This window comes from Simochromis diagramma, unplaced genomic scaffold (genome assembly GCF_900408965.1).
Source record: "Simochromis diagramma unplaced genomic scaffold, fSimDia1.1 OVJJ01000123.1, whole genome shotgun sequence".
In the NCBI taxonomy this organism is placed as follows: Eukaryota; Metazoa; Chordata; class Actinopteri; order Cichliformes; family Cichlidae; genus Simochromis; species Simochromis diagramma.
In genome coordinates, this window is record NW_024386778.1 from 4,002,605 (window position 1) to 4,146,783 (window position 144,179).

A 144,179-nucleotide genomic window follows, 5' to 3' on the forward strand; every position below is an offset into this window, starting at 1 on the left:
ATTACGCCAGTATACATTTGAGCTTTAAAGCAAAAGAACAAAAGGCAAAAATAATCCACACAGTACTTTTTCGATTGCCAAATATATACATGAAACTGTCTTTGTGTTTTCATGACAGTGTCAGACCATGAGACTGAGATAAATTCAGTGGAACTAAATTAACCAAGAAGATGTAGGCTACAAAAATGGTCGATGCATCAAACTAAAAATGTATCCGGTCCAGAAATATTGAGAATACAAAACAAAGGCATACTGAATAATTTCGTGACAAATCCATGACTTCTTTTCTGGTTATCAGTCAAATTATAGACTTTTTTTTACTGGCACCACATGAATCAGATTCTGTAAAAACAAGCTAAATAATGTGGTATATCAACAGTCGGTCTGTTTGAAGAACTTCCAGCTTCAGGCAGCTGTAAATGGCAGATCGTGGAAAATATGTCGAGAAGTTTAATGAGCAATTTTCACTCTGGGCTAAATGTGCATCATGTACCATCACAATTATCAGTTACCGTACTTTGAGAGTACTGCAGAAATTAATCAGAAGCAAAAACTTGAGAGTCATAATCACATACTTAATTATTTATTTATTGTTGGATGAAAAAGTTGAATGACAAAGAATTCCTGGCTTGTTCCATACATGCATCAAAATTTAAAGGATGTGGTCATTACTTGTGCTAAGTGATACAAAATATGAAAACTTGACCCAAATATATCAATTTATATTGTTGTATACAAAATCATGAAGACACAAACAGCAGTGCTAAGACAAAACTGGATCTTCCATTCACATGTGTTCCGCAATCTATTGTGAAGGCAGGCTGGGGTCTTCAGGACTTGTCAGACTGGGTAAATCAGCCTGTGATTCAGGCGCCAACTCTAGTGTGTTTTTAAGGGCTTGGCATACACTGGTTCCAGGAAATGAAAGGGAAGCAGCACAAAGAATGCCACCAGAAAGATGGTGCTCACCACAGCCAGAAGCACGTAGCGGCCGATGAACAAGGTGTCCACTATCTACAGAGCAAAAGAAAGTAAATCCATTAAAAGTTTGTAGTTTCTAGTGTATGGAAAACACAGGGTTATACATAAAGTTCCTCTATTAGCCACTAGATGTCATGGCAGGGCTTTCATAAAGGCTCAAGTGCAAATTTCTCAGTGAGAAATCACTTTTCACATTTTTCCCCCCAAATTCAGATTGCATTGCATATTCTGGCACAATCTGTGCTTTCACCTACTTCAGACAAGTTTGATGAGTGTTGTAAGCAGTGACACCAAGAACGATGAGCAATAATCAAGAGCACCTGTATCTCTACCAAAGCAGTGGGATGGACTAGCATTTGTATGGTGCTTTTCTAGTCTTACCAAGCACAAACCACTGCTCCATATGCTATACATTTTCCCTTCATATACAGAGCAAATATGGCTCCACAATAGCTTTTAGTCTCTCTTTATGAAGAAGTGCTGAAAAAATGACTGTCAAGCCCTATTTGTATCTGTCAAGCCCTATTTGTTAAAAGCATCCATGGAAACAACAATGAGATCCTTGAACAGTAAAGCCTTTTCTGACAACTACATCACTCCATAACTCAGACAAGCCTGAAACATTTGGTTAACTGTGATGCTATAAATACATATAGTATTCAAAGATCTCTTTCTAGTTAATTTGGTGTTGGTGAACATTCATTTTAGTTCGTTATATGGCAGATGGGAGAAAACCATGATGCAGGCTGTGACTCGCAGGCATAGAGACAGATCTATTTCTTGCTGGCTCTGGCCTACGCTCACTCACAGTGGTGAACACTTTGTGTGTTCACAGTGTTCACCACTGGCTGGCTATTAAAGGCAGCAGGTAGTACAGTATTCAGTATATAGTGTGATATAGTGTGACCTTCTATGGGTTCAGCCACTTTTGGGTTCAAACAGTAGACAAAAAATCCCTGCTGTACTCTTGTTTCTCTTTGCATTTGGAAACGATCATTTCCCCCATACCAATAGTTCACTATCTGACACTTTTAGTGCAATAATTAATTTGATGTAATGCACGGGTGTCTGTGGTAAATTGACCTTCTTTAACAGACTGCACAACAACCAGCTGCACTTTTTCATATTAAATGCTGTCTCTGAGTCCCTGCTGTTACAAAGCTGTCATTATATAAGCTTAGAGACTCTCATTAAAAGAAGTCCTGTGCACATTTAGAACTTATCCAGCCACACAGCCCGTTATTATCTTACACATAGAAAAATGATCCCAGATAGCATAACAAGAAAATCAGTTCAATAGGTGGAATAGGTTGAACATGCTGGAAGGGTCATGTCACTTTAAACCACTGGCCGAGAATTGGTCATCAAACCTCTGACGCTATGTTTGTTCACGGAATAAGCTGTGATTGAAAACATGTTTGTTGTTTCGCTCTCACACAACTTAATGCTGATTCGGGCTTCTCTTTATTTTGGAATCCTGCTGTTCCCTATCTAGACAGATGATCAGCAGGGACACCAACAACACAGCACTGCAGCTCACCCAAGCAACATGTCAATTAAGAGATGTGAAGCGAGCAAGATGCAGGGCTCAGAAAAACAACACATCTGCCACACTGATGATGCTGTTTCGTGGATAAGGGGAAGTTTGGATTTTTAAAATTTGCCATCAAAAAGATTAATCAGCACGTCATTAATGGCTGCATGTTATAATTTGGATCATGAATACAAGAAGACAAACGGAGAAAACGCCCTTAAGCTAAATAATGGGAGGAGAGCTGCAATTCTACTGCAGTCTTAAACAGGATTTCACAGAGTCTGCTGTGAAATGAGAGAAGGTGTGTGCGTGTGTGTGTATGCACGCGTGTAAACCCACTGGTGTGCATGAGGTGGGGTTGATGTATGCTGTTTCTTATAGGTGCATTTAACACATCTCACTTTTTAATTTGCCAATTACGCAGCAAGCAGGAGCCCAAAAAGCGGCCCATGTTTTATTAATGTGCCACAGGACGCACAGTGTGAGCATGCAGGCGGTGGGGGAGGTGGGAGAACTATGGGGTGTGGTACAAACCACCCCCACTCCTGCTCTAAGACTGGCCTAATTGGCACTATGATATTTTACTTTTCTTTAACAGGAGGCTAGACATTCTTTTCTCTCACTTATCTTTCTGCTTGCAGATAGGTTACAAAGTTTTGTGTGTCTTTGTGTGTATTAGCTAAAAATGAGTGTACATCACAACATGATACAAACACAAAAAGTCACTAACTGTGCCCAGTAGATCAATTTATTACCTTAACATGCATATCTGCCTTCATTTAAATACCGTTTTGGATCCTACGGGGGAGGGTAGATGATCTGTTTTCTACAGGTGTTACTACATACTCCAAAGAACGGAGATGAAGACGTTCTTCACGCCTCTTTTTCTTCTTTTCTTTTCTTTAAGCAATTTGCGTCTTGATATTATAATATTTGAATTCTGGTGGCATCTTTCTGTTTTGAGGTTTTTGTAAAAATGATGAAGAGAGAACCCTTTTTAGGACTTGATTTTTTAAAAATCTTTATCTCAAATCATGGGAAATAATGTGCGTCTCAATAATGACTTGAGAAGTAAGAAAACCTGTGTGTGATAATTAGTCAGCATAGGTTCATTTTATTTGGAAACCTTGTACAGAAATCCAGGAAGTCTGATTTCGCTGCCTCCCCCTCTCTCTGTTGTTGGTCTGGTATCTGCCTTTGCACAAAGGATATAAAACATGAGCTGGCCAGAATGCTGCTCCGCTCTGCTATTTCTATGGGGTGGCAGCTTGCTTGGCAGATCTAGCCGGCTTATTGGCACGACCCCGAGGCAGCATGGGGGAGTGTTTGTTCTGTGTTGCTGCTGGTCTAAGATAAAGCAGACCAGGCCTTTTACGACAAGCACATGCACAGAAGTGCACACACTGACACTATTTACAGGCATACAGTGTTGTGCAGATACTGCCTTACATTACAGTAAAATTAAGCTTTCATTCTGCATCGGCTGTTTATATACACTCACTGCATCTTAAAGCTAAGTAGAACATAGATCTTTAATTAGTACAAATGAATGTAGCGAATGCTTTACTTTACAACCCTGCATGATCAGAGCTTTGCCATTTAGAACTAAATATAACTCACCTTTCTACATAATAACACCGTCTATGATAAAATTGTCTTTGAGAATTAGGATTGCAGGCACTATAATTAACTGAATAAATAACATAATGTATTGAACATGAGATAAACATTCAGCTAAAGCTTGCTGTTAATTTGTGGGCTCTAAATCCTCATTTTTCCCTCTGCACCCAAAATATTGGCTGGAAATGAATGCCACATGGCCTTATATCAAGATTGATGACATCGCAGACCCCCATCATTTCTAAATGAACTACATTATGTTGTCATTAAGCAGGAAACACAAGTAGGGACACACCAATTGTAAAGTTCTGGGACCTTATTTATTTTAAAAAAAAAGTACATCTGATTTCTACAACACATGTACACATACCTGCATGCATTGTTCTCTTAATAAATCTGACTCCAACTGGACCAGGTGTGGATGAACCTACTGATCAGGGGCTCTTTTAGTCACAATGCCTTCTGTCTGTGACAGTGCAGGCATTATGCAGTATTACGTATGAGTGTCACCTCACTACTTCCATGCTTACAGCAATCAGACTCTCTGAGCCACAACTTTCTATTATGATTAACTAAAACTAAAATAAAACTAAAACTAGATGTTGAAACAAAGGATTTTAAATAACTAAAATAAAAAACTAGATTCTTAAAAAAATTAAAACAAAAAATTGTGTGAACTTGGAAAAGGAAGTAAAATAAAATTACAAATTAAAAAAGGAATTGATGGATGTGTTTATTGCGACTGCTGATGTCTATAAGACTGTGAGTCAACTGCTCGAAAAAAGCCATTATACAGAGTTTTTTGTAATAACTGTACTGATTTTCTGAACTGAATTGTACTGAACTATTAAAACCAAACCAGAAGCAAACATTTTTTAATAACAAAAACTAAACTAAAACAAGCAAACCCTACTCTGGCAGGTTAACTGAAACTGAGCAGCCTCCTAGTAGATCTACCTCTGTTATTAGTTTGAAAATCCTACGTCACTTTGTTCTCAAGTTATCACATTTACAAATTTGCTTGTCCACACTGCCCACCTAGCAGGGTGACAGCAGTATCAGCCTTTTACAGTTGAGGGATACTAAAAAAAATTAAAAAATACAGAACTATTGAATGTCTAGCCTAGCCCACAATATCATAAGCACTCAAATATATATGGTGTAGTGTAAAGAGTGCTGTCAGTGGCTTTATTGCCAAACTATAAATTTATAGTGCATAAGTGTGGGTTATAACAACATAAGCTGTTCATTTAAACCATTTGTCATAGCCACCAATGACTGGCTCTTTCTTATTTGCTCTAGGGCAATGTGATTCACCTCTTCACCATCTTTGTTACCAGTTTACTTGTCTGCAAAATATTCTTACATGTGTGTCACTCTTTCCATACCATGCGTTTTCAAAAACTGCAATCTCTGTGTGAGAAGACATGCAAGTTTTTATACGACATTACACTGGCCAGCTGAAATACATCAATGTGAAAACATTTGGATACCTCAGTGAACATTCAGCGCTTTATTTAAAAAGGTTTACATATTAATATCTAATCTTGTTTTTATTTATCTCTGGGGAAAAAGTGCTTTAATCGCAGCTAAACAACAAAAATGAACCTTGTTTTATGTTCTAACTGAGGAAAGGGTTACCCCACCACTTAATAGCCAGTTTTCCCCCTTTGACTTGGGCTAAAATAACTTCAGAGACGCTTTTTGTAGTCATCCAGCAGTCTCTGACATCAGTCTGCAATATAGCAGAATACCATCAGTGGTGGCAGACTCTCAATAGTCATCTCAACAATTAATAGGTCTTTACAATGCCACCCCAGGACTCTCAATTTCTTAGTTTTCAACCAGTTCTTGGTGGATTTACTGGTATGTTTTAGGTCAGTGTCATGTTGCAGGATTCAATTCTGCTTAAACTCTTTAAAGATGCCCTCAACTCATAGCCTCAAATTCAGCTACTGGTGAAATATTATTGGTGGAAATCAGCAATATTCACGTCACGGGAAGCCACTGAGATGAATATTGTTCAGTATGGTGGATAACTGCAGTACTGATCTGTGACTGATCAATCAATGCATCCCTAGCTAGGTTTTATAATAATAGCAAATGTGTTTTTGTTTTAATGAATACATTTTCAATAAATGGTATCGTGTTCTGTGTTTTCCTGACATTGATTTTGCAGCAGATTTACAGTAAAAACTAGTGAACAAAATGATGAGCAAAATCATACTAATTATTATTCCAGATGGCACATGAGACTTGAAGTTGAGTTGAGTTACCCAATAAACAAAGATACAGACACTGACACACTCTTTAATATTGTGTTAACGTGTCTGTGATTAGTGAATTAAGCTCACCTCTATATCTTTGAAAGGCAGAGGTGTCTCTGGGCTGCGGGGGAAAAACACCAACACCAAAGTGATCGTGAGAGCCAAGAGGAAAACAGGAAGAACTCCTAACCTGAGAAGACACATGGGATTCAAAGACAGAGGATTGAGGATGAGGTCTCCACTACTGAGTTAATGATCTGTAAGACATGCAGGGTTACCTGGGGCTAATGTCATCATAGCCAATAGCAATCTAAACAATGGCAGCCTTTATTGTGGTTTTCAAAAGTTGTTAACTTTCCAATCAAGTAAATAGCACCATGTTTCACACATTTAAACTTTACTGTAATTGCACAGTGTTTGGTGTTACAGGAGTTCAAATTTTACTGACTTTAGTGGTATAATGGTCCAATGTTGAGTAATTGCACAAATGTTAATCAGCAGGGAGTGCAAGGTGTATCGCTGCAGCACTCAACCAGTGAAGCAGCGTGTGTTTTGTTAAAACTTTGATGGAAAAGTTGATTTTTGCTGGTCTCACTGAGTAGCCTATAAAGCAAAACAATGTCTCAGCATGTCTCATGGTGACTGTGCAGAAATCCCTTCCCTTGGTGTTAATTAGATTGTTTTTGAGTACTTAACACCTCCTCTGTCCCTCGCCTCCTCTCAAACACCCAGCTCCAGCCCTTAATGATATTTGAGACATTATAATTTTTGTAATTTTAACCCAGCTGACGGGGGTGGGACGTGGCCACAAGTCAGTGAACTAATAATGGCATTAACGCATTAAGTCAACATTATCATACGGTGCTTTTCTCCAGGGACCAAAAAGCAGGTATAATAGGGCACTTAGGAGGCAGAAAAAGGAAAGACAGAAATCTGGAAATGACTCTACGAACTATAAATTTGGGGACAATGACTGGTAAAGTGGCTAACAGAATAGAGAGACATAAGGTAGATATATTGTGTGTGCAAGAGACCAGGTGAAAGGAATGCAAGGCCGAGAGTATATTGAAGTAGGAGTAGTCATGAAGGATGAGCTGCTTCATTGAAGGGGGGGGGGGGGGGGGAGTAAATGTATAGAGACAATCAGGAGTTGCACCGTGTTGTTTTTTTTTAGATCTATAGAAATGATATAATAGGGCTCCAAGAGAGGAACTGTGGTACTGCATGAGGACGTCAAGAGTGACAGAGAGGTATGTGAGGGTGGTGCAGGACATGTATTACAGGTATTACAGATGGGTTCAAAGTCTGAGCCCCTTCTTGTCTGCATTGGTGTAGGACAAGCCGACAGACGAGGTCAGGCAGGGGTTTCTATGGACTATGATGTTTACAGAAGACATTGTAATCTGAAGTGAGAGTAGAGAACAGGTGGAAAAGAGCCTGGAGGGGTGTAAGTGTAGACCTGCTATACATCACATACATCTGGCTGTAGAGACGCCAGTGCTAACAAAATGACAGGAGGCAGAACAGATGGTGAAAGAGTTGAAGATGCTGAGGTTTTTTTTTAGGAGTGACCAGGACGGACAAAGTTAGAAAGGCACGCCTGACAATGTTGGGACATGTACAGTGGAGGGACAGTGGATAAACTGGACGAAGGATGTTTCAGATGGAGCTGTCAGGCAGGACAAAAAAAAAGATCTTCGGCTTCATGCATGTAGTGAAAGAGGACTGAAAGACAGAGGAGGATGCTAGGGAAAGGGTGAAATGGAGCCAGATAACCCGCTGCAGGTCCCTAAAGGGAGCAGCGGAAAGCAGAAGACATTTTTTGGGATTACACTGTGGTTACTGTGTGATGCAAAAGTATGCCGAATTTACAAGGAAGCCTCATTAGTGGTTACAACGTGTTATCTCCTAGGTGCACTGAAGCTTAGCTATGAGACAAGTGGCGCACATTTCAAGGAAATGCGGCGCCCATTGAGATAAATGTTATCCCGGCTTTTCGTTATAAATATTCCTATATTCCATCAGTTAAGCCTGTGTGTGTGCTGTTATGCCACTCACTTTGCGGACCCTGACGCTCTCAGCAGCAAAATCCCAAACACAAGAGCAACAATCCAGACCGCCACAATAACGAAAACGCCGGTACCGACTTCAAGGACAGTATTTGCCATTTTAAAGCAACGTTTTTAAGGGAGCTAACTCATCACACCGAACGCCCAATCCTTTGTATTTATGAAAAATGCTAATTGTACACTGTGCGATATCGAACTACCGACAGCTGCAGCAGTTAAAGGTAGTCGAGGCACTGCTTTACAAGTAAGTTCGCTGTCTCTACTAGCGCTGAGACAGACGGCTTTAAAATATCAGGCCGACACAGTTGCGAACTAATGTTGCCAACTAACTCGCCATTTATCATATAAAAACGAGCCGAGCACCGGTTAAGCCTTCTCTATGGCTTCATCTACTTCCTGGTAACAACAAACTGTAATGTAATTGGATAAATGAGCCAGACGACTAACCAATCAAATGCGTCGTTACTTAAGCGTTAAGCCCCACTGTGAAGCTGCCACACAACACCAGAGAAGAAGAAGTAGAGCCTTCTTATTCGAATGTCGAACTTTACCCCATTTATTCCGAGAAAGGGTCCCATTTTACAGCCAGGTCCTTGCATTATAGCCAGGCCACGTTTCAGCGCCTTATGTTAGGTTCGGCTCACTGAGGTAGATTTCCTTGAAGTTTATGAACCGGCGGTGTTTGAAACACTCATAAAGTCTTGTATGAATACTTATCTGAAGGTATCCCCAGAGTAAGCCCAAAAGAGTATTAGTATTATTCAGTCTTGCACAAAACACATTTAATTCAAGGGATTATCACACGTGTTCATAAAGTATCCCGCCGTATTTTAAACTCCTGTTTTTATTCATAACAATATTCTGCTCCTTGATCTACAAAGTGTATTAATAGTAGTGACTGAATGTCTCACGTGCACTCCGAGCTAAGATTTATCATGGGTAATATTCATGGTGACCAACAGGGGGCTAGCCAGGTCCGCGATTCAAAGGCATGTGCATTCTAGCGCGAGTGTGTGAGAGAAATTATGAATATGTCGCCTTATTAGATATTTACATTTTTTTAGAGCAGTTTAAACCGCTCTTTGTGTTTTGCCTGTGCCTGCCTGACTTTCCATCGGGCGATTTGATCTTTTCTACACTTTCACTGCAATCAAACAGATTAAAGCGCACACAAACGTCTCACTTTCAATGTTGTATCAAAGTGTCCAGGAAGGGGCGATTCTGGGATTAGACCTTGAAGGGGGCTCAGCCCCCTATCATAATGACATGCACAGACTTCCTTGCAATTAATATTAACGGAATATTCTGCTTGTAAACATGCGCTGCTGTCCTTTTCCCCTTTACAACCCTCAGTTCAAAGGAATGCACATTACAATATTACCTTCAAAGCAACCCAATTAGTTGGAATGAATAATCACAGTTTTCCATATGAAACACCAGTCTTATAGCGGGCAAACTGAAGGCAAAGACTCAATTGTGTTCAATTGTTGACCAGAAATTACCACGGTACATTAAAGAACTATTTGTAACAAAGCAGATATGAGAAGAAACATGCACAGCCTTTTGTCACTCTCTTTTTTCAGTCTCTTAACCACGTACAGGCAGTTCAGTTTACTTCAATTAAATTGCAATTAAAATTAAAACATTAAAAAAAAAAACATCACTCTGCCACCCCATACACCTGGAGTTGGTAGAGTTTATTTTACACTAAAGTTTCCAAATTCATGCAAACCCTTCATTTATTCTGCAGGACACATGATATCAGGTCCCCTGATCCAAGAGTGGAGAATAGATTTGTAATGGCATCCATCCTGTTCAAGCCACGTTTAGCGATGGGAACCCTATTCAGTTCGTATCAATTAATATGTTCTATTTAGAATGTGAAATCATTATTAATGAATGTGAGCAAAGCAGAAGCTACCATGGCTTTGTAACTTTTGTTGGCTTTCACTACATATTCACTCTTAGCTGTTTTCTCTCTGTCTAGAGGTCTGCTTTGCTGTAAACAAACACTGAACCCCGATTTCACCAGAACAGAAATAGGAAATTGATAAAGCACATGCTTTATATATACCAGCAGACCTAAGGCTCAGAAAGCTAAAATTACCTAATAGACTCTAACAATCTAGCCTACATTAACATTTTTGATGGTAATGACCCTGTTTTATCAGGACAATTTACACTTTTCCTTGCATGTTTACATATTTAGGTAATGTGTGTTTTCAATCTTCACAAGTGAGTGGTGTCGTGGAATGACCTCTTCATCTTCTTTCTGTCAAAATAACACAAATCTTACCTATTAATAAAAATCCACACTGTTGATGTTGAAGCATGTATGAGTGCACTGTAACATCATGACATTAAGAACACTGGATATCTAAATCTGTGCTTGTTATAACCTGCACTGTTTCCAGCAGACCAGGTGGGAATATAAATGCAAAATTAGACAATGATAAAAGAACATTTTTTAGGGGTTCTATGTCCAAATTCAGGGGTGCTTGAACATTCCCGATAAAGAAGGTCTAAACTCAGATCTTTTCTGTTTGAACGAAGAACTGTAATCAGTGGTAAACCTGAACAAGTGAGGATATAACAAAAAGAACGAGGATAAGTGGAGCTGTGGTGACTACAACTGAGACATTTAACATTGAAGCAGCTACCCACAGCTGTAGCATAGCATAGCATCTTTATTTATAACGCACTTTACATCCAACAATGTTGGCCAAAGTGCTACAAATATAAAACAAAGAGAAAACAGTTTAAATTACATATAGAATATCTTAAAATTAAAAATAATATAATTAATTAGAAACATATTAAGAGACATCAACAAGTCCTGCTGTGCTGAAAGCCGAGGTAAATAGATAAGTTTTAAGACGTGATTTAAAAACAGATAATGAAGGTGCCTGTCTAACATGTAAAGGCAACTCATTCCACAATTTAGGTGCTGCCACAGCAAACGCCCGATCCCCTCTGAGCTTACGATTTGTCCTGGGCACGCTCAGGAGGAGCTGGTCTGCCGACCTGAGGGACCGGGAAGTTATGTATGGATGAAGACGCTCAGAGAGATACAGAGGGGCAGCATTTGACAAACACTTAAAGACAAATAAAAGCAGCTTAAAATGGATCCTAAAATGCACGGGCAGCCAATGAAGTGAATGTAAAACTGGGGATTCCTGTAGGGATTAGAACAGCAGGAAATCAACACGCAGTGAATTAGGTTTCTTATACTAAAAAGGTTCAAGCTTGCCTGTAACTGGACACACTTTCCTGACAAAGGCTGTCACATTATGTTTGTATAAAGACCGAAAGCAAAGAGGATGACCGAACAGATGTAGGTCACTTTACTTTTCAGGTTTATAACAGAGTCCGCCCGAGCTCAATGCATGTGTTCATATATTAAATCATTTCAAAATGTCATTTAAATCTTCACATTTATGCGTTTTAAGCTGGTCCAGACTGATTCTCTTGATTCAAAATCAACTAAATTCTTTTGATTTTTTTTATTGAAATGAACTGTTGTTTGCTGTTGTTGTTACTGTGATTGTTCTAAACGAGTTGCACCACTGTAACTCGACCGCAAATGTCAATGCGCTCTTCTTGGAGGTTTCGTGTGTTTGGAGCCCTACACCTGATTGCGGTATTTCCCATGGACACTGGAAGGCATCAGCAGCCCGGTGTTGGGAAAACGGGGAGCGGAGATGAAGATGGAGGTGGGAGGGGCCTGACATGACTGACGTCAGCGACTGTGTGGAGGAGTATAGGCTGTGCTGTCAGCCCAGTGTCAGTCTGATGAAGATTGGCATGCAGGTAAGCTGTCATTCATTTTCAATGTCAGTGCATGGGAGCAGGGCTTCAGCACTCCAGCGTCCTTTTTCCCCCTTTCCCCCCCTTCATTACAAAAGGCAGGACATTATTCATACAGTCAGACAGCCAGCCAGGCCAGAGTGAGGGAGAGAGAGATAGGGAGGGAAAGAGAGACAGAGAGAGAGTGAGGGAGGGAGAAAGAAAAAAAAAGAGAGAGCGAGAGACTGAGGGAAGGGAGGGGGCCTAGAGGAGGGGGTGAAAAAAGAGAGAGGGAAAGGAGAGGAGAAGCATTTTTGTGCTGGACTCAAAGACCAGTGGATTTTTTTTCCTTTGCTTGATGCGGCATTTGGATTTTTGAAATTGTCGCGGTAATGTTTGTGATGCGGTTATCTCAGATTTTTTTTTAATGTATAAAGCGGATGTTTTAGTGCAAATGTAATAGTTTAAAGAGAATAAAAGCAGTAAAGCGTGCAGGAAGCTGGCGTTCTGTTTGCTTTGATTTCTTTGTCAAAAAGCTTCGGAACGCCTCATCCCATTCTAATTAATCGCAAATTAACACTTCATTTTACGGCGTGTCTGTAACGTGCAAAAGGCGTGTTGTGTTGTAATGTAATGCAATTTTCTTGATGTTGAAGTTTCGTTGTTGCGCTGTTAAAAAGGCTTTTATTTTGACTGACCGAGTTAGGTGAGGTGTAAATGGGGGGTGTCATGTTGCACACTTGCAATTTGATGTAATTCACTGAATTTTATTATTATTTTTCTTAATGCTCGTGAGTTTTGCGTGTGTAATTATTTTGGTTTGCAGGAAAAATAGATGTTTGCATGTTTTTCAATCTCAAACTGAAAAAAGTGAGCTATAGTTACCTTTAAAATGATAATTTTTTGCTGATGACTTACAAAAGTACCCAAGCTTTTCAGTGAAATTAGTGTAGCAGCAGTATTTTAAAGTAAAACAAAAAACAAACAATATATAAAGCTAAAATATTACATGTAGTAATTTAAGTTGTCCTCATATGGGGGCATGTTTGACTTCTTATTTTCTCAATCAATGTTTGACTGAAGTGAGCTCTAAAGTTTACACTCAGCCTACCCAGCCCTGCAAAAACCTCCCTAGTCTGAACACTGGCCCTCTTTGTGTGCCGCTCACCACTTTCTATTTCAGATGACTTGTTTATTCCACAATTGCTTGAATGACGTTTTGCTCACCGTAGAGCTTGTTTGACTGGCACAAAACACTGTCTGCGAGACAGCTAGTTTTCAGCACTGCTAGCCTGTATGATTTAACTTGCATCCTTGAGTTAGAGAGGCCCAGATTTGCTGGTCATTTGCTCTGTCTTAGTAGTTTTTTTGAGTCAAATTCAGCCAACTCCTGTGTTCCTTTGGGCAGTATTTCATATAGGCAGGCAAAAGATTTGATAAACACATGTGACTTAAAAACAGAAACGCTTTTCTTGATATAAAATTTAAACTGACAACTGACACAGTTGTTGTCTCTCAGTGGTAAAATGCTCTGGCTATACAAAGCTAACTGAGGGCCTAATAACTAAGGCCATAGTGTGAACATCAAGAGTACATTAGCTTAATTAAATATGCCTGAACCATTTGTTTACTAATCATCTGCTTCCCTGAGAAATCACGATGGCGATTTGGACCACTTTAGGTCCCTTTGTCAGACACATTCACCAGGTGCAAAATGCTGAGCATGAAATCCCACGAGGGGCTAAATTTGCACCCACTGTGAAAGTAAACACTTTGTAAGATACTGCTGTTGTTCTGTGAATTGCTGTTAAAAGAGCAAGAGAAGCCCTTTTACCTTTTACACCGTTCAAATCACCCTTTGTCAGTAGATGATTTACCTGCGAATGGATCGAGACGGCGTACACAAATACGCAAGCACACGAGTTGATACGCATCACTAGTCACCCTCAGAGATGTTTGTTCTTTGTTGTTATGTACCCCACGCAGCTCTACATATTGTCAAAAGGCGATAATGCCAATTTAGTTTATCCACCAAACCCTGCTGAGATCTTAATTGATGATTTGTGTCATTGGACAAGCAGCCCAGGGGCACATTTAGGGCTGCACAATACTCCGGCACCATTTGCATATTCCCATTCTTACTATATGGGTAAATTACATGATGAGATGTGATGCTGTGCATTCCTACAGCTTTTTGGGGGATAATCACTAATAAAGTGAGTCAGTCACACTAAATGAAGGAAGTAAACAGAGCGAGGAGAGCATATGTTACAAACCAATTTAAGCATTTATGTATGGCCATAAAGCAATTGAGGAAATTAAACCATGAGCGAATGTCTTGTCATTTTCTTCGCCTTTGCTGCTAATTCCTCCCTGCATGGTGCCAGTGGAATCATTTTTGGAGACAGTCTTTTTCCTTTCTTTCTCTTTTTTTCACAGGGTTTCTTGTAAGACTAATAGGGCTTACTTTGCAGGAGTCTTTTTTTCTAGCAATCAAATTGTGAAATATCTAATTTGTTGTTTTTTTTTTGAGGGCCCGGCTTTTTAAAATCAGGCTGGAAAAACAGCGGATGTTTTGAATTATTCATAAGGTTTTAGTCTGCTGGGTATCCTCAGCGAAGTGAATATAGCTCCTGTTCTGGCCCATGAGCAAAGTGATGTAGTCTAGTTTTCTCGTGTTCGATAGCGCGGCAGTTCTTTAGACAATTGTGTTGCGCTGCATGTTTTGGTCCTGTCTGGGCCCTCGTAGGTCATGCCCACTAAGCCTGCTTGATCCCTATTGCTCTCAGGAGGAGGCAGAGACCTTTTTATATCGTCAGATAGCACAGGTTAAGGACAGCCCTTGCATGCTTACCCATGCTCATTCCGCAGCCAGTGCTGTGCTGGCACGGCTCTAAGTAAGCCACCGGGGAGTGGGCTTCGGAGAGAGATGGATTGGCTTGATTTATGCTTCAAGAGGAACAGCAGGCAAATTTAGCGATTCTCCATATAGTGTCAACATTACAGACTTTGTTTCTGGAAAGACATAAACAAACTAGAATGAATAGGCATGTTGATTAGAACTGTAATTTAATTTAAAAAAGGGAATCAGGCAGTAACGGCATACAGTACTGCTGAAATGTATTTTAATCTAAACGCTCAACAATGAAATGAGTGTGAGGCAGAAAAAGCGATTAAAACATTTTACTTTAATAACAATAAATAAATGATGTAGTGTATATAACCCCATAGTAATCAATAACATTTTGACATTTATATGTAATTTAACATTTTTGCCCCATAATTGCATCTGAGAACAATTATAGTTATTTTCATTTTTATTAAAATAGCAAACAGTACGTTTAGCTGGTTCCTCCCCAGTGCCAGTTGGTGATCGGTATAACAACAGACATCCTCTTAGTGCCTTAGCAATGAGTGTTTCCAGATGTATGTCTTGTAGAATTTACAAATAACTACAATGCAAAAGCAAACATTAAGGAAGCATTTTTAAGATAAAGTTAGTGAGAAAACATGAATTAATATATATTTGATACCATTTACACTTCATAGTCACTTTTTTAAGACAGTCATTACATTACTTACAAGTCTTGATGTAAAACAGTATTCCTAATGACTATTTAAATGCATAGATTGTTTTGCTTCGTTTATTTTTTTTAAATATGAACTAAAAGTGATTCCATTGCACATGAGCATGTGGAGGATTACATACTTGTCTACACGACACAGGCTACTCTTTTTTTCTTGTGTTGTTTTACTCCACAAAATGTTATTACAATGTTCTCTCAGTATAGCACTGCTCATCTCCAGCTGGAAAAAAGTAAGAAAAATCCATGTCTGCCTCCAGACTGCTATTCACTGAATGATAGTGTGTAGCACATTCAGTTTACCCTGCAGATCGTTCTTAAACTTTTAGAAATACTCTTCTTCACATAACAATCACAGATGTGTGCTTGAACAGTGAACACGACAGCATGGAAGGAGTCAAATAAGGGCTTTAGTCATTAGATAATGATTTTAGCATCAGTTCTCTGATTGCATTCCTTTTTTCAGACAGAGGAAATGAAAGCCCAGCAGGGACACATTCCCTAAAATGAGTCAAAGTTGTGGCTTAGAATGGAAAGTCCAATACAGCTTAGTTTTTCCACCAGAAGCAGGATGCATGTGCATTGTTTACTGGGGGTGAAAAGTATTTCAAAGATTCTTCAGAAACAGGCTGCGGCCTCTCTCTCACGTCGTCAGTATTCAGTAGTGTTAATATCAGCTGCTTTTGATGTCATTATTTTTGCAGTGAAAACAATTAAAACATAATATTTTTAGACATTGGTGCTTACTATTCAAAGATCAAGCGTGCAATCAAATTAGCTACAGCACATTATATATTCTGCATTTGAAGACCTTTAGCAAGACTCTGAACCTCATTGTGCCTTTGCTTCTTATCTCTGGTGGAATGTAGATAATCCGAATAAATGAGTAGAGCTTCTCACAGAGAAATATGAATCCTGCCAGCAAATCCTGAATTTATTATATTTCAGAGTCCTGGTAACAGCTGAGCTGGGTGAGGTTCAAAATATTTGATTTGAATTCAACAGTAGATCACAGCAGAGTAAATCCGACCAAGTACTATGTGGCTGCATATTGAGAATGAATACATGAATAAATGCATTGGCCAAAATGCTGTTGCCACTTTTGGGAATTTCACACACTGCAATATTCTATAAAACATATTTAAGTTTCCTCAGAACTGTTACTTATTTTGATAAAGCCATCTTCACACCGTGCACTGATACAGAGGCAGGAGCTTCAATTAGCTTTATGCAACTATATTGATGTCGTTTCAAAAATTGCTGTTTTTATTGAAACTCCAGCGTCTTTTTACTGCAGGTACAGCTCCAGCTGGTTTTCGGCACTGCAGTGCGGTTGCCATTAAGAAAAGCGTCGTCTCCTCTATGTGATGCAGATCTGCTTTTATTAGTTTTACAACCAGGTACACAAGAATTCAGGCTGTTTCTGTGAGCACTAAGCTTTCTCAGATCACTGTTGTTGTTTGTTTTTTTACAGCTAAATTAATATACAGATGAAAAAAAAACAACACATTGAGATACAAGGCAATAGGCAAGAAGATGAGGAAATTAGCCTTTTTGAAATGGTGGTTGATGATCTTTAGATATCAGCTTCCTTTGATTGTTGGCACAGCAGCTCATTGAAGTCTGCTGCGCTGTGAATAGAAATACACCAACGCTAAAGCTGTGACCTCCAAATGGCTATTTACTGGAGTACACTTCCATTTTCCACAGTCCTCTCCAAAGATATTATTCAAGTGTGTTGCTCTTTCTGCCACTCATCTGAATGTTTCAGCCTCCTGCACTCTAGGACACCATTGATCTGAAGGACAATATTTTTACTCAGTCTATAGCCGTTCCTTTATTCTTGGCATTAGAGTTGAACAAAAGCAGTCGTCTCTTCAAATCCATTTGTATATTTTGCTGTTAATCTCTAAGAGGTCTTTGAAGGCACCCGGGGAAATTCTTGTTAATGCACAAGTCGTTAGTTAAAACTGTGACTTATCAGCAGACTAGTAAGACTAGTAAAGACATTATGCAGTGGCAAGGACACAATGATTTGTCCCAGTGCTTTTTAGTAATCATTCTTATTAGCTGCAAATGACTTCCTTTACATAGTCCAGTACCCTGCTATAAAAGTGCCATGATTTTATGACAGTACAGGCTTGAGTCGAGGCGCATTTCATTTTCCACAGGAAGGCTATATCTGTCACAGTGTTTCATAAGACTTGTCACTCTTAAAATGTGAAAGGAGCACTACACTCTTTCATTCCTGTATTATATTTCACTAAACATCAGCCATCTTGGATGTCGAACTGCGGCTAAATTTCAGCAGCTTTTTCATCCAAAGGGATGCTAATGGTAAAGTAGAAATAACATTTTATATATATAACTACACGGTAACCTAACAAAATGGCCAGTCCCCTAGCAACTACATTCATAAAATGCATTATGTTAAATTATTAACTATTAACTATATACATATGAGTCAAATACTGCATTCTGTCATCAACACTATACATGCTAATATTGACTGGTTTTGTAGACAGACATGTCTGATATAGGTGTTCTGTCATTCATATATTTTTTTCTATTCCAGGATTGCAGTGATTCATCCAGTAACTTGAATAATTCGACTATTAAAAAAAATCCTCTATGAAAATTCTTTGCTACATGCTTTGTTTAATCCAAGGCTCTGTAGCATTTAGTTGTCACCACGGAAATAGTTGTTTCTTATTATAAACTTTACTAGAAACAGTCAGCAGGAGTCCGTTATCAAACCACATCTTTAGCAAGCTGTAATATCTATACGATATTTAAATGAGCTTGCTGAAGGCCGACTACAGGCGTCATGCTTTCTATTGTAGTGATACCAGTAGCAAGCAGGGGTGTACTAAACCATATTTAAGGCTTTTACATCATTTTTTTCGTATTTAAAGTAAACAAAAATATCTTAAAATATAGAATTAAAAGTGGTTTTTCACAGGCTGATAAAAATGTACCTGTGCCAGTAATACTCTGAGCCTGTGACCTATTATTGTTAGGGTGAACACAGAATTGTTATTAAGATTAATCATCAGAGCCTCTGTTTTCAGTAACACACACACACACACACACACACACACACACACACACACACACACACACACACACACACACGAACATCAAAAAGATGCAACATAGAACTCTGTTTGCCTCGTACTAATGTAAGAAAGCTCTCCAAGGAGAAAGAGCAAAGGGAGTTTTATTTTATGCCTTAGTTTAGATTTCATGTAGACCTTATTTTCTTTGACATTACTGCACTTAAGATCATTTATTTATTTTTGCATTTAAGAAAGTTAACAGCTTACATAAAGACAATGAAAAGCTTTAGTTTTTTGACAGTTTTTTGACAGTTTATGCAGATAAACTATTAAAAACCTTAAACTTTTTAAAATGGAAACCACTGAGAACATATCCGATTACTCGATTCACCTATGGAATAATCAACAGAATATTCAGTTGCTAAAATAATAATAATAAGATAATAACAAGCTGCAGCCCAACTGTTATCCGTCTTCAACAAACAAAAAACAAAAAAACAAAAACCCCACAAAACCAAGTGTCCATCTCATCGGTCAATTCACCATTTTTCCCCCACCAGCATCAGACCATATTTCAAATAAAACTTGTTTCCATCCTCTGCTCTTGTGCTTCTTTTTTCCAAGTCTAACAATAGCCGGCTGTAACGTCCTGTAATTGGTGAAAGGCTGAAACATCAAAAGAAAAATAATAAATCATGGATGAGTTTGATTTGGGAGCCACCAACATTTGACCATGATCCACTTCTCAGTCCACTGAGGTCTCACACTTCATTTTTGGTTGATATCAACGTGGAAATTCTCAAAGTCGGGACTAAACAAGTTGGGTGTGAAAATAATTAACTGAGTCTTATTAGTCAGAGTGTTAGATATGTGGGAAATGTGTAGATGTAAAAACCTGTCTCACTTTAAAAAAAGACCAAGTATTTGTTTTTTAACTCACCCTCACTTAGCCTCAATTCTGATGCATTGGGATAACTCTTTAGCGTTCAGCTTTCAACATGGAAAACAATAAAAACCTACAAAAGTCCGTGTTAGGTGGGGCGATGGATGACATAATTACACACCCTCTAAAGAGAAGAAAACAGCCAGACAGGAGTTCTCCTGGGAAACTCTTCTGTTCTCCTGGTTTTGCACTTTTGTTTTTAACTCCACATTCTTTCTTTTTCTGTTTGGTTGGGTTTAGGCACCAAAATAGCTTTTTCGGTTATAGAAGGAAAGACCACAGTTTGAATAAAAGTACATAGTTTTACAATGCTAAACACACATTGCATACTGCATTAAGCACTTCCTTGATTACCACTGTCCAGTGACAATGACAAAACATGAGTTTTCAGCTCATAAGAGTAATCTCCTTTCCATGATAAAATATTCATTTTGGTGGTTATGTTTTGGAGAAAAACATGCAGATTAGAAAGATCGGGTTTTTGCGAACTTATCAAAGAGTCCAAGAATAACTTGGAAAGGACAAGTCTATTTATTAATGTGGAAACCTGCATCTTTCCTAATCTGAACCAGAGCTTTTGGGAACTAAACCCCACCACACTTGGGAACCAATATGATAGATCTAGTGTCAAATTGTCCTTTACACACCCCAAGCATTTACAACAGCCTTATTCTAAAATTACATATTGAAAACATGTTGGTGAACTTATTCCTGGCAGTATATTGAAACTGATGTCTAAGAGGTGATCAATGATTTAGTGAACTCAACCAAGAACAGTCTATTCATACTCCTGTTGAACTTTAACTTAAGGCAGCAGTTAAAACTGGCTTTATGGTCCATACGTCTTTCTTGTTTTATTTGGACCTGTTTTTAGAGAGCTGGAGTAATCTTCTTTTTCACTGCAAGCTTGTAATAACATGGATTAATGCCCCTAAAAAATATCCATCAAAAAAATCCATGAAAATGTTTTCCAAACATCAGCTGTTCATATGAAATGCATGATATGCAGTAGCTTCCGTCTTAGCCGTATCCATCGTCCTTGCTCTCTCCTTTCCTCACTTCATTGCATTTAGAACATTATGACTTTGCTGAGTGTGTAAGGAAACATGAGCACCACTGACATTAACCTCCAGTTTAAAGTGACAGAGCACACAGAGAGCCAGTCCCTTTGTTCAGACCTGTGTGTAGTTGAAACAGGGCGGGATCGACACTGATGGAAATGGAAATTGAGCTGATTTGAAAAACCTGTCGAAATTGATGCAGTATTGTTTTTAAAAGCTGTCTTCTGGATGGTTCTGGACTCGTGTTTGGCCTGAAGCTTGGACTCTGCAAATAATTATGAGTCAGCTACAGGAGTCCACAGGAGACTTGGTCCGGGACATGGTTGACGGTTGATGAGTGTGACCATGACGTGTGCACTTCTGAGTCACTTTCAGTTGGGTTTTAGTTTGAGGTCAGAGACAATAGTCCTCCTTTACATTGCACAAATTTTGCAATTAGCACCTGTTTTAAAATTTCTCTTTTGCCCCCATTTAATTATCGTTCCCGTATCTCCTTATTTTGGCCTGCAGCAGTGACTCAGTCAAGTTTGGTTCTCATTTAAAGACATTACGAGCAACCGTAAAACATTTCTTTCTCTGTCTGTGTGAGCATGCCGACACATTAATCCACATTCAGCACCGTTTCCAGGCTGCCACATTCCGTTACATAAAAGTTTAATTCATAAGAAGATTTGAGCCAAAACAGTCACAGAGAAACAAAATTACTGCTGAGTCTCTGTTTCCTGTGATTTGTGGTGGCAGGCACATAATTTGTCAAAGAAAGCTGCGCTGTGTTAAGTGTGTTTGTACAGTGGTGCGGGCTAACCGCATGCCAGCTCTGATTTTAGAAGTGGTAATATTTAATGACTCTACAACACCCGTCTGATTTGTGAGTACTTGACTCTGAGCACCACTCCTTCCTTTTGGTGTCCTTTCTGATTTGCTACTGCCGATGAAAACCAAGACATTTAGTTGCTTTGCCTTTCAAGTCTTAATGTAAACATGTCAGATTTATGGAGTTTGCTGGGGGGGTGAGCGTGTGCAATTATAACAGAAACATCACTGTAAGTGGATATATCAGCAGCTGAAGCAAATTCTGGTCTACTGCAGTTTTACTTTTTCATTTTGGTCAATGAAATGCCTGCTAAAAAATAAGACTTTAAATCACGAAAATATCCCTTAAACATTATCTGGGAGTGTAGACATGATTTCACATGTTAAATCCAGTACTAAGTAGAAAAAAAGAAAAACAGACCGAACCCCCTTTTTCTCTACCGAGACTTCTTTCCACTACAAAGAATAATTACTTTTCCCAACTCCCGTGCCATAATTGGTTACTACTCTTTTATCTTATCTATGTGCGCATAATTATCACAGTCATCATATTAGATTATTTCATGCATAATAAATGAACTCAAACTGTGTGGGTAATTAGCATGTTAGGATATGTGCCACGATAAGAGGTTCGCTCTCTCAAAGAGGCTATTGTTCAAGACATTCCTGAAAAGTGAGAAATGCAGAAAGAACTGAAATATTGGAAGATCACTCTATAAAGTGTCTATTTATTTTCTCTGTGTGTGTTTGCACTCACATCTCGGGTACATTTCTCATAAGAAGTAATGTTATCTTGGACTCCAGGTTTCACACAGAGTAGTTAATATGCGTAAGATGCAAAAAGACATGGCAGGAAAATGGAGACTACTGTAAATGCTTGACTTTGGCAGCAGTCTGCTGTATAGATCTTGTTCAGTCCAAAGGACAGATGTGCAGCACTTCAGTCAAGCTTTCAGTAAGTAGGTTATAGTGTGCTGTTAATATAATAGGCATTTAATATTTCTTAAACTTCTTGACATTTTCAGAATATTTGTAGGTTGTCTTCAAACAAGCTTCCATTATAATACAACATTACTTATCCTGCCTTTTACAAATAAATGAAAGTCAGTCAAAGGCTAACTAAAAAATAACATTGTGATACAGCTGTTAGTCATGAACAACAGCAACTCTTTCAATTGAAATAAGTAAACCTGCTGCTAGATGCATCCTAGTTTAATGCTGCCTGCTTGGAAACAGTTCAGCTATTATTTAATGAGGGGAGCCAATCAGGACGGCAGTTTGAATTGCCTATAAAGACACTGGGATTTGTGAAAATGCAATAGCTACAAATTTTACTACTCAATTAAAGTCCAATTTTCAAAAAGTGTTATTAAAATGCAGTGCCTGTCATTTAAATAAACAGAGAAAAAAACGTGAACTTAAAATACAGGTGATGTCACTACTCTGCAGAGAAACCATCATCGAGCCTAAATTTAGACTGTTTCGTTTACGGTATTAAAATAGTTTTATGTATTTAAATGCAGGAAACATGCAGCTACATTAATTCAAAAAGTTTAATGTGTCAGTATGTGCTCATAAATCAGTATTTCAAGGCTGAAAGTGACATTGTGGATACTTTCAGGTACATACTTTGTCCTGCAATATTTTTGGCACTGACACCTGTCACTGATAAGTGCCTAAAAACTGCAATACACCGTAATAAGGAGTTATATTTTGCCATAGCAAAAATAAAAAGCCATATCCATATTGTGCCCAGTGGCTTTATTTGACCCCTCCCCCGATAACAAAAATCCCAAAAAAAGAAGAAAGGCAAACAAACAAAATCCTGAAAGTTTCAGAGTTTGTACAATTAAAATCAGCGTGTCTTCTGCTATCAGATATAATTAACTCTGTAATAAAATGTTGTGTGTGCATGTGTCGGGCTGTGGGTGTGGGTGGTGCAACATGCAATGTTTCCAATACCTAGCTGAGAAAAAGTTTCCCACCTATTTTCCACGTAGACATTCATAAAACCCACACTATTATACATTATTATATTTCTAAATGAAAATAACATTAGAATCTGACAAACTCCACTGAGATCAATCCAGACAGAGAAGTTTTCAGCCTAAGAGGTGAAAAAGCACCTCAGAGGAGTTCATAGGAAAGAGCACTTTAATTACCAGCGACTAAAAAAAAATTGAGTAAAAGAATGAAAAATGACACATAGTCACGCACCCACACAGCTCTCCCACGCACTATGTGACTTCATAAAGGTTCATCTCCAAAGAGTGATGATGGTTTTGTGCTAAAAGTGAGTTATAAACAGCTGTGGAACCGGCGTCGTCTGGAGACGGTACAGAGTCAAGTGTGTTTCTGTATGTCTGGGCTCGAGTCTGGGAGAAGAAAGACAGCTATCCAGATCCCCATCCCCCTGGCTGCTCTCATCTGGTCAAGGTCTCCATACCGCTCTGCTGTATCTATGCCTGGATCCCTGCTGGCACTGCCTTGGCCTTGCTGTAATGTTAGTGTGGTGTAAATGGGAATTTGAAATCTGATAGTGCTGATTGTGGATGAAATTTGTTTTTTTAGTTTAAAGAGCTTTTCAGAGGGGATAAGTAATTTGGACAGCCTCACTGAAATCATCAGTGTTTCATTAGTGCTCTGTGCTCACACCTAAAGATTACTGTATGTGACATTGTTTTTAAATGTGATTAGTACCACACATCTGAACTTTAACACTGGTCTTGTACCAGGACTGTAAGGGGATTCTCCAAATGGTTCAAATGGAGACCGTGTCTCAGTCTTTATCTTTTTAGAACAAGTTCAGCAACAACAGTCTCATAGACTCATAAGGCTCCTGTTAAGTGATTTATCATTTGGATTTGGTGGCACAGAAGTTTTTAAAAATGTCTCTCTGGCCTGGTTGGGGAAGCATTAAGTAGCCAGAGCAAGTCCTGTAGTTTATCCAAGATGTATGAAAACCCAACCATTCTGGTTGGTAGCAATAGCTGAGTTAATGCCTCCAATGGCAGGGATAGCTCAGTAGGTAGAGTGGCGGCCCCATGATCGGAAGGTCGGGGGTTCGATTCCCCTGAACAGCTACCCTGAGGTACCCCTGAGCAAGGTACCGTCCCCACACACTGCTCCCCGGGCGCCCAATGGCTGCCCACTGCTTCACTGAGTGAATGGGTTAAATGCAGAGAGGGATTTTCCCCACGGGGACCAATAAAGTACACCTTCTTCTTCTTCAATAATGAGCCTTTAGCTCTAAGAACTGAAGCCTGCAGTATGCCTCTTTCAACCCGCCATTATGTCTAAAACAATAATTGCACAGATTCAGACCACACCACTGCTAATCCAATTGGCCTCATTATGGAAGACTTTTTTTCTAGATTGCAATGTTTCCTCTGAAAAAAACTTCTTGTTAGGAAAAAGCCTTTTAGATATGTTTTTCTGCAATAGGTCAATCATTTCTGTTCCATGTTATTACCTGTTATATAGTAACAACAAAAACAGTCTTACCAAGATGTTCCTTATGTTGTAAGGGACAGACCCTACAGTGATACAGAGAAAACTACCAAAATTTAGACAAGCCCTTATGAGCAAGAACTTAGTGACTGTGGAAAGGGAAAAAAACTTCCCTTTTTTAAACAGGAAGAAACCTTCAACAGCACCAGGCTCAGAGAGGGGCAGCCATCTGCTGCAACTGGTTGGGAATTAGGACAGGGGACACGACAAAAGACATACTAGAGACAGAGATTACTAATAATGAATGATTAAATAAAGTATAAAAACGCAGTGAAAACAAACAAGTGAAGAAGAAACACGCATGGGAAGCCTCTGGCAGCCTAGGGTTACCTGATCCAGCCCTAACTATAGGCTTTTTCAACAAGGAAGGTTTTAAGGCTAATCTTAAAAGTAGCAAGGGTGTCTGTCTCCCAAATCCAAACTGGGAGCTGTTTTGACAGAATAGGGGCCTAAAAACTGAAAGCTCTGCCTCCCATTCTACCTTTGTAAATAAATATCCTAGGAGCCGTAGACAAGCCAGCAGTCTAAGCGTGAAGTGCTTTATTGGAGTGATATGGTACTGTAAGGTCCTTAACATAAGACGGTTGCTGATTATTCAATACCTTGTATGGGAGGAGTAGGAGCTGAAATTTGATTCTGAAATGAACAGGGAAGAGAACCCAGTATTAGAGAAAAATGCTCCCTCTTAAAGCATTTGGATCAACTGAAGGTTTTCCGTCAGAGAACTCATGTTGGAAATGATATATTCACCAAAGGATAGAATTTGGAATATTTAAAATTCTTTCATGCTGCAAAATTCATCTTCAAGTTTACTCACTCCTCATTCCCATTTGGAAATTGACAGCTAAGGTTGCTTTGCAATATCATCTTGAAGTCTATTTATGCCCACTGTTAAGGCACAGGAAGCCTCTGCAGAATGATAGATGTCGCCACTTAGACAATACTGCCATATAAGTGATGTTATAGGAAGAGAAAAACTCAAAACTGTAAGCAAAGACTTTGCCAAGTGTTTTTTTTGTTGTTGTTGTTGCAAAGTCTTGTGGCGCAACACGCCAGGTTACAAAAGTCAAGAGCTACACAACTGGGCAAGGTGACATGATGTGACATCAAAACTGGCATGTGACACCTGGGACACTGGGCTTGCATACAAACAGAATAAAATCATGTGGGTCTCCTAGATCCTGGATCTCCTGCTAGCTGATGACGACAAGACTGCAGTCTTTGTTCACAAACAACACAAAAACTTGTTGTGAGTTGCTTTTTACAGATTTTGCCAAACTAAGTTCAGTGCCTGGCTGCCAGTCTCTTATAGATCTAGTGGTAACCTAGATAAGTCTTCTTATCTAGCTTGAATATGAAAAATATCAAACTTTTCTGTTAGAACATTTGTAACACATCCATCCATCCATCCTTACCTATATTTGGCACTCCACCCTTTTTCTGCTGAGAACCATGGACTCAGACTTGAAGGTGCTAATTTTCATTTCTGTTACTTCACTCTCAGCTGTAAACCATTTCAGTGTGAGGCCACAGTCTAATAAATTCAGCAGAACCACATCATCCACAAAAAGCAAAGACGTGATCCTGCAGCCACCAAGGTGGAAGCCTTAAACCACTTGGCATTAATAAAAATTGTAAATAGAATCAGTGACAGAGGGCAGCCCTGGTGAAGTCCGGCATCTACTGGGAATGAATCTGACTTATTGCTGGAAATGTGGACCTGGAACACGTGATTTTAGCTGTGGTTGCTTTCGTTCTTGTTTTTTTCCCATTTGTTCAGAGCAAAGTTGACCAATGGGCCACTCTCAAAAAGAGACGCGTGGTTAAGCTTCTCAGAAAGGATTGGCTGCAGCATAGTGTCAGTTGGACTGTGAAGGTGAGACCCACCATGACAGGAGATGAGGGATGACTTACACCTGCCTTCTTGATGCCCTCTTCAAAACAGGCCTGCTTATCTTTCCAGGATATGAGAGTGTGTTTGTACAAGCTAGGGCTGGGAAATTGAGAAAGCGGTTTACTGTTTTGAGGTTTTCTTATAAGTCTTTTGTGTGAATCTCTCAATCTCAGTGAAGCGGCATGCTACTGTTCTTCTTCTCCCCCGTGGTCAGTGGTATTTATAAACCATCACCAGCCGACATTTACAGACAGAGAAGCACCTTCAAGACACTATTTTCTTGTACTGGGAAAAGGACAGAAAGTACTTTGTATTTAACTACCTGGATATGGAGCTGGATTGTGGTGGTGGCGAAGGGGGGGTTAAGTGGTGCATCTCTAATGTGTGGAAAAACATTGTGGAGGCTGCAGAGAGAACCAGGGTGTCAGTAAATTCTGCAGCCTCAGTCCACAGGAATGTCATGAATTATTATTAGGAGCTGTGCACTCTGAACAAACAACTGAAGCAGACATTCAGTGTGCCAGTGAAAGAGTTAACTTTCTTCCTTTGGACTCTCACCAGGAGGGAAGAGTCAGAAAGAAAAAAAGAAAGGTTAGTTTGCTTCAGACACTGATGGGGAATTCCTCTCTGTCTGTTCTGCCTTTGCCGCCTCTGCCAAGTCCATTGTGCTTCTGCCTTCCCGAGCTGTTTCATGCTCAGACAATGAAAGAGTGTTTAAATTTGCAGCAAAAAAAAGTGTTACCTTTATTCCTACTATGGCCTCATTATTTATATAATGGGCAGACACTGGCTGTTTAAATTCAGAGAGAATGAGTCTGCTTTAACCGAAGCTTTCTTTGTGCTTCCTTCATCCATCTTCTTTAATGTACATATGGGAAGCACTTTTTTCTGTCTGAGAGACATTGAAAGATTATGTGCAAAATTTACTACTGCTATACAGCACCAGGCTGAGGAGATTATCAACATTCTTCACTACATTTATGACTTTGTCATCAGCGTGTACTGTAGTGTATAAATTTCATTCTACCACATGACTCTGACATTTTATACAAGATGGACATTAAAATAACAGATCATGTCTTCATGCTTTATATCATTTATGTGCAAGATGTGAAAATCTGTAATCTGTAAGTCATTTTATGATGTATTATTAGCAACACATTTAAAAGTACCTTTTAATATTTTAGTTCTATTTTGTGCCATCAAAACAGCCCTAAGGCATGGGCCTGGGACCTCTGTGCATGCCCTGTAGTGTCTGGAACTGTGATGCTGGCAGGGGATCCTGTGGGCATGTTCCAGCAAACCTCTTGATCAAATGTGCTTGTTGAGAAGCTGGGTGAAAGTATTGAGCACTTGTATTGGTCCAATACACCCAATAACATGCATTTTGATGCTGTGTAAGGGCAACTGCCATCGGGCAGTATCCAAGTTGCCCCGGATGCATCCAATGGAGTGTGAATGTTAGAAAGTGCTTACACGTAAATAAGTGTTGTATGAATGTGTGTGTCACTGGTTGAGATTATAGTAAGAAAGTGCTTTGAATGCTCACCTGACTAGAAAGGTACTACACGAGCACCTTTCTAGTCCCTAACATAGGTTTAAGCAGTAAAACCTACCTTTATATGTTTGGGAAAGGATATGAGTAACAGCAACCAAAGGTTTTCAAGCAGAACACTGATTGTAGTTTCATAAAAAGATAATCAGAAATCAGTGATGTTCGTACTGCAGTTGATCACTTCATCTGACAATGAATGTACCCATATAAAATAATGTAAATTGTGGTCACTGGCTGTTTAATCCATTGAGTCTTCCCATTCAGTGCTTTGTACTTACCACAGAACACAGCAGTTCCATTGATTTATCACAGAGGCTGTGATTCATTTCACTGACTTACATGTACATCAGTTAGGAGTTTTCAAAATATATATTTTTCAAAATATATCTAAACTTGTGCAGTCACATTATAGAGATACCTCTGCAGGATATTGCATAATATGAGCCAAGACAACTTCTTTTAACTGGCCTGCTGTCTGTCTGGATTGTTTGATTCATTTTTGTGAGAATCAAGGCAGGATTCCACCTGGGAAATGCCTCTTGTGTCTCCTCTCTGTGTGTTAGATCTGACAGTCTGACAGCTGGAATGAAGTGCAAACACATCCTTTATGTTTTCAGTGTGTTTTTACCTGTGTGTTTGCCTCAAAAGATAATGCATGTAAATCTTGATATACATTTTGCATAACAGATGCACTTTGGTGCCTTGGGATATAAACTTTTTTGGGCAAGTTTTGAATCGGACATAAATGTATTCTCAAGTAAAAATATTTATCCCAGTACATGGAGGCAAGGCCAAGTAATTAAAAAAAATAAAAACATTTTTGCCTTCCTTTTGACGTCTCGTACATAAGCAAAGAGTAAAGATATAGTCAGTTTCATTATATTCTCAACTAGACAAGCAGATGTGTGACGTAGGTCGAGAGAACAGTGGTATAAACTTTTGATACCTATAATGACAGTTGATAAGGGGCATTTTACTAGTATCGTTTCTTAAAGGCAAGTTTCTCAAATTAAATACAGAAATTAATATTATGTTTTTCAGGGCAGTCACTTTTATCATATTCATCTTGTGATGAAGCAGTTTTATTCTGAAGTTGTCTGGTCTCTTCAGAGATGACTAGCACCAATCCATAGGGCACGACAGCTCAGTGAATAGTTTGGTGATAAGAAGAATTAAAAATGATGCCCCTTTTATAAAAACACCTTTAAATGAAGCACCAGCAGCACACCCTCAGCAACTTTGTCAACTACGTGCTCCTGTGCAGTTTGTCAAATGTTTAATTACTTCTCAGCTTCCTTTAGCATCAGTGGTACTTTAATAAAACTTGTAGCTTTGGACTCCCAGATAGCTAACCCCAGTTAGCTGTACCCCTGCTACTCCACTAACCTGTTCATGTTTCAAATTGAATTTACCCTCTCATGAGACACCTGCCAAGCTAAAAACTCTAGTCTGTGAAACATAACACTAGAGACTTGAGCAGCCATAGTTGATTCTGTTCCTGGGGTCATAGTAGCCCCCCTTGAAGGAAATATAAAACTGCCAACTAAGAATAAATTAGATTTTGCAAGACTGGAATTCACTTTAGCAGTAAAGCAACTGTTTGCATTAATTTTGAAATTACTTAAGTCACTCAAATTATTACTGATTAATACTGAAACTGACAAAGTGTGTAATTTTGATTTAAAAAATACCAGACTTTGCTCCTCTCCATTCAGAACAGTAGTGACATGCTTAGCTGCATGTTTTTCTTAAACCACTGGCTGTCATGTTCAAAAAATTTATGTGGTCTTTTTTAGGAGAAATGGCATCAATTCCACTTTACATGGAGCAGCTCTCTTTTCTAGTAATCTCGTCAAATTATTGAGCCCCCAAAGTGTGATTATTCAGAGTTGGGCACACAAAGCAGAGTTACACACATATATACTATGAGTCTTCTAAAAAAGAAAGCTCCAGATCAAAGTCCTTGGTATAACTCACAAATGGACACCTTAAAGCAGATAACCTTTAGCTGAAGAGGAGGAGATAGTGTTTCACTAATTTAGAAAACCTTTGTCTGGCTTGGAAAAATAGTTTTGTGCTCTATAAAAAAGCCTTCTGTAAAACTGGGACATCTTCCAATTCATCACTGATAGAAGAAAAAAGAATAATCCCAGGTTTCTTTTCAGTACTGTAGCCAGATTAACAAATATGGAGGACCACAAGAGCCATGCGCATGGAAATAAAGAATTCTGTGTTTAAATAATGAATTGTAGAATAAATTCTGCATTTGTAAATTCATTTTTGAATTCCAATTTAGTAAACTGATTTTTAAAATGCTTTTTAAAAACTTCATTTCAAAACCCTTTTTCGAATTGCACTTTAATAAAGTGATTTTCACAATGCTTTTTAAAATGGCGATTCCACTCCTCATTTCAAAATCCATTTCCCTTTCCTGTTCGCTCAGGGATTAACTTTTGGATTAGCTGTTGGATTAACAACTTCATTTTAAAAATCCTGCGGCTATTCAAATTAGCCACACCGTGGGATGTAATGAGTGAAAATGTGATGTCCACATATGTGGACGCCAGGCCCTAGGAGGTTAACGGGTGGAATGGAAATTGCGATGGACCCAACCACATAGTTCACTTTACACACTTTTATTTCCCGGTTGTTGGCTCTTTTTCAGCTGCCATTCACACACAACACAACAACAACAACAACAACAACAACCCAGTCAGGACCCAGTTCATCATTCTAAGCCGGTGAGACGTGATCGCTGATGCCTCTCAGGTGTGTCTGCCTCCCCCGCAGCGGTGCCACAGCCCATGCCCTGCCACAACAGGTTACATACCACAGGCTTTTAAGATGGTGGTATTAAACTATTACTTAAAAAGCCTTTACTTTACCCTCCTGTCTTAGCGATTTATAGACCAATCTCCAACCTTCCTGTTATTTCAGAAATTCCTAAAAGACTAGTTGTAAAAAAGCTAACTGACCATCTGCAGAGGAATAGCTTATTTGAATAATTTCAGTCAAGTTTCAGAGCTCATTATCAAAACAGACAGCTGCTAATGACAGTCTTATGGTTTCTGACAGTGGATCTCTGTGCATTTCACGTTAAACCTCACCTAAGTGCAGTGATTTGATATTGTTAACCATAATATTTAATTACAAAGCAGAACACCATATTAAAGGAATTATGGTTTGAATCATATCTATGTAAAAGAATATCCATCGGGAAACTAGCGGATGATACCGTGGAGACAAAGACTATCATAACGTTTCCCAACCAGAAGCCGTGGGTGGATAAAACCATCCGCGACGCTCTGAGATCCCGCACCGCTGCCTACAACACGGGACTCACGACGGGGGACATGGACCCGTACAAAGCCGCGTCATATAACGTGCGGAGGGCGGTGAAAGAGGCGAAGCAGCGCTACGGGAGGAAACTAGAGTCACAACTCCAACAGAGTGACTCTAGGAGCCTGTGGCGGGGACTAAGGACAATAACGGACTATAAAGCACCAACAACCAGTATGACGAACGCGGCTGTGACTCTGGCAGACGAGCTGAACACTTTCTATGCTCGCTTCGAGGCTGCAGCTAAGGACTCCAACAATGCTAGTGCTAGCGGCGCTAACGGCTGCAGACAGGAAGATACTGCCAGCACCGGAAACGTGCTCGTCATCTCCGAGCATGAAGTAAGGAGAGCCTTCAAGAGAGTGAACACCAGGAAAGCAGCAGGACCAGACGGCATCCCAGGTCGTATCCTAAGAGACTGCGCATACCAGCTAGCTCCTGTGTTCACTGAGATATTCAACATCTCTTTATCTCAGTCGGTGATCCCCATATGCTTCAAAGACTCCATCATTGTTCCTGTCCCGAAGAAACCCCACCCTGCTTCTCTCAATGACTATCGCCCTGTAGCCCTCACCTCAGTAGTGATGAAGTGCTTTGAACGCCTGGTCAGAGACTTCATCATTTCTTCACTACCAGACACACTGGACCCACTACAGTTCGCTTACCGTCCAAATCGTTCCACAGATGATGCCATCTCTCATCTCCTCCACACATCACTCACTCACTTGGACACTAGAAGGGGGAATTATGTTAAAATGCTCTTCATAGACTACAGCTCTGCATTTAATACCATAATTCCCTCCACACTCACCACCAAGCTGGAGCATCTGGGACTCAGCTCATCTATGTGTCAGTGGATCTCCAACTTCCTAACTGGCAGACCACAGGCAGTAAGGATGGGCGGACATGTCTCAGCCTCCACCACTCTCAGCACTGGAGCCCCCCAGGGGTGTGTTCTGAGCCCCCTGCTGTACTCTTTGTACACATATGACTGTGTGGCCACTACCAGCTCCACCACCATCATCAAGTTTGCTGACGACACCGTCGTGGTGGGCCTGATCTCTGATAACAACGAGACGGCCTACCTGAAGGAGATTAGGAATCTGGAGAACTGGTGCCAGAGGAACAACCTCCTTCTAAACGTCAGTAAGACAAAGGAGCTGATAGTGGACTTCAGCACTAAGCAGGAGAGGAACTACCAGACCCCTGTCATCAACGAGTGCCCAGTGGAGAGAGTGGACAGCTTCAAATACCTCGGAGTTCACATCACGCAGGACCTGTCATGGTCCTGTCACATCAACACCGTGGTGAAAAAGGCCCGTCAGCGTCTCTACCACCTCAGACGCTTGAGAGACTTCCAACTGCCCTCCAAGGTGCTCAGGAACTTTTACTCGTGCACCATAGAGAGCATCCTGACGGGAAACATCTTAACCTGGTTCGGAAACAGCACCATGCAGGACAGACGAGCTCTACAGAGGGTTGTGCGATCAGCTGAGCGCACCATCCGCTCCGAGCTCCCTGACCTGCACTCAATCTACAGCAGGCGGTGCTGGACCAAGGCCAGGAAGATCGTGAAGGACCTCAGCCATCCCAACAACAGACTGTTCTCTCTGTTGAGGTCAGGAAAGCGATTCCGCTCCCTGAAGACCAACACAGAGAGACTGAGGAGGAGCTTCTTCCCGCAGGCGATACTGTCTCTCAATCACACCACCACACAGTACTGACCCACACATACAGTTCTTACACACACACTGGACATTCTGGACATTGTTTTCACTTCATCACTTAAATCACTTTAAGCATATTTGCACTGCACAAGACATAATGTGGATTGCACAACACTGGTCACTACATTCTTCATTTCCAGTTAATATTTGTACAGCTGCTGTTATTGTGTATATATTTATTTATATTTCTTCATACATTCTTATATAGTTCTGTATTGTGTATTTTGTTGTACAGTTATTTTATTTTCAACTTTAATTTATATATTTTATCTTATTCTTTCTCAGTTAAATTTACCCTTCATTCTAATTTGTGTTGTACAGTTATTTCCTTTTTAACCTTAATTTATATTTTATTCCTTCCTAGTAAAATTTACCCTTTTTAATTTTTCATATTTATTTCCCTTTTTAATTTTTCATATTTATTTCCTATCTTATTCATAGCCTTTTCCTTTTTTGTTTTCTTTAGGTCACGAGCAGTTGTCCAAGCATTTCACTGCATATCGTACTGTGTATGACTGTGTACGTGACAAATAAAATTTGAATTTGAATTTGAAATTTGAACTTTGAATAACGGATTTGTTCGTGTAAATGTGAAGGCTTCTTCACACACTGAAGTTCGTCACAGAGTTCCACAAGGTTCTGTGCTGGGACCACTGCTATTTACATTATACCTGATCACCTTTCATTGCTATGCAGATGATACCCTGCTTTACAGTGCTTCTGGAAAGTATTCACAGGTCAAATTGTTCCACATTTTTACTATGTTACAGCTTTATTCCAAAAATTAATTAAATTCATTTTCACCTGAAAATTCTAGATACAATACGATAACAAACTGGGTAATTATTTTTAAACTTTGACTTAAACTCTGCTCTTTTTTTTCTTGTTATGAGATTTTCCTTTCCACTGTCGCCAACTGCATGGTCATAGGGGATTATTTCATTGTTGGAGTTTTCTCTCAAATATTTTAAGGTCTTTACCTTACAGTATAAAGTGCTGTGAGGCAACAGTTGTTGTGATTTGGTGCTCTATAAATGAAATTGCATTGAATTGAACTGAAATTGGACAATCTCTTTTTATCCCACTAGTCTATAGATTATCTTTTCTCTCTTCTCGATGCTGCTCTCATTAACTAGAAAGGACTCTGGAAGTTTTTTCACTGAAAGGCCAGACTGTAGGAAATTAGACGGGTCTCTTTTTGTTTGCTCAGTCCATCCTGACTCATCACTGTGGGTATTTTTAGCTGTAAATTCCGGTTTGGCTTTCCCCACACCGTTCACAAGGCCTATCATATTCTTTGAGACAGAGAGGAATAATCAATGTCAAATATCAGCCGAATGACGATTAGTGGTGTACATACAAAGTTAAAAAACCTTGTGTTTCACAGTGTAGCAGCTGGATAACATGCTCACATCAGTGTGCGAATAGGCTGCCTGTGCTGTGTTTTGTCTGGCACAGCTGCCTGTATCTGCTGCATGCTCATTAAATGCTGGGCTTAAATCCGTGGTGACGCCATGCCAGCTCCGGTTACTCCCTCGGGAATACCTACTATTGTCATTCACTGGCCAGATTAAAGCTATAAAACTAAACTCTAACTAACTGTTGAATATATGTGAAGGAACAATGAGTGTATTTAAGTAATAAAGATGTCCTCCATTGGTAAACCTCAAGTAGAACTGGGGCTGGTTCTTGACTCTGCGCAATACTTTAATCTCCCCATACAATCAGATTCCTCACTGTTGAGGAGGCCAAGTGACCTGATATCCTGTTTGTCAGGAGAACAGAAATATTTCTGATTGTTGCACATCCTGCCGGTTAGCGATCTGTGGCAAATACAGCTGCCGGGCATGAAGACATATTTAGCCTCTATTGTATGAGTTTGGACACAGTCATGCTCTGTACTGAGCTTATCTTTAACGCAGAGGAATGTTTTTGAAATGAGATGTTGCTGGCTTGTCAATATGTGTGGGAGATTCTTGTAAGTTTTGTACATATGAGCTGCTAGAATTGTCATGCAAAATTAATTATTTCCTATTATCCTTTTATGTGCCCCTGAATCTCTGTGCACCAAAAATGCTGTCTGTGTTTTATTGAAATGAAATTATGCCATAATGTCACTTTTGCTATTAGCACCGAGAGTCTGTGCATGCCAATTGATCCTGCTGTTGTCATAGCAACATGAACCACTAAACCTCTGCGCAGCTGTTGTTATGAAAGCCCTCGAACAGCTGGGGGGCTATAGCTGTGGAGGGATTGTGGGAAACAGGTCTTTTGGTCCTCCCTTCACACCTTGACCCCAGAACCTACTAGCAAACGGAGGGGGATTTAGATATCTTAAAGATGCCCATCTGGAATTTTTTTGCTCCCTGTACAGAGATTCCATATGATTAGAGATAAAGTTTAGTCAAGAAGTTGTGAATATTCACTCATTCCTGTGGCTACCCAAAACCTGCTTTGCCATGAAAGCGAACAGTGAAAATTGAATGAACCAAATGAGGCTACATTCTCTCCCAGGGTTTGCCTGATGCATTGGAGCATATCCCATTATTGATATGAGCAAATGTTGTACACGGTGCAACAATAAAGCAATCATTTTACAAGGAGCACAACTTGTCCAGGGAGTAGCACTCTGTGAGCCCCACTCCTTCAGTCATAATAAACCCTGAAACGTGAACCAACAGCAAAGACTCATCCTCCCACTATTTGATTTAATGCAGAGCTGACTGGGGAGGTGTGAACCTATCACTACACCGAATACTACCTTTTTGTAACTCGTTCAGCATTACAATGCTTTTGCACATATACTCTTTTGAAAGCAAGTCAGAATCTTTACATATTTACAGTAATTGTACTCCATATTTATCTTTTTGGACTCTGCTAGACTAGCTTTGCATGATTCCCAGTTCAAAATAATCCTTATTTCATCTGATTCAATTTGCGAAAAGGGCCCTTTAAGTTCTTTTTGGTTGCCCCTTACAAACAGAAATTGTAAACAGGTGCAATCTAAATTTCATTCTGGCTTTGAGTTGGTTATTGGGAATATCAGTTATAATGGATAAAGGGGAATGGTGAGAATTCTAGTGCTTTGGATATTTAATATTTTATACGTTCCATTTAAATAGACATTTAAAACACATCCTATTAAAAAATAGGATGTGTTGCTGCACTTTCCTTGCAAAATTGCGACAAGCCTGTTGGAAATTCTTAAAATGAGAGCTATCCCTTCTCACTCATAGAAAAAAACATCAAAAAATGAACATAGCCAACATGATGTAACCTACTGGTTTCTGGACAAAACCTCAGCATTAACAATTTGTCCCCTACTATATGATTAATGACTAATCCACAGACACACATTATGGAGTAGCTAAGTAGTAGTAGTAGTATTAGTAGCTATCCTTAATCCTAAAAAAACACCTTGAAACAAATGACCCCCCCCCCCCAAAAAAAAAAAAAAAAGACAACAACAAAAACAAAACAAAACTGCTGATTAGTACTAAAGGTACTAAAAGTACTAAAAGTGCTCCGAAAAGTATATACAGCGCAAACACATTCAGGTGAAATTCAGTAACATGAATTAGCAGAGGTGGGGCCTAGCTATTGGCTGCCGCTGCTCCACATGTCAAACCAACTTTAAGCTTCAGCTGTATGTCATGATTTTTACTGGTGTAAATTTTGGAATTTTAACATAGGAGTCTGTTGGGATTAACTTGCCTTTGGACCCAAGCTTAAATTGCCCTGAGAGGAAGAGGAACAACAATTGTTGGCTGTTCGGTGTTGCTTCGTTTTCACTTTGCTGCTTGGTTTACATGCCTGGACAGCCAAGACTCCAAGACTGAGAGCAAACTTTTCTGTTTTATAATGTCTGGTTGCAAAAATAATTTTCTTGGGAAATATAAATCTATACTGAAGTAAAATGTTATTTTCCGTAGAGGAAAATGGAAGTAGAAAAGCGCAAGTACACATCCAGCGATTGTACCTGATACTGGGCAGATTAAGGAATGCTAATGTTTCTCTTGTGGATTTTGTGAGGAACAGGGTGATTAGACCTCCACTCTCCTGGGTGGAGACCCTCGCTGCTCTAGCTTCCACTCTGATTTTTCTTTGACGTCGACAGGAAGGTCAGCTGGGTCTCAGAAGGGCCATGGAGCGAGAGGAGGGGAATGGTGTGCACGGTGGGTTTTGGTATAAAGAGATTCCCCTCTAGGATCACACACAGGGGCCAGAGGGATCACCTAGGGAGGAAGAGCCATTGAGCTTAGGGAGGGCTCTGGGCAGGATTACCGTAAGGCTAAAATGTTTTCTTTGTGGCTGAAGGAAACCTAAGAAATGCTCTTACCCAAATCTCTGGTCTGAAGTGGCTGCTTGACAGCGAAACTCAACCTATAGTACTGGGAATAAATATTTGCTCCTCCCTTGAGTTCTTCAAATTTTCAATATTCGTCACATTTATATGTTTCAGCAAACAAATTTTAATATTAGTGAAAAATATCTGCCACCATGTAAATATAAAATGCAGTTTTAATATGGCATCAATTACCTTTTTACATATTTTTTCCTAATGAATGAGAGTGTCATTGAAAAACTACATTTTGTATTTACACAAGTTATTTTTGCAAAATGATAAAATTTGTTTGATGATACGACATATTTAAATGTTACAAATATGTAAAAAAAACCCCAGATTTAAGTTTTTCTTTACTATCTCTGTTTTCTGATACGCCCCCTGTCAGAAGCAAAACCCCCCAAAAACTTGATACTCAATTACACACAGTTTTGAAATTTATAAATGATCCAAGTTGACTTTTGTTGAAAATAACATTTGGCGCAGTAACAACAGTAACATTGTTAAAGGTGTAGAAGAAAATGCAGTGAAGCATCAGGAGTGTTATGTGACAAAAGGACAGCAGGAAGAGCGAAAGCAAAGGTTTATAAGATGGCAGCGAGACCTACAGGAACATTAACCAAAAGAAAGGAGGCGGAGCTGGAAGTGGTAGTGTTGAAGATGTTAAAGTTTTCATTTGGAGTGACAAAACTGGACAATACTAGAAATGAGTCTAACAGAGTTAGCTAAGGTTGAGTGTATATCAGAAAAAATTAGAGATGCAAGGCTAAATGGTATGGCCGTGCAGAGGAGGGATAGTGACATGGCTGACAAAAGGTTTTATGTAGCTTGAGGTGCCAAGCAGAAGGAAAAGAAAACCACCACAGAAAATATTCAAGGATGCAGTGAAGGAGGACAGGGAAAGAAGAGGATAGTAGAGAGATTGTGAGATGGAGGCACATGTTCCCCCAACGGGAGCAGCTGAAAAATGAAGGCCGCAGCATTATTAAAGTCTTGTTGCTTCATTTTCCTGTATAAAAAGTAAATGTGTTCAACTTATTTTGATGTATTTTATCACTGGAGTGGCCCTATGCCTATATCTATATCACAGCCCATCCCCACATTGTCCTTTTTACATTTACAGGCTTGACATTTTCAAGTTGAGAAAGAGCTAATAGAAATAATAAGTTCTATACAATTTAAAACAACAACAACAATAATAATCAGGATTTTCTTCCTTTTTGAATCGTCATAGGTAGCGATAAACTAGATGGATTATGGAAATGAAATGGGTTTTGGATGACATGGCAATTTGCCCAGTAAAATTAAATGTTAAATTAAATTAACCACTTTGTTTGCATCCTCAAAATAAATAAATAAATAAAAAATCTCTTTCCATTTTCTTAGTGAGACTGATAAACTTTAAAGTGAGAAAAGTATCTGGGCTCATACATCAGCAGATTTCATACCAGTCCTCCCTACTCATAGGGTGGTACCTGCATACCACACAGAGTACTCCCGACTGAGCTGTGTAGAACTGGATAAATACCATCCCTTAAGAAGCTCTGTGTTCACAGATTGCTGGAGGTAGGTGGCCTGCTGTGAGGCCGAACCACACTCCCACTGTTCTGGGGGAGCTTTAAGTGAAAGATCAGGTGTCCAGGCCTGAATGCCTGATTGAACTTAAATCTTTTACATGTGCACCAAAAATGCTCCGTGTGGATCAGTCACAGCCAGCCAGTCAACTATTCAATGGAATTTTAACCACAGCCATTTACTGACCTCCCTGTTTTCACCTCTTCAAAATTATAATCACATTTGTACAGGGTGGGCCATTTATATGGATACACCGTCATAAAATGGGAATGGTTGGTGATACTAAAGTCCTGTTTGTGGCACATTAGTATATGTGAGGGGGCAAACTCCTCAAGATGGGTGGTGACCATGGTGGCCATTTAGAAGTCGGCCATCTTGGATACAATATAGTTTCACTAGTTTTTAAAAGGACAACTTGTTTTAGACCAGTTTTCGTAGAAGTCGATCTAGAATCTGGAACAGTCTGGCTTTATTATTTTAATGTGACAGTTTATGATGCAGACTGGTTTTAAGAGGTTAAATCTGGTTTGAATGACAACTTTATATCCTTCTTAAACAAACGATTGACCAGTTGCATTCCTGCTCCTATTATTTAATAGTGTTTCAGTATTAATAATAACTTTTGCTAAATGTTTAATAATTCTATAATGTCTCAATAGGCTGGGAGTGGAGGACAGACAGACAGAAGATAATACAACAAGGTGCTGCGTTGTTGTGGGCAAGCTAATTGTAAGGTGCCATTTTCCTGTTGTGTGATGTTGGATATTATTATAAGTATCAGAAGCAAATCTATGTGCGGTTTTGTTTTGTAGAGAAATGTTGAGAAAGCGGCGTCAAGATCAGTTCTTGTAATAATTTAGGAGCACAGAGTCACATGTAATTCATACTTTACACATGGTGGCACATTGTTGTTGGGTACACTGTGAATGATTACCCTGCTGAAGTTCAGTTTAACCAGTTGAATTTCAATCACCTGAGCAAACTTTATCCCTATTTCTTCAACCCCTGAATTGTTATGTTTACTCGCTTCTTGCTGTAGTTTGTCTGTGGTTCTGTTTTTTGAAGTTGTTGATTATCATGATTAACCCTTTAGTAAATGAACTGTTTGTGCACATGTTACAAGTAAACAATAGAGTCAGTTACCAATGACACATCCACACAAAAGAAGACCTGGGTTTTAGGTAACTCACTTATTCCATGTTCTTTCCTTTTTTGTTTATTACTGTTGTCTTTAGCTACTGTTTAGTTAGTGTTAGTCAACAAAACTAGGAAGTTTAGGAACAGATAGTTTTACTTAAATTACCCATTATCAGCCTCCTCTGTCAGGCTTTTGAGACATACCACCCTAGGTGCATGTGCACTAAGAAGACAACAAGAGGTCACCTGAGGAGTAGCCATTTACCACAATTAGTTATTGCTCTTGTTATTTTACTGGTGAGGTCAGGCTTATATTAGCAATCTCATGTAAAAATGTGACTTCATTTTCTTTAAAGTTGTACTAGTTAAATATAAAGTGTGTTAAAGTGTCCTAGTCATGAATGATAAACTAGAAAAATCAGGTGATGGGAAAAACATATATTTTCTGTATGTTGTTTATAATGTTGAGCAGAAATTATGTGGCGATGGAAACCACCATCTTTAAAAAGACCATTACTTTCTAATGATACCTGGACCTCCCGGAGACTAAGAATAGGGCACTTCATTGGTTTCTAAGAAACAATTGTCTGGCTTTTGAATGTTACTTTGGTCTGCATAGTGGTTCTATATTACATTTACATGACAAAACAACCCATTAATGCCCTCAAATTGTTTTTTAGATCCTCATGACTGGAACTTCTTCCCACAAAACACTTAGTTTGCTGCCGAGTCATTGAGACAGCAAAGTAAAATTGTAGCGTTCCACTTTTAGTAAATTATAGGCACTCATTAGTGTAGAGTTCATTTATCTAGTTTTTCACTGGGGACATTGATATCAAAGGGGTTGTTGGGAGAAAAAAACAGGTTAGGTTATTTTCTAATTAGCTATTTTAAAATTATTTGAGGAAAATGGAAAAACTCAGTAGCATAACACCAAAGCCAGTATAGTACATTCTGTACTGGACAGCTTTTACTCTAAGGCAGGTAAAGACTATGTTTTGCCTATTTGTGCTGTGAAGGTACTTCCTATAACGAAGAAGTCGAACTTTCATGGTTTTAAAACAGAGCAGACATGTACATCTTGGAAAAAAAAGCCAACAATCAACAATGTTTCCATAGTGGGTAACAACGCTTTGAGCTGTAACATTATTTCTTTGGCTAGTAGGCTACATTTACCAGTGGCTTAAGTTACTTTGCCCTTGGAATAATTTCAGATTCTATCTCTCTCTTTGATGTAAAAAATACACTAACTGGTGTTTTTGTTTGTCAGTTTCGTACGTTGGAAGAATGGAAATGATCACATAGCACCACAGCATGCTACAGCATTACATTACAGCTGTACTACTGCTACCCAGTACAGCAGTAGTTTAGTGCTATTTCACGCAGGATCAACTCTAAAATGTTTGTGAAGCAAATGGTGAAAGTCATAGTCCTATATAGTCATAGTCCATATAAGGATAGGATTGTAGTATCTGAGGGTTGCATGTTGTTATGGTGAGTAGAACTATATGCTCAAGTCAAGAAGAGATTGACCCAGGGGCCCTTCTCTATGGAGTCGGCATATTCTCTGTCACATGTACTGGGAATTGGCTACAGCTGTGAATGTGAATGTGAATGAATGCCTGTCTCTAAGTGTTAGTTGTATGTCAGATTGGCAGGCTGTCCAGATGATATCCTCTCCAGCCACCTGTATTCCACCAAAGGAAGGTTTCAGAGTCACTCTTGATATCGTTCATCAAGCCTCCAGTTTGAAATGTCTGATTCTATATTTTAGCTACTCTATGTATCAATTTCTATAAATGTACCTTCCCTAGGAAGAGCTTAGTTAAGAAGTTAAGAGTTAAGAACTAGAACAATGGAGGAGCTGTACACACATGGCAATCTAGTTTTTTGCCAAGCGGTGTCTGGTTATACTAAGCCATTTGTCTCCTCGTACACACAGGCAAGACTAATCGCACAGCCAGTCTTCATGTCCTCTCAGCCCCTAAGTGTCCCCCACCTCCTACCCTCTACACCCAGAACCTCCACCACGATTCCCCACCAAGGATTGTTTTACGCTTAATTTTGTTAGACTTAATGAGATTTCACTAATTAAATCTCCTCCTGGTTGGAGGAGACCCCCTACCTCCCTTTACATTACCCCCCTTCCACTTACTATCACTGCTGCCCATGGAGATTGTGCTCATTTTAGACAAATAAACTTTTTTTATGAGGAACAGGACAGTGGGAGTTTTTCAAATTTGATTGGGTTTGTAAGGGCAGGAAAGGATGAGCTGCAATACAATAGAAGTGGCAGTTTATGTGTATTAACTTCAGTACTGCTGTTCTTCAGCCATATTTTGAAGCACAGTAGCCAAAGCTTTAAAGCAACTCCAAGTGACAGGTCATCACAACCATGCACACATGTTCCAAATACATGTCCCTAATAATAATCCCTGCTTAGCTGCATTGGAGTGCTAAAAGGGAAGTGCTGAAGGGTGGGACTCTCTCAGTTCAAGCAGTGAGGCCTTGGAGGTCATTGTTGACAGCAGCCGGTTGCCCTGCTATTGTGGATGACCCAATGGGACTCTTGCAATGACTATAGTGGGAGCCAACCTCCTGTTTCCCGTTTGAGTCCCGGACACCTAGTGCCAGCTTCGCCGCTTGGCTCCCTGGCCAAGAAGTCCATTATACCCCTAACACTCCCCCATCTTCTCCCTCTGATGCCTCTGTGTCCATTGTAGCCCTGCTCCCCCATCCTCTGTCTGATTTATGCACATGCACATACACACCAAACAGCCTCACATGTGTGCTGTGGCCCTCGGGTGGGCGAGTGGGCAATGTGCCCGTTTCAGATGTGAGTGCTTCCTTGATGAAGGCCCATGCTGATCGGATTTCTGCCACCTGTCATTCAGTTTAGGAGGCAGGAAAGGGGGCAAGATTGCTAGTGGGTGGTGTGGAGTGAGAGGGTTGGGGATGGACTTGGGGGGTAGCAGCACAGGAGAGATGCCATGGCAATCTGGCTCAGGTCCTGCAGCCCACTGCTGTTTCAGTAGTCTCAGAGCCTCTCAGACTCAAGCGGTCCTTTTTGGTCAGTTTATTTTTTTCTTAAAGTTCCTGCACAATAAAGTACATATCTTCTCTATGATTGAAAGAACACAATCAGTGCAGTTCAGTGGACTCAAAGAAAAATCCATGTTGGTTATTGCCAACGTTGTATTTGCTATGATGGCCAGAGGCTTTTTATTGCAGCCTAGCAAATCTAGATGGGTTTTTTTTGGCCATTCTTTTCCAAAAAAATATTATACTATTAATAATTATCCCTTGGTGTAAGTCATTCTCAGTAGCCCAACATATTTATTATGAATTAGGTGCTTATAGATTGTTGCTGGTTTAGTTAAACTAGCATGGAGATGCTAATAGACAGTGCATATTATACATATCTACTTTATAACTACAGTTACTGTAACTGGGGAAAAAAAGGACAAAAATGTTAACACTGTATCTATTACAGGTATACCTCATGTCGTTTAGCTGGTTGCTTTTGACAGATCTGAAGCTGTAGCTTTTACAACAGACTACAAATAATAATGCTGATATTTTAAGAAGTAATGAAATGATTTTAGGTACTAGTTGGGCAACAAAATACAAAATTCACCTTCAGATAGATATTTTCTTCCAAACTTCTGTGACTTGAATGTGTTTGACACTTAAGTTCTTCATTAATATCCTCACTATGCTTTCCCCTCCATCACATTTGCTACCTCTGTGCTTAACCAACATCCTCCAATCCATCCATATCCATTTCTCTCTCACCCGGGCTCTTTACCCTACCAACCCTAATTGTAATTACGTTGATTTAACTTAGACACATGCGGCTCCCTCCCTGCCATCTGAATGGAAGCTTATTAGTTTGAATATTTTTTTTATATTTATTTATTCCAATTTCTCAGGGTCCCTGTCGGCATTTCCAATTACTCTTGTCGTGCGGCTGTAATTGCCTCCATGCTAATGGCCGCCAGACAATCGTGCTAAATGAGGTGAGGCCGAGAGGCTAGGAGCCTGACTTCATTAAGATCTAATGGGATTTTATAAGGGGGACTGAAGACCCAGCTCATCAAAAAGAGGGAGATGGAAGGAAAACAAAACAGATGGAGGGGGAGAACCAAATCACCACCACACTAACTTAGCTTGCTCCTTTCCATGGCACTCCGATGACAAAAAAGAACAGGTTACTCTTCTTGCACACGAATACTACCTAATTATAGAGAAATACAGTGCTACTGAAAACTGCACAGTGCCTTACAATGAAAAAACAGACGCTGCTAAAGAGATAAGTGCGCATCATTTCTCTGGTTGTCCAGTTGATCATAAAAAGCAGCAATTTTATGTATCTCAGGCTGTTGGAAACAGTCTCAAGGCAACTGTTTCTTTATTGGCAAAGTAACATCGTATATATAAATGATATATTTGTGGATAGACTAGAACGTCGAGGTCAAGTCCTCCCACATTTTTCACACGTTATTCTCACAGAGAAAGATGCGAATCCATAGCATGCACACAAAACCATGTTATGAGACCAAAGCAATACTGTAAAACTGCATACAAGTTAAATCACGAAACCAGAAACTAGAGAGGGCACGCATAATATTTCAGAGCTGGTATTGTGATTATCTTATGATGTATTGTTGTAAACATATGTACTTGGGTGCAGGTTTCACTTCATCATTGGGGAATGTACATTAAGTTGGTCTTAGAAGTCCTTTTCCGTTAAAGATCAAACATTATTTCCTACATTCTGAGGATTTTTACTGCAACTCCTTTTTCTGCATCAATGTAGTGGTTAAAATCTCTACATTTGGGAGAAGGAAACAGGTAACAGTTCAACATATAATAAAATGCAGTAAGGCTCTCAGGCATTCTTTATCATTTTCACATATAGAAGTGCATAGATACGCTTTCTAAATATCTCCTGCATCTTCCTCCTGAAGAATGCACCTATGTATGGAAGAAGATGATACTGGTCATGCTGTTTCTTTCCTTCACATGTTTGCTTTGGTAAAAAGGACCTCAATTACAAATGACTAATCGTAGATATGATCCTTGATATGTTGTCTTGGAAAGTGCAGAAACAAATTCAAATGTGCCTCCACGGCACGTGATCGCCTACAAGTTCTCTTCTCTGCCTTTAACGTAAAACATATTTGACCCGTCTCTAGTCACCTACATAGAACCTGATTAGGTAGAATTGCAATATCCATCTGAGTCACTGTATTCAAGATGGTCGAGCAACATGGCAGCTTTCAAAAACCAGTGCCCCCCTCCTATGTATTTTTAGTTGATAAATTCCAGGTTTATGAGAATTAACCAATAATTCACCTCTCCTCTGGTTGGAAAAAAGTCCAGTTGTGTGGAAATCCATATAAAAACATCTCTTCAGCAAATGTTATCTGTAACCTTGTTAAACATTATCCTGATTAATTTATTGGTTCAATTGATTACTTAGTTTTACACAATAGAAACATTTTTATTTTTATTTTCTGAGGTTCTTTTGTGTGTGTGTGTTTGTGTGTGTGTGGGTCAGGCAGGGGTAATTATTATGAATTTCTGAAAAACGACAATTACAAAACAAATCCAACATTATGCAGCATAAACTTTATAGTGGGGTTGTGATGGCTGCACTGAGACATACAAGCAATTCTTGAAAGATCTGCTGTCAACTGGTTGACTGTTTCTTTTTTTTAAATTAATTTTAGTCATCTTGTTTTAGATCAGAGACAATGCAAATGTATCTGTTCTTTCGACAACATGCAAATATGAATCCCAGAACCGCTATCCAGGGAAATTCAGTGATATAAATAGTGGTGAAGAATTGCAAAGTGTTTGTGGACACAGTGGAAATAAGGCCAATTATCCAGAAGCTAGATCTGCTGTGGATTCCAGAAAGGTAAAATTGAGTTTTTATTTCATTTTTTAACAATACAATGTTGACTTTATTTCATTTTAAGAACATAATGTTTAGTTTAAAACTGACATATTAAATAATGAATCATGTGTTTTTAAGTTCTACAGGTGTACTGCCTATATATACATACATGTGTGACATATACCCAAGGTGTTTTTAAGTCAGAGCAAGCATAATCAAGTAATGATGGACTAAACCTGTGTTAATACACTGCGAAGAAGTCTGCTCATAGTAAACTGAATTGGTTGGTTTTATTATTGTGCCATGGACAAAAAAATCACCGGGCAGGTTTATAAACCACCATAATTTAAAAACAGTGTTCCATAGAAGCTACAATAAAATGAACATTTTTAGTAAAATACATCGATCCTTGTGTTTTTGTTCTCTAGACTTTAGGCTCAAATGTAACTTACAGTTAATAGACTTAAGGTTAAATATCTGATCTGATTATCTGACAAAACCCTTCTAGATTCTCAAACACTTCATCAATTATGTATCCTCAGCTCATCACACATATATTCATATGACCCGTTTTCCTCCAAGAGGTTTATAAATCTGCCAATTTTAAGTGCTGGGAAGAATTCCTGTTCTCAACTTGATAAATTTGCTATAACAAAAAGCTTCAGAATTGTCCTTATTTTTAAAATGTTGTTTAAATACATGTTTAATTCCAAAAATGGCATAAAGCCCATAGAGAAAAATGTGATTTACTCCAAAGCCAGACCTTCATTTCTGACATTTAAAGCAAAAAGCACTATTTTCTTACTATTTCATATTTTTGATCTAGGAATCCATCCTGTATTAGTCTGAACAGCCACAATATAAGGAAAATCATGAGTGCCTCATCTGCCTCAGTCAAACTTATTGCCTAAATTCTTCTTTTCTCATTCAGTTTTACCTAACAGCTGTCTCAAGGCACTTTACTGTATATTGTAAGGTAAACAGTAATCAACAATAATAATAATACTAAGAAAACAGTTGAGAACAGAACCTGCCAAAGTTGAAAATTATACTACTCTGTTATACTTTTTATTCTTATCTCTTTATTAACCAAGATTCACACAAGCTAATGGACTTACTTTACTTTTACTTTTGCTTTAAAATAAAAAATTCTCATCTTCCAGTAGCAATTAGAAGTTTCTCTCTAGGTCAAAATAGTTCAGGAGTAAGGTAATGTGAAGCACAGATGGTAAACTCTGTGTTCAGACAGCAGTACCTCGTGAATGCCTTGTGTGACTATGATGCATTAAATATCCCCATGAAACTCATCTTCTTCTTGCAAAACCATGTGAATTTTGTCTCTACAACAAACACTAATGGAGTTACAGCCAGTTAAATAAAGCTTGTAAAATGGGCCCAGCAAAAGGCCCATGGTAAGGGTTAAAGTACTTACCGGTACCAAATCTAAAGCGACATGTGAACTGATGCCAGTTTAGGATAATGCAGTAATGACAGAAATATAACTATGTCCTAAAGTTTCACAGTCAGCTGAGCTACCAGGTTACATTATTTATATAATAATATAGTGACTAACAATGTAAACAAAAGCTAAAAGGATCATTTTCCAGATAGAAAAAAGTCATACTGAGTCATACTGAAATATAGAATAAATTCAGTGTGAATCTTTTCCACAGACTTATTGTGAAACAAACAGATGTGTGTAATCGTTTGGGCCTTTTCAGTGTTTTTTGTCCCCTGATATGTTGTCCTGGCTGCGCTCATGGTGGGATGGTGGTTGTGGTTTCAGGCTCGATCCTGGTAGGAACAGCTGTCCTACAGCTGCCATCTCTTCTGCTTCAGAGGGGGAGGTGCCAGTGGGGAGGCTGAAAAACAGTCCCAAACCTCCTGGGTCAGAGCCCTGGTATGGCGGTCTCCCTGGCAACCAGAGCTGAGACTGACTGCGGTCTCGTGTGTGTGTCTGTGTGTTTGTGCATGCGGTACATGTGAGTTTTAGGGAGGTAAAGGTGCCGAGCTGTTCCTTACTTTTTTCAGTACCACCTTCAATATAACGATCATCAAATGTTTCCCTAAGATGATTATGGAATGAGGTCAACAGAGTTCATGAAGTGTAAAATTTCCTTCCCCTAAAAAAACAACAAACAAGCCCGCTGAAACCACACAGGGATGATTAATATTCGGTCTCTCCCTCTGTTTCTCAACATAAGGGAATGTGAAGCTCTCTAAGACCAAGATACTGAGAACGGGAGGAATAGAGAAAATGGGGGAGGAGAAAAGCAGTGGAAAGAGGAAGATGTGAATTTAGAGAAGAATGAAGAGAGAATATTGGCGAGAATGAGAAAGAAAACAAGGGGATGCAGAGGAGAGGAGACGAGAGGGCTCTGGAGATGGAAAAGCAGGGGGATGGACAATGATGGTACTTGGCTTTGGCCCCATCAAAATAGCAGTTGTCATGCTAACTCCACCCCCTTTCCTCCCTTTCTGTTTCACGTAAACTGAGGTGCTCCTTCATCTCCGGGCCTCAGAGCTCTCAGACATTGTCTAATCACTTACTATACCTTTAAGAATGAATCTTTTACTATAAGTGGAAACAAGTATATTGCCTTAGATTAGTTTGTTGTCAAGAGTTCTTTCTTCTTTTTCTGTTTGCTAAAATGTCATGTTTTGCATTGACTTGAAAATGCACTAACTTTTACACAAATGCTCCAAGAGGTGATTTCAAAGTTTTAGTCACTGCTGTGTGTGTGTGTGTGTGTGTGTGTGTGTGTGTGTGTGTTTGTGTCTTTTCCCTCTAAGCTTTGATTTATATCCAAGCTGTCTGTGCCCACTCCAGTCAATGTATATTGATACAGTGGTTGCTGAGTCTTGGCAATTATCCTATACAGTCCATCCTGGCACTTTAACTTGAAATTATAGCGCCCACCAACCTTCTGTGCAAACACATTTGTTGAGACAGGTGCGAGTTTGTATTGTGTTCAGGGGAAGATTCTGTACAGTCCGTTACAATAAGCTCACAAGGCAAAAGCACAGTAACAGGTGTTAGCTGTGACACATGAGCAGTATTGTGTATTGGCTGATCAAGGTGTGAGAGGAGTGTGTGTGTGTGTCTCTGTGAATGTGTGTGTATTTGCGACAGAGAAGTGCTTTTTTTATTGACACTGGCAGCACATACTGTACTTTGGTGCAAAATGAATTTCAATTTACTTCACTTTTTCTTTCTTTGCTTCCTTTTTTTAAGCCAGCAACTTATGAAGAGAAGCACATTTTAGACTGAAATGGCACAATGCTCATGTTTAAATGGAAATTTCTGCAGTGGCTGTGACAAACGTGTTTAAAGCATTTGTCACTTGAACAAGACAACACTTAAAGAGAACATATTGTTCAAATCAGCGTTTACATTGTTTTTAACATTGCTACGTGTCCCCAGTGTATACTACACCACAAAACGACCTTCTTTCATCAGCCAGAGTGTGTCTGAATCTGCTGGCAAGCAAACTGAGCCTTAAATTCCAAAAGAGCAGCTGCCACAGCACACTAGCTGTATTTTCTTGATAAAGATGCAAAGTCTAGAATGTCTATAGGATGGACAAAAGATACTTCATGAAATCTAAAAGAGCAAATCTTTTATTATTTGGCAATGCCCAAAGCTGATATGCTCATTAATCTCTTATAATAAACTGCGTTGACATGGAGAGCTGAGGCCTAGCAGACACCAACATCCCAGTGCACAGGCTATAAGGAGAAAAAAACCACCCACTGTACTCTTAGCATTTTTTAAGCAATGGCCATTATGGAAAGTGCAGTTTTGCTATTAATTTTTGAAGCCTGCAGGTTGCTATTTAGAGTGTATATTAATGTATCATGGGCTGTGTTAATGTTCTGCCTAACCCTTTGATGTACAGTGTATTAGTTGAAGTACTCAGTGATATGCCAACAATTTTATAATGAATTATATTGTTTTGATTGCGTGTTCAAATCAATCAATGGATTGCTTCTTCTTCTAGAGAGCTGAGTGTAAAAGCAGAGCTCTCAATTTACCAGTCGACCTACCTTCACCTATTGTCACAAGCTGTCGGTAGTGACTGAAAGAATGAGATCGTGGATACAAGTGGCGGAAATTAGCTTCCTTCGAAGGGTGGCTGGCCTCTCCCTTATAGATATAGTTCAGACATCTGGGAGGGGCTCAGAGTAGGGCTGCTGCTCCTCCACAGCGAAAGGAGCCAGTTGAGGTGGTTCGGGCATCTGACAAGGATGCTTTCTGGGCACCTCCTGGCTAATGTGTTCCGGGCATGTCCCATCAGGAGGAGGCCCCGGGGCAGGCCCAGGACACACTGGAGAGATTATATCTCTCTGCTGGCCTGGGAACGCTTTGGTGTTCCCCTGGACAAGCTGGAGGAGGTGGCTGGGAAGAGGGAGGTCTGGGCTTCTCTGCTTAGGCTGCTGCCCTCGCGACCTGGCCACGGATAAGGGGAAGAAGATGGATGTATGCTTCTTCGTTTTCTTTTGACAAAATGGTAACAGAAGTTGAATTGTTGCCTTCTGACAGTTGAAAAGAGAATAATTAGTCTTTGCAAACCAAAAGAGAAAGATGAGATCCATTTACACAGAGCTATCGAAAATGCTCGTGACTGCACTTCCTAAACAGACACATTAGATTTATCTACCAATTATCCATGGCACATGTTAATGCTAAGTGTGAACGTGTGTAAAAACGGACATTTAGTTAGTAAATGTCATAATAGTTTTAATAATACTGGAATAAGCTAAGTAGTATTTCTGCAGTGCACCTTGTTGGTGATACCTGTATCAGATTTCAAATGGCTTCTTAAAATGACGTCCTGTTCTTCTGTATGTTATATCTGTGGTAACAACTGCAAAACGTTGGCTTTATTTTAGATTTACACTGATAAGATGAACTGCCACTTCAAATAAATCACATATACATCCCCAGCTGGCTGCAAAAATAAAGACAAGAAAGGAAAAGTGGGTAACCCACAGTAAGTCTTATTTGATGAAGACGTAGAGTTGAAATAATAAACTGAGGGATCTATTTGTAAAACTGCTAGAGTAACTATGTCACTATATCTTTGTCAACCTGGATATCTTTAGTATCCATTTTTTGGTAATTGTTGTTTTGGAAAATACTTTTATAATAACTCAAAATTTCTGCTGCAGTGTGATGCACAAAAAACAAACATGAAATCATCATAAAACATGAAATTTGTATGATTTCACATCCACAGGACTGCAACATTTTAGGCTTCAGACATCACACACGTGTGTTTACCATAGTAGATGCTCCATGCTGCTTCCCAGGCCTGTGGCTGCACACCAGTGGAAACAACAAACAGGAGACGGATCTTGAAATGTGCCACATTCTTCTTCTTAGTCACAAGTGGGCCAGTTCTGGCAGACCGGTGACAGGAAAACACCAAACGTAGATGGGCTGGACGTTGTTTCCATAGAAACAGACCTCATGCGAAAAGGTCACTGTCAGAGGATTTTCTGAGAAAGAAGGCACGAGGATTATAGGTGGTGAGGGTATGGGGCTGTTTCACTATCCATTTTTATACACTCAACCCCCCTCCCGACCAATATTCCAACAATGATAAAAAATGTAGGATTTAAATAGCGCAATTACATGGCTGCAAATGGTGAGAGCCCCTCTCTTTTTATTAGTATTTCTTTATTCACTTTTGAAGTCGAGAATTGAAAAGGGAGAGTGGTCGACAGCCTGCGCGATGCCTGAGCTTTGTGTTTCAGTGCAGATACGTCGCCTGCCTGCCCCCTCAATCACTGGCAGATTCTTCTTCTCTCCCCTCCCTCTCAAGTCATTTTAATTAAGTCAGTCTCACTGGCATGGTAGGCAAAGATAATTGGAGAGGGTTTTTGGATGCCATTTACTCTAAATGACGCCTGTTTCTTCCCATTCTCTCGCCTTTTCCTCCACTCCCACAGTTTCTCTCACTACTCCCCTCCCCTCAGCTCCCCATCTCCTGGCAAAGAGTTACCTATCTTCCCTTTTTCTCTTTTTCCGTCTTATATTCAAACGCGAAATATGGATTAACCTCTTCTGTGTGGCTGAGGGGACGACTTCCAGTGAATTGCAAATTTTGGCCAACGCTGCAATTTATTTGAAATGGCAAATCAGGCAAAGCAATTTACTGGAAATGAGGAGCTTCTTTGAACTTTCCCTCTTTGAGAAAGTTTGTGTTTTCTAATCGTGTGTAGGAAAGACTCTTATAGAATTGTCCATCCTGTACTTTAATGAGAAAGTACAATTCTGGGTTTTGATTTGCTTCATTATGTCTGTGAATGAGGTGTCGAGGATTGCTGTAAAAAGCCTTAGTCACTGCATGTTGTCAGTGAGGATCAGAGTATCCGTGTTCCTATATTACTTCCACATGTCAGGAGCTTCCATTAAACCAAGCTGGTTTGTGTTTAGTGTCGACATGCTTGCTTCAAAGTCACTTCACTAATATATGGCCTAAATCTGCAGGAATGTACAGCACATAAAATGTATCAATGGATGATTGATAGGCCAAATTGCACACACTGAAAGGAGCAAAAACATGTGTTCAAATTAATCCACGTTAGCAGCACTACCGGTGTTTCAGTGGTCTATGGTGTATGTCAGCCATGTAGGATGTGTGTGAGTGTTAAGTGTGCATGTGGGGCTCCCTCTATCAATCAGGAAGGGTTGGGTCCTGCTGCTGAAAAGGGGCTACAGTGGGCCACCCATCCAGTTGAGCGCTCTGGGGAGATCCAATGTCCTCAACGCTTTAATGCACTCCAGATGTCCCTTCAGCTGAAAGAAAGAGAGACAGAGAGAGAGAAGTGAGAGGGGGGCAGAGAGAGAATTGGAGGCTATAATCCTCAAAGCAGACCTCTAGCTGTCTCACAGCCTATAGCTCTGGTTTGGGGGATTCTTGCCGGTGCACCTGGGGCTTTGTGCTGTTGAGTTTCATTTCAAAATAATAGTGATTACATATATCATTTTTTGTCTTTAGCTTTGTTTCCTTCCCATGTCATCAGCAGACAAACAGCTAAGTATATAGTTGCTAAGGGGGGGCGTTGTGGAACTGTGACAGTTATTTAACACAGTACTCATATGGTACTCTTGTTCTGGTTGCTAATTTTAATGAGTGCAGTTTTCGGAGAAGTTTCTGAGTTTTCCATCCATCCTTGTATTTGATATCTTATCTGGGGCAGGGTTGTGGGCGACACATTCTAAGCACAGACTTTTCCCAACCACCTCCTCGTGCTCTTCTGTGGTGAAACTGAGGCATTGCCTGTCAGCCAAAAATCCCTTCAGAGTGTCCTGGGTCTGCTTTGGAGACTCCAGTCAATGTTGGAAACACCTCACCTAAGAGGTGTCCAGCAGACATCCTAATTAGACGTCTGAACCACCTCAACTGGCTCTTTTCAGTGCAGAGGAGCGGCAGCTATACTCTGGGCCCTCTTGAATGACCAGGTTCCTCAGTCTACTCTATCACACTCTCTGCATCCAAAAGTCCCCCGGGGTCCACTGGTCCACTGGATGAACTGTTCCATGGAAACCTTATTTTACAACTCACTAACTGTGAGAGTTAATCTGCTCTCATTTTTAAATATCACACCTGGAGAATTCAACTGTAACAAGTCTTTTCCAACATCTATGTATTAGGTTTCACTTTTATAATGCTGTGAAAAGTATTTTCTGATTTCTTTACATGTTAGTCACAGCTACATGTTTCAGATCCAGATATCAATTTTCTTCTGTCTATCCAATAAAGGCCACAGGCACGATACACCATGGACGTGTCAGCAAGTCTGGGACAGGGTTAACACATAGAGACAACCAGTCACATCAACAGTCAGTTTAGAGTCACCAAACAAACCTAACCCCATGCATGCTTTGAGGGGACTATGAAGTACCTGCGATAACTGGCAATGCGAATTTCACAGTACTCTGAAGAAATTTTGTCCCACTTTTCTTTGCAGAATTGTTTTAATTTAACTACATTAAAGTTTTTTTTTGTTTGTTTTTTTTAAGTATGAACAAGATGTTTAAGGTCATGCCAAAGCATCCCAATCTGACTTAAGCCTCAGCTTTGGCCTGTCCATCCAAAACCTTTTTTTTGAGCTGTTCAGAGGTGGATTTGCTGATGTGTTCCAATTATTATCCTGCTGCACAACCCTAGTTTTCTTGAGCTCCAGGGAACAAACTGATGGCCAGACATTCTCTCTCAGGATTTTCCAGTATAGAGCAGAATTCATGGTTTCATCAATTACAGCAAGTTGTCCCGGTCCTTAAGTAGCAAAGCAGCTCCAGATTGTCAGACTTCCACACGTATCTTTAACTACTTTAGATGATGTTTTGGGTTCTTCACCTCCTGGATGTGTTATTGTTATATTGTTTCTCATCTGTTCTTGAGTGTCTTTAGATCGTGACGTGACTTGTTGCTTTTTAGTCTACTTTTATATCTTGATTCAGTGGGTCTGGCAGTAATTAGGACTGGGTGTGGCCGGTAAGACTGAACTAAGGTTTCTAGCAAATGTTGTTAATTGTAGTTAATTCAATTACTTTTTCACATAGGGCCAAGTACATTTGAGCAGCCAAATTAATAAATGTAATCATCATAACCTCAGATGATCTTTGTCTGATATTAAATCTAACATTTGTTCGATTATCTGAAACATGCACATGTGACAGCTATAACCCAGAAACAGGGCAATTGTTTTTTCACAGCACTGCACTTTGCCAAAACTGTGATGTGCGTAGACTTCACACCATCTGTTCTGCATGAATGAGATATTCACTTTTTGCAGCAGTGGCCACAAAAAGCTGTGTGATACTCAACTTCATTTCAGACCTGTGCACAGTAACGTTAACCATTACAAAAGCAGGGCTATGACTATGACTGGTAAATGTCCAGAGTGCCTCTCTTCTGGTAGGAATCCAGTTTGGGGCCTACATAGTGACTTTCATTTGTTCGGCGTGTCTTTCTACTATGACCGTTCTTATTCTTTTCTTTTTCACCTTTTTCACAGCTTCTCCTCTACATCCTTTGCGACCTTGCACTCTCCATTTCCCTCTGGACCTTTTCCCTATCCTCCCTTCACAGCCTGCAAACATCTTTCTCAGTCTCCTCTCACCTTCCCATCTCTATATTTTGAGCTCTTTACCTACCTACTTTGCAGTGTACCTTCGCCTCTACACAATGAGCTCCTGCTGTCCTCCTTTCTGTCCGTCCTCCCTGTCATATTCAGCCCTCTCCCTAAAGCATTGCAGAGGAAATTTAATATGGGTTTATTTGGTGTTTCGAAGAATTCCATTCAGCTGCCAGCTCTCTTTGCCCCCCGACACTAAGACAAACAGAGCCTGTCCAGCCAAGAGCAGCAAACACTGCTGGTGTTGGCTTCATTATTTGGTCTTCACATTTCAGATGAATCCAACAGCACTTCATTTTCTGTTTGTTCCCTTCTTATGAGCATAGCTTCAGTTTTAGATCTACTTGCACCTGCATGTCTTATGTGAGCTGGTCTGTGAAAGGAATTAGATGACATCCATATGGTATTTACAGTTTATAAAGTGCATGTAAGACAGTTTTGCTGCACATTAAAAACAGCTTCATATGTTACCTTCTTAGGATGTAAACAGGATGTTCATCCTCTGCTTTCCATTAGTTTTTATCAGAGTTGTTGCGCAGTGAGTAGTAATGCTTCACTGATGATGTGCAGCTGTTATTTTTACTTGAAGCTCTGATACGCTTGTGGTACCCTGATACCCTGTGTTATTCAGTTTGAAATGTACAAACTTAAATACAAAATGACTGCCCCAAAAGTGCAAAACATGAGCGCCTTGCAGTTTTCTTTTAAATGTTCTCACTATATTCTTAATCCAGTGTTTAAGAAAAATAAAACTATGAAGTTTTGATCACCCCACTGTTCCCTTCTTCACTTTGCACTTAAAAGCTCCCAACTGGAAGTAATGAAACCTGATGAAAAGTTTGAAATGCAAAATGTATGTTTCTTTCTTTTGCTTTTTACTCACGTCCAATGGAAATACACTTAAATGATCTAAGATAAATGTGTGATGCACTGAAGCTTGCACTCTGGAGAGAGAGAAATGTTAAAAAGACAATGAAAAAATTTGATTTGTGAAGTGTTGAGCAAAGTAACCTTCCTCACATCAAAGCATGGAAATCTGAAAGTATTTCAGTGATATTATCTCTACCTTCTCTTGTTTATTTTGACATTTAACAGTGGGGTGTTGTGGGGTGGCTGTAGCTCAGGAGCTAGAGCAGGTCATCTACTAATTGGAAGGTTGGTGGTTTGATCCCTGTCTGCTCCAGTCTGCATGCCAAATATCCTTGGGCAAGATGCTAAACCCAAGTCGCTCCCCGATGCATCCATCAGAGTATGAATGTTTACGAATGTTTGGCTGGACAGACTGTTTGTGCTGGTATGACATTAGACAACTTGCCTCATTCACCCATTCATACATCCACTGTGTGGGAAAGTGCTTTGGGTGCTCAGCTAGAGAAAAACAGTGGTTTACTTACCACTAAGTATTAATGAGCATTTTCTTCTGTGACTTTTGTTGGAAATGAATTAAAATCACTTAAAATTAATTCAGCTGAATTTCTTGGAATCCACATTTGTTTAGAATTTAGTGGATTTAGGTTTAGATTTAAGTATCGAGTTTAAAAATGATTTCCCATAACTAAGCTTTATTCTCACTTCTGCTTCAGTTAAAATATATTCTGTGTCATCAGACCTTCACATAGGAGATAATTAACTCTTCCAATTCTTGTTGTATTGTTTTTTTGTACTTTAAAAGTTTTTTTCCCCAATGTTTTCATTTTCAAACAAAAATCCAATGTTAAATACTGGAAGTGAAGAAGTGATAAATACTTTTTATCACTTCTCCAAAAGTTGATTCTGTTCATCTGGACGTAGCGTTTTCTGGGAGAAACGTTTCGTCACTCATCCAAGTGACTTCTTCAGTCTCAGCTGACTGCAGGTTTCCAGCTGACTGAAACCTGCAATCAGGTGAGACTGAAGAAGTCACTTGGATGAGTGACGAAACGTTTCTCCCAGAAAACGCTACGTCCAGATGAACAGAATCAACTTTTGGAGATTTATTTTCCTGGATGATTGAGAATGCATCAAGACTTTTTATCACTTCCTTTTTATCTACATGAGTCAAAGTAAATTCACATTGAAATCAAAGCTCTTATCTGCTATAATCTACTACTACATGAAATACAGAACTGGCTTACTGTTGAAAAAAATAAAATAGAAACAGGTTTACCAAACCAAGATCCCAGTTGCCTTCGCTCCACTCTCTGCTTTGCATGCTCAGAGAGTATGACCTGTCATTACTCTGGCCGGGCTTCTCAGTGCAGAGCTGTCATACATACCAGTCTGCTCACTCATCTTAGTCTCTAGTTCAGTCTGGCCACCAACAGCTCTCTTTAAACCTACTCCTGTCTCTGACTGCTTGCTAGCCTTGTCCCGCTAAGACAAACTCAAAACAATCCTGTCCCTAACCAGAGCTATGCTGACACTCAAGTGGCTAACACTACAGACACACACACACACACAAATACATAGAGAGAGAGCCACCCACCTTCTAATCCCCTTCTCATTAATCCCCCACTAGTCTCCTCAAATATTCCCTTCTGTTGATCTCATTGTTAGGGCGTTTGTGTGTGTATATTGTGGGGGTGGTTGTGCAACAGGGCCTTCTGCAGGTGGCTCCATTCATTAAATTTCACTTTCAAACATTAGCTAGCCTCTCAGAAGACTCTGACCAGTAATAGTCAGCTACCTATTTTATTTTCCATTGTTTTCTGTATGGTTGAGTCCACACATTTCCTTAACAAAATAAAGATATCAGTGCTAGTTCATGGAAACTTGAACTTTTTTTTGAAGGTTTTACAGCATCTATGGAGGTGGAAGCTAGAAAAAAAATGATTAACCTCAACTAAATTTTTTAAATCTTCAAGTAAAATTGACTTCACAGTTTTCATAGTAAAGTCAGTTTTTGTAGATTACAAACACATTACATTATAATTAGTCAAACGTGCTCATTGCTCATTTGCCCACAGCTGGTATCACAAGTATTAGATTGCAGTACTTAAAATTAAATGATGACATGTGGGAGAAAATAACTAAATAATCTTTGCACTATTGCACAAAAAGAGCATTGTGCAAAAGCTGTGAGATATCCCTCATTTCCTTATATTTTACTAGGAACAGTGGAATAATTTATTAAAACGTGTAAATATACATGATTTTAAATACTGCTTTTGTCATAAACCATTATTCTTCAACACCGCCTGAACTGTCGTAAGCTCTGTACACACTGCAAACAGTTTGCAGCAATGTAGTGACCACCAAGCAACCGGAGCCTGGAATGTCTACAAGCAACCAGCTGGCAGCTTCATAGCAATGTGTGACAAGCGAATCATGCACAGTGTGTACGCAAATTTAGGCAACCGTTCTTGTAATTTCTTTGAGTAGTCCAGGTTTCTAGAAGCAAAACATTCTTTTTACAGTGTTGACTGCCTTTTATTTTGGTGTCTGTTAAAATGATCCTACTCCGCACAGTTTTGTATGGCTTGTCTTCAAACTTCACAACAATATACTAGGCCTTGGGGAACATGAGTATTTGATGTTGACCTTCACTGTTAGATCCCAAGTTCAAAATTAACTTTGAAAAAAATAATAATAATAAAGTAATGTATCATAAGGGGAATGAGAGAGCTGTACTTGACATCACAATGACATCACAATGAGGCCACCAAGTATACACTGCATGAATATATCATTTACAGTTTATAGACGCCAAAGCTTTCATCCAGTGCTGCTCCAATCATATGGATATGGATGATAAAATTCACCATCTTAGTATGTAGTGCTTCAAGGTCATACGTCAAAGGTCAGGCTCACATGAATTAGGAAACAATTTAGTTTCCATTGAATCGTACTTTAAACCAATATATCCCTTTTAAAATATTATTTTTTCAATACAAGAAATAATTGACCTCACAATGAAACAAAAACATTAATATACTACACTACCTTTTCATATTAAAAATGCTGACATCCACACAAGTGATCTACAAAAACAATGCTGATATCATTATTGAGGTTTCCATATTACCAATGCTGATAAAATAAAGAAAAAAAAAAACCCGAATACAGAATCAAATATCATAGTTTTAGTACAGCCCTTGCCCTTTTGACAGCGAGTTGCACTCTCTGAGTGCTTTTGTTTCTAATGAGGCTTCGGTAAACACTCAAATGAAGAGCCAGATCCATCTCCCAGGTCCCGTGTCAAATCTTTGTTCATTTTGTTTTTTATGATTTCTTAGGTCAGATACAGTTTATCTGAGATGTCACTTCCTCTTTGGTCCTCTAGTTGTCCACACACGGCACACCATTCTGACAGGTTTTGAGCTTATAGCACTTTAGGAATCACCTTATTGGTGCAAAAATGCTACTTTATACCTAACTACAGAAATAAGAACAAATCATTAGTGTTTTTGTGACCAGTTGTTAGAAACAAAGTGCTAAAAATCTTTGGTAAGTTGTTATTATTTGTGGGCACAACCGTAGCTCATCCGTCGATTAATAGTTCGGTGTTAGGGTGCATAACAAAGAAAAAAACTGTCTCCTGAAAATGTTAAAAAAAAAGTACAGGGACTGAAAATGAGTGAAGAAGCAGCCTGTGTCCCAAAGACAACTTTGAATGGCCTTCATTAAGCCTCGAAGACTGTACTAATAATAAAAATTTACATTTGTGTAGTGCCATCCATCCATCTTCTTCCGCTTTATCCGGGACCGGGTCGCAGGGGCAGCAGCCTAAGCAGAGAAGCCCAGACCTCCCTCTCCCCAGCCACCTCCTCCAGCTTATCCGGGGGAACACAAAGGCGTTCCCAGGCCAGCCAAGAGATATAATCTCTCCAGTGTGTCCTGGGTCTGCCCCGGGGCCTCCTCCTGGTGGGACATGCCCGAAACACCAACCCCAGGAGGCATCCTTGTCAGATGCCCGAACCACCTCAGCTGGCTCCTTTCGATGTGGAGCAGCAGCGGCTCTACTCTGAGCCCCTCCCGGATGGCTGAACTTCTCACCCTATCTCTAATGGAGAGGCCAGCCACCCTTCGGAGGAAGCTCATTTCTGCCGCTTGTATCCGCGATCTCGTTCTTTCGGTCACTACCCACAGCTCGTGGCCATAGGTGAGGGTAGGGATGTAGATCGACCGGTAAATTGAGAGCTTCACTTTAACACTCAGCTCCCTCTTCACCACAACGGACCGGTGCAGCGTCTGCATCACTGCAGCCGCAGCACCAATCCGTCTGTCGATCTCCGGCTCCCTTCTCCCATCACTCGTGAACAAGACCCCGAGATACTTGAACTTCTCCACTTGGGGCAGGAACTCATCCCCGACCCGGAGTGGGCGCTCCACCCTTTTCCGGCTGAGAACCATGGCCTCAGATTTGGAGGTGCTGATCCTCATTCTCGCTGCTTCACACTCGGCTGCGAACCGTTCCAGTGCGAGCTGGAGGCCTTCACCCAATGAAGCCAGTATAAAAATTAAAAGAAGGTCTGGCTGCTTGGAAAAATATTGAGAAATGCCACAAGTCACATTTAAACATACATATCCATGTGTTTTCACAGGAGAAACTTTTATACTGATAGAACATATATTAGTAATTAGTAAATAATAGGACAGCAAGTCCTTGACTTTAAAAATGATAAAGGTTGCCTCTACATTCCGACATGACCTTTAGGAGCTTAGTTATACATGTGATTGGAGTTGTTAATGACCATGGCTAAAAGAAACCATGTTTACTATCAGTTTGAATTTAAAGTCTTGCTGACATACACTTCATTATCACCTGTAGACACAGAATAAATATGCAAATACTTGCACAAGGCCATCTTCTCTGTCATCACACTAGCTGACCTAAACATGCTCAATGACAAAAACAGAGAGCTGGTAATCTAGTAGCTGACTAATTTTTATTAGTGCTGTCAGCGTTAATCTCGTTAAAATTACGTTAACGGCATAACTGTATTAACGCGGCAAATCTCCGTTAGCGAGTAATAGTGGATTGCCCCGTCCGTGGGGCTGAATGGCACTAACACGTTAACGAGCTAACTGCGCTAACGCGTTGATGCCGTGCAGCCCCATGCACATGGTGATCCGCGATAACTCGCTAACGGAGATTTACCGCGTTAATGTGGTTATGGCGTTAACTTCATTTTAACGAGATTAATGCTGACAGCGCTAGTTTTTATATAGCGTGTTTCTTCTGTACACACTCAATGTGCTTTATAAAACATTAACACATACATTCATAAACGTCTTAGTGCTTTCTGTCTAACATGCAATTAAAGCATCTTGTCCAGGGATACTTTGGCTTTGGCATGTAGACTGCCAAAGCCAACTTCTTTTTCGCTGGCTTCCAATTAATAGATGACCTGCTCTACCTCATGAACCAAAGACACCCTGTTTACAAAGTGTTTTCAAAGAAGACAGTCAGGTCATCAGACCATGCCTGATCAATAAATAATGACATATATAAATTACTGATGAACTAAATCTCTCATTTTGATAACATATTCCATCGTGGCCCTTTTTAGAGGTATCCAGGCTGACTTTGTACTTGTCCATGATTTTCAAGATGGGCCTTTGGAATATGATGTTCAATGTCAGTCTGTTCTACCAATTCTGCCAGAGGCTGGAAAACCAAAGCCATCTTTCTCATGTCACAGGCCTCATCTTGAGATGAGAGTTGGCAAACATGTGACCATGTCTGTAGCATTCCTTCAGCTTGTAAAAAGTAATGGTCTAAGCTACTTAATCCAGAGAATGCACGCACTATGCTGAGGGTATTGCAACCATGTATCGACGGCAAAAAGCTCCTTTTCGATCCTTTGCTAAAATGGTGGGTAAAGATATAAACATAACTAAGAACTGAATTTTTTCCAGCACTTCTGGACTGACTTTATTATTCAGACCCAAAATTAGCTTGCTACTTAGTCTCAATGGATCTTTAGCAATGGATCTTTAGGAGAAATTTAGAGAAAATTGGCAAAATATTTTCTAGTGCCTGCTGTTAGTAATAATCAATATTGTCAAATAACCAACCGCTCTATCTGTTCAGTTTAGCAAGCTCTACTTATGATTAATACCAGAAAAAATAGTCATTGTAATAGAACTTTTATTCCACCCATTCTTGTTTTTAGTGGTCAACTTACATTACATTGCATTACACATATACATAGTTTTTTCTGTAGCCAATTAAGTTTTCAAACAAATAAGTGGCCATGCATCTTGTACAATTTATTAATCAGCCGCGTTACACTGCCAGTACCTAAACTTGTTCTAGGATTACACAGATGGCCCCCCTCACTGTGATAGGGAGGTATCCATAAAAAAAAAGAACTTGACAGACGCAATGGCAGATAATCTACACAATGTATGTGCCAGAAAACATGACAGTGGAGGATGAGGAGGAGTGAGTGAAAAGATGGTGGTGGTGGTGGAGGAGGAGAGAAGACAAGCATAGTGTTGGGGAAGGATTCAGTGGGGAAAGTCTTGTAGATTACATTTACACAAGCTTGGGCATTCCAATTTCAGCTTGAATTTTCTACCTTCAGTGTTCTGATGGTTATCAGCTAGCAGAGGAAATGTTGCTCCCATATGTGCATCTGCGTGTCAAGTGCAGACACTCGGCCACGCAACACCTTTCAACATCAGAATGTCTCAGATGCTCTTCTTGGAAAACAGCTCAATGGCACAAATGCATTTGTATATGTATGTTTCATACTAAAACCTCTATGAATAACTTTGTTAAGCTCAAAGTCAGGACTTGAGGGGAGTTGTTAACATAATTACTATTGGATGATTATTTAAGTAACCCAAATGTATCAATAAGAAGGTAAAGGAACTCTGTTAGATGGCCTCATATTGCCTTCATCATTCCCTCTAAATTTAGGATATTGCCATCAGGGTTTTATACTTTCTAGTCATTCCATCTTAAGGGTTTCTGAATTTCCTTTTTTGATTATTTTGGAACTGTTTCACAGACGTGATTTGCATGCCCAGCGCGTTTCAGTTTAAACAAATGAATGTCGCTCATGCATAAATCGTAAATACAATGTTTCTTTTGGTATGTTAAAAGGAAGTGAGACGATGTTTTTGGTTTACCACCATGGTCCAAGCTGAAACCCTTGGAGAGTGTGACATAACATGTTCTGCATTCCTCAAAAATGTGATCCTGAGTTGAATGTCTCATGAATTCTGCCCTACACAGGCCCAGAACAGTAGCTAAAGAAGAAAAACTTGAGACGTAAAGACCAACACATTAATCAATGTTGTATACATTTAGTTTTCATTCCATCACTTTTATCTTAAGACCAAAAAGAGTAGAGACATTAATTGAGCAGTTTTTGAGTATTTTTAATACCCATTTGCCTTATATGTACTACACATACATAAATATATATATATATTTTTGTTTCATATATTTTCATTCTATGAACTACCTCTTTAGTTCTGAGTTCAATCTACCACATAGCTGACCCAAATTTCATACATTTAAGCAAGAAATGAAATTGTTTGATTTATATTTAAAGTGAGTTGGTTTAAAGAATAACTGCTTGACAGCTGTTTGACCTAATGGGACGCTATCAGTAGCTACTGAGAAACTGGGTACGCAATCAAGCAATTTTCATTTTGCAGTGACATACACTATATAAAGTAAAACACAATGTTCTTTTTTTTTTTATCACTCATCCACTTATGGAATTCACTAGAGTCATCAAATGAAATGACAGCTACTAAGATCTGTACATTTAGGTGGAGTTCTGTGCTTCTTCTTTATGTGCAGTGTTGGGTAGGTTACTTTTAAAATGTATTCCACTACAGATTACAGAATACATGCCCCAAAATGTATTTTGTAACGTATTCCATTACGTTACTCAATGAGAGTAACGTATTCTGAATACTTTGGATTACTTAATATATTATCATGCTTTTTTTAAAACTACATGAATGTCCTATTGCTGTGTGATTTATTACTATTACTGAGGGTTACTTGCCATACCAATACCAGCTACATTTTTAAATCTTAATATAAAATGAGTAACAGTAGGTGGACATTAGGTAAGGCTGCACTTTTTGCAGCGATCTCGTATAGAAAACTATTCCGCGCGTATATAAAACAGGTCTGCGACTAGGAACCGTAGTAAAGGGACCTCTGGCTAATACGTCGGGTTCGTGTCGGGCTCGTAGCCGAAAACTTGCTTTACTTTGTTGTCTGGGTCAACTTTCCATGCAGGGACAGAGAGAGGCGTTGAAAGGCTGCTCCACTGGAACTTATTGTTTCGCAGGAAAACACGAACACAGTGGACAGTCAAATCTTAATAGCTTACTTACAACTGGGCTCGTCAGGCACTCTTTTTGGCTGCAGTGGTTATTATTATATTTACATGCTTCCAGCTCCCGTTTCTGCTCGGTGACAGCTTGTACTTTTCCACTCTCCTTTTTCTCCCTCCTCACGCTCACAGACACATAACGGGTATGGCAGTCCATTCTCCCTGCAGCACGGACTACACTGCCCATGAGGCTACATTCTTTAGTGCGATGCCTGTAACACTCTGCCTATCCGGTTGTTCAGTGATGACACGACGAATCCTACTTCCGGGCCTAAAGTAGTCTGCGTTTAATATGGCTTTTGTGTTGTTAACATGTTTAATGTTATGTATTTTCTTCTATTTGATCTCAAAAAGCTCCTAAAACAGTCAGTGATCACTGTTGACCTCCCTCGGCTTTTATTACCGCTAATCATTTATTTAAGCTCAGTTTTTAAAACCTTAGGATGTAACTACAGCCCAGCCCATGCAGCAGTATATGAATGACTAACCTCGTATTGTGGATGGATTATCTCAGTTGTTCTCCTGGCTGAAGTTTGGTCCTTTTACAGCATCCTGCCATGCGATTACATTTGTCTCTAACCATCAGGAACCCTCATGTTGACTTTTATCGAGTGGAAAAGTGTTAGCATTCATCCTCCAGCTTCACTGTTTATGTTATGCTAACATAGCTGTGTCGCTAGCGATGATGTAGCACATCATTATATACCACCTAGCCCAACTTCAGTAACCTTACAAAGGTCACTGCTGTTCAGTTTCCTGTCTTCATTTATGTTGGAAGTGATAGCAGAGCTGTACATTTGAATTTTTTCAGAAATCTCTGTCAGAACATGCTATCCGATTGTTAAGTGATGACGTGATGAATCCTACTTCCGGGCCTAAAGTAGTCTGCGTTTAATATGCCTTTTGTGTTGTTAACATGTTTAATGTTATGTATTTTCTTCTATTTGATCTCAAAAAGCTCCTAAAACAGTCAGTGATCACTGTTGACCTCCCTCGGCTTTTATTACCGCTAATCATTTATTTAAGCTCAGTTTTTAAAACCTTACGATGTAACTACAGCCCAGCCCATGCAGCAGTATATGAATGACTAACCTCGTATTGTGGATGGATTATCTCAGTTGTTCTCCTGGCTGAAGTTTGGTCCTTTTACAGCATCCTGCCATGCGATTACATTTGTTCCTGACCACCGAGAACACTCACATTAACTTTTATCGAGTGGAAAAAAAGTTAGCTTGTTTATATTATGCTAACATAGCTGTGTCGCTAGCGGTCACGTAGCACATCATTATATACCAGCTAGCCCAACTTCAGTAACCCTACAAACATCACTGCTGTTTAGTTTTCTGTCTTCATTTATGCTGGAAGTGATAGCAGAGCTGTACGTTTTAATTTGTTTCCAAAACCCCGCAGTCAGGACATGCTATATTGTATTTAGATAGAAGCTAGCGAGCTAACTCCCTGCTAACTTCTAACTCCGTTAAATGTCATAAATTCCGTTTTCATGGATGCCTGGATGTTAAACTCAATTGTTACACCTGGTAGAGCAGAACGCTGATCATTTTATTAAAGATGAAAGACTTTAGACAGTTTTTCAACTCTCAGTAATGCCATAGTGATCGTTTGATATATGGACCTGCAGCGGCGTTTAGGTCCAGACACGGCCAGTGACGTCAGACTGAACAACCGGATTGCCTTCATATTAAATCATTTTAAAAAATGTTTCTTCACGTCATTATGAGACGTGACATTGAGACACAGGCATTTGAGCCTCTTAATGCGTGTTTTGTTTGGGTTTCCACCGGTGTGGAATTACCAAAAATAGAGAGGGCATAACCTAACATATGAAACAGGAAAAGACCGCCGTGTAATCCCTTTATTTCAACAAAGTAACTGTATTCTAAATACCACCTTTTTAAATGGTAACTGTAATGGAATACAGTTACTCATATTTTGTATTTTAAATACATAACAGCGGTACATGTATTCCGTTACTCCCCTACACTGTTTATGTGAAGTTAAAAAGTTTCACTTCATCAAACTAGTTTCATTTAAATTTGCAGACAATAATGAATGATGAGGGTATTCATTCATATATTTGAGTGATTTTTAGTATTTTCTTGAATACCATGGTGCAAAGCTATTGTTTCATTGAGCTCTATGCCACAGAAACATGTGATATCGATCCCACTTGGCGGAAGTGCACTTGGCTTTGGTCCTATATACAAACAAGAAGGTACAGAATATCACAGCTGAATTTGCTTTGAAATCCACCAACCATCATTTTATCTCTGGTTCTCTGAGTTTTTTCCACTAGAAAGACGCTGTTACACTGCTATTTCTGTTGATGGAGGGGAGCACATTGTTGGCACTCTCCACCCAACCCACCCACTCTTCCCAGGAGTGTGTGTGCCTGTGTATATGTTTGTTTTAGGAAATGATGCAGAGCCAGTTTGTGTAAATTTATCCACGACACAGCTGAAACAAAAATAAGTTTACTGAAGTCGGCCCGCCAACCATTTGGTGGCCTCATGCCATGTTTGCCGTGTGTGTTGTATATGTAGTAGAGAATATCCATGTTCGTTTTATAATTATTTTGATGGAAGATTGAGGTGTGCACTGGAGCCTACTGCGTCGAAACAAACCTTTACAGTAACACATTTGAGTTATAGCCAAATATGTTACTATGACATTTTAAAGCATCATGGAAATAATTAATTAACATTTTCTAACACTTAATCAGAAAAAAATACTTAATTTTGTCTATCACAAAACTTTCATTTATCCACCTTCCATTATCCGAACCACAGCAAATGTTGAAACTTATAATAAATACTCTTCTAGACTAGTTTTCAGATTCTCCCCTCACCTTAAACTCACTGTGCTGGATGGCTGACCTTCCTGGAGTGGGTTGTGGGATTGTTGGGATTTCTTTCTAATATTGCAGGGTCTTTATTTTGCAATGTACAGGTGACTGTACCTGTGAAATGGCACTATATGAATAAAATTGAATTGAATTTACGATGGTAGAATGACTTACCTGCTGCAAGAATATTCTTTGTCTTATGTGTTCAGTCTCTTTAGATTAAAAATTCACCTCATTACAAGAAGGGTTTTTAGCTATGTTAATAAGGCTATTTGCATGCAAACCACCTGCCTACGGGGGATTCCAAAAATGTTTCCACTGCACTGTAGTTTCACCACCATCCATTTTAGTCTGTGTTTTTTAATCTAATTTTAAAAGCAGGAAGCAATGGAATCAAACTGGAATCTGTAATATCCAAACAAACATTTGCATAAATTCAAAGAAAAGAATTGCAGTCAGTGTGGAGTGCTGGCGCCATTGTTCACCACATTCAAAGAAAGTGGCGAATCATGCAAACTGTCACACCCACAGGAAATCCCAAGTCTTCATTAAGACTGTGGGGTATATTTGAATTTGTGAAGGAGATTCATCAAGTTCAGCATGAAAGAATAAACTAGAAAGGTTAGACATTTAAATTCAAGCACAAAATGTCATTGGAAATTGAAAGTCGGAGGAACCTTTGGAGTGAAGTGAGTAAAGAGAGGGAGAAGACTTAATGGTAAGAAGCATCTTGTTGATAATTATGATGCAGCTTAGTGATTTAGTTAAAATGAAATGACTACATATCGTAGCCAATACCTATATAACCTATTTTTATTGCAAACATCTTCAGTCAGTGTCCACTGGACCATGTTCTCCTTCTTTTGCATGTTTTATTTCAGCAACAGAACATCCTTCTCTGTCCCTCTCCACGCTGTCTGCGGTGAGGCAAGACTGAGCAACTTCCCCGACACTGCAGAAATGCAGAATTACATACCAATACTTCCCTGTTGACCCAAGAGTCCCACATCGTGAGGCCCTCTACGCCTTGTCATTTTGACATTTTGATCTTAGCTAAATCCTTCCACTGACCACAACACTGCTGTAACATCCTTCAGTAAACTACAAATCCATGCCTTATTTATCATGCAGGCGAGGATGAGTCCAATCAACAAGAGCAGATGAATAAATGATACTAGTATGAATGGTAAGTATGGACTGTTGAAGAGCAAAGTTGTGAGGTTGGCTGGGTGGAGGGAGCTGCTGCTGGATCGGGTTAATGAGGTGGTCTGGGAGCATGGACCGGGTCCTGACTGCAGTATGCATGGAGTTCACTTTAGCCTGGGGGGGATTTGTAGCCCTAAGACCACTGGTTAGACTCTTTTTGCCTCAGGCCGTGTATCCACTCAAGCCTTTGAGTGTGAGTGTGTGTGTGTGTGTGTGTGTGTGTGTGTGTGTGTGTATACAGATGTATGCGTGCTTGTATGGTGGTATGCCAGGAGACAGTGATTGTAATATTGCCCTCAGGATGACTCTGGTTGAAGCTTTGAGATCTCTGTGTTTAGTGTTGGAATTTGTGCATTAATATACATGCCTGTGTTTGCATGCGTACCCATTCCTGCTTGCATGCGGTGTATTTGCACTTGGATCTGTGTGTTTTGTGATTTTGTGCATCGAGTCCAACTACAAATGTGTACATAGCATCCCCCATCCCTGGCCCCAAATCTCATTACCATTCCACCCTTCCCGCCATCGTTTTACTCAACGCCATCAAGGCCTTACCTCCTGGTGTTTGCATTGTAAATCAGGCCTGACAATAAGGCAATGATTAGATCCTACTCGTATTCAAAAACATCTTATTTATTTATTCATCTCCCCCCCTTGCAGGGCATCAAGATGCATAATATCTGACCAAGGTGACATACCCACTTCCAAATGTTATTCATTGCTTTTGCAGGTCAACCTTTTCACCAACAAACCCAAGACAGATTAAATGAGATTTTTATGACAGGATATGCATGGAAGGATTGCCTCTTTGATGCATGTACATACAGTACCAGTTCAGATATCAGACTATGTTAAAGTGTTGCAATCTATGGGTAAGTGGCTTAGAAGCTATCCTCTGGTGTAAAACTGTGGCACACTGTCCCTATTTTCATCAATATGCACAAGATATTATGTCTGAAAAGTTGCTGGATACTAAAAGCAGGTCCAATTGTACTGGACTATTTAAGTCAGTCAAACTTTAGTGATGTTGTTATTTTGGGTTTTTAAGAAAATGGCATCATGGGGACTGGGCTAATTTCTCTTCCAATTGCATCCTGCCCTTGTGAGATTATTTCATTATTTCTGTTGATAATGAAAGCAAAAAAGACTGTCGTATGTGTATTTGATAGGCCTCTACAAGTCTGTTGAAAACAACATAAGGATTTTTGTTTGGTTCATTGGTTAATCAGTGCTGATCATATAAGTGAACAAATGTATGTGAAAAAGTGCTTGCCCGCTTCCTGATTTCCTATTTTTTGGATACACTTAAATGTTTCAGATCATCAAACAAATTTAAATATTAGACAAAGATAAGACAAGTAAACACAAAATGTAGTTTCTGAAAGAAGGTGTTTATGAATAAGGGGAAAACAATCCAAGCCTACTGGCCCTGTGTGAAAAAGTGAATGCCTGCAATCAAGCGTTTGTGATAACTGGCAATGAGGCTTTCACAGGGCTGTGGAGGAATTTTGACCCACTGATCTTTGCAGAATTTTGTAATTTAGCCACATTGGAGGGTTTTTGAGCACAAACCACCTTTTTAAGGTCATGCCACAGCATCTCAATCAGATCCAGGTCAGGACTTGGACTAGACCACTTAACAGTTTTCATTTTATTTTTCTTAAGCTATTCAGTGGTGGAGTGGCTGGTGTGTTTTGGATCATTGTCCTGCTGCAGAACCCAAGTGTGCTTCAGCTTGAGGTGATTCTCCTTCAGGAGGTTTTAGTAGAGGGCAGAATTCATGGTTCCATTTACCACAGCAAGTCTTCAAGGTCCTGAGGCAACAAAATAGCCCCAGATTAACATCAGATTAACACCACTGTATTTTACTATTTGTATAATGGTCCTTTCTCTGAAATGCTATGTTAGCCAGACGTAAATGGGCACACACCTTCCAAAAAGTTCAACCTTTGTCTTGTCAGTCCACAGAGTATTTTCCCAAAAGTCTTGGGGATCATCAAGATGTTTTCTGTCAAAACTGAGACAAGCCTTCGAGATGCATTGGCTTGCGTCTTTGAACTCTGCTATGCAGGCCTTTTTTGCTCAGTCTCTTCCCTATGGTCGAGTCATGAACACTGAACTTAGCTGAGGCAAGTGAGGCATGCAGTTCTTTGGATGTTGTTCTGGGGTTTTGTGTGACCTCTTGGACAAGTTGTTACTGCACTCTTCCATGTTATTGTCCCACAGCTTTAGAGATGGCCTTTCCAGACTGACATGAGACACTTTTTCACACAGGGCCATATAGATTTTGATAGAGGAAGTTCATGGCATTTCAAACAAACATTCACATCCTCAAGATTAATTGTAATGACTTTTACAGGTGAGTTGGCCACTTAACTCATCTTTCCTTAGTTTGGTAATTGGTCGCAACAGTCTTAGCTTTTGAAGGGAACACTAAACACATTGACTTCTATTGGAATCATGCTGTAGTGAAGAAGATATGAATTCAATAAAATTAAAGGTCTTCATTTTATTAAGACCATACATTTTTTGTACATTTGTTTACTGAGGTAGTATAAGGTGGAACCAGTGAAGTAAACTCCTAATGGGTATTACAAAGATTGCAGATTATTACATTTATTTTCTGATCTGAAGGTTATGTAAATGCCACTACATGTGCCATGTATATCTAGTATAAGAAGCTAATAAGCTAAATTATAGAGCTGATATGCTAAAGTAATATAATTAAATGGGTACTGGCTGTTCACTCTTGTTTATGAGAGAAGAGAGCGGAAGATCAACAGATGGATTGATGCTGTGGCTGTACTGATGCGGATGCACTACTGGTCTGTCATGGTGAAAAGAGAGCTGAGCGTAAAACTAAAGCTCTTGATTTACCGGTCAATGTTTGTTCCAGCCCTCACCTTTTAGGTGACTGGCCTCTCCCTTACACATGGGGTGAGGAGTTTGGCCATCTGGGAGGGGCTCAGAGTAGAGCCGCTACTCCTCCACATCGAAAGGAGCCAGTTGAGGTGGTCCGGCCATGACATGGATGCTTTCTCCTGGCTGGGGTATTCCAGGCATGTCCCACCGGGAGAAGCTCCTGCGGCTGACCCAGGATATGCTGGAGAGATTATATCTGGAGGAGTTCAAGTACCTCAGGGTCTTGTTCGCAAGTGATGGGAGAAGGGAGCCGGAGATCGACAGACGGATTGGTGCGGTGGCTGCAGTGATGCGGACGCTGCACCGGCCTGTCGTGGTGAAGAGGGAGCTGAGTGTAAAAGCGAAGCTCTCAATTTACCGGTCGATCTACATCCCTACCCTCACCTATGGCCACGAGCTGTGGGTAGTGACCGAAAGAACGAGATCGTGGATACAAGCGGCGGAAATGAGCTTCCTCCGAAGGGTGGCTGGCCTCTCCCTTAGAGATAGGGTGAGAAGTTCGGCCATCCGGGAGGGGCTCAGAGTAGAGCCGCTGCTCCTCCACATTGAAAGGAGCCAGCTGAGGTGGTTCGGGCATCTGACAAGGATGCCTCCTGGGGTTGGTGTTTCGGGCATGTCCCACCGGGAGGAGGGCCCGGGGCAGACCCAGGACACGCTGGAGAAATTATATCTCTTGGCTGGCCTGGGAACGCCTTGGTGTTCTCCCGGATAAGCTGGAGGAGGTGGCTGGGGAGAGGGAGGTCTGGGCTTCTCTGCTTAGGCTGCTGCCCCCGCGACCCGGTCCCGGATAAAGCGGAAGAAGATGGATGGATTATGTCTCTTGGCTGGTCTGGGAATACCTCAGTGTTCCCCCGGATAAGCTAGAGAAAGTGGCTTCAAATAAGTGGAAGAAAGTGGATTGATGGATGGTAATGGTTGATACTGTGGAGTCTACATGTGTACAGCGTCAAGTGATAGAAAGTGTCACGGTTAACTTGGTAATGTAAGATTATGCCGTGTTGTTGGCTTGTGGGGCTAACATGCTAAAGTAAAATAAATAAGATGATAATGGATAATATTATGGAGCAAACATGCTAACAAAACATATTTAACTTGGTCACTTTTTTACATTATATATATATAGGTATGCATATACAGCACACTAATGCATGCTAATGTTAACATTCAGCTTTAATCTGGTTGGAGACTGAATTCAAGAGTGCTATAAAAATCTGAACATCACAGCCTCACATCAAACCACCAATTCAGCAACATGGTTATTTTCAGTTTTACATGTGAGGACTCACATTACCTGTACTCCACAGTTTGTGCGACTGTCAACACCATCACCTCTGTTCACTTCTTTGCTGTGAAGTGTTGATAAGTCAACCTGAGAGAATACCGCATCTCTGTCTACAACAGGCTTGTTTTTATTAATGAACCAGTGTAAGCCCCCTACCAGGTCACAGTTTGGCATGCAAGAAGTGTTCTCCAGGGTGCTGCTTTGTGTGTTTAAATCGCAAAGTTTCTTTTTATCACCGTAGTCAGTGGCACGAAACACTCTCGTCCCATGTATAATAGAAGCTGGACACTTTGTAAGAAATTCACCTTTAAACCAAAGCAGAGAAAAAACACCTCAGACATAGCTGAACTGTGAAGTCCACAGGCAGTGATCACATCATGTGTGACTAGATATGAATATTTATTCAATGCCGGAGGTAAACGGGGTGAAACCGCAGCTACACTGCAGCCTAACCTTGCATCAATAGAGCACAGGCCCATTCTATGCCTGAGAATTGTTGGAAAATTGAATGCTGAATAGAAATGTTCCTTATTGCACACAATCCGATGAAAGAGAACGTCTGCCTCCAATCCAAATTCACAAAACCCTTTGATGTTTGTTGAAATAATTTTATGCCTACTTCTCATTTTTTATTTTATGCTTGCTCTTGAATTTTGATTGTGACTACAGGCACTTTTCAATTGATATGCATTACGAACTTTGCAATAATTGAAAGGGCCTTGTTGAGGAACAAACATGTCATTTATCCCCGAAATTAATTTCACAACTTATTGTGTAACCACACACCTTTGGTGACTTTGGAAAGGGTTGGTGACAGATGCTTATTGTCTTCAAAAATTGTACTTTCAAATTCATGAGAGAATTTTTTTTGCTGGGTTGAAATTAAATATCTTGTTGGTGTTTTTCTGGGTTTTTTTCCCCAGTGTTCTTGTCTGCTCTTGTATGTACATTCACGCCTCAGCAGCCTTGGTATAGCATGTGTTTGTGCACAAGTTATGTTTCAGTGTGTGTATATTTATGGATGCACCATTGCCTGCTCAAATTTACCATTTGGTGGCTTGTTCCTTTGAGGGATGGCAAAACTTGAGAGGCTGCGTAAAATACTGTGTGGTAATTGGAATTGCTTTATCTTCAGTCTCATCAATTAATGTGCAATTTTCCATTTAATCACTAACACGCTTGCTTCATTTGCAATTAAAATGAGGACTGATAACAGAGAAGATGCCTTTCAGCTGATACCAGTTGGAATGAGAACAGAAACCAGAAGACACAATCGGTACACAACACGACTCACTGAGACATGCGCATGGCACACAAACAAGTGTGAACGCACGCAGAGCAAACAGTCCTGCTTATATATGGGTGCACTGAATACATACACACTGAAACAGAATGACACAATAAAACATGCAGATTTACAGCTGAAACCCCAAATTAGAAACCAAATCACCATTTGAAATCAAAATGCTGGCAGCGGTGGTGGATAGGGGTGCCACTCAAACAGAGAAAGATCTACTCTGGTTGTCTTTTCTCTGACTTTTCCATTCAGAGACATTGTCAGGGTCTGAGTCTCAGTGGGTGATGAGCTGACTGGCAGTGAAATGTCTGTCATGTAATATCCCAGAGTAGAGAGGAGAAAAAAGTTGCTCTTGCTGCTTCCCGTCTTTCTCCTGAAGATACTGAAGTCTACCCAAAAGGAGCCTTTTTGTTCACTCAGCTCAACACACAGGAGGCCATAGGAGGAGATTTTATAGTGCTGGAAGGAGGAATGCCGCATAATACTCAAACATAATCTCATTAATGTTTCTGTAATAGTCCAACTTGTTGTGTCTCATATACTTATTCATTACATATTTTTGCAGTCTTTCTTTTGTAGTCTGTCCAAGATCCTCGTTTATACTATCATGTAAACAGTGTTATATGATTATTATAGTCTGTAACTTCACTGCCAAATACTGCAAATCCTTGGCTTTAACAGTCTGGTTGATTTGCTCCACTTTCCTGAGGCGGTATCTCCTGAGCGGATGTTGCAAGCGGTACAGAGATTTTGGTCAGATGTTCCAGTTTCGTTTCACTAGCTGGTAATCAAGTGCTTTTCCTCCAGGTCAATACCATTCAGTCCAAGTGCACCAGTCCATTGTAACTGCTGCCTGTCTTTCACAACCACGCAAGGCTTTATGTGGCATTAGAGTGCATTTTTCCAATAACTCTCCCAGCTCAGGGTACCGAGCAAACGGATTGTTTAAAGTGACAGATTGAAACCCCACATGTGTCTGATCTCACATGATATGTGAGATCAGAGTTTAAAGCCTGCCTTTTTTTAAAAGTTGAAATCTCACAAAAGGTTTAATAAAGTTTAACCACACCTTTATCTAAAACACATTTTCTGCCATCAGCTCACATTAACAAGGCGTTTTCATGCAGTATATACATAGGTTAAATGTAACTTAAGGAAAGAGATCCAGCTGTGCTGTGTGTGTGTATGTGTGTCTCTGCAAACCAATTAGCTTCCTTCAGTGGGGGTGGGGGCAATGGTTACAACAGAGTTCCACAGGGTACGGCCCTCAGCCCTGTGGGGTCTTGGCCAATAGCAATTAGCCTACCAACAAGAGCCCTAATTAGCCCTCTTGATTGGCTTAGTTACAGCACAGCAACAACATCAGCAGCCAAAACATAGAGACGACCAAGGTGACTCCGCCACAATGCATGTAAAGCCATCTGTAATTAGCAAACAAGCATAGCTCTCTGTAAATGGTAAACAAGTAGTGGGCTTTATTTGTGGTATCCTTATGAACCTGCTGCTATGTAAAGTATTTCATTAAAAGGGCTGCACACACTTAATCAGGCTGTTTTCTTTTTACTTGTCAGCATTGTTAGATCACTCAGTGTTAATACTGACTGTTCTGTGAGCTCTATGCAACACATGCAGAAGTAGACTGAAGAGAAATATAGCAAAGAAATAAATTAGTAAGTGCAGAAGGGATAGAAGTGTGAGATGATGTGTTTGAGAAACCCATCTCGTATGATTTAATCATAGCAGCACCTGGTGGTGGCTGCTGTCATAGAATTTGCAATCACTGCTTGCTTGCACTGGATTTATGATTTTTTTCTTTCTTGTCTGTTTCTTTCCCAGTCTCAATGTGAAACTATCCCATGATGCAACATGTGTCCCCAGCATCTGCAGTGACAATGATGGCCACCCAGAGCGCTCCTCCGCCATCGTACCAGGAGAGCCAACAGGTTAGAGCGCCAACTTAAAGACTTGTCATATGGTACAAACCTCTGTACGGTAACCCCTGTGTCTAATGTGATCACACAGCTTGGCTTATGGAGGTTTTCTGTGTTATCTGAGCTCTTACTTAACTGGGGATGTGCCAACAAGCATAAATCCGGATCTGATGAGAAGGATTGAAGGTTAAAGATTTGAAAAATAATCATTTTGAATTTTTACCTAAACTGAAACTTTTACTGTTTTATAGTTGAATTTCTAAGATGATTTGTAGTACACATTTAAGAGCAGCCTCTCATGATTCATACATAGTGTCATTTTAAACAACTTCTGGAGTTAAAGAAAAAAAAATGAAAGTAACATTTAACATTTGGGGTTTTGTTGACAGTGGATTTATGCCCTTGTTTTTTATCTAGCTATCTTTTCTCAGTATGCATTAGGCTGTTCTTTTCAACTGGAGCTGAGGTTTTGAATTTGTTTTGATTTTTGTGAGAACACAGAAATTAACTAAATGAAAATGACATAAAATGTTTTGTTAAATTACAAATCATTTCATATTCTATGACATATAATCTAAACCATATATTCAATGATATCATGACCTGCCTTTGGTCCTGTCTACTCACCCGTTAGCCCAATCAGTTCCAACCTACTAAGGCCACACTTGCTATCTGGCCTCCAGGTGTTAGCCTAAAACATATAAAGTGGAACTAGTGTGGAGCTGGCTTGTTGTGTTGTGGGCTGATAGTTTGGCAAACTCACAAGCCATGCATCAGCAGATGTACTGATGTTCTTTACAAGGATATGTTCTAAACAGACTTGTATAGAATTTTGGATGGGTGATCTTTTGTGAGAACTACAGTACAGCACCATTCATAGATGTAAAACAAATGTGTAGCTATTTGTAGTGAACCAGCCTCTAAATCTACTATTCAAAATCATATCTGTTTGTAACTTTTCCTTAAGTTTATGAGAATTATTAAGGGTGAACATGAAAAAAGATGCTGTCATAAAAGATGATAAAGCACATAAAGAGAATCCCTGGCTGAACATTAGCTTTAAATAATAACTTACAGATACAGTGATACCTGTGTAAAAATACACAGCTTATACCGAGTGATCACCAGAAAGAATAATACATAATAGTACAGAAATATTAGAATAGAGAATATTTTGTTCAGCGCCACAGACATCCTGTGATGGTGGAATAGAGTAGGTTCATCTGACCATCTAACCCTGCTTGTTGTTCATAGCACCTCTGTCTGCTTTCGCCAGAGGATTAGTGCCAGGGGAGAGCTCCCGAGCTGCAGCCTGTGTGCTCGGTAAATGCAAATTAGAGCTAGTTAAGTGTGAAGAACCTAATTTATTTCCCATTTGGTGCTGGGATTAAGACTTGAAGCTTCCTTCCACCCCACCCTGCTGAAAAAAAACAGAAGGGGGATGGGTTTTTTTTTTTACATTCATATCCTCATAAAAAACGAATGAGAGAGAAAAGTGGAATGAAGGAAGAAGATAATCAAGGAGACGAGTGGTCATGTTTGTAAAACATGTTAGCCCTCTTTCTCACCCACAATACAAATACCTTCAAAAGAAGCAAAAACATCCTATGAGACTTGTGCATCTTATAAGACATATATAAAATCTAAACATTTACTGACAGAGGCAGTCGAAATCTTTTGTACTCCTTTTCTACATTCTGATTAATTCACTGTTCAGTTTCTTGTTCCAAACTGGATATTTATCATTTAACAGCAGTCTATAAGATCTGTAAGTGTCTTGTTCAATTACGCAACCTGTCCTAACTCACTCATTCACTCACAATTCATTTTCTTAACAGCATCATCAGGCCACTGACCCGTCGAGCCATAATGATTCATGCCAGCGACATCCTCATTTGGCGTCTGACAGAATTCAGTGCATGTTGTGGCCTTACTTGCTTCGAAAAGCAATTACAAGAATTACTTCTAAAAAATGACTTTTATATATATCTGAGGGGCTGTCATCACCCTGCCAGGTGGGTGGGTTGGCAGTCAACATGGACACCCAAGTTTGTGAGTGTGATAACCTAGGATTTCCAAATTGATACCAAAGGGCCACATAGTAAAAACAAACAAGTTCAAATCTCAGTGACCTAAACCTCAAGGTTAGAGGTCAGAGGTCAAGTTTTCTGAAAATCGTCGTCTCAAGTTATCGCAATGAAACTGCGATAACTTGAGATGATGTAGGATTTTGAAAGTACTTAATTAGTGGTAATTACTAAATATGACCATGTCAGCATGCTTTAAATGAATGATAACCATTAAATCTTAGCACTGCCGTGTTAGGAGTATTACTGTGAGCGTATTAGCATCCTAAATCACCGTATATATGCAACATCACAGATGATACTAAAACAAAAGCAATATTCAAAGTCATAATTGCCAATGTAAGAAAAAAAGAACATAAATTTATCATTAAGTCATTTTGTGATTATTTTAAATATCACCAGATGACGGGCACGACTCAACAGAACACCAAGACCCCACAGGTCCACATCCCAGCAGCCTCCGCAGCACCAAATAGCTCTGTCAGTGTGACCCTTGACCCCCAGGCCCAGCTTGAATCTGACAAGAGGGCTGTTTACAGGTTGGTTACATTTTTCATGAGACATCTCTTACTGTAAGGGCTATAAGCCAGTCTGAAAACATAAATATGTAAAGATGACCAGGGACAAGAAGCAGAGAAAGACCATGTTGTTTATCAGTGGTTTTTTGTTTTGATTATTTAGCCATGTGTTTGTGTCATGAAGTTTGGCAGTGTGCACCCTTCTGCTTCTGAATTACATTTCAATTGTTCCCCTTTGAAGAAATGTTTCATTTCATGCTGACTTTAAGAGACTGTAGTAAATTAACTTGATGTGTTACTCACCGATGAAGGACACAGGCACTAGTGTTGTTTTTAATGCATTCTCTCAAACTAGCCATGACATAAAAGCTTTTGGAATTATACTTGAAGGGGCTTTCTTCAGATTTCATTCATAAACCAAAGAGCACCTTTGTTCCTTGACTCCTCATAGGCAGTTCAGTTTTCTCTGCTTTGAACTGTGTAAATGTTACAAGACTTTAAAAAAAGTATCTCATAGTGCAGCAGTTGTCTGTATAATGAGGTGGGCTCTAAATTGTTATAATTATCACTCATTATAAACTCACTGTTTTGAATTACGAACAGCCAACAAAAATAAAGCAGACCAGAAGAGGACAAAAAAGAAATTTCAATCATTTGTTTATTTGCTGTTGAAAGTGATATTTGAAATTTTATTGGCCATTTGTTTTGTGTGAGGTTTTAGCTTGACTCCAGATCAACATTGTAAAACATAATTTATTTCTCTTTCACGCCAACAGCCATTTTCAAAGGTAAGCATCACTCTTCAGATGAAAGAGAGCTTCTTTTGGAATCACACTTGTGAATAGATGTTCATTTAAGTAGAAACACATGAACCATACTAATAGAGATAATAGAGATGTTTGTGAAAACGGATTTCATCATGTGTCACAATTACTCGTAATACTTATTTTACAGGCTTTTACTTTATGTTCTGGCCAATGTCTGTGTAAAGTGCAGCAATATTACAAAAGAAAAAGGTTATACTGTTTACAGGAAATAAAGAAAGTAGTTACCACAGTTACGCTGCTTAGGTTATGTTTTTATATTAGCTGCCCGGCACTGGTAGATATATTAAGTTGACATTTATGCTGTGTAGTGAATTGCTTTTTTACATTTTCAGATTGTGTGGAAGTTCTGTATTTTGTACTTCAAATTAATCATATGATCAGCAAATAAATCTCAAGTCACACTTTCAGCACCATTTGACTAATCTTTTATTTAAAAGTCTACATCTCTCTCTCTCTCTCTCTCTCTCTCTCTCTCTCTCTCTCTCTCTATATATATATATATATATATATATATATATATATATATATATATATATATATATATATATATATATATATATATATATATATATTGATTTGATTTTGTCGCCCAGTAAAACCCTTTACATTTAAAAAAAAAATAGCTTTTCGGGGCAAATTTTCTTGTGCTATTAAAGTGCAATTAATCATTACAAACATATATATCTATATATATATATCTATATCTATATATATATATCTATATCTATATATATATATATATATATATATATATATATATATATATATATATATATATATATATATATATGTTTGTAAGAAAATTACTGCTTGGGGAAAACCCAGAATGCCAGCAAAAAAAAAAAATGCCAGCAAAAAAAAGATACAAATTACACCTCCCTCTTCTCTCAGCTCATCACTAGAATATTGATAAACCCTTATAATGAGTTTATATTATCTATTTATGAAGTAAATTATTCAAAATATACAGGCATTTTTAATCAAGCTGGCTGATCTCCTGGTGTTGCCAGACTATCAGCAACTAACTTGATTTGTTGAGTGAAGGCTGCCCAGCACTGTATGGTATTAGGGTCCCACCTACGGTGTATCTGCCACTGCTGGAGATGTGAGTCCCCCCCCATGTGCAGACCTGAGGCAAGCCACTGTAAAGTCCTTGGTTGATCCACTGAGATACAAGGCTGCCTTTGATGTGAGGCACCATGTTTGGAGCAGCTCCGGGTGTATTTGTGGTGGTGGAATCAGCCCCTCTTTCATTTCCTCTGGGGAGTTTTGGATCTTGGTTTCCTCCTTTAACAGTTCTCAACCACATATACAATACGAATTTCTAATTCTAGCTGTGACATATAGAATGTTTGAAATTATTAAAATGCGATCTCAGTTATAAAACCTGCTTGTTGACTACTTGCTTTTATTATTAAGCTAAAAGCTACAGCTGACAAGAATAGACTTGCATTATATGAACTGACTGTCCTAAACTGGCACTTTAATCATATAAAGACAAAATATGTGCATCCCATTTGAATTGCACCCCTGCATTGACTATAATTTCCAGTCCATCAGGTTAGATTAGATTAGAATCAGGTATTCCAGAGTATAGGTAGCAGTGATTAAAACCAAACAGACAGTGATGGGAAGAACCTGTATTGTTTAGCTCTGATATTTGCATCTGCTCTTCTCTCTGCAGTTTTGATTCTGCTTGCACAAAGGAAGTAATCTTTACAATCCTTATAAAGTAATCTTTTACACTTGTTTCTGGGCAAGAATATTCCAGATTTTATTTTAGTTTTCACAAACACAGTATAGCTAATAAGTTGCGAACAAAAACACTAGCAGTCTGTTAATACTTTACATGTATACTGAAATTAAACACTCTCATAAACTTTAGTGGCACTTATTAATAATAAATAGCTAGATGGTAGAAGTGTAGTTAAAAAACAACAGAAACCCGCATGAGTGCATAAAAAGTAGCTGCTTATGGTGGAAAACTGGCAGCATACTGTCTTGTAGTTCCCCAAATGAAAGTGAAAGTTCATAGAGTGGAACTTCTTTAGTAGTTCTCAGTTAATATTTAGTCATTTTACTCTGTTAGGAGTCTTCCTAGGGGTGGGATGGGTCAGTAGGTTTGAGGGTTTGCTCCATGATCACAAGGTCGGGGGTTTGAATCCACCGAACAGTTATCCTGAGGTACCCTTAAGGAAGGTACCCTTTTATACACACTGCTCCCCGGGTGCTGGATTAGTAGATCCCTATTGCTTCACTGAGTGAATGGGATACATGCAGAGGCCTATAAGGGGATTAAAATTTTAAAAATGATCATTAAATTGAGAAAAGTTTTCCATTTGAGATATCTCCTTTCCAACTATGAACCTTCACAGAATGGCAGGGTCTGTGAAACGTAGTGTTACAGACAAACATAGCTGTAGATGATCAGTGTCTTTATGTGATAAAAAAGCAGTGGGCTAAAGGGTAAATTGAGATGAGAGTAAATGGTGCTACGGAGAATATAATGTCGAATGAGTCAGTTAATATGTATAATGGCCCATCATTAAAATGCAGTAATTAGCTTTTAGAGGCAGCCCTAAGAATTCACCAGCATGTGCTGTTTAAAATCTCCTATTGAAATAGTTGTGTTTAAGCACTCAAAGAAGTGCTGAGCAGATTAGAATTTTTGGCATGACTGTTGCCCTTGTGAGGAACTAATGACTAAACGCACCTTGTTATAAACACAATTAAATTTGACTTCACTTCCGTCTCCCACAGTGAGTGAAATTATGCAAAAAGACACAAATAGCACTTTGTTTTTATGCTTCTGTGCTGTGCTCATATGGGGGCTGTAGACTTTGAAAGGAGAAGAGCAGTGAGAATCAGCATCTCTGCCATTTTTCTTTAATTATTTTGCTCAGGAAGCCTGTGCAGGCTTTAATGTTTCTTTTCACTAATTGCTGGAATGCCAATTTTATGAGGAGATGTGTGCTTTTCTCTCTCCGTCTCTCTGTCTCTCTGCCTACTTTGTTATTAGCAGCAGAGTAAATGTGTGATAGGGTAATTAGCCTAATGAGTTGTGGCATTTACTATAAAGATCCTTCTGGATTCTCTGCATCTTATTAAAAAGCGGGTGAGTCTTTTGTTTTTTAGGTTGCGAATGTAGAATTTGCGGCTGAGATGGAAACACGGGCTTAATTGAAAGAGACATCATAATAGTCGTTTCTGTTTTCAACAGAAATGTCCTTGTAATTCTCAGAACCAGCCCGGGTAGAAGAGATGTGTTTACCAATGCGCTCTTTTAAGGTGACACTTTTATGCTTGACTTAACAGCTCACTTACTTTACATGAAGAGAACTTGGAGTAGAGAATCAATGATAAACAACAGGGTGAATGTGCTTTTCAAAAGTGCTCACAGGCTGTATCATACATCTGCTGTATACATTAAATGGAAGCATATGCTACATTTAGTTGCTTACACGTTATTTCATAAATCTCTAAAATCAAATAAACACATTTTTGTCTTACGAGAAGTAGTCATTGTCATTTTATACATTTCAAAAAATCTGAGAAAAATAGAAATAAAATTAGATTCCTTCTTGTCTTTGACAGCCGTACAAATGCAGAACTGTATGTGGTGCACATTACCACTGACATGCCTCCATAGTGGATCTTTGCTGAAAGCCCTTCTCATGCTGGTCCTGGCCCCTGTATTTTGAATTGATGGGGTTTCTTTGTGTTTCTGGAAAGGTTAGCAGTTAGCCATGCTGCTAGTTCCTTAATTCACAAAGCTAAAGCGAGTTATTCAGCCTCTATATGCAGTTGTTGTTGACAACATTACAACATGACAATATACACAGGAGGAGACTACTTTTAATTTGATACATCCTAGGATTGACACATTTTGTTATAGCCTCCATGTTTGTGTGAGTCTGTAATGCACCATAAAGTCTATTTATCCTCACTGCCACAATGCATCAATGCGTTCTCCACCACTGTGCTGCTATTCCAGCAACCCAAAGTCTCTCACCATTTGATGGGCTTAAAACAGGCCGTGCTTTTTTCCATTTACCGGGTCAGCATGTGTTGGTGTTCAGCTGCTTCTGAATGCAAGAAACTGTGTCAAAGCTCATTGGCTGTTTCTTTAAGATACTCATTTTTATGAGTATCCTTCCGCTTGACTTTAGTTGAGAATGAAAGTCTAAATTTTACCTTTTTTTAATTTCTTACTTGGACAACTTAGCGATCCGTGTTATCTTTTGTTAGCACGAGTGGCCTACAGCAAACACAGAATAGGACATAATTTACACTTCACAGCTGCTAACCCACACTCTGTGCAAAGACAACATTCATTCAGTCAGCCTCAATTTTTATCTTTATTTCTTTATTGAAAATAACAGTACCTTTTTACAGAATGTAGGCGAAGTCACGTATTTTGTCAGCTTTTTTAAAAAGCACACACATATATATATATATATATATATATATATATATATATATATATATATATATATATATATGTGTGTGTGTGTGTGTGTGTGTGTGTGTGTGTGTGTGTATTGCCAAAAGCGCAAGTAAAGAACATCTGCCAATACAGGATAATCAGAAAGGATGTACATACACACAGGGATACAAAGTGAAATGAAAGGTAGACTGTTTAAATACAGATGACATATTGGTTGAAGGGTTTCAAGACCAGACATAAGAATAAAAGGCAATATTGAGAAGTAGAGAAAAGGAGACTGGATCTTTTTTCAGATAATGCCGCAGGTTCTTTGTGTGTATGTGTGTGAATGTGTGACACTCTCCTTTCTCTAACACAGGGTGTGCTTCAGACATGTAGCCTGGGGAAATGGGGCCTTGTTGGGAGCACACACAGCAGGGCTCACCACAAACTGGCTTCTAATATACAGGGGTACAGCAGGCCTGATTAGACTGGCAAACAGTGGGGAGCAGAGAGAGAGAGGAGGACCTCTGTCTCTTCCTCTCTCTCTCCAACTCACACGCATCCCCACGCAAAAACACACAGCGGTACCTTCAAACCCCACCCCGTCGTCTTTCTGTACCCACTTGGTGGCCTAACAGATTATTGCAAATGCAGGCAAACATGACTCGTTCCTTAGATGACTACGCTGCTTTGATTTGTGCTTGTTTTCATGCGCTGCTCTTCATCTGCAGGTTTAATGTTTTTGATAGGCTGTAGACAACTTGGTAGATTTAAGTGCTAAAACTCAAATGTAAAGAACATTTTCAACTGGGATTGCCATTTCTTTTATTTTCCTTGAAAGACAGTGAACCTCTCACCACATTTCCATTCAGTAGCTCTCCTGGAGCTTCCAGTTATATAACACAGTCTTCCTTGGCAGATGGATTTGTACTTAAACATGTGATGGAATAGTGGATGTTCAAAAGTCCTCTTCTGAGTACCTCACTTTCCCTGTTTCTGTTTACCAGTTTCAAATCTGGATAGAGTGTACATGTCCAGACATTTATGATCTTTTTGTATAAAATGACTTTTTGAACATACTGAAAATGCATCCTTTGGTCAGATGAGGTAAAAGTATATATCTTTGGCAGTAGAGACACTGCTTGTGTTTGGAGAAAGAAAGAGGTCTACAAGCCAAAGAACACTTTCTCCACAGTTAAACATGGTGGTGGAAGGATTATGCCGTGGGATGCTTCACTGCATCTAGAACTGGGAATTTTGACAATTCTTCCAGATGTTTGTAATGTCAGATGCTGATGTTGGACCAGAAGGCCTGGTTTGCAGTCTCTGCTATAAATCATCCCAAAGGTGTTCTATCGAGTTGAGGTCAGAATTCTGTTCTTCCACACCAAGTTCACTCATCCATATCTTCATGGACCTTGCTTTGTGCACTAGCCTGCACTCATGATGGAACAGAAAGGGACAACACCAAACTGTTCTCACAAAGTTGGAAGCATGAAATTATCCAGAATATGCTGAAGCAGTAAGAGTTCCTTTCATTGGAACTAAGAGGCCGAACCCAACATCTGAAAACAACCCCACACCATAATCCCCCCTCCACCAAACTTTACACTTTACACAGTACTTGTCACAATGCAGAAAGTACCGTTCTCCTGGCAACTGCCACACATCTCCACTTCTATTGAGTCCAATGGTGGCCAATGGTGATTACAGCACTGCATCTGCCGAATTATATCGTGCTTGCAGATGTAAGGCTTGAGCTGCTCAATCATGGAAACCCATTCCATGAAGTTCTCTACACACTGTTGTTGAGCTAATTTCTAGGGACCATGGAATTTGGATGTCTGTAGTGATTGACTCAGCAGAAAGTTGGTGACCTCTGAGTACTACCACTCTATTATTTTAGGAGGGCTATCACTTTGTGGCTGAGTTACTGTCATTCCCATTGAAAGTTGTCCGTGGAATATTTAGTAGCAAGGAAATATCACAAAGTGGCTATCATGGTACTATGCTCCTGAAAATTACCCATTCTTTTACAAATACTTGAAGAAGCAGTCTACATACTTAGGTGCTTGATTTTATATTTATGTAGGCATGGAAGTGATTAAAACACCTGACTTCAATGATTTGAATAGGTGAGTGAATACTTTTAACAATATAGTGAATAATAATAATTCTTTATTTATATATGACCAAATATAGCACTAGCAAGCAATAAGTAAAGGATTTTGTTATGAATAGTAGATTGATGTTGTGATAACACAGTTACAATATCACATACCATACCTGTGGTAGACAGTTGAAGCAATGAAAAAAAGTTAAAAGTAGAGATCAAATGGTTGATGTAAAAGTAATTAAATGTAATGAAGGGATTTTCCAAATAGTTAGCTAAGGTTAAATATTTAATTAGAAAAATGTTGCAATAGTTGTCATTAAAACGTTGAAATCATAAGCTTAATTCATAGAATAACTGCTGAAAACACAGTGCAAAAGTGTAATGAAAAACTATTTAATACAGTTAGATAAATGCCTGCCAGGTGGGCGTGTCCACTACATTGTCCCAGTAGATCTGACATCATGTGAAAACTGTGGTTTAAAACAATATATATCAACAAGGTCATTTTTTCTGTTAAAAATTAGGACTAGTATTACACATTTTATAATTGGTTAAAATGATCATAATTTAAACACAGGTTGTGATGATTAAGGGGTTCAGGGCTATGGATATGTGGGAAAATACAACAACAACAACAACAACAGAAAACCCCAAAGAAATAATAATAAATGTAAAAAAAAAAAAGTACCACATACTGTATGTGTTTTTCACTTTAAGACAAGACATTTTTTGTGCTTTTTGAAAGTGCTCTACCTTTTGTTGCGTTCTGTTATCTGATCAAAAATGTACTGGCACCTTATTCCCTTGCTTAGATCCACAGGTCATAAAGCAGATTCCACTAAAGCTGCCACGTGCCTCACCTTCATGTTTAAGTCATCATGCTCTCCGCTCGCCTCTGATTCTCCATTTTGGGCTTTTCGTTGGTGATCCAGCATGGTGCAGTGCAGGAAAAAGTGTGTGTGTGTGTGTGTGTGTGTGTGTTGGGGTGAGGTGGGGGGTTGGTGATGACTCCACTCGCTGGCCGTCCTGTAAATCGCTCTTTTATGGCCCTCATAATGATCCCCCAGCCAGCAATCTCGATTCCGTCGCACTGCAGATAGGAACCGCTGCTTCTGGCAGTCAACATGAGGGTGCTCAAGATGGCTGGAGGAGGTAGCGGGAGACTGGAAAGCACACACTGTGTGACTACACACTGGCACACACATACATATGTTCACATTCATAAAAATGCATGCCTTTTCACACCCCATCTACCTTAATCCCAACTTCCTGTGTAAAGGTCATAGAAAGTGCCGAAGGGTGGTGTTTTGACCTCACTCAAAGTTGGTGAGCTCCAACAGCGTGCAATTGTGTAACATAATCAGAGACAGACTTCCTCATGCAGACCAATAGTGCCTTGATAGTTTTAGGCTTTTACATGATTTTGGAATATACCAACATTGAACTGCTGACAGCAATGATTAGCTTAGAATTTCCAAAAGTAATCTCAAAACCCATAATTACTTTGTCATATCCACTGAACTGCACAGATGTAGTTTGCTTTAACAAAAGACTTTATATGATCGTTTTGCCAAAAACACTGCAAAATGTTAGACTGAAATTTCTAACATTTGATTTCTACAAAAGTGTTTATTTAAACAATATGAAATGTAGTTTAAAGCCACAAAGCCAGGCAAAGAAAATATACGAAAAATTAAATGCAAATGAAATATAATGAATGCAAATGGATGGGTTTTACAAAGCTGTTGTTGTCTAGATATAGATCTCACCATATACGTAAACAAGTTGTTTCTAGATTTCATTATCACTTTAGCTCAACAAAGTCTGTTGTATAACAGTTTAATGAACTTTACTGTTTGCGAATCCTAATTAGAGTCAGTGTCATTAAACATGACATGCAAACAGCAGGAAGAACAGATAAATGAAACGTCTCAATCTATAGCTTGCATCATCAGCTATAAAAACTGTACAGTTAAAGATGTCTCTCTGTTTTCTTTTTTAACATGCAAGTGAGCTTTTTATTGGTCATTCACTACAAATGTCACTGAAAATTACAGCACATGGCATGAATAGTAAAACAAAACATGTCACATTCGGAACAACTATTCAGATGAAATGTAATTACTGTACAAGTTGGAAAGTTTGTTTTTTGTTTGTTTCACCTGTATTTATTAAAACATACCGTTTGTGCTGCCGTCTGCACTCTCATGGACATTTTCACCTTTCTGCACTCCTTCCTGACTGAAGACATGTAAATCTATTATATTCTATTATATTACTAAAAACAAAATTAACTACTAGCTGACAGTGGCAAGGACATTTTCAAACCACTAATTTAAGAAAAGAAGCAATAAAACATTATGAAAACACTCTCATTGCACATAAAACTGTAGCAATGAAAAGTGCATAAAGTATCGAAAATAAAAAGAATTATTCTGCAGAAAAATATTCCCCCAAATTAACAGAGGTCTCTGAAAAAGCTCTTCATGAGGCCTTGGTCTAAAAAGATATATTAAAACAAATTAATAATTTCTGTTCAACTTCCCTGTTTTATTAGTTTTATTTATTATGACATATGTTGGCCAAGGTGGTTAAGCAAGACGAAACTGATCCGTTACAATGATAAATAACTGAGTGCTTGCTCTGTTTCCACACCATTTTGTTTCCAGACCACTTTGTACACAGTACAAAGTGGTAGTACCACTTTGTACTGTGTACAAAGTGGTAGTACCACTTTGTGGTCTGCATTTGTACTGTTCTGCCTTGCTTGCCTGCTATCAGTTTACCAAAGAGACCAAAGGTTTATCCACAATGCTCATGCGCAAAACCACCAGAAAAAAGCTGCTGGCCTCTTAGCTTGCTCACCCCGGTCATTGTGAACAGGAGATGGAGACAGCTACTACATTCTTTTGAGTACAAAACAGCGGAGCTTTCAATAATAATAGCCAGCTGCAGTCACAAGATTACAGTAATTTTAATGATGGATGCAAACAGGTTAGGAGCTTTATGAGATGAAAGGCTGTGATACGTTTTAATGTCGGTTAAAACATTATGTCTGTTTTTAGATCTGATAAGGCAAGCATTGCTTGCTTTCCTTTTCCTGATGGAACACCGCTTATAGTTTTGGGTACTGACACAATATTTTTTTTTAGCTCCTTACAAAAACATAATCACATTCTAGTTGTTATTAAAGTATTCACCAATAGAAAGAGATCAAAATCAAATATTTCTCTCATGTTATCGTATTAAGGTTATTTGAAGAAATAGCTTGATGCAAAGTGATTTAAATTTCTTGTCTTGGACATGCAAGAAATTCAGCTGTCATCTGGTTAACACTTTTAAGTGGCGTGCTCGCTTTGTTTTTAGCTTGCCTACTGTTATCACTTCTTTCAATTTGCCTGTTTATTTACCAGCCACTAAAGGTGTTGTGTACTCTCTAGCTCTTGCCACAATGCTCCTGAGGCTTTAAGCCCCATAAGGCCAGATCTCCTTGACAGCACTGTGCTAATAGATGCAGTCAAGTATTTTTTTCTGTGTCTGATGTTTACAAATCACACGGGCATGTCTAATAAGACAAGGAAAGTATCAGTTTGCTGACACTTGTGGGCTAATATGTCATTTGCGTTATCTTTGAGTAGATATCGGAGCTTAGTAAAAATATGAGTTTAAATAAACTCAGAAAATTGTCAAAATTAATCAGATTGTGTAATAAAAATAACACTACATCTAAGACTAAATAAACCTCTCTCTCTCCCCCACCTGGATTCTTCTCCAACCCAACTCAAGCAGATATCAGACAAAAAATGCAGCATCTCTCCAGTCTGCACGTGACCGTCCTGTTTAATATTCCTGGCACGTAGGCTGAGGGAGCAGTATTAAATTGGGATCAGGGAGATTAGAGTATAATATAGTTGACTATTAAAGGCTAGAAATGAGAGCCATGGGTTAGAGCCTGAGTAGGGTCCATACCACCACAATTCCCTACCATAATTTTAAAAGTGCTCAAAGCATTCAGTTAGAGTAGAAAAGCACTACATAAGTTCCTGTCGATTTACCATTTATAGTCTATAGAATGAAAGTGAAAAATAATAGCAATAAATATTAAGCAAAGAACCAGCCAAGGAATTGTAAAAGTCAAATAGACAATCAGAAAAACAAGTCATATTTATTAATAAGATAGTATGAAACCAAAAGTTGTTTCATCTTCTGTGTGTGTGTGTGTGTGTGTGTGTGTAAACATTAGTAAAACTGAAGAACTTGTAATCTACACTGCGACTAGTGTGTATTTGTGCACAGTATTGCACAGCACAGCCTTGTCTGTGAATGTGCTGCAGTGCTGCGTTTAAGGTTTTTCTTTTGGCAGTGTTGTATTGCTAGTGATGTATGAATGTCTCTGCCTTGCTAATGAGCAAAACAAATCCTGTTTTTCTTTGCCTTTCTGACTTTACTACTGGAACATGCTCAGCAAGGAGTAGCATCACTCCCAGATCTGTCATCCAGTTTCCAAGGCAAATGAAATGCAACAAAAGTGCAGTCTTTGAATCAGTCTGGACATTCTCATCAAAACTCGTGGGTTGGCTTGCTACCCAGTTAACTGGAACTGTAGAATCTTTATATAAAGGAGCTTTGTGTTTGACTGCATTTGTTCTCACTCACTGAACTAAAATCCTATCAACTTGGCTGTAGCTCAGGAGGTAGAGCAGGTCATCTACTGATTGGAAGGTTTGTGGTTTGATCCTGGTCTGCAGGCCAAGTATACTTGGGCAAGATATTAACCCCAAGTTGCTATCCAATGCAGCCATCAGAGTGTGAATGTTAGCTGGGAAGCACTGAAAAACACTTAAGAAAGTGCTTTTGTGAAGGGGTGTGAATGTGGCATGTTGTATAAAGGGCTTTGAGTGCTATGGAAGAGTAGAAAAGCGATATGTAAGAATCAGTTCATTTATTGTTTGAAAGGTTCACAGTGTTCACCAGAAACAGTCACCTTGTTTTGAGATTTACAGTTACAGCCACTTAAAATAGTTGCCTCATCCCTGACAGGACCATGATGGTTGCCTAGTGGAATCCTGATCGATTGCCGGCTGATAGATGACCCTCCTGTGACATGGACGATGCAACCATGAGTAGTAACGCCCCTAAGCGGCATTTAGGAATACTAGTGGTAATGTCTTGTGTATCCACCAGGGGGACCAGCCTGGAGGTGTATTCAGTTGAAGGCTTGCTCCACACTTGCACTCCAGTTACACAATAATGTGTATATATGCGTGTGTTTCTGCCAGAAATATGTGGCATTTTGTTCTAAAAACATCAGTGATCACTGTCTGTCTCTCTCGGTTTTTATTGCCACTATTAATTTTAAAGCTCATTTTTTAAAACCTTACAATGTAACTACAGCCCAGCCCATGCAGCAGTAAATTAATGACTAACCTCGTATTGTGTCTGGATTATCTCATTTGTTCTGCTGAGTGAAGTTTGGTCCATTGACAGTATCCTACCATACAATTGCATTTGTCCCTAACCATCGGGAACCCTCGCGTTTACTTTTATTAAGTGGAAAAAAGTTAGCGTTCATCCTCCAGCTTCACTATGCTAATATGTGGGGCAGCCATGCTAACTATAGGTGTGTAGCTAGCCACCGTGTACCACATCATTATATACCAGCTAGCTCAACTTCAGTAACCCTACAAACGTCCTTGCTGTTTAGTTTCCTGTCATCGTTTATGTCAGAAGTGATAGCAGAGCTGTACGTTTAAATTTTTTCAGAAATCCCTCAGTCAGAACATGGTATATTATGTTTAGGTGGAAAGTAGTGAGCTAACTTCTAACTCGTAAATTTCATAAATTTTGTTTTCATGGATACCTGGATTTTAAACTTAATTGTTACACCTGGTAGAGCAGCCACACTGATCACTTTATTAAAGATGAAAGAATTTAGACAGTTTGTAATTCTCAGTGATGCCGCAGTGTTCGTTTGACTTTCAGAGCTGAAGAGGAGTTTGGACCCAGAAACGGCTAATGACATCAGACTTACATACCTTTATCTTGGTATGTTCCACTAATCCATCAACTCAGACTTTCATGAAGAACAGTCCCATAATGTATTTTGTTGGTGAAACCGCAATCCTGAGTTCTATATTGAAAGTAAACAACAAACGACCACTAATTGACTCCAGAGGAACTCCATGTGGAGTGCCAGTTTTGTGTGATTCTCAATGGCAGATAGAAATACATTAAACATTTCCAGTATGAGGCTCCTTGGCTAAGGACACTGAATTCTAATTCTCAAGGGTTATTACTTTTCAACCAGTGATGGTTAAAAAACAAAACATTAACAACTTCACCTTTAAGGCCGAACGGTGTGTTTGTATATTTTTTCAGATTAAAACATTTATTAAATTGATCAGAATTTGCAAATTGTATTAGAACGGAGAGAAAATATTGAATACAGTCATTTTTACAATGATAGGAAAAGAAGGGAGAAAGTATAAAAGTAAACCAAAAGAAGCTAACACTGGAAGTATGATGGACTTATACAGACAGTGAATGAGTATAATTAAGTGCTTCTGTAAGTCATAGCAGTGAACCACTTTGCATATTAGCATCTCCTAAGTCAAATGCAACAATAACTAATCCCATTACTATTGTTTTACAACTTTATCTATAACATTGCTGATGATGCTTAAAATGAAAACTTTTTGTAACTTGCATATCTGTTATAAAGTTTCCCGAGTACTTGCTTGTTGTGGTATGAATCAAGAAAATACTAAAAATAAAATATTAGATGTCTCCACCCAAATTTTGCCACTTGTCCCCAGAGGGACATCAACATTTACATCATTATGTGAAAGCTGATAGGATCTGTGATTGATATGTTTGCCTGTATGGTTTACAGTTGAATGGAATTAAAAAGTATACTGCATCAATTTTCACCATCATTGTGACTTTATGGAACAAAACTTTATGAAATCAGTATTCATTTAAAAGTTATACAGCCACATTCAGATTCTACATAAATGTGCTTAAATGTAAGAATGAAAGTTCTTCACTCCTAAATGTGGCTTTTAGCTCCAAGCAGTATTTATTATGCATGTAGTAAATACAAGACACCATCAATCAAATCAATGCCTTTTCGTATTTTAAAACAGTAAACGCATCACCATTCCCCCAAGCCTTCACATATATGTTGTACATTTAAAACCATGGAATATGAATATAAAATATGCCATGTGTAAGCAGCTTTCAGGATTGTATAATTAGCTACACAAAATTTTTGTTATAATCCATTTGTCTTCCCAAGTACCCCTGGAATCAAAGTGGGGCGAGTGGATGTGTTCAATAATGTAACATGTACTGTATACAGCAGCACGCTATAGATCCTTGTACAGTATCCAAATGTCGTTCTCTGTAAAAGACAGAATGGAACAATTTAGATAACTCTCTGAAGCCCTGTGCCGTTACTGGACCATATCCTGTCCACTACAAGTACTTCCCAGAGCTACCACACTGTTAAAAGTAGGACAAGGGCATTAGGAGTCCTTGGAGTACAGCTTATATTACAATATGTTTTAAATTCTTGTCCCTATTGACAAGTCTAATGTGTGCGTATGTGGTATTGAGTGGCAAATTGTTCACGATACCATTGGCTAATTGTCATTTGAGTTAGTTGGCCATGAGCCCAGGTCACACTGCTGCATACATCCTTTTTGGGGTACATTTTAACATGACCTGAGATGCCATATAATTACCGTTTAACAGTGTAAACCTGTAAACTTCATAAAAGAGCACATCGCAGAAAACTGTTGTGGCCATGCTGACTGTAGCTTAGAAGAGAGGTTTGCAGACTGTAAACAGGAGCAGATATTGATTCGCCAACCTTCCAATTCATAGAAGACCTGCTCTAAGTATCCTCCGGTAAGATACTGAACCCCAAGTTGCTCTCTGATGCATTCATAGTGTGAACGTTAGAAAACACATGTGTGAATGATGTAAGTTGTATAAAGTGCTTTGAATGCTCACTATATAAGAACCAGACTATTTAGTCTTTTGTAGAACCAGTTACAGATAGAAATGGAGGCTGAAATAAATCAAGCATGACTACTATCGCAATGATAGTAGTGATGTCCTCTGTTGAAGTGGAAGCTCTAGCTGCTTGGCTACGGTCAGGACAGACTTAGCTTTGACATCACTCTCGGGTTCTGCGCTTCTAGTTGCATTAGCGTTGTTTGTGCAGATTGCTAAATGCTTGCTCTTAGGGGGTCATGTGTTGGGTTGGGGGTTTCTCTGTATTATTGTATGGTCTTATAACAATATACAATATAACTAACCACTTAGCAATCTACAGTCTAATCAATCTAAAAGGATTTTACAGACTATTCTTACACAGAAAATGAATCACCTGTCCCATTGCAAAATATAGAAGACATATAAATCGCTTTAGCTTTTGCAGATCAAAGTGAAATTTTAGTGATTGAACAGGTATTCTTCTACAACATAGGTGCTACCAACAGAAAAAAAAAATTCTAAAAATCCATATTTGTTACTGATGGACATTAGAGAAAGACAAAACTCGTGACTGAAAAACTTTAGACTCTCCTACGCTCCCTGCAGAGGTCTGAGGGATCTTTTAGAAATTGTAATGTTAATTTCTGGAGACTTGATTGGTCTCTTCTTACCCGTTGATGATAAACTAAAGTGACTTCCAAGTCTCCTTTAGACAGTAAGCTTTAATGTTTAAAAAGTTACGGTGCTCCAATGTGCTGCCACCTCACCCTGGAGTAGCTATGAGCAAAGAAGCATGGGCATATCTTACTGAAAACTATTTTCCATTGGTGTGCCAAATTAATGCCTTACCTCTACTTGTTGCACACAGTTATCATTATGAAAACATTATGATTATGAAACATGAAAAACAATATGACGTTATGAAAAAGAACAATTTTCTAGTTGGGTTACACTTGGGCCCTTTTCCAGGAAGTAGGATTAGCAAACAACACAGAGTTTGTTTGCCCAGGGCTGAGGGCAACTCCAGGTTTTCTGCTATAGAAAGACATTTAACTTCAATTTATGTCAGTTACTGAAGTAACAGACTCTACAAAAACCTACTGATTGTCAGATATTCTTTAAGTTTCTCTCGAACTCCTTCCCTCCTGCTGCACCGAATTATTATGATAGCTGATTATTCATTTCCTCATTCATAATGTTGTTGTCAAAGCGTACAGTGCAGCAAATTATTTTTTTAAAGTAATGTTTTATATGCAGCCTGTGCTGTGCTGTGACAACATTTCATGTTAAGTTTTTTTTTTCTCAGATTGTGATTTAGTCATTAAATCTAAGCCACACCTGGAAAGGTATGGTGTTCGAAATCCAGGGTACTGACTTCAGCATAGTTCCAACTGAAAGCACCTAAATCAGTCTCCGTGGGTCAACCTAGAAATACACCCAGTATACACCCTCACATTGGTACTCAGTCAAAATCAAGTCAGAGCAAGACTTCCTGACTCTGAACACAGCCTGTATGAGGGATAACAAAAGAGTTTGAGATTATGGAGGAGCTGGCAGTAGTGCACTCAATGTAAGAGATTATAACAGGGAGTGATTTATTTTATGGGGCATGGGTCTGAATTGGGACAAACTCGTAGGTGTTACAACTGATAGTTGTCCGCATTCTGACTGGAAAACGTCTTTATCAAGATGTAAGATAAAGTGACTGAAATTAACACAAATTGAATTTTTCAATTGTATTATGCAGGTGCTGTTGTGTAAGTCGGTTCAAAAATTAAACCATACTGTTGGTGTTGTAACTAAAACAGTTATCTTCATCAGAGCAAAAGCAATGAATCACAAATAATTTGTTGCAGTTTGGAGGTACGTGAGAATGAGCACGGTGACCACACAGCTGTCATGTGGCTAAACCTGGAGTAGCTAAAGTACAAGCAAAATAGCAGAAGCACTTTGTTTAAAGTTAAAGGTCTAAAATTTTGCAAGGTCCATTGCTGTTAAAAGGGAGTTTTTCCATTCCACTATCACCATATGTTTGCTCAAAGGGGGTTATTTATTTGTTGGGGGTTTCGCTTTATTATCATAGGATCTTTATCTTACAATGTAAAGTGCCTTGTGGTGATTGTTGGTATGATTTGGCATTATATAGGTTAAATTGAGTTGAAATTTGATTGAATGATGGACTAAGTGAAGATTAGAGTTGTTTTTTTTATGTAGTTAAGACATCCTTAACAACTAGAGTGGTAGAAAAGAGAGTCTCTTCAGCACTGACCTTACCTTCAAGCAATTATATTGATCTTTATAGAAAGATTCTGTTCACAGCAGAAAAGATAATATTAACAATTTTAGAAACTGACACCTACTGTGCCTCTTTATCTTTTTTCCTCAGGCATCCATTGTTTCCCCTGCTAGCATTGCTGTTTGAGAAATGTGAACAGGCCACACAGGGATCTGAATGCATCACGTCAGCCAGCTTTGATGTGGACATAGAAAACTTTGTGCACCAGCAGGAACGAGAACATAAACCCTTCTTTAGCGAAGATCCAGAATTGGACAACTTGGTAAGTCAACATATCACATGTGTTAAATCAAATTAACACACAGCATAACTGTGTATACAGTAATTTACAAAAGTTTTGCTCCATCCTTCATTTCTGCAAAATAGTGGTAAAATAGTGAATGTCTACAGCTATCTCTGAAAGATGGTGGAGGTACTGACATGGTTTAGGGTTGAATTTTGGTAAGTGTTGTTAGGGATCCTGTCATAACTGATTTAATTATGAATGCAGAAACAATCTCATCAAATTTTGATCCACCATGCAATACTGTCTGGAAAGTGTCTGATTGGGAACAGCTTCATTTTTAGCATGAGATGATGTGTAACTTTGAGGTTTATACAGTACTGGGGGAAAAAGAGAAGACACCGTGGAATGGCATCAGTCGTGAATCGGTGTCCTCTGAATTCAGACCTCAACATTACTGAAGCAGTGCATGAAGAAGAACTTTAGAACCTGGGGAACAATTCCTGAAGTACAAGAAAGTTAGCCAAATACTGTGTCGAAAAATAAAGGTTGTCATTCCAAATATTAATTTTCAAGCTCACTATACTATTTGTACAGACTCTATTTTTGCCTTATACACTGTAAATGGTAAATGACCTGTATTTGTATAGCGCTTTACGTAGTCCCTAAGGACCCCAAAGTGCTTTACACTACATTCACCCATTCACTCACACATTCACACACTGGTGATGGCAAGCTACATTGTAGCCACAGCTGCCCTGGGGTGCACTGACAGAGGTGAGGCTGCCGGACACTGGCGCCATTGGGCCCTCTGACCACCACCAGTAGGCAACGGGTGAAGTGTCTTGCCCAAGGACACAGCGACTGAGACTACAAGACAAACTGCCAACTCTTGAGCCACGATCGCGGTGACTTTTATATTTTTATATTTTATATATATTTATGTATATTACATTGCTGATCCAGATGATGATCCAGGTCCAGATCCAATAGAATGTATAAAGTAGGCTGTTGGAGTATCTGATAAACTTTTCTCAGTTGATGTTGAACTTTTTAGATACAAATAATGGTGTTATCCTGTTAAACTAACACAGTGTTTTAACATTGCAGACTAATGTTAAGGTTCTATTATTAGCCAGTTGCTAGCTGCTATTTTAATGATAACAGATGGCTAAGGTTGCTATCAGGTAATTGCTAATAGTTGAAAAAGCTAACATTAGTGTATATGCTGGTCAAACTTTAATATTGTTCAAATGGGAGCTTTAGTGACCTCTCAAAATTTCTCACAAAGTGTTATTGTGAGAAACAGCTCCTAATGAGGGGAAGGTCAGTGTGCCTGCTGTGTGAAGTTGCGTGTCTGAAGATGGCACCGTTGGTACCGATGCTCAGTAATTAATACGTAATGCAGTAATTTCTACTGTTTGTTACCTTCTGAGTACAGTTTCTTTTATTATCCTTAATAAGTACATGAGCTATTTTACCTTCTTAGCCACAGCTGCCTTTTATATTTTTATATACAACTATAACTGCAGTAGCCCTAAGAGGTCATACACTGCATGTACTGCAACTTCAGGAAACACCAGCAAATGGAAAGATGCTCACAATAAAGGTTGAATAAAGAACAATGGAAGTAAAAAGAAAAAAAACTCTTAAAAAAGTTCAGAAAACTCAACAGAGGTGATTTAAAGAAGAGAAAAATGAAAAACCTATAACAAACATACAGCTACAGTATTATATGAACCATGCGACAGAACACACATTAACTGGAACCTTTTCTCCCTCACACACCGAAGAGTCCTCCACTTCTTTTAAGAATACTTTAGTTTGTCACTTCCACAGCTATTCTGTCTTGTTGTGTTTTGTATGCTTTTGTATGAATAGACTGTGAATATATTTTTGAATTTACCCATTTCTTTTCCTTTTAAACAGAGTGCAGACTGATACCATAACCAAGGTTATTTTTATTTAACTAAAACTAAACTAAAAACTTTTTATTTAACTCAAATAAAACTAGAACTAAATGAAATGATTTTGTGAAATATAAAAATAAAGAGAAAAAATTCTCTTTCTCTTTTTTTTGTTAGTTTGGTAAAAATTGTATTACAGCTTGCCTGATGAGGCATTAATGGGTGTGTTAACTGAGACTTTGGATGTCTACAAGACTGAGTCAACAACTTTAAAAAAATGTATTCTAAGGCCTCTACTGATTTTTCTAAATCATACAATAAAATTTAAAGACTCAAACTTATACTAAAACTAATAAAAAACTTCACTAAAATTAAGTATTTTCAAGCAATTACTCCCTGTCTTCCTACTGGCGGCCAACTTTTCTGTTCCTGTACCTCTTTTTTGTAACATAAATCTTAACAGATGTGGCTCTGTGTGTGTTGTCTGCATTGAATCCCATTTTTGCTATTCCCAAGTATTCAGTCCTTTTTAAAGTAATTTTCCTATCTTCTCTGTGCACAACAGTTAGAAATAATTATAAATTAAGAGAAGGAGGAAACTGATAATCTTCTATGACAAAAGAGGGGGAGGAGTTGAAGCCAGACAGACACAAAGACACAGACAAGGAATTAGGAAAAAAAGTCCACTCTTCTCATTACAGTACTTGGGATGGCAGGCTGACAAGTGCTGAACAGTCAATTAACCCTGCATCTGTGTGTTTTATGAGGTAATGGGAATAGGCGTCTCTGCCAGAGGACACTAACTCTTCCATAGGGCAGTAATGCTACGCTGGGCCTGACTGGCTGCGATGAGGACAAGAGTTACTGGTCCCTTGATTAAGCAAGTGCAGTTTAATTAGCTGATTTATCTCCTCCTTGGCCAAGTGCTTTTCTGACCATTCTGTTGACCTTGGGTGGCAACTTTGAAGGTGTGCCATCTTGTATCACACAGAGTGAAGAAAAGCCAGGCAGCTGATGATATATATATTGTCAGTGATTCCTGTTGTCACTTCAACCAAACCAACAAACCAAATTTCACTCAATGACAGATCATAACTTAGTAGAAAAACAACGCAAAACAAAAAACATGTTTCTCATTTCTTGTCAGTAGCTGTCAGCAGTTTATCCTTTAATAGGCTGTTCCTTAGCAACACAACTGCAACGAATTGGAGTTGTTAAATATTAGACACTGGTCTATTGAAAACTGTGTAAATGGCTTTCAAAGTCTTATACTTCTTATAGAACTTCTAAATATAATTATTTTCTTTACAAAGCATACAGTATTTCTACTTGCATAAATTAATATAACTATTTAAAAACAAAAATTTAGCTGGGTCGATATTATGAGTACCCTGAAAAACTAAGCACCAACCACCGTGCACTGCGCTGCAGTCATGCGCCTTAAATTTGTAATGCTGTAAAATCAAGTTAAACCCGAGGGTTATCTTCCAAATCATACACAGAAAAAAAACTTCAGCAAGGGTTTGAGCTGTCACCTGACAAGGAAAACAAAAAACAAACAAAATGAGTTCACAGTTGAGAAAATAGTTGCTCACAAAGGAAGAAATGGATATACAAAGTTATCACAGCATTTCCAAGTGCCAAGGATTGGAGTGAGATGTGTCATCAAGAAATTACAGACCAAACATGACAGAGTTAGCAAGTGAAATAATTTAAAGAGTCTGAAAAGACAAATAGTGAGATGTGTATAAAGACCCCAAAACAACTGCCAAGACACTGGTGAATGACTTAGCCAGGATATGTAATCTTAAAAGCACAGCCACTACAACCTTGTATAGGAATGTACTGCAAAGTTGCAGACCAAGAAAAACTTAATCTTACAGCCAGAGTGCAGTATGCACTTTGATACTGGTGCATGTCTTGGTAAAATTAGAAGAGCATGAAGAACATGGCAGCTTGTTAACTAATCTAAATAGAACTAAACCTTGACAGCCTTAACACATACACTTCACTCACACACTACTGTGATGATGATGTTTAATGTAAAAACATTTGTAGTCCACAGACATTGAGTGGAAAGGCTCCAGATGTTTTTTTAGTTTGTTTTACTGAATGTGATGTACTTCCCAAATGTTTATTGAGTCACTCAGGCCCCCTGTGGGTCTTCCGTATTAAGGATTTTTAATCTGTTTCCTGGACTCGGTTTTAAAGACATTACCCAGCATTACGGATGGGTACCAGAAGTTAAATAATTACAACAAGAAACCAGAAGATTTGCATTTATTCCAAAATGTATTAATATATATACGGATCAGTGATGCAGGTCAGTCAGCAGTCTGCATCTGTAAATACCATTACCAATGATTTTTGATTTTGACATTAGACGTTACAGATCTTTGTAACATAAATTGCAATAAAACCAAATACCAGCAATATCCATGAGACCAACATCAAACGTATTCTTCTGTTCATGGTTGTTAACCTGGTGTTTTAAAGGTAAGGTGTTCGCTAAAAGTCATCAGTGTTTTAGAAGGTGAATGTGATCTGTTTCATATTTTGTTTTTGCTGCTCTCAGATGGTAAAGGCCATTCAGGTGTTGCGAATCCACCTACTCGAACTAGAGAAGGTCAATGAGCTTTGTAAGGACTTCTGCAACCGTTACATCACTTGTCTCAAGACCAAGATGCACAGCGACAACCTCCTCCGTAATGACCTCGGAGGGCCCTATTCTCCATCACACACCAGTCTCAGCATGCAGCAGGTCAGTGATGGACCCACCGTGGAGCTTAGAGTTCCTTAACGGTACCTAGCGTAATAATGCAGTAATGTAGTGTTTCCCTTGATACGCCATTCATCAGCAGGTAACTTTTGCTGTTGGTTATCACACACAAGCAATAGCTTTCCCCCCCTTAGAGTTGCTCACCAGTGTCTCCCTCTGTTATCCCCCAGGAACTAATTCAGACCTCCTCTCCATCCATGACCTCTGTCTCCAGCTCTGTTAACCCTTCAGGGATTGTGGTGCCTGCTGGAGGGCTGCAACAGGGGAATGTCGCCATGACCACCATCAACTCTCAAGTGGTCTCGGGTAAGCGTGTCAATTCACATGAGCACTATAAAACAAAATTTGGCCTGACACTATCGACCTTTTTTTTCCATATGGCTCTATGACCCAATGTGTGAAGAAGAGGCGCTACAAAAATGCAAAACTCAGTGTAACTTATTCAGTAAACTACCACCTCTAAATAGGGTCTCCATAGATTTTGGGACAGTCAGTGACATACAGCTAATGATAAATAAATAAAACCGCATAGGTGGTTCTGTTGTTTTCTGCACACTTACCTGAGCCTTAGCCCAATCACTCTCAACACTTTCAAATAGTACTCCACATTTTCTCTCTCGTTCTGATCAGAGGAAATATTTGACACCAGCTATCCAAAGCACCATTTCCTGACTTTTAATAACTATCATATTCAAATGAATACTTTTCTTATTATTTGCATTGTGTTTATCAGTTTGACTTTGATCTTTTTTCTTTGCGTCATTTTGGGGTTATCATTATAAAGCATTTTCATATTATTAGTATAAAACTCAATTGTTTGTTGAGCATAATGACAAATAAAAATAGTCATTAGCATGCTTTTGATCAATCAGTATACACGCATGTGGCCGTTTACTATTCCATTGCTATTATATACACATATCATTAGCTACATGTTTGTGGCTGTGTTTTGTATAGCTGGTATCAGAGGGTCATGATAAGTATCCATCACAGAGAGCTTGGCTGGCAGGTTCTTGTAATGTCAAGCCTGTACAGTGAAATGTTAATCCTGCCCTCTGGAAAACCCTTTTAACCCAAAATAAATCAATGTTTCTCCCTTTGATCACGACATACTGAAGAGCTCAAACAGACTGTGATAAGAGTGTCTTGATCAAGGCTAATTAAGCCAGCAGCAAAAACACACTCCTCCTTCTCCTTGTTCTCTGTGTGTTTTTTTCTGGGTTAAAGGGCAGTAATGCACTTTGAATTTATCATTTAGTCTCTTGTTTGCTGTGTGTTTGATTGCAAGGCTGACAAGCAGTTAATAAGCTCTGGTGCTAGTGTAGGATCTGGCTTCTAGTAGCTGCTGAAGACACTTGATACTCATGGCAGCAAATTATCCCCTCAGGTGGGACCCTGTACCAGCCAGTTGCCATGGTGACATCGCAAGGGCAAGTGTTAACTCAGGCGCTGCCTCCGGGAACCATTCAGATCCAGAACTCACAGGTAAAGCTGTCTGAACCACAATGCTTTCTGGCTAACGTTGTCACTCCTCCTTGTGCCCTCACCACCTATGGTCTCAATTTGTTCTTTACATCTCTCAGACCTCCCCAGTGGGTCTTTTCATTGTCTGTCTGAACATAGCCCCCTGCTGCTAAACAAAATAGAAATTGTTTATTCCCCTGATGTTTGGGGAGCCTTTGTGATACCATGCCACTGCAGATGAAAATCGCACGAGGACTTATATCAGTTAAAGACAAATTTGTGGATGATGTGATTTAGGTAGATACAAGAAATAAATCTCGGATCTCATACAAAAGACTAATTCATTTAGTCATTCATTTTTCATTGTTCAAAAACCTTTTGTTAAAAACAAAAAGTACAGGACATTTGAGATGTGAACAGAACAGAAGTAAAATATTTCAGAATTTTTATGAACAGGAAATATTAGGATCACAAATGTTTTATCGCCAAAAGATTTAGAAACTCGTATGAATGACTGAATTTTTTTTTTTTTATTGCACAGGGACAGATTTCTGGTTTTAGTATTTTAGTTCAATTTAGATTGTCAAAAAGCTTCTGGAATTGTTTAGAATAGCTGGGACATTTGCTGTATGCCTGCTCTGTGACTGTTGGTTTGTTATAAATATGAGGATACTTATTTTAGAAAATCATTACTCTGAAGGCAACAGAACCTTCAAAGGAAGGGTCTGTTGACTCACAAGTGAATGCCAAAAAGTGAACAGATGATCCACACAGTAATAGTGATGAATATCATATGGAATATTAACATTGAAGCTTGCTGTTATGCACAGTAAATAACATAAGAATAATACGGACAATGTGTCAAATTAGTTAGCCAAACTGTATGTTTAGGACAAAACGCCTTGTAATTAATAGATGAAGTATTTTAGACAAGAAGGGCTCGTGCAAATGTATATTATAGGTTCCTTTATGTTTGTGTTAGGGATATCTTATTTTTTAGCCTTATTTAAAATGTATTATTTAAAAAGTTGTTTTTTACCCTGATGATTTTTTAAATTGTTTTAAAATTTGCCAGAGCTTTAGCCTCTTTCAACTCTTCTGTGTGCTCCTTGGAAGTCAGTTTAGTCTACAAGTCACAAAACACTTATTATCTACCTCACATTGAATCAGTAATGTGATAATTGCATATTTCTACAAGTTGGAACACCTTGAGAAATTGTTCAAGTGTGAAACAATTGTACAAGTTCCACAACCATACCCAAATGCAAATGCCTAAATGCACTGAGTTGCTGCCACTGAGTGTATGGCTGACTAGATATTTGCTTTAACAAGTTAACAATGATTTCTCTTTTTAGTCTCTGTCAGTACCCTCACCGTAGCATTTGAATCAACAAATCATTCTGAGAAAGGAGTATCCTAACATTTGCCAGTAATATATTACTGTTCTTAAATTCAGGGCAACAATTAGAGAACACTCAAAGAGAGAAAACAGGCAAGGCCTGAAGGCAAAATAACAAAATGGTTTCAAGAAAAGTATCAAAATAAGACAGAACATAATGACAACTACAAAAATAGACACAGAAGCACATAATATACAAGAAAAAATACAGAGAGGCACAAGAAATTAACCAAAGTAGTCATAAACAAAGCAGACAGTATGACAGTATTACTACTACTACTAAAGCCACTGACTATGACGTATATAAAAGACTAGGACATTCAGTATTAGGTTCTTTAGTAGCCTTCAGTATCAGCCTTCCTACAAGCTGGAAAATTACTCATACTGTATAACATTTTGTCTTTCTCTAAGACTTTTAAAGTAGTCTTTATATAGGCAAAAATACTTTATCATCATAATTTTACTGTAGGAGTGATACTCAGGGACTAATTTTTGAGTGGTTTAGGTAGGAGAGGACTATCACCTTTTCAAACCTTTATGACTTTTCTTTTGTTGTGTAGCGCCTCATCTCTGTTTGGGAAGGAGTACAAAGGCTCCTCTAAAGCATAGAGTATCAGGTACTTGAACCCTTCCTATGTCTATGTACAAGATACAGTCACAACAAAGACCTAAGACACCAACAGCTGAAGAACAGACAAAATATATTGGATGAAAGTTGGATGAACATAAAAACATGAACAAAAAATGTGGTTTCTTAATAAATTGTGTGTCTGGCATTAGCAGTAATCTAACCTTGATTGTGATTTCATAGCATAACTCTATTACAGAAAATAGAGTTGTGGATGTAAGAGGCTATATATCGATCTGTATGAACAGCAGTTTAATTATTACAAATTCATTGTGTTTGGAATTTAAGGTTTACTTTAACAATCTCCACCCACTCTGTTGTTGTGGAGATTTCAAACAAATTTATGACAAAGAACGGCTCCATGCTGGAACCAAGGCTCCAAGCAGAGCCAATCAACAGGCTGTACACTTGCCTTTTCTGAATGGGGGAAAAAGAAAAGAAATGGGGCAGAGAAATTTAACAGTGTTCTGTGTTGGTTTGAAGAGTGGCTCAGTTTCATGTAATTCTGTGACAGTAACAGTGACCCAGCTGGTGCCGAGTTCTACATGCGTGCTGGGAATTGAACACAGCCCCTTCGCCACTTTGCCGACAAGCCCCGAGTAATCACACTCTGAGGCTCGGTGCTGCCAATTAATTTAACCTCGCTTTCTCCTGGAACACACACATTCCCAGGACAGAAGGAGCCACGTGACACACAGCTGCAACTGTAATGAGTCTTGTTTTGTGTTGGGAGAATGAGGGGGGATCTGTGTGAATGTCTATTTATGGGCATTATGTGGGTTGTAGGTGGGTGAGGGTCAGCATCTCCGTGTCTGTGGATGCTTTCCACACTATTCTGCGTGGAACCTAATAATAGTGGGGCATAATGATTTCCCTCCAACAAAATATACAACTTACATGAAACTAGAGGACCAATGAGAGGACCTAGTCAGGAGGATTTAACCCATGGGGGTGCTAGATTTATTAATAGACAAAAACAAGCAATGTCCCATTTATATACAAAATATACTCTGTCTTGGGGACTGAAACGGCTCCAAATAGTAGGAATGAATGATACTAGGAAAATGGTTGGTTGATTTCTTGGCACTGACTGAGCTTTTAGGCACAGTCCACAAGATTTGAATAGGGTTAGGTCAGGGTTTGGGGCAGGCCATTCCAGAAGTTTAATGTTAGCTACTGCATGTATTTCAAAACCAGTTTTGATCTTTAGGATTATTGTTCTATTAGAAAAGCCAACTGTGCCCAAGTTTCAACCATCCAACTGTTCATTTGGGGTGAAGTTTAGAATTTGGAGGTAGTCCTAGTACTTCATTATTCCAAAGTGCAATGTAGCACTAGCAGCAAAATAGCTCCAGAGCAATGATCAATTATTTTTGCTCTGGGGATGCTTTCAGTTCATGGCATACTTGAGCATTCATGGGTTTTGTGTTATTTCTGAACATCCTAGCCAATTTCCTCTCATTTGATAGATCTAAATAATTTGTATTAATAACTTAATGACTCCAGGAGGCCTTCCAACTTGTGTAAATCTACAATTCTTTATTTATTGCTGTCAAATAAATCCCCCCAAATGACCTTGGCCTTGTTAAGTTAAAATAGACTGTAGAACCCTGAGCTCCTCTTCATGAATCGCTACCTTATCGTGGTGGAGGGGTTTGTGTGTCCTGGGGATCCCAGGGGCTATGTTGTCTGGGGGCTTTTGCCCCCTGGTAGGGTCTCCCATGGCAAATTGGTCCTGGGTGAGGGACCAGACAAAGAGCGATTCAGAAGACCCTTATGGAGAAAACATCGAGGGAACAGTTTACCCTGCCCGGGATAGGGTTACCGGGGCCCCGCCCTGGAGCCAGGCCCGGGGAGGGTGCCCGAGGGCGAGCGTCTGGTGGCCAGGCCTTAGTCCATGGGGCCCGGCCGGGCACAGCCCGAAAAGGGGATATGGGCCCATCCTCCCGCAGGCCCACCACCCACAGGAGGCGCCTTAGGGGTCGGGTGCATTGTGTGCCGGGTGGCGGCCAGGAGCGGAAACCCTGGCGGACTGATACCCGGCTGCCAAGACTGGCAATTGGGACATGGAATGTCACCTCTCTGGTGGGGAAGGAGCCTGAGTTAGTGTGTGATGTTGAGAGGTACCGGCTAGATATAGTCGGACTCACCTCTACGCATGGCTTGGGCTCTGGAACCAGTCTCCTGGATAGGGGCTGGACTCTGTCTCAGTCTGGAGTTGCCCCTGGTGAGAGGCGGCGGGCTGGGGTGGGTATTCTAATATCCCCTCGGCTTGCTGCCGGTACGTTGGGGTTTTTCCCGGTGGATGAGAGGGTTTGTTCCCTGCGCCTTAGGGTCGGGGAACGGGTCCTGACTGTCATCTGCGCTTATGCGCCGAGTGGCAGTTCGGAGTACCCAGCCTTCTTAGAGTCCCTGGGTGGGGTGCTGGAAGGTGCTCCACCTGGAGACTCTGTTGTCCTACTGGGAGACTTCAATGCTCACGTGGGTAATGACAGCGAGACCTGGAGGGGCATAATTGGGAGGAACGGCCTCCCTGATCTGAACCCGAGTGGTGTTTTGTTATTGGACTTCTGTGCAAATCACAGTTTGGCCATAACGAACACCTTGTTCAAACATAAGAGTGTCCATAAGTGCACGTGGCACCAGGACGCTCTAGGCCGCAGGTCGATGATCGATTTTGTAATCGTATCACCAGACCTGCAACCATATGTTCTGGACACTTGGGTAAAGAGAGGGGCTGAGCTGTCAACTGATCACCACCTGGTGGTGAGTTGGATCAGGTGGCGCAGGAGGACGGTGGACAGACCTGGTGCACCTAAACCCGTAGTGAGGGTGTGCTGGGAACATCTAGCAGAGGCTGCAGTCCGCGAAATCTTCAACGCACACCTCCGGCAGAGCTGGGGACATTGAGTCCCCATTACCGAAGCTGCTGCATTGAGCTGTGGCTGCAAGGTGGTTGGTGCCTGCCATGGTGGTAATCCCCAAACGAAATGGTGGACACCAGAGGTGAGGGGAGCCACCAGGCTGAAGAAGGAGTCCTATCGGGCTTGGTTAGCCTGTGGTACTGGAAAGGAGAGTTCGTCCGCTAGTCGAACCTCGGATACAGGAGGAACAATGTGGTTTTCGTCCTGGTCGCGGAACACTGGACCAGCTCTTTATCCTCTCCAGGATACTTGAGGGTGCATGGGAGTTTGCCCAACCAGTCTACATGTGTTTTGTGGACTTGGAGAAGGCATTCGACCGTGTCCCTCGGGGTGTCCTGTGGGAGGTGTTGCGGGAGTATGGGGTGTCTGGCCCATTGCTACGGGCCATTCGATCCCTATACAACCGTTGCAAGAGCTCGGTTCGCATTGCCGGCAATAAGTTGGACTTGTTCCCGGTGGGTGATGGGCTCCGCCAGGGCTGCCCTTTGTCTCCGGTTCTGTTCATAATTTTTATGGATAGGATTTCTAGGCGCAGCCAAGTGGCGGAGGGCTTTCACTTCGGTGGCCTCAGAATCTCATCTCTGCTTTTCGCGGATGATGTGGTTCTGTTGGCTTCATCGGGTGAAGGCCTCCAGCTCACACTGGAACGGTTCGCAGCCGAGTGTGAAGCAGCGGGAATGAGGATCAGCACCTCCAAATCTGAGGCCATGGTTCTCAGCCGGAAAAGGGTGGAGTGCCCACTCCGGGTCGGGGATGAGTTCCTGCCCCAAGTGGAGGAGTTCAAGTATCTCGGGGTCTTTTTCGTGAGTGATGGGAGAAGGGAGCCAGAGATCGACAGACGGATTGGTGCGGCGGCTGCAGTGATGCGGACGCTGCACCGGTCTGTCGTGGTGAAGAGGGAGCTGAGTGTAAAAGTGAAGCTCTCAATTTACCGGTCGATCTACCTATGGCCACGAGCTGTGGGTAGTGACCGAAAAAACGAGATCGCGGATACAAGCGGCGGAAATGAGCTTCCTCCGAAGGGTGGCTGGCCTCTCCCTTAGAAATAGGGTGAGAAGTTTGGCCATCCGGGAAGGGCTCAGAGTAGAGCCGCTGCTCCTCCACATCGAAAGGAGACAGCTGAGGTGGTTCGGGTATCTGACAAGGATGCCTCCTGGGCGCCTCCTGGGGTTGGTGTTCCGGGCATGTCCCACCGGGAGGAGGCCCCCGGGGCAGACCCAGGACACGCTGGAGAGATTATATCTCTCGGTTGGCCTTGGTGTTCCCCCGGATAAGCTGGAGGAGGTGGCTGGGGAGAGGGAGGTCTGGGCTTCTCTGCTTAGGCTGCTGCCCCCGCGACCCGGCCCCGGATAAAGCGGATGAAGATGGATGGAACCCTGAGCACCACTTTTTAAGATTTAAGTGAATGTATGTAAATGTTTGAGCCTAAATATTGAATACTTGTTTTTTATATGCTGTGCAATCATCCTGAAAAAACACCCAAAAAAATAAATAAAACAGTTCAAAGAAATTATTAAAAAGCCCCAAATTACCACGGGGGAAAAAAAGAAAAAAAACAAAACAATATAAGTCATGCTTTAATTAGAAATAGTGAATTAGTTATCATTAATTAGAACATAATAATGAAGAATATCACTAGATGTTTTCCCTTTACTATCTAATAAGCCATGTGCAAACTTTATCTTAAGCATGACTGTGATAAAAATGATTTCTTTGCCAAATAGCAAACCTAAATGTTCTTACAACAGTTAAAAATATTTGCAGTTAGTTGTCTCAGCCAGACATGAACTCACATACTCACACACATCCATATGCAGGCTGTCAAAGACTGTCAATAGTCTGAGAGCATCTCGTCCTTCAGCACTCACACTCCAAACAGTAACATCTGAATAATGATTTCTCACTGAACACAAAGGCTGGTGTACTACAGGTCAACACCAATGAAAATCCAAGCAAACACAGGCCCACTCTGCATCAGCGTCACTCTAACTCACCAACGCCAAACTGTGAAACTCAAAGTCCAAGCACCACACATATAAACGACTAGTCACGGGTACTGCTTCTTTATATTTTAAGTATCATTACTCAAATTCAGTTACCATGGTGACACTTGAGGAGGTGTTTCTGCCCTTGCCATAGGAAGAAAAAAGGTAATTGGTAGTCTGAGTTTGTTTCCGTGGCAACAATAACTAAGCCCTATGGTCTTTTCCCTTTTATCTTTTCTTCCTCTTTCTTTCCTTTCTGTTGTCTGTGAATAAAGGTAAATGTGGACCTGTCCTCCTTGTTGGACAGTGAAGACAAGAAGTCTAAGAATAAGAGGGGAGTCCTGCCCAAACACGCCACCAACATCATGCGCTCCTGGCTCTTCCAGCATCTCATGGTGAGACGCAGGCAGACATTTACACTGTGTTTGAGGGCAAGACTTTTCAGTGTTTAACATAATTATGGTGCAGCATATTCCATTTTAACAGCTGGAAACTGCTTGAAAACTGAAATGTCGTTTCCTACTTCTTGCAGCACCCATATCCAACAGAAGATGAGAAAAGACAGATTGCAGCACAAACAAGTCTGACTCTCTTGCAAGTAAACAACTGGTAAGATTTTGTAATCCAAAAAAGTTTTCAAAGTTTTCTTTAGACATAGACATATACACTTTATTAATCCGACGCAATGGAAATTCGTTTTGTGAAGATATTTTAGAGATATTTTAGAAAATTATTAATCGAAATATATGAAAAATAGTGTACAAAAAAGCCAAAATGCTATTATATGCACACATTTATATATATAGCTAAAATGCAGTGGAAGTGATAATGTATACATATGCATTTTTTAAACAGTATTTATCCTGTGTGGGTATTATATAGTCTGACTGCTGTCAGGATGAAGGACCTGTGACAGTGATCTGTCCTACTGCTGAGGGACCTGTTCAGGGTCCCCACAGTCTTTTAGAAGTATTGTCCATAATAGACATCAGCTTGACTAACATCCTCCTCTCACCCACTTCCTCTGTGGAGTCTAGCGCACTGGCTCTCTTCATCAGTGTTTTAATCCATGTACTGTTTCTCCCCAGCAGACAACCACATAAAAGCTTGGAGTAGCAATCACTGTGTCATAAAAGGTCCTACATACACTAAAAGACCTCAGCCTGCACATCAGATCGAACAAACTTTGGCCCTTCTTCTACAGAGTATGAATGTTAGCTTTAAATTGAACTTGACTATGCTGGCATATCCGAGTACATCATTGATACAGTGGCACCATCTCCTGGTTGTATACACCAAGTACATGTGGAACAACCTCTCCCTCCCTCTCTCTCTCTCTCCCTCTCTCTCTCTTCTTGTTTCTTGTGTTCCTTTTTCCTGATACTGCTACCACTTGGCATCGCTATATCTATCACTACAGCTGTCATTACCAGTGTGTCTGTATCTGGAAATCCCACAGGATCTTTGCTCAACCTTCTGAGATATAGAGGAGACCATACTCAGCAGAAATGTACAACTATACAATGCCAGCCACTTAGTTATGGCATTTCATGTATACTCTACCTAGTAGTATCTTACACCCTGCTGTTATGTCCAGAATTGTCTCAGGAGCATCTTTACACCTTCACCTGGGGTCTTTTCTGGTGTGATAGACCCCAGCCTCTATGGATCTTGTGCTTAGAGCTTGTTCCTGTGCTGCCATGATTAGTGCTATCTTTCAGTCCAGCTTTCTCCACAAGTAGAATTTCACAGTGTCAGCCACTTCTATCTTCCCATGGTACTGTGGAGGGTCCTGACTTTCAGTCTATCCTTAGAGAGAGAGAGAGAAAGAGAGAAAAAAAAATAAAGACAATTTGATATAAAAGTGCATTAAAAATTTTCATTAGGGTATGGTTTAATCAAATGATAACATTTTGAAGTGTTGATGGTCATATTCAATGTTTTGTATGTACTTGTTTTTCATTTTATGTCTTCCTTAAATCTCGGTACTTTTTAGTAGAACTATTTAGATATGTGAAAGACATGCAGAGTAATTAAGTTGGATTCATAGGTGTTACTTTTCCTAATATGACTTCTTTGGTCTTTTCACAGGTTCATCAATGCTCGTCGACGTATCCTTCAGCCTATGTTAGATGCCAGTAATCCTGACCCGGCTCCTAAAGCGAAGAAGATGAAGTCCCAGCATCGTCCAACACAGCGCTTTTGGCCCGACTCTATTGTGGCTGGTGTATTGCAGACGCACAGATCTCAGACAGGAAGCAACTCAGACAGTATGCCAACAGTTACATTTTCCAAGAAAAGCAAAGCAAAGCAAACAGCTTTCTTTGGGCATTAAATAATCCTTTACTTTTCATTTTTCTTTAATGTCTTCTTGATTTTTGTTTTGTAAAGCACTTTGAGTGCTCCAAGAGAATAGAAAAGTGCCATATAAGAACTATTTACCATTTACCAGCCATAGATGCTTACTTGTAATTTAAAGATCACAAATAGCTCTTTCTAGCTATACATGAACATTTAAAATTTTACATGTCATCTCTTAAAATATAGTTGAAATATAGTGTTTGGAAAAATATTTTTATACACAATCAATTATAGTAGTAGAAACAGTAAAAACAAACAGCAGAAACACAGCAGCCGTCAACTGTGGCTGTTATGGGATACAGTCTAAATTTAATGTCTGTGATTTTGCTTGCTTGACTATGATGTGTTTGTCCTACAGTGATCACTATAGCTATGATATGTACTTGAATTTGGAGGGAATATTGATAAACGGTAAAATTGTACACATTGTACAAAAAAATAAACAAACTAAAAGCGTGTCTGCTTGAATCCAAACCACTAGGTGGCACTATTACCACTCTTTTGTTTAATTTTTTTTAGACTATCAGTTTCTTTAAAAATGTGTCCTAAATCAATCAATAGCTCAGCCTGCACTCATGTGTACAAACAAGTCTCTTGGGAATAGTTTTCTTTTACTGCTACACGGTAGGTTGTAGACCTCAGTTACTTATGCAATTTGTTATCTCTTGTCACAGTACTGCAGCTGGTACGAGTATAGACAAGTAAAAGAAAGCTTCCCTACTGGAGTGCAAATATAGATAAAAGGCAGGGTAAGAATTAATTTCAGTGGCAGACAAAGTCTACGTAACGTTTTGCAAGGTAAAATTGATCAAACTGGTGTGTAGGATCCCATATGGAAAAGCAATAGAAAAAAACTTATAAAAGACTTGCATAAGATTTGGCCTACTTCATATAGTGAATCATATAAGGCTTATATGATTTACTCGTGAAAGTGGCCACTTTCTCATTACTTTCATATATTGTTTTAGTAAGTATCCAAAACATACAAGTTTCATTTATATAATTTTTCAAGGGATCTTATATCTGTTTTCACTCTTGTATGCTTTTCATACAAGTTTCACACAAGACAGATACAAACTTTATAAGATTTATATATATCTTTTCCATATGGGATGGGTTTTTTTCAGGTGGCTCCCAAAATTGAGTCTCTGGCCCTGTAGCCACTCTGAATATTGGCTAAGTGAAATTTCTAAATAATACTGAAGCATGCACAGACAAATAAAAAGGTCTATCTTCCTCTGCCTACATTATTATTTTTTAAATGTATCTGTCACATTATAACCCCTCTTCTCCCTACCCTCTTTCTGGCCTCGCTTCAGACCCACTGAGTATGGACAGTCTCCAGTCACTATCCTCAGATTCAGCCACCCTGGCCATGCAGCAAGCCATGCTTGGAGCCGATGACTCAATGGACGGCACTGAGGAAGAGGATGAAGAGGAGGAGGAAGAGGAGGAGGAAGGCATAGAGGAGGACGATGAGGAAGAGGATGGAGAGGAGGAAGATGACAGGGGGAGGCAGCTGTCCAGCCAGGGAGTGGGAAGGAGAGATCTTAGCATGGAGCACAGAGAGGAACTGGAGTAGTCTGTCAGGGGCAACTGACAGACTTTATGAACGCTGATCTCAGTTGTGAACTTAATACAGCCTCATTGAAACTCAAATAGTACGCCTCTAATGCTGAGTGACTCTAGAGAGCATTTACGCACGTATTAGTTCTTTACCACAGACTCTAATCAAACACAATGACCATCATGTTTATAGGAAAAATATTAGTTTAATGCTGAATTGTGTTATTGCATTTTAACACAGTATGTTCCTATGTAGTGAACTCATGAACTTTCTGGAGAGTAGCACATTTTTATAGCTCTGGTTATTTATGGAGAGGAATGACACAGGAACTAAAAGGTTTGAAATTGAGTACGTTTAAAAGCAGCATTTAAAGATGTTTGGTGCTTTTACAGGAACTGATTCGTATTTTTTTTTAAACAAACAATGAGGAAAAGCATTACATGGATTAAAGAACTGAAAATCTCGTTTGACTGTATGTTTTAGCAACTACTTAATTGAATGTAATATTTTGTCATCTGAAATTAGTTACTAAAAGGGCTGCAGCCGTTTTTATCAGTTTTTTTTTTTCATCTGAAAGTGCCCTTTATTTTCAATTGACAGACCACAGTTTCACTTTGCAGCTAATGTGTCATTTCACTTCCTAAAATAAGAGTGAGAAGACAAAATAAAGGAAAGGATGTGTGTGTAATACATTTCAAATATTTGTTGAAGTGACTGCTGGCTTCCACTCTGGGACATCATTCACACGTTTTAAATGACTCATAGGTTCTCAGGTTTAACAGCACTCTCATCTGACATGTTTCTTCCTCATGAGCAAAACACTTGACTTACTGCTGCCGCATGACTTTTGCAACACTCTTGGTTTATTTTCTCTCTTCCCATGAGCAAAAACAGCTGTACTAAACCAGTGTATACTGACTGCACATATAGTATGTATATTGGATTTTTCCTATGTTTGTATTCTGGTGTTGAGGGTTTGCATATTTATTCAATTTTTTGTGTGTAGCTTCAGACTTCATGTTGTCCATGACATTTTCTGGATAAGGGTGTTGAAAAAGCAGGTGGCCATGCACATATGTACCTAACTCCAACCACCAACTCTTTGAAAACTACTTGCGTATTTCTGTGACCTTGATCAGTTCTGTCAGAGATCAAGAGCGTGCCGGTCATACAGACTCAACACTGAGAGAAATCACGCAGAGATGCCTAGTGACTTTGGAAAAAAAATGTCATGTACTGACACTGACTTCTTTTTGATGGAAGACATTTTTGAGAAAAACATAAAAAAGGGAAGAGACTCAGTAGTAACCTATCTTTCCATTTTATGTGAAGGCTTTTAAAGAAGCTGTGAATCGATTTCAGCCCCCTGTTTTGTATTAAAACAAATGGAATCACTCATCTCTAATGTGAAGATGTCTAGAAAAAGAAAAAAACTGTTATATTGAATGTTCTGAGTGTTCATTGTGAAGTATGTTTCCTGTTATTCTTCTTTTTTTTTTTTAACTTTTTAAAAAGTTTTAAATGAATCTTCCAGAGCAAGCAACAGACTAGGGGAATATTTCTGTTTCATTTGTAAACTTTGTTGTTGTCATAATCTATTGTGTTTCAATAGATCACTTTTAATAATTAAACATGTAAAGGTACTGATTTTGACTCGTGGAAGTTCTGCATTTGTTTGAGCTGAGCAAACACATGCAGGGCTCTGACTTTTCATAGAGGGAGGCAGTTTGATTCATTAATATTTCGATACAATAACCTGTAAATCATTTTTACAAAAGAGAGTATAACATTTCTTCACCATCCTCACAATAATTTCTAGATTACAAATTTAGTAGTCTAATTATTGGTTAACTTCTCCCACTTGCCTGTCCTATCATGTATAGCCTTCCACCCACTCGTTATATCTCAAGCCTGTGATTTAACTCGCTGGAAAATGCCCACCCAAATGCTCGCCCACCTTCTCAGCCAGCTACCATAAACAAACCCACAATCTCCTGAATTGTGGCCTCTTTGAGTAAATCACTGTATTGCTTTTTTTTTTTTTTTTTGACATGGCTTATATATGTAATTGCCTTCCTGCATTGTTTTCAACCTCACCATAGAAGGTCAAACTCTAATTGCATCACTTAAATCTCTGTTATTGTTCACCTTTGTTACTCCACCTTTAGCCATATTTTATGGCACAAGAAATGTGAACTATAGCAGTCACATAGGACCTACTTAGCAGAGGTAACATGTAGTGAGATGATTAGCTACTTGACTTTTTTTTTTTTTTTTGAGGAAGCAATGGTCAAAATGCATGGGAGAGGAAATATGTGGGAGGGAAGACACAGCCATATTTACACAAGTGGTCTAATAAAAAAGTGCTTCAGACATTATAGCATTTGTTCAATAATTATTCTGCATGGAGTTCATGCGCAACACATTAGATGAGTACAATAGCCAGAGGTCTTTTCTGAACAGTGCAAATACCAATTTGAGAGCAAGTGGAATCAAATGTGAATGTAAGAATCTATCCATATAGTTTGTATGGATAGATTCATTTGAATTTATCATAGAATGGATGGATATAGCTACAGTAGAAGTATTGCCTATATGTATATGTGGTGGAAGCCTGTAACAGTCCATATATGCAAATCAATCATCCAATCTGGGTGTAATGGTAAATTGACTGATTCTTATATAGCACTTATATAGCACTTTTCTACTCTCTTGTAGTGGATTAGTATCTTGCCCAAGGATATTTAGCACGCAGACTTGAGCAGCTAGGAATTGAACCGCTAACCTTCCAATGAGTAAATTACATATTCTCCTTCTCCATGGATAAATGAACCAGCTGCTAAGTGTTGGGCCTTTGCTAACCAAAAGCCCAAAAGTCCTGATCCCTAAGGTTCCCCAGAAGGGACCTGTCTCAGCACAACATGGAAGCTCCTGTCAGCCATCATAGTGGCTAAGTTGAACTGGCACATGGGTCAATACTAATACAGAACACAGAAGAGAATTGGCAGAAATGCAAGAGGAGCAAAACATCAGCAACTGGTAGAGTGAGCAGTTGGTTGAGACTGTAAGACCAGACTGACCAACCTGTGCACTGCCTCAACTACAACTCAATGCACATACATGGATTCGGGAAAATTTAGAAGTATAGAAAATCAACAGGACTCTTAGAGTATCAGGATTTCAATTGGGTTGTGGCAAACAACACTAGAGGTGGACTTCAAGCCAATAACACAAGTCACCATCAAATGACAAGGAACAAGGAAGTGCTCTACCCCCACTGTTGTTCTGCATAGGCCTCCCTCTTCAGTAAGATCATTAATAAGAATGGCTTAGATACCGACTACAGAATGGTGCATTTGTTAGCCACCTCCCTTACATGGCATGGAATATCAGATGCCAGACCACCTTAACTGGCTCCTTTCAATGTGGAAGGAGTAGCAGCTCTACTTATAGCCCCTACCAGATGGCTGAATTCCCCCATCCACCCTTCAGGGAAAGCTCATTTCCACCTCTTGTATCCACAATCTCGTTCTTTTTGTCACTACCTAAAGCTGGTGACCATAGGTGACCAGGGCATAGATTTACTGGTAAGTCAAGAGCTTCACTTTTACCTTCAGCCCTCTCTTTACCATAATGGATAGGTCCAGCATCCACATCACTGCAGCTACAGCACCAATCCATCTAACAATCGCCCGGTCCCCTCTCCCCCCACTTGCAAACCCCAACAAACTCCTAGGGCAGCAACTTGTCCCTAACCTGGAGTGGGCACTCCACCCTTTTCCCACTGAGGACCATGGCCTCAGACTTGGAGGTGCCATCTCATTTCTACCGCTTCACACTCGGCTGTGAACGACTCCAGTGAGCTGGAGGCCACCACCTGATTTGTGCTTTTTGCAGATGATGTGGTTCTGTAGAGGTGAGATTCTGAGACCACCCAAGTTCATCAAATTGTGTCACCAATTCTTCATAATTTTTATGAACAAAGGGCAGTCCTGGCAGAGTCCAACACCCACCGGGAACAAGTGTGGCTAATTACTTCCTATGTGTACCAAGCTCTTGCAACAGTTGTATAAGGATCCAATGGCTCGGAGCAACCGCCCTGACAGACACCTGTCGGTACCAACCACCATACTCCCGAAGCATCTCTCACAGAATTCTCCAACCGACATGGTCGAATGCCTACCCCAAGTCCACAAAACACATGTTGACTAGTTGGGCAAACTCCCATTCATGCTCAAGTACCCTCAAGAGGGTAAAGAGCTGATGCAGTGTTTTGCACCTACCCTCCTGTATCTGAGGTTCAAATAACGGGCAGGGAGACTAAGGAGTGTGATCCCCTTGTAGTTGAAGCACACGCCTCTGGCCCCCCTTCGCGAAGAGGGGAACGACCAACCATAAGATACCGCCCTTGATCTCGACGCAACATTATAGAGGCGTGTCAACCTTGACAGGCTATAGCATCCAGCACCTTTAGGAACTCAGGGCAAACCTCATACACCAAAGAGTTATTTAACTTCTTCAGTGACCTCATCGCCGGTGATGGATGTGTTGTCCCCTTTGTCCCCAGACTTTGCTTTCCCTACAGAAGATGTGCCAGTGGGATCGAGGTCTTCAAAGTATTCCTTCCACTCCCTGACAATATCCTCAGTTGAAGTAAGCAACGGTCCACCTGTACCATACATTGTGCAGGTAAAACACCGCTTTCCCCTCCTGAGTCACCTGAGGGTTTGCCAGAAACTCATCGACACAGTCCTACAGTCTTTTTCCATAGACTCTTTAAACTCCTCCCACACCCAAGTTTTTGCGTCAGCCACTGCTCAAGCCACTTTCCGCTTGGCCTGTTGGTACCAACCAACTTTTGACCACGACTCAGAGTAAAAATGGTCCATTCATACTCAATGTCCCCATTCTCCCATGAAATGCAGTCTTAGCTCTGCTAAAGGTGGGAGTTGAAGATCTCACAGACCAAGGCCTCTACCAGACATTCCCAGTGCACCCTCAATATACATTTTGGTGAGCTAGGTCTGTCCAGCATCCTTCTCCACCACCTGATCCAACTCAGCCCCTTTCTTCACCGAGTATCCAGAACATACAGCCACCAGAACCATTCCTGAATGTACATGCAGGAGTCTCTAGGAGACTGGTCCCAGAATTATTCCACATCCCAGTCGCTACCCTCAGTAGCCAGGATCAGCCTGCCACGGTCTTCCCCCTTGGCTGCCGCCTGGCACACACTGTACTCGACCCCTACAGGATTACAGGAGCATGGGCCCATGTCCCTTCTTCTTGCGCCAGCCTGGGCCCCATTGCCTAAAGGGACCCAGGCACTCGCCCTTGGGCACCCTTCCAAGGCCCAGCTCCAGGGCAGAGCCCTAGTAACTCTATTCAGGTAGGATGAACTGTTCCCTAGACTTTTTACTCATAGGCGTCTTCTGATTTGCTTTTTGTCTGCTCCCTCACCCAGGACCAATTTGCCATGGGAAACCCCCTAACAATATAACACTTTGGATCCCTGGAACACACAAAGCCCTCCAGATAAGGTAGCGATTCACAGAGGGGGTATGTTTTATGCCTTTTGGGACAACACCAGTTAAATGTCCAATATTTTAAAGTGACACATATGGATAATTTGGAGACATTTTTTACAACTTGTGAAACGTGTAAATTAACTTCATATCAACATCACTTATTTGCTTATGAGTCTCAGTTACAGTGTTATGAAAAAGTATTTGCCACCTTCTTAATTTCTTAGCTTTCTTTGATATCTTTCACACTTAAATGTTTTAGATCATCAACAGCTACATAGAATCTATCTGATAAAGTGAAACAGGCTAAGAGATCTCAAAGAGGAACACATTGTACCGTGATCTAAAGAAACTCAAAACCAGATAAGAAACAAAGCTAGTAAATCCAATCAGGCTTGAAAGGGTTACAAAGCCGGTTTTAAAGTTTTGGGGTTCCAGCAAAATGTAATGAATACAATTATCCACAAATGAAACAAAAAACAAAAAACTTGGAATAGTGCTGGACCTTCTTTTTTTTTTCTTTTTTTTTTTTTTTGCCTGTCCCGTTTGGCTCTTTTGCATCAGAATTATTGTCTAAAGGCGAGGAAAGATGCCCAACGGATTTACTTTACCAAACTGACCATCCCAGCCTTGCCGTAATGGTCCATTTGATTCACCTTTTATTGTTTATTTTATTTTCATTTGCTGAATACAGGACAGACTTGACTGGGGGAAAGAAGGGGAGAAAGAAAGAGGGAAAGAAAAACAGCTGAGAAGAGGGACAGGGAAGAAGGGCAAAAAACAAAAACCAACAGAATAAGCAGAGAAAAAAAAATGCATATATCGATCACCTGGATCACCTGTTGAGAAAGAAAAAAGAAAACAAGCGGAAGAAAACGAGAGTAATAGAATAAACAACATCACAATGATATATGGGAATATGACAGTAAATACTAAATATTAAACATTATTGTGCAGCACGTAAGATCGACAGCACACAGTGTGCTTTGAGGTAGGAGCCAAAAAGGGTGTAGTTTGTGGGTGTGATCACCCGTGTGTACACCTGTGAGCATGGACGCGCTTGTTTTTTTGTTTTTTTTAAAAGGTTCCTTCATGTAATGATCTGCTAGAGGGTGTGGGGGGCCACTGCCCCGTCCTCCAGGGCATGAAGCAGGTATGGAGGAAAACTCCAGGAAAACTCCAGACATCCAGAGGCCCCCAGAACACAAGAGACCAAGGAAGACCAACAGAGGGGCAGCCGCGCCACTGTCCCAGAAAGAGCTGAGGAGAGTCCCAGATGAGGGCTCACTCAGCAGCCGCGGAGCAGAAGCCAGGGGGGGTTCCAGTGACGTGCCTGTGAGCTCCGCCGGCAGCCAGCTGTGCCTGAGTGACCGAGCCCCAGGCCGAGAGGCCGGGGGCACCCCACCTCCGGAGTGGCCCGAGCAAGCCCCAGGCTCCAGGGCCCGATAAGCGGCCGCCAAGGAGTGAGCCGGTGTGTACCTGGACGCCCATCCGCAGACACAAAGAACCACCAACGCACCGATGTCTGAGGGAGTCCGCCACTGGCAGGGGAAGTGGTGGTGGGGGGAGATAGGCCTCCAAACCTTGGAGGGCCTGATATGTCCCCAGAGAGGTGGCGTCTGATACCCAACCTGACATATAGACACAGACATACAGGCACACACAGACACAAACATCCATTCCCACCCTCATGCTCTCATATGCACTTACTCCACACTCAACCAACGTGGAGACCGACATAAAGAGACGCTGTACACACGATCACACTCCCCAAGCGTACTCTACGAACCGGGTCTAGGTACCCTTGCCCCTGGAGGGGGGAACTGCACCCAGACCCAGGTGGTGTGACCCTTTTCCCTGCGGTGGGGAGAAGCAGACCGCCCTGACTCCGCAGCAGCAGGGAGGCCCTACATTCCAGACCCCAGTCGGACAGCCAACTCCTCCTAGCCCCACCGCTCCAGCAGGCCGCAGAGAACGGGGGTGTGAGAAGACTCCAAACCTCCCTCTGCCCGCTCATATGTAGTGTTGATGCATGTGTGTTCTAAGGTGCATTTAAAACCCAGGAGGGCATGGAGCTACCTGCCAGAGAGCAGCAGGTAAGCGCATAGCCCCTCCTGATAGCCCTCAATGTCTACGTGTATTTAAAATTGGGTGGGCAACGACGCCAGGGGTGAGGTGTACACCCTGATGGTAATTTGGATTCCGTGTAGCATGCCCACCCCCAAGATGCTATATGTATGTGTAATGAGAGTGTGAGTAATGTGAATGTCTAAGTTGTGGGATAAAAGTGAGGCAGAGGCAGCCAGAAGGGGACAGAGGGGGGGATGCCTCCTCTGCACCCTGGTGACACACCCCTACTCCAAGGCCCTGCATGTGTGGGTGGTTGTGGTGGAGTGGGAAGAGGGAGGCAGCTGGAGATGGAGAGGGAAAGAAGGGAGGGGCAAGTGACCCCTCCCTGGGGCCAGCTCCCCCGCTGACCCCAGTAGGCACCCCCATACTCCGCGACCCGCCAGGGAAAGGGTGGACCTTCTGCCGAGTAGCTGGCATACCAAAATTACTGCATGAACACTCTGAAAACCAGGAGCTGACCAAAGAACCCAGAACAACTTCTAAAGAATTGCAGGCCTCACTTGAATGATTGTTGAATCATGATCCAACAATCAAAAGAAACCATGTAAAAATGTCATCCATGGGAGAGTTCCAAGGACAAAACCACTGATGACCAAAAACAACATCTTGATTATTCACAAGATTTTGGGACAATATTCTGTGAAAATGTCAAGACATGAAGCTGAACTTCTTGGAAGATGTGCGTCCTGTTATATCTGGTGTAAAACTAATTTCAGATGACCTCTAATTTTCTCCTTATAAATCTTAGAAATATGTTATCTGATTAGGATATGTCATTCAGTGTGCATACTAAATATGTAGGGCTGCTTTATCCTATTTGCACAATACCTCTAAAATTACAATTACCTTGTCTGAAAAACTAGTTCATGTATTTATTATTTGTAGGCTACTGACAAAAACAACAACAACTACTACTAGCTTCTCTTCAGTGCCTCCCCATTAAATTCAGAATCAAATATAAAATCCTTCTCCTCAGGCCCCATCTTATCTTAAAGCCCCTACAGCACTGTATCACCCCAGTAGAGCACTCAGACTGTAGGCTTAGTTGTGGTCCCTAGGATATTTAAAAGTAGAATGGAAGGCAGAGCCTTCAGCTTTCAGCCCCCTCTTCAGTGGAACTAGGTCCCAGCTTGGATTTGGATTTGTCCTTTTTGACAGAACCTATAGTTAGGTGACCCTGAAGCCACCCTTAGTTAGCTGCAATAGAGTTAGGCTGCTGGGGGCTTCCCATGATGCACTAAACGTTTCTCCTCTTCTGAACTCTTTTCACTCACCACATGTTAGCATTAATTTCTGGCTGTCTTCCATAGTATGTTTATTGTCTTTCTCCCTTCATCACCGTCATCACTGGTCACAGCAGATGGCTGCTTCTCCCTGAGCCTGGTTCTGCCAGAGGTTTCTTCCTATTAAAAGGGAATTTTTGCTTCCCACTGTTGCCAAAGTGCTTGATCATATCACATTGAGGTGACTATTGTTGTGATGTATATGAATAAAATTGAATTGAACTGAAAATTGAATTATTGAAGAACTTAGTTTAAATAAAGTATGAAATAATAAAAAAAGATTTTCAGTTATAATAGAGTTTTAACCCATACCAACCTTCATTGCTGAATTCTAGCAGTGGGCTTGCATGAAAGAACAAACATTTAAATCTTAGCACATGCTTAAGGAATTCAAACATGTGACCAAAGCTGCTTTGTGTGTGGTTGTGGGAATTTTGTGTCAGAATTGAGAACCACTTGAGCAAATCATCTATAGTAAAATAAAAGCAAAAGCAAAAATAAAGTAAAATAAAAGCTTTCTTACATTTAGAGTACAAAACCCTGTCACAGTGTTCTTGTCACTTCCATGGAGTCAAATAGAAGTTTTGCACAATGTACAGCATGTACAGCCTGCCAGGGACAGAAACAAGCCATCTGGTGTGTTATTTGCAACAGTATCTTAGCAGTAGCTCTTGGGCTGAAGTGCAGTAAAAAATAGAATCTGAATGATAGAGGCTGAAAAAGCCACTGGTGATGGTTCACTTGTTTGAAGTGGTCTACAGCCAGTGTAGAAATACACACACACACACACACACACACACACACACACACACACACACACACACACACACACACACACACACACACACACACACACCGGCTGTAAGACCTGCTGTTGAGAACTGGAGGTCTGCTTTAGTCAGTGCCATTTGGGAGAATACATGCTTCCAGATGTCCTCTCTGTAATTACAGTTAGACTCAGTAAATGAGAGGTTGGATCTTGGGCTGGTCCAGGCTGAGACCCTCCCTGACTATTTAAGCTGCTTTCCAGCACTGTGCAGATTTTTATGGAAATTCTAGTCTCTGCAACCACATTTTCAAATAACATCAGCAGAGAAAGCAGAAAGACTTGAGGTAAGGTGGTAACAGCTTTCATCAGATGTCTTTGGATAATATACTTTGTTTAATGTTAATTCCATTTCTGATTTGTTACTCTAGAGGATTTCTTTTATTACTAAAGATTTATCAAAATTATTGCTGTATTTTGTCACATGTAGTGAAGAACAGCAGTGAACATAAGATTAAGGAAAGCAGTCATATATGAGGTAAAGAACAAACATCCAAACAAAAAAAAAGTCCTCTTTTTTTCTTGCTTAGGTGTTCAAAATGTCAATCGCCCAGGCAGCGGCCAAGGCCATGCTATCTGATGCCCTGCTGCGGGATGACTCTGGGATACACCGTATCAGCCACCTGGAACTGGAGCTTCCTCTTGACAAGGTCATCAAGTTTGTGTCTGTGGGCCTTCCGCTGATGCTGGTGTGCATGGCATTTGCCCGTGAAATCTCCCTGGGTGAGCAACTGTTTTTTTTAATACTATGTCAGGACATTTGTTTTGTATTCCATTTGCTTTTGCCCTTAATTATACCCTCATGAATATTATAGGTCTTTTTTTCTCCATGCTCTTATTGGATTTTGTGGTCCTTGTTTTAGCAATGTTAATAGTCTTCCTTGTACACTAATCTTGTACTTTTTGTTCCTAAATGTCTTTTTAATCATTTGCATTTAGCTGAATTCATGATAAGGATGAGTCTCATACTTAGCGAAATAGACCTAATATTTCTAATATTACTAATATTTCTGCTGCTCTTCAAACTACCCCCCCCCCCCCCTTAATACGGTTCTTAACTTTTTTAATCTCTACAGATTTGCAGGTTTGATAAAACACAGTTTTATCCCACATTCCCTCTTACAATAAATATACAAGGAAATTTAATATAAAGAACTGTAAAACAAAGATATTAATTACTCAGTCATGGAAGAGGAAAGATTTAAACATCTGTCATAAAAGGAGGATTGTAACGGCTGACTCCATTAAGACCCCCTCAAAGCCTCAACAGTACATGTTATGCAACATTGACAAGACATCATGAAATTACTGAAAACAAGAAATAACAAAGGGTTTAAAACTCCATTCAGCACTTTATTGTTTTTGCTGCCATTTCTTCTGCTGTCAAAGGGGAAAATAAAAAAGATATATAATTTAAGTGGAACAAGCACACAGATACTATATCCCCGGCCATTCATAACAAAAAGAGCACAGCTGACAATCATAACTATACTTGGCAGGTTCACAAGTGTATTGCTGCAGAGACTGACTGCCTTGACCTTGAACTAAACGTCTTCTCTACAGAGCCGGTGTGCAATCAGCCTGATGTGCCTGATACTAATTGAAACAGGGGATGATTGAGAGGAGTGTTCACTAACGGTGGCAAGCTGTAATTACCAGCCAAAGTTTTTCTCTAGCAGCTCCCCTCTATTTAAGTCAAATGAGAGGATGTGTTGATTAACCAGAGGAGGGGATGGGGAGTGTGTGTGTAGGACATGACATGGTCCTGAGATTCACAGCTCATCTGCTGCATCTTGGCTGCTTATCTGCTGGCTTGTCAGTTTCACAACAGTGCCTGAGTGTACTGTTGTCTGGAGCCTGGTTTACTTGCACCTGTGCTCTTAGCCAAGAAGCCTTGTTTAAAGCACAAATGTGGAGGCGATCTCCCAATATTAAGTGAGGATTGAAAGGAGGTGATAGAAGCAGGGACAGAACTTTTTTCAACTCCCTCACTTTGTCAAATGGCTTGCACAGGTAGGGAACTGAAGGGGAAAATATTGTTACAAGACTTCATGAGAAGGCATGCTCTGTTGTTTTTGTTTATATATTTTTTATTTAGGAATTATTTAGCAATATGTAACAAGCTGCATGAAACCATAATTGGCATGGTTAGTACATAATAATAATAATTATAATAATGCTTTCACAGCATGTCTTTTATCCAGTCTTCCTTCTCTCTCCCCAACCGGTCGTGGCAGATGGCTGCTTCACCCTGAGCTTGGTTCTGCCGGAGGTTTATTCCTGTTAAAAGGGAGTTTGTCTTTCCCACTGTCGCCAAAGTGCTTGCTCATACCTGGTTGAATGATTGTTGGGTTTTTCTCTGTATGCATTATTGTAGGGTCTGCCTTACAATATAAAGTATCTTGAGGTGACTGCTGTTGTGATTTGGCGCTGTATAAATAACACTGTATTGAACTGAATTGAAAAACTCCTGGGTTCTAATCCACCATGTGGCTGTGTGGAGCATGTTCTCCCCATGTCTGCTTGGGTTCTTAATTTTAGCACTTAACTAGGACTGAATAATTACAAAAATATGCACACCCATGAGATAAGTGGGCCATGCACTATATCGTGAGGTGGAGTGGTGAGAGAAATTATATCCTGGCAGTAGAGTAGTGGCAGCATATTTGTACTTATATTGAGCTGGCCAAATGTGGAGGGTGCAAGGATAAAACAGACTGTTTCTCTTGCAAAGCTGCAAGTAGGTGGGGCACACTTTGATGTCTTCTAACTCTAGCTCTCTGTTTAAGGGTGGAGCACCCTTGAGAAATGACAGATGGGTGTGGGTGGACAATATGTGGTAATATAAAGGTGAACTAAATATAAGGTGGGTGAGAATAAATTTGGAACACAGTCACCCAGAGTTTTTCTTTTTCTTTTAAATGCCATGTTGCCACTTGGAAACATATGATTTCTACAGAGATCTATTCCAGTGAAAGGGAAAGGGCATGCAGCACCTCAGATGTACAGCATGTGTCTAGCATTGGACTTTTAGGATGGAAAACTCTGTGTGTGTGTGTGTGTGTGTGTGTGTGTGTGTGTGTGTGTGTGTGTGTGTGTGTGTGTGTGTGTGTGTGAGACAGAGATTGCTACTGTGCAGTGGCTTACAGGCATATTGACAAAACAGAATCAACTGATGTTGCATGAAGTAATTTTCCACATTTTCACATCAGGTTATTGATCAATATTTGTATATTCTGCAGGGCCTCAGATCAGCTGTTTTCCTCCCAGTAACTTCACTGTGAAGCAGGCCAGCTATATAGACACATACTGCTGGGACTCTCTCATGCATCATGAGTTTGACAGTGATGGGAACTTCGAGGAGCGCTCCCTCTGGGTACACAAAGTGAGTTCAAAGATTCTGATCAAGCACTCTTGAATGTTATTCCTGCCTAGAGTGGATGATAAACTGCTGAAACCCCTGCAAAATTTCAGTCAAAAATGTCAGTGTACCACATTTCTGAGTTAAGGATTGATTTAGTTTAGTTTTTTCTAAAAACCCTTTACAAATCATTCATGCTTCTTCATTTGTAATACTGACTTATTAATAAAAGATCAGTAGTGAGACTGGCTGTTTTTTTGTTTCATCTATACGATTGGGTGTTTCTTCTCCATTTATTCCTAATTTCTGTTGTCATTGTCTGTCCAGATGTTCCCTTACTCTCTTCTGGCCATGGCCGTGCTGATGTACCTCCCAGCTCTACTCTGGCGCCAGCTTGTCATGCCCACACTGGGATCAGACCTGCTATTCATAATTGATGAACTAGACAAGTCCTACAACCGCTCAGTCCGAATGGCCCAAAACATTCTGGATATGCGCCAGAACACTAAGAACCCGCTGACGTTTCAGGCTGAGTTGCAGCGGTAAGGGACTTATGATTGTTAGTTTGTAAACACAAGTGTTCATACGCTTTGAGTAGCTTCAGCGTATGAATATTGATTCACTCACATGTCTAGTTGTATAAATCTCCAAGGACTCATGTGATAAAACTAGGTCATTGCAGCAGCAGTAAAAAGTATCTATCATTCAGAGGATACAAAAGTGATGCTATTCTGTCTCTTGATAAACTAGGAAAGCTAAGAGCAATCGCTTCCTCTCCCACAGCAACTACCCTTGTTATACCCTTAAGCAAAGCGCTTAGCTACCAACAGTCTCAGTACTGTTGGTATTGTGGTCAGGAACTCTTAGGAGCCAAAAGTAGAACATTGTGGTTGTGTTGGGTGGCTCCCAGCTGTGTGTATTTGTAGCAGTACGACTATGGTTATAATGCTGAGTTTGTTCTTGTGTCATTGCAGGGCCAAAAAGAAGCGGTACTTTGAGTACCCCCTTCTGGAGAGACACATGCAGTGCAAACAAAACTCGTACTTTCTTGTTAGCATGCTTTTCTTGCGGGGCTTCCTCCTCCTGATCTTCATGACTGCTGCCTGCCTGTACCTGGCCTACTTCCATCTGTCTGCCTTCCTGCAGGATGAGTTTAGCTGCTTTGTACGCACAGGGATGCTGCGAGATCAGAACTGGATCCCTGAATTGGTTCAGTGTAAAATGATTGGCCAGTTAGTCTTTCAGGTGATAAGTGTTGCTAATGGTGCCATCTATATCCTATTGGCACCTATCGTCCTCTTCAGCCTCCTTCGACTCTTTGTTTGGGATACCACCTTCATTTCTATCTATGAGGTACTCCCAGCGCTGGACCTCATCAACAGACGACGGCTAGGTTGCCCACTGAACGACCTCAATGTCCTCTTGCTCTTCTTACGTGCCAATATAGCTCACTTGAAGTCCTATGGGCAGGTGAGGGCTTTGTGTTCTCTGGCACCCCCACAGGTGGGAAACACCACAGGACAACAAGGTTTACATGCAATGCTGACCCAAGAGGAAATAGAGGAGCGTGAAGAGGCAGCAAAGGAGCTTGCTGAGGAAGTTGGGGAGGCCAGGGAGGAAGGGAAACTCAACTTAGTGGACATCATGACTATTCTGGGAGCAGCACAGGGAAGAGTGGTGAACTGCAATGAGAAGAGGCCTCTGGTGGAGGAGAACATGAGTCTCGGTACCGTAACACTTATCTACACACTCAAACGCCTTCTGCTAGTGGCTATTTTTGTCTACGTCATTTGGGATGTACAGAAAATCATTAAGTGACCTACAGACACAGGTTCTAAAAAGGGAATAACAAATGTTTTACATATATAGTAGGGTGGCTTTCACAGTGCTCATTGCATAGAAATGAAGGTCATGTTCAACAGGACTTTAAGGAAGCAGTTTGATAAGCAGTGGCAACTAAAGAATCCAAGTCACAATATTTTTTCTGTGTGGTTTTAAACTGCACTGGTTTTTGTCTTCCTGTATGTAACCACAGCAGAGCACCTACGTTTCTAAAAGAGTCTTTTCAAAACACTGGCTTATGCTTACATCAATAGATACGTTGATAGATAGGTAGTTATAGAGTTGTGGTACTTCCTAGTCCTAACTGCCCTCTCCGTCTCTTTACAGAGCCAAACCACCAGGGGTACCATGAGTTGAAGGAGACTGCACCATTTAGTCATTACTAGGCCTCCTATGGACTTAATCAATATGATAACATGGGGGAATAAGAAAGGGAAGGGGTGGGCTGAAAACAAAACAAAACAAAAACATTTTTTGAGTTATAATGAAAAAGGTTCTGGCTGTAAATGTCAATGGAGCAGGATTTGTCAGTTTTCTACAATATCTGCCACTGAATTTCTTTGTGTCTCTCAGTATAGGCGACTAAATTACTAAAGGACAGTGTGCAAGAGAACACTCTTTGACAACATGACATTTGTCAGAAATCAGAATTCCATAAATATACAGTCCATACTGTACACTCCTGATTTCCATCAAGACACAAAAGAACATATTCAGTGGCAGCTATGGGTGCTATTCATTTTCCGCAACTTCCATTGCATAATTTTATACAAGGTGAGGGCATTGAATATTTTATTTGTTGTATTCCTGTCTTTTATCCTTTGTTTTCTGTGAATTACAGACACTTGTATTCTATATATTTCCAAATAAATAAATACTGTTTTTATTTAGTTGTGTGTTTTTTTAATCAGAATGAAACCACACGAAGTCGCAGTTTTGTATTTTACATTTATCGAAGAGCTTCTACTCTACTACATCAAAGTCATACTGAGCTCTTTATTAAAGGCTGACTGAGAGCCACTCATTTTAAAAGTGATTTTATTTGTATATCACACAATTCTGTTCTTTCTTAATGCACAAATAACAGAGATTTGTAAGTAACAGTAAACACACACAAATTAATTACATTGAGGTCAAAGCCAATTCATATGAAATGGAAATCGTAACGTATAAAATTACCAAAATGTAATTAGATTCTAGACTTTACATTATTTATTATTGCACCAGTTCTTACAGGCATCACACAATACTCGTATACTTGTGTTATGTTCTTAGGTAAATTGAACATTCCAAGAAACGTGGCCCCCCTCTCCAACACCACCCAAGAAAGAGCCAAAACTGTAGCAATCTCTCTCTTTTGAAATGCTATTTAGTCAATTATTTATCTCTAAAGGTCCCTAAGCTTCCCTATCAAACAAAAGTCAACCAAAAAACAATTTGCTTTTCTAATGTTTTTCTACTTTGAAAAACAGGAGAAAAGTGAGTTCAACAGAAAAAGCTTCTCACTCCTACAAGACTGCTGCAGTAGACAATAAATATATACATTGAAAGGGTTACAAATGACCTATTTCACAAAGCTATTTACAGTTATTTACAATGGAATACTCATATTTTGTATTTTAAATACGCTGGTACATGTATTCCTTTACTCCCCAACACTGATCAAGACACACCCATGTCCCACCTGAGATAGAGGAGAGAGAGGAATCACACACACATATATGACCCAGATGTTCCTGGGTCATAACAACTTCTTTAGAATGAGATGGTGGAGTAATTGTACAAAACAACTTTCAGTGTTTCAACAAAGCAAGTAGTTTACCCAGAGTTGTCTTTGAGTATCATTATCTGTGTGCTTCTGAGCAACCAAAAGACCCACAAGAAGAGTTGTGTCACCTTGACCAACTGTTCTATAAGACAAACCCAGAATTGCTGCTGAGGTGAATTTTCCACAGATTAAAGAATGCAATTATTTTGATATAGTCAAAGACAAAAGCAGGGAGGTTGTTGGGCGGATAATGGAGACCATGGGTTCAAAGGAATGCAATGCAGATCTGAGACTTATAATGAACAAGCTCCCACTTTGGAAGTCCAATTATAAACAGTGTGTTTCAGGATTTGGGACGACTGCAGAATGTAATGTTTTTCTTTCTGTTCTTTGAAGCAGAAAGTCATGGACCACAGAGCACTTTCAGTCAAGACACTTTTCAGCTTTCATATATTCTGGCTGGATAGGCTTTCTGACTTTAAATAAAATATTCCACTTGTACTGGATACCAGGTTTCTGTATGCTAATTCCACAGGTCTCGTTTAACCATTGCACTTCATAGCACTTATCTTCCTCTAAGAGATCTAGAAACGCTTATTCATGCCTTCATCACCTCTAGACTGGACTACGGCAATTCTCTCTATTTGGGCCTCCAACACTCATCTCTCCATCGCTTGCAGTTAGTCCAAAATGCTGCTGCACGTCTTTTAACAGGTGTTAGAATGTATGAACACATCACTCCAGTTTTAGCAAATTTACACTGGCTCCCTGTAAAATATCGTATTGATTTTAAGATTCTTTTACTTACTTTTAAAGTTTTAAATAATATGGCGCCTGTTATTTAAACGAACTCCTCAACATGTATGACCCCAAAAGAGCACAGAGATCTTCTAGCCAGATGCTCTTAGCACAACTAAGGTCTCGATTGAAGCATAGGGGAGATCAGGCCTTCGCAGTAGCAGCACCCAGACTCTGGAATAATCTGCCAGAGGAGATTCGTACTTCAGAGTCTATTCAGTCTTTTAAATCGCGTGTTAAAACTCACTTTTTTACTTTGGCTTTTAATTCGAGTTCAGTATGAGTACTATCAGGCCTGTTTTATGTTTTTATTGTTAATTCACTGTCTTCTTATTTATCTCTATTAGTTTCTAATTTATCTATATTTCCATTGTTTTCTCTTGTTTTTAACCAATTGTGAAGTACTTTGGTCAACTCTGTTGTTTTTAAATGTGTTATACAAATAAATTTTGAATTGAATAGCATTTTTGCTGCTATAGATTTCTGTATGTTTTATTATGCTTAAAACAGTTATTAATATTTTCATCCTGTGTTGAGCAAACTGCAATGAAATTTCATTTACTAAATGACAGTAAAAGTAATTTAGTATATTTCTGTCTGTGTAGAAAAGCAGCTCTCTGATTCAGGCCACTCGAGGGCACCATTGAGTCATACTGAAATGATGCTGAAATAATGCTGCTAAAATATTATATATATATATTACAATTAAAATCTGAATCTAGAATGAAACCTGATAATATAGAATGAATGAACTTCATGTTTGGGGGTTAGGTTTTTCTGAATTCTCTGCCTCTACAAAATGGCATCAGCTGAACTATTTCAGTACTTTGTAGAGTTTGACAACTGTTCAAACTGCATATGGTACAAATAATTTGGAGTCTTTACCTTGAACATCATATTTTTATTTAGCAACATTTCTAATGCTAATGAATAATGTTCAACAAAATGTTTCTGGGAGAAGATTATGCACAATTCTTGAGGGAATTTATCAATCACTGATGGAGATGTCAACTGAGGTAACACTTCAAGCAGAAGCTGAAGCACATGATATGGGGTCATTACACCATTTTACATCTCAAAGAGGAAGGCCAAGGAAGGAAGGAAGGAGGCCAGGGATTGGTCAGTACCACGGTCCAGGATTACACAACAGAGATCCATGACCAGGGCTGGACTGGGACAAAAAATCGTCCCGGGCATTTTGACTAGAGACCAGCCCATCAGGTATTATAGGAAAAGCCATAATGCCTTTGAATGAAAACAAACGCTGTTGTGACAGTGACGTTCACTGTCTTGTTGGGATATATGTATGATTTCTATACATTTTACACCAGATGACCACTTTGGTTGTAAGATTCGGATAATTATTTGATTTGATTTGATTTGATATACCTTTATTAGTCCCACACGGGGAAATTTCATAAGGCTGCCGACCTATTGCACGCAATGGCGGCGCCATCTTACCCTCCGACCATACATACAAGACACAAAACATCACATGGGGAAGACAGGTCAGAGAGGTATAACAATAGAAAATGCACCACATGAGGAAAGATAAGGAGAAAAAAATAACTCCCCTCAGACTGAGCTCCAACAGGGAGATCAGTTTGAGAACAGAAAAAAAAAGCTTTATTAAAAGCTAGACATTTTAAACGAGAATAAGAAGGAAAAGCATTTCTTTGTGCTCCCTTTCCCTGGAAATGCCCTACCTGCACCCCTGGGATAATTTTGGTAGACCCGCCCCTGCACAGTTACCAGCTGTCAGTTATGTAGAAAAGAATCCTGTCTCTCAGAAACAGTTCATAACTTGCCTTTGGCCAATCCACCACCTTTCATTGTTTTTACTGTTACAAAAAAACCCCCAAAAAACCCATCAGCCCATAAAAACAAAAAATCACCATCGGTCCACCGGGCAAAAGTCCAGCTGTGTCCATGAATACATCAGGAAGATGGCCCAACCGACTGCGTGCTCATTGAATACCTCAGACAGTAGAAACCCAAAAAAGAGGAGGAAGACGAGGAATCATCATGGAAGGATCGGCCCCTGCAACCGGTAACCTAACCTGTAATATTTCAAACTGTTACTGTTTGATTACTTACTACTATACTGTACCCTCAATTTTACAATAAATTAGTACACACCACAGCCAATTAGAAGAAGTCTTCCAAACAGGAAAGGAGCCAAATAGTCAGTAGTTCTCATTGAACCCTCTCAGATTGAAGAGCCATTCATGTTCAGAAGGCGGTGTAAATCTTCATTTTGCATTTAACTCAGGTTTCCTTTCAAACCTGCTTCCCTTCTTCCAAGAGACTAATCTGTGTCTTTTTTTCTTCATTGAGTTAGTCAAGTGTCATTTAATTTCTTTGTATAGCTGCTAACATACAGTCCTTCTTCCCCACAAAAAGAACAGTTGCTGCTGCACTGCTTTTAATACAATGTGACAGCACAATGTGCTAAATTAGATTTTATGAACTGATTATACATTGAACTATGTAGTGTTGACTGAGCTATTAGAGATTCATTTCTCAAAATCTTTAACGGTTTGGTGACATAGCCACAATTTCTACATTTTATTCTACTGAAGGTCTTTAAGACTGCAATAATATGTAATGTAATAAGCTATGCAATGATCTAAAACAGCAATAGGCTGAATAAACTTGATAAGCTATATCCAGAACAAGATGAATAATGTTATTGTTTACTTGGCTCATAATATATATTCTGCAGTTTTTATTATTTCTTCTTACCAGTCTATGCCAACAAAGAGTAACTTTGAAGCCAAGTACAGCTGTCAGCAGGAGATTTAAAAAAATAATGTCTATGAAACTGGAACTTTTCAACAACTTAATTGCCCAGAGGTATACACTTTCTGTCTAAACGTACACGGTTATTGGATGGTGAATCACAAGCAGAAGACTGATCTGAAGCAGGTTTCTCACAAATGATCATTACCTTTGGTCAACCCTGAAGGCTGTTAATATCTTTTCTGCCCATGTGAAGGACACTTTGGTTCTCAAAAACAATTTACTTTTCATTGAAAAAGATGCAGTGACAAGATCAAGGACATAATTAATGCAAGGTTAAAAGTGGCATGCTGAATCTTCAATCCTTTTCACTTTTATTGTTCCATTGGATTAAAAAAAAGCTATTCTACTATGAACCAGAGAGAGTACTACTCGAAGCACAATGTGGTTTTTTTTCTGTCCTTGGTTTGTCCTCGCAGGATATATTGCAGAACTGGGCTGTCAGTATGACAAAATAGCTGTATGACATGCCAATATCTACTAATTTCTGCATGTTCACAGGAATGTACAGCATTTACATTACTACAGATACTGTGGCAATCCGTCTGTCAGTCTCCAACTTTCTTTTTATTCGGCAAGTAAAAAAACTACCATATTCATGAAAGACACACTACAGGACTATATTACCAGCCTTAAAATACAAAATAAAAATTAAATAAAATACAGCAACAGAAATACTTTTTGTTTTCTAAAAAAAAGTTAAAATTCCATATTTATCAATTCATTTGCTGATATAAAGCCACATGTCTCAATAACAGCATTTCATGTTTTCTCCTTTTAAAAATACAACAGTTTAGTTGTTTGTAAATTCCTTACAAACCACAAACCTCTAAGCAGGCTACTATTGAATAAATTTATATTAACATACATGATTTTATGTATAAATGAGATGTCATTTACAGAACACCAAGCCTCCCTAACTCGAGCCATTTCTTTACTCCAGACTCTTGACACTGACAAGCTGCTTATCTCAAGTGTCAAAGTCAAGTACAGCTGTCAGCAGGTAAGGATGTAGGATGACACAAAAATGGGGTGTGGGGGAGGGCTTACATTGTATTTCAGTCACTACTGTCAGCCCCTGACACTGATAGTATCCTGAAAAATGGAGATATATGTCTTCTCTACTCCAGTGTTCAGAAGCAGAGCACAACATACTGCATCTTTTTGGCAGATATAGTCAGTCATTTACATATTTTAAAATAATAAGCAGCTTGCTTGAAAAAAATAATAAACTTCAATCTTTTAACTGCAAGTGTCATAACAAGACGCTGTCAGTGTATACATGTTGCAGACTACAAAGACAAATTTAATGAAAGACAAACCTTTGTTCAAGACAAAGGAGTACAGCAGAAAACAAAGTGCGTGAGAATATATACAGAAACACCATAAACACAGGGAAGCACAACAAGGAACACAAACTGATCAAGGGGTTAAATAGATACAAGAGGCAATCAAGGGATGGGAACCACCAAGGTCAGAGACACAACTTAAATAAATCTATGATAACGAGAATAAATATTCAACAACAGAACCTGAAAATCCAAACTCAAAATGCAGGGTTGAAAACCATCTGCATATTGCTACCGGTAATGCTCTGGGGATTTCTTTTCTATGTTTAGTTTTATGGTTTAATGAATACTTTATCTTGTTCATTGTGTTTATTTTTAAGTCTTAAGTGAGACATGCAGATAAAGAACTGAAGGACTCAACAGCTTTTGGACTCTGATAACATATTCTTTGGCTTGGAAATCAACTCTACTCCTTTATTTGCATAACTGGAGTTATGGATGTCTCTAAATGGCAGTACTTACACCCAGATCACTACCAAAATCTAGTAATCAGTCCCATCTGTCCAGCAGATTTCATTGGATGTCTGTTCTTATGCTGTTGATATTTCCTGCCAAAAGACAGACCAGTTATATATAACTTATGCAATAGCAGTGCAGCTTATATGATTCCATCCCTTACACAAACAATATTGATTCTAATTATGTAACCATACACTTAAATCCTTACTGCTTTAACTTTAACTGCCAGTATGTCTAAATGTAATATAAAAAGTCTGGTGATGTGATCAAAATAGATGATAAAATGAATTTGAGAAGTGGCTGTTGAAAATAAATTTTTCTAGTGCATGCATAAGTGCCAAATTTCACAGAATCAGTATAGATTAATATTGGCAATTAATAATGTAAACACTCCATGCACACAAAATAAAATGTTCCTAAGCCTCAAAAACATCCAGTAGAATAAACCACAGCAGTACTCAGATGACACCTGTTCAGCCTTCATGTGCCTATGATGTAGATGCTCACGCTGAGTGTGGTACTTTTTTACCCAGCCCTTGACAAATCACAGAATATGTTTGATGTGCTCTGTTTGAAGACAAATGATTTTCAAAGGTCTAAACTCATTTGCATGAATAGAGCACTTAGAAACAGTTTGACCTCTGAATTGTAGCTGCAAATTCAATTAGCTGTGGTGTCCAGTGGTATCAGTAGACAAGCGCAAAACCAAATTAATCAAGGAGCACAGAGAGCACAGTGGAGTTGCTGAAAGCGCAGGTTTCTGTGATTGCCCAATTATGTAAAACTAGTCAAGCAAAGTTTAATCTGTTAGTGTATTTCAATAATACAAGCTTGAGTCCTCTACTAGAGGCCTGGGATCTTGAGGGCCCTGTGCAGTGTCATTTTTGTTCCTAGGACTGCATTCCTCTGGACAAAGATGTCATTCCAGGAATCTGCTGGAGCTGCTTGGCCAATTTGGGCGTCAGTGTCCTGAGTGCTTCGATTACCACAGGGACCACTGTTGCCTTCAGCCTCTACATCTTCTATAGCTCCCCTCTCAGCCGTTGGTATTTCTCAAGCTGCTTGTGTTCCTTCTTCCTGATGTTGCTGTCACTTTGTATAGCTACATCTATCACTATGTCCTTACTTCTCTGGTTTATTCACCATTACTATGGCTGGCTATTTTAGCCATCACCAATTTGTCTCTGTGTATCTCAAAGTCTCACATGATCTTAGCTTGGTTATTCTCAACAACCCTAGGGGGTGTATTGCATTTTGACCTTGAGACTTCCAGGCATATTTGGAAAAGATGTTCCTGATACTATGCCAGCCACTTGGTTATGGCATCATGTGTATGGCATACACATGATGCCATGTCCTGGTTACTAGAATATTTCAGCCTGTTAATATCAGCTTTTTCTCATTGTTGCCTGAATCTTGCCCAGTGTGGCACACCCCAGCCACTACTGATTCTCTGCTTAGAGCTTGTTCCTGTGCTGCCATTATTAGTGCCTTTGTGCTGTCTTTCAGTCCAGTTTTGTCTAGCCACTGGAAGAATTACTTAATATCAGTCACGTCCTCTATCTCCTGGTGGTACAGGCCCATACTTGGCCGGTACAGGCAAATCGTTCAATACTCGAGAATCACTTTACTGACTCGTGAATCATGATTTACAGGCCCAACTGACTCACTGACTCATCCCTGTTGCTATTAGCAAACTAATTTCATTAGTAGAAACATATCTAGCTTATAATTAAAAATGTGTGAAAAAAAAAGCTCACATCAAGACAATAGCTTCTCAGTTCACAGTAGCGTCGCTCTGCTAACATGCTACCAGCACATTTGAGTTACTCACCCCCATCCTTCCTGTGCTGAATCGTAGCATGAACAAATCACGCAGGACTCACTCACACTTGAGTGAAGTTGTCCCCCCCACCTTCTTCAAATCCAACAAAAGTGGTATCAAATGTTTGTGCTACGTTTGTGCTAGTTTGTGCTGCAAAATTATTTGTTTGTGCTACTATCATTTTAAAGATATTAATAAAAAATTCTAGAGGTCATCAGCGATCAACCAGCCCCCCCACATTAATGGAATCAAACAAAACTGGTATCATTCAACTGTCCTATGTATGTGCTGGTTTGTGCTGCTAAAATTGTCGTTTGTGCTGCTATCATTTCAAAAATATTAATAAAATAATGTCTTGATGCGTGCTCAATCACCCAGGTAAGTAAATTCCAAAAGGTTGATTCTGTTCATCTGGACATTTTCAGTGGGAGAGTCACTCATCCATGTGACTTCTTCAGTCGCAGCTGACTGCGGGTTTCTCCAACCTTATAAACAGTACATTTGCATAGTGAAGGAAACTAGCACCACTGAATGAACAATGGGTTGGGGGGTTAGTTCCATGATTGTTAGTATGCAAATTCTTATGACCATTGATCAACGACTACTAATCAAAGACAAAGATTCTTGAATGGCCATGAGTACCATTCACAGAGAGTTGGGGAATGGTTGCAATCACAGCATTGTAAGATGGCGAAAGATGTACCCTTGGGCCCCCCTTCTCGATTCAGAGATGGTCAGCATCCTGACAGCCTGATGGACGAAGCTGTCTCTCAGTCTGCGGGTTCTGTTCTGGAGGCTCTTCAGTATCCTTCCTGATGGCAGCAAACTGAAGAAGCCGTTGAAGGGATGAGTGGAGTCACCTGTAATGGAGAGGACCTTCTGGATGAGGCAGGCGCAGTAGATCTCCTGGGGAGGGAGGCAAGAGAGGTCCCCAAAATCCTCTCCGCTGCTCTCACTACCCGTTGTCATTTTTTTCCTGCAGGACGCAGGAGTCATACCACACAGTGATGCAGTTGGTGAGGATACTCTCAATGGTGCCTCTGTAGAAGGTGCTCATAATGGGGGTTGAATCTCTTGCACTTCTCAGTTTGCAGAGGAAGTAGAGTCGCTGTTGGTCTTCTCCACATTCAGGGACAGGTTGTTGTAGCTGCACCAGTCTGCGTAGCACAAATGTTTGATACCACTTTTGTTGGATTTGAAGAAGGTGGGGGGCCAACTTCACTCACATCTCACTCACCCCCTCCCTTCCTGTGCTGAATCGTAGTGTAAGCGAATCACTCACTCACTCACCCCCTCCCTCCTGGCTCACAGCTGCTTCTTCTTCTTCTTGGTTGGCAACCAATGTTAAGGAGCATTACCGCCCCCTGGCAAACAGGTCAGTGGACATTTAGATGAGAAAATGTATATTTGACACATTTGAGGAAAATGCTAATAAAATAAAATAAAAATAAAATAAATGTTCCCTTTAGAAATCTTTTTTTTTTTGTTCTTTTTTGCTCTATAAAAATAGTTGTTTTTCTTTTTCAATCACTCATCTTAGCAGTAGGATTTACATGAAAAGAGAAACAAATTAAGTTTGAGTGAAAATGTAAATTTTTTTGCACTCTCTGGTCAACTGACTCAGTGACTCAAAAAACCCGATTCACTTTGATGAGTAACTCATTCAAACTCGATTCAGTAAAAAGAATCAAATTTACCATCACTAGTAGCCATCTTCCTGATGTACTCATGGAACTTGGTTGCTTCATCCTGGTAGTGGTTCTGACACTCACTAGTCCTTGGCCTCCCTCCTTTTGCTTAGTGTACAGTCATAGGGAGCTTTCTTGAGGTTTCTACATCCTTCTTTGGCCAGCTTATTATGCCAGGGCTTAGGTGTTAATTGCCTGGATCTTGTTCTTCCCATTCAGCTGACTCCTCTGGACTTGCCTCAATCTCTCCAGGTGTTTGTTTGTTGTGGCTTTCCTAGGGCCCTCTTGTGGTTCCCATTTGCTTGTAGGAGTCCAAGGTACTATGCTCAGTGTCTGCAGTGTTACCTTCTGGTAGTGCAATCCCCTCAGTTCTGACTACATTTCCTCTCCTAGATACCACTGAGCTACAATTAACAGTCCAAATGACACTCTGATGTTGTTGCTATAGATCCTTGTAATAGTTCATGTTTGGTAGAAATAATCCTTCTGACCTCCAAATATTTAATTATCATTTGAAATTACAGAGAGCTTGTTTTTGTGCTGAAGGTGAATAGTCATATGAAGTGATTTTTATTTTGTATATTTTTAGCTTTGTTGCGCCCCTAGTTTAGGCGTGTAGGGACACACACAAGGTTGGAGGAGAGAGAAGCAAGTACCCGCCCTGGTTCCCAAACCAAACAGCCGAAAACCAGTTATGAGTAAAAAGGTGATTTTATTTAATGTCAGGAAGCATAGCTCCAGGGTGAACCCAGGCCAAAATAATAAACAAAACCAACTAAGTCCCGCCAGAGAAAACTAACTAAACCCTAAGATAAAAAACAAAACAAAGAAATGACAATATTATCCCTCGCTTCCTAGCCCAGAAACAGGAGAAAAAAGTTCAAAAGAAAAGGCCGCTCACCCCTTCAGCTTCAGCCTATGTATGCATAAGCACTGAGTTTGTACACCAGTGGCGGCTCTCACAGAGCATGCTTACACAGATACAAAGTAACCCAAAAAGTTAGAAACCAGGGCCAGGTTCGCGTCTGCTGTCAAAACTGCTCGCTCGCTTCTCTCTCTCTCTCTCCCGGCAGCTGCCAGAGCAGCTTTTTGAACGCAGTCATGTGCTCCATGGTCCAATCAGCAGCCCACTACTCTTCATTAGGGGAAGGACCTGCAGAGAATCTTAAGACACAGTAAAGAGACAGAAACACAGCAGCTCCCACAGACTTCTTATAGCCACAGGCCATAACAGCTTATAGACTGAATGACAACCTAATGTTTTGATGAAAAATGACCTAATGAAAAACTTAATGAAAAATTATATAAATGAAACTTGTATGTTTTGGATACTTACTAAAACAATATATGAAAGTGGCCACTTTCATGAGTAAATCACATAAGTCTTATATGATTCAGTATATGAAGTAGGCCATATCTGATCTATTTCTTTTCCATATGGGACATGAAAACACACAGACAAAACATACATGACACAGAAGACCAGGACAGATTTACACCAGGGGACATGAAGAGACTCATAACTACGGAGACATGAAAGGACCTAAACTATACTGCAACTCAAGGGAATTAATACCAAAACTTAACATCATCTCATAAATAATACAAAAATACAAAAAAACCTCATTTACCCTTAACTTAAAATCACACATGAATAGAGCAAAATGTAAACATAAGAAAAATCATCAGACTGCCCACAATATTTGACTGCTAAGTTATTCATTTAAAGTATAAATAAAACAAAACTTGAAAGGCAAATCCATGGCTGGCAAGTCGATTTGGATGTTAGTTGCTTGGATGCAACATAAAGTACGACCACATGGTTCTTGCAATCTGCTAGTTATTGTTTTGCACTGTTGGCAGAACTTGTTTTTCTCTACTTCTCAGTCTACTTTGTCCTTTACGTCAGTCTCAGCTGTCTTTGTGCTTTGCAAGGACATTAACAGAGACCTCGTCACCTCTTCCCTCTCACTAAATATGATGGAAACAGAGCTCACTTGCTATCAAGGCCTTAAATATCTTATTAAAGGCAGTGTCTATCACCTCTTTAAAGCATGTAATGTGCTTTCAGATTTCATGTTCAATGTTATATAACATCACTCACTGGGTCATCAGCATGTTTATCTGCAACCCTGTTGCATGCGATCGCTGCCCTTAAAATGCAAAACATTTAGGCAAGCTAAACTTTCCTGAAAATGTAAGACACCCATGATGACATGTCTCAAACTTGATCATTGGCACCATTTTGCATTTCTTCTATGCCAAATGGATTGACAGTGTGTGTGTCCTATCATCAGCACATTAGCCCTTCAGCCTTTACAATGAATTTTGAACAGAACATGAAAAATAAAACGAATGCATGTTATCAATAAAATCATATTAATCCCCTAGTGTGAAACCAAAAACAATAACTCATAATTATGTTTCTACCCATTCAGTAATTCCTCAAACTTTAACATCATATTTTGTTATATGACCCCAGAGAAGCTGAGAATTCTGGGTGGCAATATGAAGTGCCCCCCCCCCCCCAAAAAAAAAAAGTCAAAGAAAAAGCTGCTAATCTTGTTGCCAATATCCTTAGCTTGGAGAAAAGTCAGTTCCATCACTTAGCCAGTTGTCAGATATTTTAAAATTCATCCAAGTTGACGGCCCACTTAAACGTTCAGCAGACAAAGAGATTGTCCACATTCCTCTCATTTGAAATTGTGGTCCATTTAAACTCAGTGTGGGGCCGTAGAATCATTTTTTACTTGTAAATATTGTGCTAAGTGGTATGACATGGTAGTTAAACACAATGGAAGCCAAGATGATTGCAGGCTAGAAATCTAACTGACTGTGTTTGCCTTTGTGTGCTCTTTGTAAATCCACAAAAGGCTGAACAGGGAAATGACAGAGGCTTTTATGAATCTGATGCACTGATTGTGGGGCTCGTGCATATAAATGTTCTGAACCGAAAGGCTTAGACCATCTCATAAATGAGAATGATGTAATTACATTTTTTTCCAGCCGTATAAAGACTGAAATCACTTTTGTTGTCAAGAAGCGCTGTGTGGCAGGCAGGAGTTGGACTCAAAATGCAGGCACTCTGACTCGAGGGATGGACTTAAAAGCTTTATTTGCTGGTCACAGGAAAACAAGCATACAAAGTAAACTAAACTTGGGAATAACAAACTAAACACACAGGGAGATCCACACAGCATGAGGGACGACGCGACACAGACTCAGAGAAACACAGGGGGTGTGTCCCAATTCAGGGTCTGCACGCGTGAAGTACGCGCACTACGCACAGTGCGTACTATAAGTACGAGAAGTGCGGAAGTGTGAGGCTTGTGAAATTGGACGGTCTAGCCTTCGTTGCGCTGTTCAGGTTGCCTAGCAACCATGATACTAACCGCGAGAAACGTTTCATACTGTCATGAGTCGCTGTGTGGCAGGCAGGAGTTGGACCCAAAATGCAGGCACTCAGGCATGAGGTTTAAACACAAAAACTCAGCTTTATTTGCTGGCAGGGGAAAGTCATAAAAAAAAAGAAACTAAACTAAACTGGAAACTCATAAACAAAACTCACAGTGAGCCACAGGGAGATCCACACAGCATGAGGGACAACACGACACGGACACAGAGAAACACAAGGCTTAAATACACAGAGGGAGCAATCAGGGAATGAGTAACAGGAGGGAAACACAGCTGGGGCAAATCAGGCCTAACGAGACAAAGGAAGCACAACCAGACGCATTTACATGAGACACGGACTTTCAAAGTAAAACAGGAAACATAACACAGACTGAACTTAGACACACAGACAGGCACTACAGAGGGAACAGAGACGTGGGACCAGGGCAGACACAGACACTGACAGGACACGGGGATATAGCCGACAGGGGAGACAGCAACTAAGGATAACACAGAGACATAAACCAAAAGACAGAACTCTAACAAAGAAACCAAAGACTAGAAATTATAAATAATATAATAAACTCAAAAACCCTGGGTCAACGACCCAGGCATCCTAACACATACAGCTTTGTGTGACAGAAATGAAGAAAAATGTTTTGTTGGTCATTCATTTTTGTCATTACATCACTTTGATTAGTTGAGTATCTGAGGCTGAGACCACAGGACTGTAAGACATGATTGTTGGGCTTCATTTCTGTACTGAACAGTCATTTCAAGATTAGTTAGTAAATAACAATTAGCTAATGTTGTTCATGAGACTGAAATCATCTCACTGTGGTAATGTAAATATAATATGGCCAATATTATATGTATTGTCAGATTATTATGATATATATATATATATATATATTAGGGGTGCAACGATATTCGTATCGATATTGAACCGTTCGATACAGTGCTTTCGGTTCGGT

The 144,179-nt window shown here is 39.8% G+C and overlaps 3 protein-coding genes across 6 annotated transcripts; 2 read left to right on the plus strand and 1 right to left on the minus strand.

Annotated features, from left to right (window-relative positions):
• Nucleotides 1-567: 567 nt before the first annotated feature.
• Nucleotides 568-8,871, minus strand: tmem218 (transmembrane protein 218). The gene is made up of 3 exons (XM_040012426.1): nt 8,461-8,871; nt 6,490-6,592; nt 568-1,014 (listed from the first exon to the last, which is right to left on the minus strand). Exons 1-3 carry the CDS (start codon nt 8,568-8,570, stop codon nt 880-882), a joined length of 348 nt encoding a protein of 115 aa, XP_039868360.1. The 5' UTR covers nt 8,571-8,871; the 3' UTR covers nt 568-879.
• A 3,309-nt stretch (nt 8,872-12,180) lies between these two features.
• pknox2 (pbx/knotted 1 homeobox 2) lies at nt 12,181-115,803 on the plus strand. 3 transcript variants are annotated; one of them, XM_040012400.1, is made up of 12 exons: nt 12,181-12,281; nt 76,551-76,657; nt 79,135-79,271; nt 80,027-80,038; nt 97,010-97,181; nt 101,625-101,810; nt 101,999-102,134; nt 103,216-103,313; nt 110,504-110,623; nt 110,761-110,837; nt 112,320-112,498; nt 113,909-115,803. In XM_040012400.1, the coding sequence occupies exons 2-12, from the start codon at nt 76,571-76,573 to the stop codon at nt 114,169-114,171; spliced, it is 1,467 nt and encodes a 488-aa protein (XP_039868334.1). In that variant the 5' UTR covers nt 12,181-12,281; nt 76,551-76,570; the 3' UTR covers nt 114,172-115,803. The 3 variants fall into 3 exon arrangements, with proteins under 3 accessions (XP_039868334.1, XP_039868323.1, XP_039868344.1); XM_040012389.1 differs by lacking the exon at nt 12,181-12,281 and adding an exon at nt 24,930-31,445; XM_040012410.1 differs by lacking the exons at nt 12,181-12,281; nt 80,027-80,038 and adding an exon at nt 24,930-31,445.
• Nucleotides 115,804-124,085: 8,282 nt separating this feature from the next.
• Nucleotides 124,086-130,009, plus strand: panx3 (pannexin 3). Of its 2 annotated transcripts, XM_040012444.1 has the most exons (6): nt 124,086-124,207; nt 124,451-124,643; nt 127,163-127,305; nt 127,609-127,823; nt 128,256-129,007; nt 129,451-129,580. In XM_040012444.1, the coding sequence occupies exons 2-6, from the start codon at nt 124,460-124,462 to the stop codon at nt 129,507-129,509; spliced, it is 1,353 nt and encodes a 450-aa protein (XP_039868378.1). In that variant the 5' UTR covers nt 124,086-124,207; nt 124,451-124,459; the 3' UTR covers nt 129,510-129,580. The 2 variants fall into 2 exon arrangements, with proteins under 2 accessions (XP_039868378.1, XP_039868371.1); XM_040012437.1 differs by having other exon boundaries at nt 128,256-130,009.
• Nucleotides 130,010-144,179: the final 14,170 nt, after the last annotated feature.

Bases quoted from the DNA above. Each gene is read 5' to 3' on its own strand.
- tmem218 (XM_040012426.1), bottom strand. From the start codon at position 8,570: ATGGCAAATACTGTCCTTGAAGTCGGTACCGGCGTTTTCGTTATTGTG. The intron at 6,593-8,460 runs GTGAGTGGCATA...GTGTCTTCTCAG, and splicing joins AGAGCGTCAGGGTCCGCAAA to GTTAGGAGTTCTTCCTGTTT. The intron at 1,015-6,489 runs GTGAGCTTAATT...TTTGCTCTGTAG, and splicing joins TGCCTTTCAAAGATATAGAG to ATAGTGGACACCTTGTTCAT.
- panx3 (XM_040012437.1), top strand. From the start codon at position 124,460: ATGTCAATCGCCCAGGCAGCGGCCAAGGCCATGCTATCTGATGCCCTG. The intron at 127,306-127,608 runs GTGAGTTCAAAG...TTGTCTGTCCAG, and splicing joins GCTCCCTCTGGGTACACAAA to ATGTTCCCTTACTCTCTTCT. The intron at 127,824-128,255 runs GTAAGGGACTTA...GTGTCATTGCAG, and splicing joins TTTCAGGCTGAGTTGCAGCG to GGCCAAAAAGAAGCGGTACT.
- pknox2 (XM_040012400.1), top strand. From the start codon at position 76,571: ATGATGCAACATGTGTCCCCAGCATCTGCAGTGACAATGATGGCCACC. The intron at 97,182-101,624 runs GTAAGTCAACAT...TGCTGCTCTCAG, and splicing joins ATCCAGAATTGGACAACTTG to ATGGTAAAGGCCATTCAGGT. The intron at 102,135-103,215 runs GTAAGCGTGTCA...TTATCCCCTCAG, and splicing joins CAACTCTCAAGTGGTCTCGG to GTGGGACCCTGTACCAGCCA.